The sequence below is a fragment of the Pristis pectinata genome, chromosome 9, assembly GCF_009764475.1.
Source record: "Pristis pectinata isolate sPriPec2 chromosome 9, sPriPec2.1.pri, whole genome shotgun sequence".
Taxonomy (NCBI): Eukaryota; Metazoa; Chordata; class Chondrichthyes; order Rhinopristiformes; family Pristidae; genus Pristis; species Pristis pectinata.
Genome location: NC_067413.1, coordinates 88,159,347 through 88,281,242, shown reverse-complemented (window position 1 = coordinate 88,281,242; position 121,896 = coordinate 88,159,347). Strand labels below are relative to the sequence as shown.

Sequence of the window (121,896 nt, the reverse complement as noted above, 5' to 3'; positions counted from 1 at the left end):
ATGTAGTTTGACTGGCAATATTACCTCTTTAAGAAAGGATTTTTCCCTATAGAATCAAGTAAATGACTCATTGTCAGAGTAAATGTTCCCAGTAGGTTTTCAGAAAATAAACCTTGTAACAAGCTCTGGTTTAGCTTTATCCATATAAACTTTACACCTCTGCATCACAGATGTAAATTCCTCGAGGGAGATAATTGCAATGTAGGAAAGCCAACTGCTACCTTAATCTCAGAATTAAGTGGTTTACAAGGAACAAAGACTTTGTTTTCCCTACTGAATCAGACACAGCGTCCTCAAAGGCAGGTATTGTGATAATTTAGTTCTTTCTCACTGGTTTGAGATCTTTCTTTGATAGAGCCAGAGTAAAAAAATAATTAGGTCTTTGAGAAAGGCACACTAGTCATATGAGCAATCTGTTTTAAACAAAGTTCACTTAAAATCCAAGATTGAAAAAGCAGAAATGCCAGAATGTGACAATTAACAATTCACAGTCTGATGAAGTAACTGTTGAATGAATATGTTCAGTAAATACAAATACTACTACACCAATTACAGCAGGTGGCAGATGGAAGGAAAATGGAGACATTTCTGGGAATCATCAGTATCACATGCAAATATTAAAAAAGCTGAACTACACCTGCCTGGCAGTAATGCTTCAGCAGTGAGAGTGTTCTGTCCTGCCTCTGGACAGCAGAAATATCAAATACAGGGTTGAAACTATGAATCAGTCCCAAAAAGCTGGACTTTATCCTGTCCTGAGACTTTCAACCCACTAAACAAGAACATTAAGATTGCAGGGTAGACAATGTCTCCGGAGAAATATAGCTGAAATATAAAGCAGGAAACATGAAAGGTCATCAAGCTGAAATGTTAACTGTTTCTCTCTTTCCACTGATGCTACTAAGCGAATCTCCAGAATTTTCTGTTTTTACTTCATATTTCCAGGATTCTTAACTTCTGTAGAGAAACACTGCACGGTAGTGTAGCGGTTAGCGCGACGCTATTACAGCGCCAGCAATCGGGGTTCAATTCCCGTTGCTGTAAGGAGTTTGTATGTTCTCCCGTGTCTGCGTGCGTTTCCTCCGGGTGCTCCGGTTTCCTCCCACATTCCAAAGACATACGGGTAGGTTAATTTGGGTTTAAAATGGGCGGCGCGGACTCGTTGGGCCAGAAGGGCCTGTTACCACGTTGTAAACAAAAGTTAACTATTTATCATTGGATGGTGTTTTACAATTTACCACCAGGTGGCACACCAGTTGTTAATTCTATTTTCCTCCCGCCACCACAGTACCTGAACATTAACCTTTACAAGTTTTCGCCTAGCAAAAGCAACAAATGATTCTGCCTTTATATAATAAAAAAAATGCAGAGATGAGTGTAGGGATGAATACATAAGCAGTTGCAGAAATGTTGGGGTGAATGGAAGACCAAGGATTTTGAAAACAGAATTGGCAGACCTGTGGAGGTGAGATTGAGAGGGTGAAGGGAGTGTGGTTAGAGAATGATAGAGGAGTGAGTGGAGGTAGCTACATTAGTGACTGGGATATCAGGAGTAAGAAGGCCACATGGAACAGCATGATCAAGGGAGTGGCCTTCAATGTGTTGAGGAGTACAAAGGGAGGGATAACAATAACTGAGATTTCTGAGTACAATGAATTGAGATAGAGGATGAAACCACATAGGAAGATAAATCACAGAATGGAGGCATAGGGAGGAAAGAGTGAAAGATATCTCAATGAACATACCATTATGATGACTTAGGTGGGCGGTAGAGAGTGAAGGTTTTCATGAGAAGCAAGAAGGGATGAGCAAGATGAACATATCAACAGAGAAATCATGGAGGAGAAAGGGAACAGACTAATAAGTAATTTAGTGATAAGCTCCACAGATGCTGGAAATCTGAAATAAAAGCAGAAAATACAGTTCGGGAGAGAAAGACAGAATTCCAGGTCTCAGATCCTTCATCAGAACAAGCTTATGGGAAGAGCCTTGTTAAGTGAATACAAGATTTTGGAGGACACATGAATTAGCAGAAGTAGAGCATCTGACCCCTCATGCTTGTGCCACCATTTAACAAGATTATTGGTGATCACTTCCCTGCAACAATCCCATATCCTTCGATTCCTTTAATTTTGATCTGTCTTGAATATGCTCAGCAACTGAGCTTCCACAGCCTACTTTATTACAGAATTATAAAGATTCACTGCTCTCTGGATAAAGAGTGGAACCAAGACATGGATGTGATTTTGACACAAAGAAAACAAGCTGATGTCACCAACAAAACAAAATTTGGTATGTCACTAAAGACTCTTACAAATTTCTACAGATGTACAGTGGAGAGCATTCTGACCAGTTGCATCACAGCCTAGTATGTAGGTTCCAATGTACAGGATCCAAAGAGGCTGCAGAGGGTTGTAGACTCAGCCAGCTCCATCATGGGCACAACCCTCCCCACAATCAAGGACATCTTCAAGAGGTGGTGCCCCAAGGCGGCAGCATCCATCGTTAAAGAGCCTCACCACCCGGGACACGCTCTCTCTTCATGTTACTACCACCGGGGAGGAGGTACAGGAGGCCAAAGACCCATGCTCAACGTTTCAGGTACAGCTTCTTTCCCTCCACCATCAGATTTCTGAACGGTCCATGAACGTTACCTCATTATTTCTCTTTTGTACTATTTATTTTTGTAACTTATTGTAATTTTTATGCCTTTATGTCTTGCACTGTACTGCTGCCGCAAAACAAACTTCACGACATACAAGTCAGTGATAATAAACCGGATTCTGAATTTAAATAGAAATCAACCTAGATTAGTTGGTCACATCTCTGGAGTAATGTGGATGGGTGTTACCAAGAAACTTACTAACACGTCCCATGTTTCCTGGCAAAGCCTGTTTCACTGCACTTCCTTTGCCCTCCCCCATGATCATCCTTTAAATTTACCTCCAAGAAATGTCATGACTGCTTCTTTACTTTATTCCCCTCCCAAATGAATTTGCAACTTTTCCCTAAATGACAGGTGAGATAGAGGAAGGGTTTGATAGGAAAGTACAAGGATAGTAGTGTTTCATATGTCCCACCCTTCCCTCCCCACCCACCATTATAACCCTTGATTTTTTCAACACCCCTCCTCACAACCCCAGTTGAGGTACAACACACACAAAATGCTGGAGGAACTCAGCGGGTCCAGATTTCTAGCATCTACAGTCTCTAGTGTGTCCCAGTTGAGGTACATAGTTTACTGCACTCTTGGATATAATGGCTTTCTTGATTGCATCACATCACTCCATCCTTCACTTCCCTCCTCCCAGATTCCACCTTAGTCCAATTATTCCCCGACCTCCCCTAAATTCCTGTTCAACTTGCAAACTGGAGTTGGTCTCAACTTCCCAAGTGTAACATAAGTTCTACCATAAACTGTATAGAATTTGCACAGAAGGCTGAAATATTGACCAGCTCAGATGAGAGCAACAAATGTACTATTGTGGCTTTGAAATATTGTAAATTCTTCTATCACTAAACAAGATTCATTGGATTCAAATTATACTCATTTCTATGTAAACTTGCAATTCATCAGGGTAGCCTACTGGATACATAAACACCAAAAGCTCGGGCTGATGTGGTTAAATCATTTTAGTCTTAGATTCAAATCCAGCTCAAAACGGGGTATTAAAAAGACAAATTTAAATTAATTGTTTAAAATGCGACCGTCCGTAAATGACTCAAACACTGCACCTGGTCTAACTAAATCAAATCCTGTTTAGAACATCTCAATGACATTGGAAGTTGTTTACACCAATTCTATTTGGTTCCACACTATAGAGGTGGATGAAATGATATATTTAAAAAAAACTTTGCACTAGCTTAGACATCCAAATCAGTGATGCATAAAATTTGTGCTGCTGTAATTGATGCTCTTTCAATCTTTTTAACCAAATATGCTTATAAACTGAAACTTTTGTATTTTTATTGAGAGCATTAGGCAGCATTATATTTAGTTGCTTCTGTATAAATGTATTTAATAAATAAATATCCGTGGTGCTTAACCAGAGACATACATTCTGGCAGCATGGTGTTTCCACCCAGTTTATGGAGAGCTAGATGCGATGCCTCACTTCCAGTGTTAATTACCAAGGTGAAAGATATATCATTTATCCCAGGGCCACATTGGGAAATATCCTAACCATGTTACATTCTGGTCAGGATGCTGGGAGCTACAGCACCTGAAACCCAACTTGTGGAATATGAAAAAAATAGAAACTGTTTTATTCAGCCCTTCATCGCCCCTCAAATGCTTAGCAAACATCACACTGCAGTTGGTCAGTTAGTGTTGCACCCAGTTTGCATAGTAATATCTGAACATACAGCAAAATACTGAATGGCAATGAATCTGCTTTTGGAATTTTCTGTTCCGAGTAGAATCATGGGACCTCAGCATACACCAGAACAATATAGAACAGATTCAGAGGCCTTCGATGTAACACTTCCTTTGAAAAATACCACCTTTAATAATGTTTCACCTATTACACCTCAGCATTACATTTAAGTTTCTGCTTAAACCAGGTATTATGACCCTAAAACAGTATTAGAGAGGAGCATGAACATCAACATCATCCTTAAGTTTTGCCTCCTTATCTACTGTCTGATCAATCACCAAGCTCTCTCTCTCATGTAGGCCAATTTTCTATTCTGCTACAGTTCTTTTTACATCCCCTCCACTAGTGACAACACTAGCTGGCTGGGACAAAATTCCAAAGATACCAACCACTTTCTGTTATCTTATCCAAATGGCCACATTCCATGTAACAGCCTAGACAGTGAAGGCTGGCATGACATTCATCACGGCTGGGCCAGTATTCGTTTTATCGGATACCCAAAAAATTGTATTTTCTAGCAAGGTGAACTGCATTGTTATTAAGAACAGGCACGTGGCTGCATGTCCTCTGTCGTCATGAGATGAACGGGATGGCCGGGGGGGGGGGGGGTCGCAGGTAGATACGAAGCCAAAATGATGTGTACCTGTTGTAACCATATCATCTAAATGGCCAATTCAAGCCAATCCAAGGACTAGATCAGGGCCTGCAGTCTTCTCCATGAATAAGCTGCACATTATCAGTCCTCTGAATGAGCTATTATAGAAGTTGCATATCTTGCTTTTTGCAAAAAAAAGTTTATTCTATGAATGAACTGGTGTTCAAAACCATGTTGGTTTTTCATTTGGTCAGTGTTGATGAGCTATTACAATTATCAAATTCTCATCACGCTAATCTTACTCATTATCAAATATCTAAAAATTCAGCTTATATTTACAATTATATAGTGGTTTACAAGGGCATAATTATCCAGTGCTATCATTCAGTGCAATAAATAGCACCAAACCTTATGCATGGTGTGCAAATGTAAAAGGTTCCACCTAATATGCAGGTGAAAATCATAATTTAAATAATAATTGTTGAAAAACAATTTAGATCTAACCAACTGTTATAATAAAGTTGTCTTTTGGACTATAAGGTTTGAAGCTTAAGACACATTCTTCAGTGTAGGTTTTCGTTTTCACTGTTGCCTTTTACTGGTATGACTAAGTTAAATTCTGTTCTTTGTCCTTCAGTAAAAATGTTGGATTATAAGGTCGTCTTCGTCTTGGTCGCTGGCAAGGTGTGCTCTCTTCTTTTATATAACCTGAAAAGTAAAACATGGCGTCGGCAGTTAAGATGGGCATGACTGAGAACATGAGACAACTGATATTTTTAGACTGCTATTTCCTTAAAATACCAGTAGGTGCCATGATGTTAGTTCTATGATAAAGGAAAGCAGAATTTGTAATAGAAGGCAAAACAGAAATGTACTTATGCAAATTGAATGGGTTTCACCATAACTATTAAGTGCTTTAAGACTGGTCTTTAAATCTCTTACAACAATAATAATTGGTTCTTCCCCACTTATAACTCACCTCAGAATTTTAATTACTCTTCATGAAATAACAATAATGGGTTTATTAAAACTCAAGTTCATGGGTTGCCTCATGTGTGTTCTGGTGTTGGTGTAGCCCCATTTCCAATTAACATCTAAACATGTTGAGTATGAAAGCTGGATGAAAACCGGAAGGCTTACAGAAATAGTGAGAAAAGTATATTCTTTGCAGTTTTGCACTCTACAATAATCAGTAAGCTGTTATTGCTGATTGCTAGCAAGGAGTAGGGTATGCTCTTCTCTCATGTAACCAAATAAAAACAGAAGATGGCAGAAGCACTCAGCAGATCAGACAGCATCTGTGGAGAAACAGTCAATGCTTCATCAAGTCAACAGCGAGAAAACAAGTTGTTTTCAGTTACAAAGAGAAGAAAGGGTGGAAAGAAGAGGGAATGTATGTGATAGGGTATAAACCAAAGATGTCTATGAGACTATTGCTCTCCCTAATCCTCCCAACTTTTGCAACTCAAAACACTTGTTTTCTCACTTTTCCAGTTCTGATGAAAAGCCATTGACCTAGAAGACTGACCATTTTTTCCTCTCTCCATAGATGCTGCCCGACCTGATGAGTGCTTTAGGTGTTTTCTATTTATGTTTCAGGTTTTCAACAAATAGTTTTTTTAAACTCTAATAACTGCTTCTGATTGTCGATGACTGGAAGCAACCAAAAAGCTCTCAATTGGCAAGACTTTAACCTGATTTCTAATAGCAAAATACTTGTCCTCCTTCTCTATGTATCTTCATATAATGTTGGGCTTTTGGTATAATTTTGGCATTCAAGATAATCCAGACATCAAATGTTCAAGCTGCAAGACAACATTCTTTTCCAACAGTTATGACTTCAATCCTTGAGTTAGTTTCACATGGAGATGCTCAAACTGAACTTGGGGCTGCAGATGTCTTCAAAAATCCAATCTGTTGATTAATTCAGCTATGGATATGAATAAACATTTGAACTTAAACTCAGTGCATGAGGTAAAAAAATTAGTGAAGCTTTTACTCCTGCTTAAAGAGAACTGTGGAACAGACGTATCAAGAAGTTAAACTGATTAACAATTAAAATGTTTAGCTGTCAGGATGGATAATGGAACCTATCAGGACACTTAAAGACCTTGATGATTAAGTATTCTAAAAATCATCATTTCAAAACTGTTATAGAGGAAAGAGCTAGAGGTAGAGAAAAACTTGTATAAAATTAGCATATGGAATGGTTTACAAAATGTATTAACAAGCAAAGACAATTACTGTATATCCTTTAAATGTCAGGCTTGGCTCATTCACTGGGACTTTTGCCTTAGAATCAGAAAGATGTGCCTTCAAATCCTGCAGACAAAATTTAGACTAACACAACCATTGTTGAAGGCACCATCTTTAAACTGGGACTGAGTTTGCTCGCTCAGGAGGCCATGAAGATCACAACACTATTTTAAAGGACAAGGGACTTACCCCTAGTGACCCAGTTATCCATTGATCAAGGTTACTAGAAACAGATCATCCGGTCAGTATTATATTACTGTTTGCAGGAGTTTCCTGTGCATAATTTGGCTGCTATGATTCTTTCAACAATGTCTGAAAAGTGCTCACAGGTATTGAATAGTGCTATGTAAACGCAAATGTTCCTTTCTACAGGAAGTGTAAGCACATGAAATGGGCGAAGATTCAGTGCTGAACAGAGAGTAGGTAAGTGAAGAGAAGACTGTTTCAGCAAGAAGCTGGCAGATATTATGGACTGAATAGCTTCCTATACTCTCCCCTTCATGTTTTTATATTGAATTGATATTCTACTGGATACAAGATTTCCTAATCTATGATCCATTCACAGATTATGCTATTGTAAAGCCTCCACATGAACTGGAGCAAACATGACTTTTGCAATATATTTACTCAGGCTAATAGCAGAGATGTTTTGTTGATTTCACAATGCAATTTAGCCTTGTGTACTAACACTAGAAAAGTGATCACATTACACTTTCCCCTTTCAGTGGGTTGTTCTGGATGACAGAACATTAATTCTGAAAGTTCTCTTTCCTATGCCCTGTTCTTCTCATAGCCCTTCTGTAGTTTGCCCCTCCACTTCACAGCTCTCTCTTTTAAATAGCCTAATTTGAGTGGCAAACTAACTCCTAGCCTCCGATGAAATTAACAGCCTAACTTACAGTTGTCCTTAGTAAGTTCAAATGAAGAGCTGTTGAGCAATGAAAGTGATTGATCATTGCAACATGAAACTCTTGTGACCTGGGAATTCAGGCCTGGTTGTACCTGCCAGTCTCCCAATGCTGTGAAACTAACTTCTTGTAACCCAAGTTTTCCCAACTGCATTGTTTTCAATATATGTTATATCAAGGTCTGAAGTTCTAAAACATGGCAAAGCCAAAACTCAAAATCATTTGTTGACTTTAAGGAGTCATTTACCATCCTAAAAGCAAATTGGGTAATACCAAATCTAATCATGAAAAAAAGCCATTGAAACCTGAAGCAAGTCTGTACTTTCTCACCTCTGTCAATACAGGTCTGGGTGGAAGGAAACCCCACCTCCCAGAAGTTCTCTGGTGTGTTTGGAGGTATGTATCGGAATCGATGCCTGGAGCAATTTGCCAACATTTTCAGTCTCTCTTCTTCTGGAAGATCTGCATAATACTGAAATAAACGATAATAAATTAGAATACATTTCAATTTGCTACCCGCACCCCAAACAGCAAATTCATTCTACGTCACCTTTCTATGACATTTTTCTCCAAGTTCCTGAGCTATCTGCTAATGGAAATAGTACCTGTTCATTCACTCTGTCTTAACACTTGATTCCAAACACCATTACATCACCTAAGAAAAATCCCTGTTTCTCCAGTCTACCCATGTAACTGAAATTCTTCTTACCAGGCACGATTCTATTAAATCTTTCTTACAGCCTCTCTAGTGAATTTACATCCCTCCTACAATCCAGTGACCAGAATTAGTTGCAAAAGCTCTAGTTACAGCAGAACCAATGTTTCATAGAACTCCAAAATAATCTCCCTGCTTTTGTAACCTTTGCTTCTTTTGACCTTAATTGTTAATCTTAAATCAAATCATATGGCTCAACCAAAAAGTGGGAAGTCAGAAATTTATGGAGACATAACATGATGGCATCTATGAAGGATCACAATTCAGGTACAAAATCTTCATCAGTACTCAAAAAGTTGCAGGATGCTTCCAACATTTTGTTTTTTTTTAAATTTCAGATCTCCAGTTTTTCCTTTTTCCATACAGCATGCTCTGTTCCAAATTCCATTGTCAACTGTCTGAATCCAAACCAAACTATTTGCAACTTTGGTGAAACATTTGAGCCTGTGTTGAGCTTCATATCACATATTTATGTCATCACTGTGATCATCTATTTCAACTTCCATATCAATATCTAACTCCACTCTCATCTCAGCCAAGCTGTCACTGAAACACTATTCTTTTTAAGAGATCTGAAGATTCCCAAATGATCTTTAAATGAACGCTCTACATTAGATGCTCCCATTTCAGAGGAAGAAATAAAGAAAGTAATATTTTCAATGAATTCAGGTAAAGCACCCGGCCTTGACGGATATACAGCTGAATTTTTTAAATCCTTTTCTGATATTCTTGTTCCCTGGTTAGCCAAAATTTTTTAAAGATGCCCTATCAGTGGGTAAACTACCACAATCTTTCTATGAAGCAACTATTGCTTTAATTCTTAAAAAGGATAAAGATCCCACTGATTGTGCACCTTATAGACCTATTTCTTTATTAAATGTAGATTCCAAAATATTTTCCAAAATATTGGCCTTTAGATTGGAAAAGGTTCTTCTACAAATTATCTCTGAAGACCAGACAGGATTTATTCAGAATCGTTATCTACATTTTAACATTAGGAGATTAATGAATATTATATATACCCCTTCATCCTAAATTCCAGAATGTGTTGTTTCACTAGATGCTGAAAAGGCATTTGACAGAGTCGAATGGGAATATCTATTCAGTACACATCAAAAATTCAATTTTAGTCCTAAATTTATATCTGTAGCGACTCACCGTCCGAGCAAGCGAACCGGCTCGGCGGTCAGGTCGCGCGTCGTTGAAGCGGCGAGGCCCAAGATGGCAGTGGGCCTTCGTCTTCCCCGAGCGACAGGGAGAACCTGCGCGTGGGAAAGGTTTGATGACGTGGCGTATACATCATTGCCGTTTTGAGTGGGCGGGAACAGGCTCTCTTAAAAGGCCCGCGCAAGGCGGGAAAATAAACCAGTTCTGTTCTGAAACTCTACGACTAGTGTCTTGTGTTCATTCCACGGTAGCAACTGCTACATTGGTGACCCCGACAGTCCAAACGGATTCTGGACCTGCACAATGGACGACAACGCAGCAGCCAACGCAGTGGCACTCAAGCTGCCCACCTTTTGGACGCTTCATCCCAGCGTCTGGTTTCACCAGGCCGAAGCACAATTCCACCTTCGGCGGATCACTTCCGACTCCACAAAGTACTACCATGTGGTCAGCTCTCTGGACCAGGAGACAGCCGCCCAGGTTAGTGACTTCATCCAGTCTCCTCCGGAGGGGGATAAGTACCCAGCTTTCAAAGACCTTCTGATTCGGACATTCGGCCTCTCCCGTTGTGAGCGCGCCACCCGCCTGCTTCATCTCAATGGCCTGGGGGACAGATCCCCATCTGCCCTAATGAATGAGATGCTGGCATTGGCTGAGGGACACAAGTCCTGCCTAACGTTCGAACAGGCCTTCCTCGAACAACTACCCGATGACATTCACCCGCTGTTGGCCGACGCTGATTTCAGCAACCCGCGTGAGGTGGCTGCCCGGGCAGACATCCTGTGGAAGGCCAAATGTGAGCGCGGTTCATCCGTCGGCCAAATCGCCAGGCCGCGAGCCCAACGCCCACCTAAACCAGGCCCAGCAACCGGGTGACCACACCCCAGAAACACAGATGACAACAATGGCAACCAACTGTGTTTCTACCATCAGAGGTGGGGCGTGGAGGCCCATCGATGCCGCCCACTCTGCAAGTCAGGGAAACGCCAGCGGCAGCCGCCGCTAATAGCTACGGTGGCTGGCCACCAACAAAGCCTCCTATTTGTTCGGGACAAGCAGTCCGGGCGGCGTTTCCTCATCGATACTGGAGCAGAGGTCAGTATTTTGCCCCCGACTGGCCGTGACACTCGTAACAGGCAACAAGGTCCGGTACTCAATGCCGCAAACGGCACAACGATACGGACTTTCGGTACCCGTACACTTCAGTTACAATTCGGCGGCAGCCGTTTCACCTGGACCTTCACTCTTGCCACCGTCGCCCGACCACTCCTAGGAGCCGATATCCTTCGGGCCCACAACCTGTTAGTCGACCTGCGGGGGAAACAGCTAGTCCACTCCAGAACCCTCCAGACCTACCCCCTGGGAGAAACCAGCCTACCAGCCCCGTGCTTGGACTCCATTTTCCTGTCCGGCAATGAGTTCACCAAGCTCCTAGCCGAATTCCCATCAGTTTTGGCACCTCAGTTTACGAATTCTATGCCCAAGCACAGGGTGCAACACCACATCATTACCACAGGGCCACCACTTCATGCCCGAGCACGACGACTACCTCCAGACAAGCTCCGCCTGGCAAAGGAAGAGTTCCGTCGCATGGAGGAGCTGGGGATTGTTCGCAGGTCAGACAGCCCCTGGGCCTCCCCCCTGCACATCGTCCCCAAAGCCACTGGCGGGTGGAGGCCCTGCGGCGACTATCGCAGGCTGAATGACGCCACCACCCCAGACCGCTACCCCATCCCTCACATCCAAGACTTCGCAGCCAACCTACATGGGGCCCACATCTTCTCCAAGGTGGACCTCGTTCGGGGATACCACCAAATCCCGGTCCACCCAGATGACGTCCCCAAAACTGCAATTATCACCCCATTCGGCCTCTTCGAGTTCCTTCGAATGCCGTTCGGCCTTAAGAACGCCGCACAGACGTTCCAGCGGCAGATGGACATGGTAGGCTGAGACCTGGACTTCCTGTTCATTTACTTAGATGACATACTAATCGCCAGCCGTGACCACCAAGAACACCTTTCCCACCTCCGCCAACTGTATTCCCGTCTCCGTGATTTCGGCCTCACGATCAATCCAGCCAAGTGCCAATTCGGGCTTAACTCTATCGATTTCCTTGGCCACAGAATCACCAGCAACGGAGCAACACCCCTACCTGCCAAGGTGGACGCTATCCACCATTTTGCCCGCCCCAACACGGTCAAAGGCCTACAGGAATTCCTGGGGATGGTCAATTTTTACCATTGGTTCATCCCTGCAGCAGCCCGTATCCTGCGCCCTTTGTTCTCACTGATGGCTGGTAAAGGCAAGGACATCACCTGGAACGACAAGGTTGCGGCTGCCTTTGTTAAGGCCAAGGACGCCCTGGCGAACGCCACGATGCTTGTACACCCTAGGACAGACGTCCCAACCGCCCTCACGATGGACGCATCCAACACTGCAGTTGGTGGGGTACTGGAACAACTACTTGAAGGCAGTTGGCAACCCTTGGCATTTTTCAGCAGGCACCTTAGACCACCTGAACTGAAATACAGTGCTTTGGATCGGGAACTTCTAGCGCTGTACCTGGCGGTCCAGTATTTCCAGTACTTTTTGGAAGGCAGGCCTTTCACCGCTTTCACTGACCATAAGTCTTTGTCCTTCACCTTCTCCAAAGCCTCTGATCCCTGGTCAGCTCGTCAGCAGAGACATTTGTCCTACATTTCCAAATTCACAACGGATGTCCAACATGTCTCCGGGAAGGACAATGTCGTTGCTGACGCACTTTCCAGACCAACCATCCACAGCCTATCCCTGGGTATCGACTACAAGGCCCTGGCTGACGCACAGCAAGCCGACGACGAACTGCCCAGCTACAAAACCGCAATCTCGGGCCTGCAGCGCCAAGATTTCTTAGTTGGTCCTGGTCAGCAGACCCTCCTTTGCGACATCGCAACAGGTCAACCCCACCCTATAGTTCCTGCAGCCTGGCAGAAACACGTTTTCAATTCGATACATGGGTTGGCGCACCCGTCCATCAGATCAACTGTCCAGCTAATCGCCAGCAAGTTCATCTGGCATGGCCTGCGCAAACAGGTCAGGGAGTGGGCCAGGACTTGTCAGCACTGCCAGACATTGAAAATCCAACGACACACCAAGGTCCCGCCACAGCAGTTCGAGCCTACCCACAGAAGGTTCGACCACATCCACGTCGACCTCGTAGGCCTCTGCCGGTTTCAAGAGGGGCCCGGTACCTGCTTACCATCGTAGACCAGTTCACGAGGTGGCCAGAGGCAACCCCTCTATCTGACATCACGACTGATTCCTGTGCCCGGGCGCTGCTTACAACTTGGACCTCACGTTTTGGTGTTCCAGCTCATATCACTTCAGACAGAGGCACACAATTTACCTCCAGCCTCTGGTCTGCATTAGCGAACATGCTGGGGACGCAGCTGCACACCACCACGGCCTACCACCCTCAATCAAACGGGTTAGTGGAACATTTCCACCGTCATCTGAAATCAGCCCTGATGGCCCACCTGCAGGGTCCTAACTGGGTCAACGAACTGCCTTGGGTCCTGCTCGGCATACGCACTGCCCCCAAAGAAGACCTCCACGCTTCGTCAGCTGAAGTCGTGTACGGAGCGCCCCTGGTCGTCCCAGGGGATTTCATACCCTCCCTTCGGGACCAAGGGGAACAACCCACGGCAGTCCTGCAAAGACTGCGCGAGAGGCTCGGCAACTTGGCCCCGATTCCCACTTTGCGGCACGGTCAAGCCCCATCCTGTAGGCCCAAAGAACTATGAGACTGTAGGTTTGTTTTCGTTCGCAGAGGCACACCTCGGGCACCATTGCAACGACCATATGAGGGGCCATTCCGAGTCATCAGGAATAATGGGTCCACCTTTATTTTGGACACTGGGGGCAAGGAGCAGGTCTTCACGACGGACCACCTCAAACCGGCCCATTTAGATCTACAACAACCAGTCGAGGTTCCAGCGCCGCGACGCAGAGGCCGACCTCCTAAGCAGTGGCTAACACAGCCCACGGACCTTGGGGACCGTATCGCCGGTTCTGGGGGGGGGGGGGCGGAGGGGTGGAGTGGTTGTGTAGCAACTCACTGTCCGAGCAAGCAAACGGGCTCGCCGGTCGGGTCGCACGTCGTTGAAGCAGCGAGGCCCAAGATGGCGGTGGGCCTTCGTCTTCCCCGAGCGACAGGAAGAACCCGTGTGCGGGAAAGGTTTCATGACGTGGCGTATATGTCATTGCCGTTTTGACTGGGCGGGAACAGGCTCCCTTAAAAGGCCCGCACAAGGAGGGAAAATAAACCAGTTCTGTTCTGAAACTCTACGACTAGTGTCTTGTGTTCATTCCGCGGTAGCAACCGCTACATATCTGCGATTAAAATGATTTATTATGCACCTATGGCTTCAATACTTACTAATAATCAAAGATCTCCTTTGTTTAGGTTTTTTCGAGGTACTAGACAAGGCTGCCCATTAAGCCCTTTATTATTTGATATTGCTTTAGAACCTTTGGCTATTGCACTTCGGGATTCTTCAAACATATGTGGTATTACTCGTGGACAGAAGCTTCATAAGATATCTCTTTACACAGATGACCTGATACTTTATATTTCTAATCCAGAGGAATCTATCCCCGCAGTACTATCACTATTAGATCAGTTTAGTGTTTTTTCTGGCTATAGATTAAATTTTAATAAGAGTGAACTTTTTCCATTAAATATGCAAATCCCAATTTATAGCCAATTACCTTTTAGATTGGTAACTGACTATTTCATGTATTTAGGTGTTAAAATTACTAAGAGACATAAGGACTTAATTAAAGCTAATCTACTGCCTTTAATTGACCATGTTAAACAATTATTTACTAAATGGTCCCCACTGTCTCTATCATTGGTAGGCCGAATTAATGAGGTTAAGACGAATATTTTACCAAAATTTTTATATTTATTTCAAGCGATTCCAACTTTTGTTCCGAAATCTTTTTTTGACACTATTGATTCTAAAAGTCTTTCATATATTTGGCAGAATAAAAACCCTAGGCTAAGTAAGAAATATTTACAAAAACTAAAGAAGGATGGTAATATGGCCTTGCCTAAATTTGGATTATATTATTGGGCAATCAATATCAAATATTTAATCTTTTGGATACAAGATTCAGAAGTAATTCAACGCCCCAATGGGTACACCTTGAGTCCCAATCAGTACTTGAATTTCATTAGTTTCTATTTTAGGAGCTCCACTCCCTTTTGCACATACCAAATTAAGTAAACATATGATTAACCCAATTGTTAAACATACAATATGAATATGGTTTCAATTTCGTAAATTTTTTGGATTGAATAAATTTAATCTATCAAATCCCATTCAATCTAATTTTTTCTTCAATCCATCCAGAGTTGACGCAGCTTTTTCCATATGGAAAAGGGAGGGAATAGTATGTTTTCGTGATTTATTCATTGATAACTGTTTTTCATCTTTTGAACAATCGTCTAACAAATACAATTTGCCTAGATCACACTTTTTTCGATATTTGCAAATTAGAAATTTTTTAAAAGCTACTTTACCCTCTTTTCCCACACCTTACAAAACTGAAATTACGGAAAAAATTTTTGGTTTTAATCCTTGTCAGAAGGACTTTATAGTAATAATTTATGATTTACTTATGAAAATTCGTTCAGAACCACTGAACAAAATTAAGAATGAATGGGAAAGTGAACTCCAGACATCTTTACCTACAGAGACTTGGAAGAAAATTCTTCATTTAGTTAATACATCTTCAATGTGTGCCAGACACTCTTTGATACAGTTTAAGGTAGTTCACAGGACCCGTATGTCAAAAGATAAGCTAGCTCGTTTTTATCAACATATAAATCCTATATGTGACAGATGTAAATCGAATGTGGCTTCTTTGACACATATGTTTTGGTCCTGTCCTCTTTTGGAAAAATATTGGAAAGATATTTTTAACATTATTTCAAATGTATTGAAGATTGATTTACAACCTCATCCTATCACTGCAATTTTTGGTTTACCAAGGATAGAATCTGGCCATCTATCTGCCTCCGCTAACCGTATGATTGCCTTTGTTACATTAATGGCCAAATGATCCATTTTGCTTAAATGGAAGGATCCAATACCCCCTACTACTTTTCAATGGTTCTCTCAAACTATATCACGTTTAAACTTGGAAAAAATTAGAGTGGTGCTGTTGATCCTTCGCTTAAATTTGAGGAAGTTTGGAGTCCATTTATTCAATATTTTCACATGATATAGATCCCCTTATGATAACCTTTCAATTTAGAGGAACAGAGTTGACGACATAATATTGCTCTGTTTCTATTGAGAAATTTTAGTCCAGTTTTTTTTGTTTTTTTTTCTTTAGCTTAGCTTGGTTTGATATATTGTTTATAATTTTTCTTATTGTTTTGGGGATTTTTTTTCCTTTCTTTTATATTTTATAATATATCTTTTTCTTCTATATTATATTCATTCACTAACAGATCGTTGGATCTACAGTTTTTTTTATACTTTATTGTTCTTTATGATTATCCATGTCATGATTGTTCTCCTGATCTCTTTGTATTACATGTATAAACACTGATATATTAATCTGTATTAATTTGAAAACTAATAAAAAGATTGCAAAAGAAAGAAACACTATTCTATGCCTTTGTTATTTCTGGACTGGGTTGTTCCCACAAACTCCTGGCCAGCCTCCCTCATTTTTTTCCTGTAAATTGAGATTAGCAAAAGGCCCTATGCCCTTAATCTAACTCCTGTTCAACTGTCACCCAGTGCTTATTGACCTACACTGGCTCCTGCTTAAACAAATGCTCAACATTAAAGTTCTCATTCACCTCCCCCTCCCCCACTCAAAAGAAATCTCTCCATGGTCTCATCCCTCTAGCTCTCTCATTTCTTCTAGATCCACAACTGTCTGAGATATCTGCACATCTCTAATTCTAGTCTTTTCATTGATCTTGTATAATCACTGCACAGTTGGTACCTGTACCTTCAACTGCTAAAACCCAAAGCTCTGGAATGTCTTCCCAGAAGCTGTATTATCCATCCTTCATAAAATTTCTTTGGGCTAATAATTATAAGGCTTGGTATCAATTTTTATTGACAATGTACTCATGGACATTTCACTCTGTTAAAGGCACATTACAATGCAAGCTGTTAGTGGTTAATTATTAGGACCATACTGCTCATTTCTGGTTTGCAATATGATTTTGTCACTGGAATTTTCATATTTATTGTATCAGTAATAGAAAAATGTAGAAGAGATTCAACTAATGAATTTTAAGATCTCTTGGCTTTTTGCAGGAGAACAATTTCTTTATAGGAAGTAAGTTAAAAGGTAGAAGTAATGGAAGTTAAAAAAGACAGGACTGGATGTCTGATCACATGCTAGAACAGTACTCACTTCTTCACATTCCTTGCACGTGTGCCCATGCAACTTTCTTCTTTCTTCCTTGTTACGAACCACCTCAATGTGAGGAAAGTTTAAAACTGTATTTTTCCTACAAACCAAATGGTACATTTACCAAATTAGATTCACTATTAAGTATGCTTGTGTTCTTGCAAATATATAATATTGGTAATGTAACATGGCTTTAAGGATTACGTACAGTTCAGTGATAGTGTCATAGACCAAGACTTTTGAAAATTAAATCGGCTGATTTCATAAACTGAAATCTCAGACACAGGACTATAATTTGAAGAAGATTTAAAAACTGTCTGGGTGTGTACTTTTGCAGTGCCTCCAATAATAAGTTTGATGCTAATGAAAACTTAGGCCCTGCATGCTGACAGGTCATGAAATTTACCTTTTGTTTTTGAAAAGTAATGCTAAGTAACTCTAACAGCACAGTGGAGGTGGTGCTGACACCAAGTATCAATGTAAAATTGACAGAACAATTGGCTGTGAGCATCCAAATAGCAGTTACATGATCTCCTTCTCAGCAGTGCATATTAAATATATAAAAACTTGGTTATTTGCAAACTGTGCATTATGTGAATGAATTACAATGCAAAATTAACTGTTTAAGTCACATTACCTTTGTCCAGAGTTTAAATAAGGCTGCACAAAAGATTCATTTTTACTTTCTCTGGTTCTTCTTGAAAAACTAAAAACACAAATAATCACATCTTAAATACAATCCCATTTCCAGTGACATTAACACAAACTGATTGAGGAAATTTTATAAATTGAGGACACAGTTTTTTGCCAGAATGATGTTCCGTTCCACAGCTGCTGGAAGCCTTACTTTATCCATATCACCATTCTTTATTTATGAGCTGGGACAATGAGCGGTGGATGCCCAGCTATCCATGGAGCATGTGTTTATTTTCCAACAGATCTCCCTGGATTGCAATGAACAGGAGAAAATTCTGGCTAATTTACCTCTTTCTAGTTCAGGAAGTCAATTCTAAACACCACTTCTCAAGCCAAGAATTAGACAAATATTTGTAATAAAAATTGCCACTTCCCGGTCAGTATGGTTTAATGCTCTAATGCAAGCTGTACAAACATTTACTAAATCACCATAACAAAACATTTCATTTTCAATTAAGATTACCATCATCATGTTCTTTCTGGGGACTTTTTTCTTGGGGATATGATTCATATTCACCATACGCAGTACGGTCAAACATTTCGGAGAGGCTGTCGTTCAAGGTGTGTCTTCCTGCTTAAACCAAAAAGAAAGTGAGCAATAAAAACTCTCAAGTGATGTAGAGACGAAGTTACTGGTATATTACCTATTCAAAAAAGCATTATTTTAAATAATGCAGTAACACTGTTCAGTCAATCTGCACTCCACCACGACCACCAAGTCAGTGGGAAAGAGGACAGGCTCACAAAGCAGCCACAGGCAACCGACTCTTGCACTAGCTTAGTAACAAAGTTGTATAAAACCAGAAAAGACCATTTTCATCCATCCAGACAGTGCAAAAATCATGGACTGCCTTCCTAACTCTCTATAATCCTTTAAAAAAGTCAGTCTGTATGAAAGAAATTCATCAGCTTGAATGTATTATACATCCTGTTTGTATTTTAACCTTCAATAGGTTTTATACTGTTTTTGCATCTAGTTACATTTTAACTATGCAGTAATTTTTTTTTCCATTGCTTCCTTATTCTTCAGCTTGTATTAAGATTGATGGCCTGGGATCCACTTTATTTGTTCCTTTCAAGACCTTAAGTAATTTCAAGGTAATTCAAAATTGCCTTTTTACCAACACCACAAAAATAAAACACTTCTTGTCGTTATATTTTTTCTGCCCAGTAGGTTACCTGTCTTCTCCTATACCCACTCCATAATCCAGATAAGGTCGAGATAAGGTACTCTCTTCTCTCCCTCTTCCATCAGGTAGAAGATACAGGAGCCTGAGGGCATTTACCACCAGACTTAAGGACAGCTTCTACCCCACAGTGATAAGACTATTGAACAGTTCCCTTATACAATGAGATGGACTATGACCTATGACCTCACAATCTACCTTGTTGTGACCTTGCTGTGACACTTTACTCTGTATTGTTATTGTTTTTTTTACCTGCACTCTGTACTAATTTAAGGTAACTGCATTGTGTAATGAATTGACCTGTAAGATCGGTTTATAAGACAAGTTTTTCCACTGTACCTCGGTACAAGTGACAATAATAAACCAATACCAACTGGATGAAATGAAAATTGGAGTAACCACTCTTCGTTACATTCTGTGACTTGAGCTAAATTCCATGACCTATTTAGTGAAGATCTTGTTTGCCTTTTTCAGAGGAGCACCTTATGACAACTGTTTTAAATATTTTCCTCCTATGTGCTATTTCTTGCAGTATTCCAATCTACTTTGCACTCCATTCTCAGCCTTCTCCACTTTGACTCCGAATTTCTTTATATTAAACAAAATACCTCACATTTTGGTCCAATTTCCAAAGTGGCACTGAAATCTCAACAACACTCCATCAGTTTTCTACAATGTATAATTCTTCCCATATTTTGTACAATTGCCAAACTTTTGATGTTTGCTGTTCCCTTTTCTGCAAATGATTAACAATCACGGAAACGATAGTAGCCAAGTACTTACACCTACAGGATCCAGTTAGCCACCACTGCTCCGTTGACAATTATTCTTTGTATCCAAATTTATCTAGCTAGTTACAAAAAATTGCTTCAGAGTTAAACAGCAATCCCCAAGCCCTGCAAGTTTATTTGATCATAGATCTTACTTCAGTGCACATGGTGGGCAAATAGGTAATATTTCCTGAATTATATTGAGAGAAAGTGCACCTTCACTCAAGAGGTTAAAGGAAACTGTGCTCCAGCTTTCCAAAAACAGCTGTTGAGACAAGTTCAATTGCACATTTCAGAAATGAAAACCAATAGGATATAGGGATTACAGCACCAAACTTGGGAAAAATCATAATAAAGCATCTAGTTTGAGATGAATGGAAGAACAGTCTGAGGGGGCAAATGGATTTTTTTTTAAACTTATGTTCTTATTTTTGTATTGACACAAATCCAAATCTCTCTCCATCCATGTAAGAGTAGCCATATAACTATTCTGTCAATATTTTAGCCTGCTTTGCTGTAGCTTGCCCCTGTTGTTAAGAATTATTACCCAATAGCATAGTATAATTGCCACAAAGCTTCTGGTGCACCCAGCAACTACTTGTTGAGGATAATAGTTTTCTTTACTGTTGCAATTTCCTCATACATCTTATTATGCCTCCTCAACAGAAAATAACTTGATATCTAATCATGTTGTACATTGATTGAAAGACATTTGTAAAGACAAATGTATTTCAGATATTTGAAAGTGAAATGGGAATTTTGTATTTCTAATTTTATATTAATCTTAGTACATATTATCTCCTAAAGTTAGCCTGGAATGGATCACAAATTAACATAATAATTCATTACCCTTCTTAATTACTTACCAAGAGTAGACAGATCTGTTCTTGGTTTTTTTGCTTTCAATAACATGCTTTCACTCACAAATGTGCAATCCATATCTGGTGTATCTGTCCCCAGTTGTCTGATGGGCTGTTAGAATAATTAACATTCAGTCAATTCCTTCCATGATTATAATTGAAGAAATTCAATACAAATAAATAACTGAAAAAATGCTGCCACTGTTTCCTACTTGTATAAGTCAAGCAAAGCCAGTTTTTATACTCCCTTTGCTAACTTTCTGATCACTACAAGCAGTACAGACCAGTTTTAATCACATTGCTGTTTTCTGGAAAACAAATTGTTCTCATGGATGAAAATCTCATTTGGACAAGTTCCACCCAGATCAATATGTTACCTCCTACTGCATGAGCTTTCATTTTCTGCATTAATTTTTGATGTGGCACTGAACAAATGCTTCTGTAATCTAAGCAGAGCATATCCACCAGCTCCACTCTCATGCCAAGAAGCTATAAGGATCCCCGTTGGGCAAATGCAGAGGCTCCTGCACTCCTGCCCACTGAGACCCCTTACTTACCTCACTTTGCACTCCTCCCAACCACACCCATTGAGAAGGCTGTGTACTCAGCAGAGACACACTTATCTGGGTGATGGTCGGAGGCAGATGATTACCCATGCCTTCTGTTATTCAAGTAATCAAAAATAAGCAGTAGGAAAAACTACCAAATGCTCCTCCACCTGGGAAAGCAAACAAAAGTAATTGAAGTGGAAAATAGGTTAGAAGATTCTGGGAGAGAACAAGGCTGTGGGATTACTCCAATAAAGAGCTAGCCATCTCTTTCCATGTGGTAAAATTCTAAGGTTACTTCCTCATTCTTATTTTGAAGCATTCTAAGGTTACTTCCTCATTCTTATTTGAAGCAAAAATAATAATTAATTTAAAACGATAGCTTACCTTCGAGTCCAGTTCTAAAGTGCCCATCTTACAATCAGAGAGGTCTGCTTCCGGATCTATGCTCCACTGAATGTTCTCAGATTTTCTCCCTGAAAATTATCAACGAGCACTTAATTTCAGCCACCTACTAAGCATACCTAATACATGTGAGAATAAGATGGCAGATCACTTGATGTTGTAGCAAACACAAGGGATAGAACTGAGGGTAAGTTGGAGAATACATTGCCTTGGTAGAGATGGGGTTGGGCATAAAAAAATGTACTTTCACGTTGCAGCAAGTGCAGTAAAAGGGGAAAAAAGTGGGAGGAGCAGGGACAACATTAAAGAGACAGGAAAAAGCAAAAGTAGGAGAAAGGAAGAAAGAGGCAGGAGAGAAAGATTGAAAGAGGGAAAGACTGAAAGCGAATGGACCAGGAGAAGAAATAGGAAAGCAATTGCTAACATGTCTCCCTATTAAATGCATCATAAGCATGCTTGTGGTAAGACTGATATCAGTGGAAGCCTCTAATGTCTGGTACCAAAGTGGATTTTCACAAATAATGCCACATTAAGAGAAAAAGAGAGAGCAACTTTTGCCAAAAGTTGGTAAAAACTTTCAAAGAAACATACAAAAAGAAATTGGGATATTTAAATACAGTGATAAGGGAAAGCTGTCTATTTGGTGCAAAAAGCTGCCCATGCTAGAAATCCGAAACAAAACCAACTGTGGAGAGAGAAGCAGACAACATTTCAGGCCAATAACCCTTCACCTGGTCATTGACCTGAAACACCGAGTCAGTTGATACTGCCAGTTGATACTCCATTGATACTGCCTGACCTGCTGGGTGTTTTTGGCATTTTTTCTAATGTTTAGTGCCTGTTTATATGTGCACCCTGGGTGGGGGAGCTCAACATTCATTCTGGTAGCACAACTGTATGCATAGTGAAATAAGTAGCCTCCGCTAGATGGTAAGTTAGAGAAACCCCTACTTGACCTCATCCTACCAATGCAGATGCTCCTATCCATCATTGCATTGATAGGAATAACTATGGAACAATCCTTGCTGAATCAAAGTCCCACCTTCACACTGAGGACACCCTCTGTCATATTGTGCAGCACTATCATGCTACTACATTGGTTAAGCTCAGATTAGATCAGGCAGCTCAAAACTGGGCATTCATGAGGTGCTGTGTATCAGTAGCAGGGACACACTCTACCACAATTTGTATCACCATGGCCCAGTATATCACTCACTGAAATTACAATCAAGCCTGGGGGTCAACCCTAATTCAATGTGGAATATAGGAAAGTGCACAGAGGTAGCAAAAAATAAGGTCCCTACTTGGCAAAGCTGCAATTCAGGACTATTTGCATGCTACAAAGCATACATTAAACAGAACTGAGTGACCCAACAACCAGTGGGCCAGATCAAAACTCTGCAGTCCTACCACATGTAGTTGTGATTGGCGATGGGACAATTAAACAAGCAATACATAAATTCCAGAGGCAATGCAAGAGTGACTACCCTTGGCATCAATGCCAGCATTTGACCAACTGTGCCATTAGTCCAATGGTCAGAGTCATATCTCGCACAAAGGAAGATGGCTACGGTTGTTGGAGGCCAATCATCCCAGCCCCAGGACACGTCTGCAAGAATTCTTCAGAATTATGTCCTTGACTCAACTAACCTTAGACACATCATCAATGATTTTCCTTCCATCATAAGGGCAGAAATGGGGAAGTTTTTTTTGCTGATTGTGCAATGTTCAATTCCATTCAGAGCTCCTCAGAAAATGAGGCAGGCAAGGTTGCACAAAGCAAGACTTTGATGACATTCAGGCACGAGCAGCTGTGACATGAAGTATTCATACCAAAAAAGTACCAGGTAATTCCATTTTTGTTTTAAACAAGAGAGTGTCTAACTGCCCACCCTCGACATTTAGTGGCTTTACTACTGCCCTTCACCCATTGTAATAATTATGGGATCACCAGAGAATCAAATGGACCTCAATTTTCACATAAATACTCCAGCAAGTAGTGCAGGTCAGAGGCTGGGTATCTGGCAACTAGTGTCTCACCTCCTGACACCCCAAAGTTTTCAATTATCTACAAGGCACATGTCAAGAGCAGAATGGAATAATCTCCACTTGCATGGTTAAGTGCATCTCCATCAAAGAAACACAAGAAACTCAACACCATTTGGTGCAAATCAGCCTGCTTGATTGATACTTCAGCCAACACCCGAAACAGTCATTTCCTCCTCCAATGGTGCGCTGTTTTTACAGTGTGCACACCATCTACAAAACACACTGCAGTCACTCACGTGCACTACACCAACACCACCTCCGAAATAAGCAATTCTACTAAGGTCGTCAAGGGCAGCAGGCATGCGTTGCTTGTCCTGACTTGAAAATGCATTGCTGCTCCTTCATTGTCACTGGGTCTAAATTCTCGGAAAACTCCCTACCTTACTGCATTGTGGGAGTTCCTTCATCAAAAGGACTGTAATGGTTTAAAACAAAAAAACAAGCTGTTGGAGGAACTCTACAGGTCAGGCAGCATCTGTGGAGGGAAAGGGACAGTCAGTGTTTCGGGTCAGGACTGTTGCAGGGTCTCAACCTGAAACGTCGACCACCCCTTTGCCTCCACAAATGCTGCCTGACCCCAAGTTCCTCCAGCGGTTTGCTTTTAGGTACAGATTCCAGCATCTGCAGTCTCTTGCATCTCCACTGTAATGGTTTAATACCACTTTCTCAAAAGTAATTAGTAAATACTGCCGTCTGCGAAGCCCACATCACAAGAAATGAAAAAATTAGAAAACACAGTTGTCATTCCAACCTATGAGTAGCAGTGTTTCTTCCTATAAATAATAATGTACATTTATACAGTACATAGTAAAGCATCCTAAATTCTACACTAAATTGACTCTGGATAATATAGAGGTGGTCTCCCTTCTAATTGCACATATTTACAGCACAACTGTGCCCTAAATTCTGTTTGTGCATCTCTCACTCTATCATTACTTACAATTAAGGAAACAGGCCTGGTTTAGTGAGAGTGCAGATGACGAAGCTAGGATCTACAGCATATCTACTGTCTATAAAACAGCTCACAGCTTCTTTTATACCACCTTCTACACCTACCACCTCCATTACCACAAAATGGATAAAAGCAGCAGGGACAGATGAAGATCACAAAGGTCCCCTTCAAGCTCCACATCATCCTGACCTGAAAATATATTATTTGGTCGAAGTTGTAAAACTCAGAGTGGAAGCCACTTTGCTACAGGACTCCAAGTAGCTCGAGAATGTGGCGAACCACTATTTTCTGATATTCAGTGACGGCCTTCCTTACAGATGCCCACAACCCATGTTTAAGGAAAAAACCTCTCATTCCTTTCTCTTTCATGTACTTAAGTAGTTTCTCCTTAAGTATAACTAAGCTATCCACTTCAACCAGCAACATTACAAATGTTCTAATTTACTCCTCTATAAAGTCAAGAGTACTTACTCATGCACGTACACAGCTGGTATGAAATCCAGTAGATCTCAATATTTTAAAGCAGAGAGAAATCACATTACAGGAATTCGGCTTCCGGTTCAATTACATGAATGCTACTGACCAAAAGGAAAATTAACCTACCATTTTTGTCATCGTTTATACACATTGTAACAGTTGCACAGGGATTTGGTTGAAGCACCGAGGTAGACTCCTTGGATGCAGGTTTTGAATTTTTCCTTTTTGGAATTTTGACTTCAAAATCCTGAGAATACGGAATTGTTTTAATAAAGTAAATAAGAGAATGCAAATATTTAAAAACATATAGAAATCAATTCATTGCATGATACAATAGTATTATAACCAAATAGTAACAGAACTGAAGTGCCTGTTCCTGTACTGTACTCTTCTATGTTCTATATTTAACCAGAAATGAAAGTGTCTTCAGCCTACTATATGTAAAAAAAACAATGCTGGAAACATTCAACAGGTCAGGCAGCACCTGTGGACAGAGAAACAGGTTACATGCTTCCTGCACTGTTACAATGGGGTCCAAATCAAGCATGAGGAACAACACTTCATCTTCTGTCTGGGCACGCTGCAGCCATCCAGACCCGATAATCAAATTTGCAGAACACAAGAAAATCGGAGCAGAAGTAGGCCACTTGGTCCCTCCAGCCTATCCATATTCATGGATAATCTACCCCAAACATTGACTCTTCTTTTGTGCCAGTTCTGCAAGGCTCTCAATTCCCCCACCTTTCAAAAATTTATTTACCGCCATTTTAAACACTTCTTATGATCTAGACTCAGTAAACATCTAGGGTATAGAATTCCAGAGATTCACTACTTTCTGCAAGAAGAAATTTCTATGCACATTGGCTTTAAATAACTGGGTCTTTATCCTGTAACTAAAGCCCCTTATTCACACTCCCCCACTAGTGAAAATATCTTAACATCTACCCTATTGTGCCCCCTTATGATCTTACATTTTTCAATAAGATCACCCCTCTCCTTTTGAACCCTAAAGAACACAGACCCAACCCATTTAGCTTTTCTTAATAGGAATTAGCCTGTTAAATCTCATTTGGCTGCCTCCATGCTACCATATCCTTTCCTAGGTACAGGGAGGTACAGAGAAGTGTGTACAATGATTCTGGCATGCTCTCACCAATGTGCTGTGCAACAAAACTCCCCTTTCTAAACTCCAGCCCCTTTCCAATATAGGCCCAGATGCCATTTGCCTGCTAACTTTTATTGAAATTTTTTGACCTTTTTTCTCTTCCTTTCCCAATTCTGACAAAGGGTCTTTGACATTGAACATTAACTCTGTTTCTCTTTCCATAGATGCCACCTGAACCTGCTGAGTGTTTCCAGCATTTTCTGCTTTTACTTCAGATTTCTAGCACGTATTTTTTTTATTTTCATTTCAGATTTAAATAACTGACAGAATGAGTTTGGGCAGGTTTACAATTTGGACTGATGGCACAAAACTGCTCCTGCAAAACACTGTTTCCTGTCCAGAATCAATCTCCCCAGCTACAACCTCAGACAAGACCAAAGGTACAAAATTTTAATATGCTGTTAGATTCCAAGATCAAACAGTAACCAGAACTCCATGACCAGGCCCACCCCTTAAACAACCAATATTCAAGCAGTCTTCATTAACCACTGACATTTTTGGACCATATGCTACTACATTAATCATTCCCCACTCTTGCCAAAACCCCAACCCATGTTCTTATCATGCTAGAACTGGCTTTCAATTACTTCCTTGCCTTGGTAACGGACAGTAAACTATAACAGTGTAGCATCTGTACTTCTACTAACACAGTCCTTATGGATATGACTAGACCCACCCCCACTTCAGTCCCTCAAATTCCTGTAGTCATTCCCACCCCTTTTAATCCCCAACTGTTATTGATTTCCATGTATGTTCTGCATTCCTCTGCCACTGACTTGCTTTTCTTGCTCCCCAGTACTTATGTTTCATCTTTAGTGCCACCTCCTCTTGCAATTGTCTTTGTACCTCCATCCTTACCTTCAAAGAATTCCAAAATCCTCTTTCCACCCATGGGTGCTGGCACCACCTCTCACGAGCACCTCCACTTGAGTCTGAAACCTACAATTTCAAGCCCCCTCTTTAAACTGAAATACATATGCTATCTGGCACTGAAGTACCCACCCTGATTTAGGATGAGATGTTAAAGAGGGGCACTCCCTGCCTTCTCAGTTGAATATAAAAGATTCCATGATACTAATGGGATTTGCCTGGAACCCTGCCCAAACCAACTTCTGCATTCCCTTCCTTGCAATAACATTTACACTTCAAATGCACTCCACTGCCTGCGAGTTATACTGGTGTCGTGCAAGGTTGTTTCGTGCTCACCAATACTTACTGTCATCCTCTATCACGCCAAGGTTTGTGATATTGTGCGCAAGCTACACAAAAGGTGTTTTATGGCTTTAGGAAGTATGGCCTCTGATTTACATGATTTGGGAAAATATTCCAGCTGGGAAAAAATATGTTCACTTATTACCTATGAAAATTTACTAGACCTTGTTACAATTTCCAAAATATTCTTGATAGTAATCTAATAGCAATCCCTCCAAACAAGAGGGTTGTTTCCCTTTTCCACATTCACATGTTTCTTGTCTCAAAGACAAAATCCATCTGTTCTATAAATCATTTCTGCTTCATTAACCCTTGCCCTATGTTGGGAATGTAACCAGCAGGTTTTGAATCCTGTCAAAAGGCAACAGAGCACACTGTGCCAACTTTCATTATGATCCTGCTATGCACAAAATAGGTTCAATGTACCAGAAGTGTGCTGAACTAGATAAGGAAGCAGTGCAAACAGATCTCAGTCCACCAGGCCACCTTCCTATTCTGCTGTAGGCACAGTGTGGTGGTAGTTAGAGAGGTCTATGACCATGCTCACAGCTACCACACTACAGTGCTTCTGGCTGCACCCAGTGAAAGGAAGAGCTTGCTTCTGGCTTTGTTCTCGCTGACTCCCAGAGCCGCACTGGAGAATAGCCATGCAGACCCCTATGATTTTGCGATATCACAACATGTGGATAAACCATAAGTAGGTGCAATGGAAGACAAGGCAAGAGGACAGACTCTGACCCTACTTCAACTCCAATGTGTGCCTCCAGCTACATTGCAAAATGTTCTTCATTCAGTGTTGAGGTATCCCATTGTTGTGATTAGAGCTTTTTAAAGCAAATCATTACTAGTTTTGTACTAAATTTTGCAGACACTCTACTGCCTCACTGAAGCTCACCAGGCAAACCTTCAGCAATACTGTGAATATTATAACCGGCACATGGGAGTATTCTAAAGAGCAACGAAAGTTTTGTTATTATTACATTATTGACATTATTGTTTGTCTATGAGTCAAAAACACAATGACACTGGAGGAACTCAGCAGGCCAGGCAGCATCCATGGAGAAAAGCAGGCGGTCAATGTTTCAGGTCAGGACCCTTCTTCAGGACTGAAGATAGGAAAAGGGGAAGCCCAATATATAGGAGGGAAAAGTGGAGCAGTGATGGGTGGACAAAAGAGGGGAGGCAGTGTGGGCACAAGGTGGTGATAGGTAGATGCACGTAAAAGATAGTGATAGGCAGGTGCGGGGGTTAGGGTTTTTCTCCACTCCTTTCAAATGTGTTTTCCTGGAGCTTCCACACTTCTATATGGGATGGGGAAAGAGTGAAATAGAACTGGGGTATCCTTACTGCCACTATCCAGCACCAACTTGGCACAGGTATCCCTGACCTAATTTGTTTTCCCATGCAAGATCACCAGTTCCATGTCTCCCTGCATCTAGAGCCCAAGAGAATCAAGGAACAAGTCCTGCATCCATATTGACTTTTACTCCCAATATGCTGCACAGGTTGGGATCTTTAACATACAAGGCGTCCATTTATAACAGTGGGATAGAAGCTGTCCTTGAGCCTGGTGGTGTACGTTTTCCAGTGTTTGTATCTTTTGCCCGATTGAAGGGGGGGGAAGAAGAGAGAATGTCCAGGGTGGGAGGGGTTTTTGATTATGCTGGCTGCTTTTCTGAGACAGCGAGAGGTATCGACAGAGTCCATGAAAGGGAGGCTGGTTTTTTGTGATGGTCTGAACCATGTCCACAACTCTCTGCAATTTCTTTCAGTCTTTGTAAATTGCAGAGAGTTGTGGACACAGCTTAATCCATCACGAAAACCAGCCTCCCCCACATGGACTCTGTCTACACTTCTTGCTGCCTCGGAAGAGCAGCCAGGATAATCATAGACTCCCCCACCCTGGACATTCTCTCTTCTCCCCCATTCCAACAGGCAGAAGATACAAAAGCTTGAAAACATGCACTACCAGCTGCAGGACAGCTTCTATCCCGTTGTTATAAGACTCATAAATAGACGTCTTAAAAAGATGAACTCTTGACCTCACAATCTACCTCATCGTGGCCCTTCTACCTTATCGTCTACCTGCACTGCACTTTCTCTGTAACTGTAACACTATATTCTGCATTCTGTTTTTGCTTTTTTCTTGTACTACCTCAATATACTTATGTTTTGAAATGATCTGTATGGATGGCATACAAAACTAAGTTTTTCACTGTATCTCAGCACAAGACAATAATAAACTAATTCCAATTGATTACTATGCTCTCTTTGGCAAAGTAGGCTCAAGGATGAATAATTTACTAAATGTGTAATGTCAATGCATTAACTGTCACACAATTTTCATATTAATCCATTATTCTGCATTGCAGAGGCACAACAGATGCCCAGAGTGAAGGTTAAATAAATTACCTAAAACTCCATACATTAAACATACCTTCAAGTCACTAAAGCCTTGTTCATTCTGAGCAAAGTTACCAGGTTCTTGATTATCAGATGAATCCCTATCCCCTCCATTTTTCACAATCTTCTCTTTAATATCTTGAAATTTTTCAGAATGTGATCCCTCAAAGGTTTCTTGTAGGTAAGCACCACCTTGAGAATCCTTGGTTAATCCATTGCAGGCTCTTCTGAAATTGATAGTCTTTAAACTTGATTTTAGGGATTCTGGCAGAGAAACTTTTATTGATTTATTACCCACTGCATCTTTCCCATAACTTCTATCTTCCAATCGGCCACTAGAAACATGATCAGATAAGTCCAAAGGCTTGTCAAGATTATCGTCCAGAGAAACACCTTTCTCTAATGTTGATGGAAGATTTTCTTTATTAAATGAAGGTTTTTCACAATCAGTGGCAGAATCATTCCCATCTTCCATTTTTTTCCTTTTTGCCACTCGGTTGGATGGGGGTAGGTAGGCAGCATCAGTCTTAGTTTCAATGTGTTTTTTTGCCATTTTTGGTCCTCCCAGTTTGGATTGCTCAAAGAATTGATTCACCTTTGCCTAGGTATCAAAGAGGAAAATAAGACCTATCTTTAGACTTTGTACATAAGCAGGTTGAAGCAATTCTGACTTGTGAATGAAAATTTTTTGATTAAGTAATCTACTTACTTCAAAATCAGAGGAACCTTTGGCAGAAACTCCAAATACAGGAGAAGGAACCCAGCTTTGAGTTTTTTCATCTGCTTCAGATGCACAAGAATCTCTACAAGAAAATTTAAGTTATTTCTCAGCAGGAAATTCAACATTAAAAACAGCCTCAACATTTGAAGGCCATTAGATTTCAGTTTTATGTAACTATGTTGATGGAGCAACATAACACCTGCCACATGTATACCTGTAAGTATATTTTGGAAAAACATCTGATTCTCAGTTTCTAATCAACATTCCCCAATCAGTTTGTTGTTAATGCACTGAGAGGCTCTTGCCACCAGTCAGTGATATAGAGTTCAGGTCTCCCAAACCAGTCACTATTATTAATTTCTTCTGTTCCCTTAACCATTTTAACTTCATAATTTTGTGATCTTACACAAAAATGTTAAAATATTGTAACAATTTTTCTTCTTACCTCCTGCCAATCTGGAGGTTGTACCTGCAGGACCAAGCCTTCTATTTATCGGCTACTTTTCACCTCTCTTCTCTCCCCACCCCCCACCCCGTCAAGCCTTAGTTCACAAAAAAAATACACTTCATTTGCTCCTAGCAACTTCAGACCCTGTGCAAAAATTAACTTCTCCAAACTCACTCCTTTAAAAACTCAAGGTTATGCCAGCCACGAGGTTTGCTGACTCAAATCTTGCTAAAATTTACATTTGCTGTACTTTCAGTTCCCATTACAAAAACTGATGGGAAAAGTCCTTTTCTCCTCTTGCCTAGAACTAAAGCAAGCTCAAAAGCTAAATGTCACTAAAAAAAATTCTTTCTTCTGCTGCTGAATGGTATAACTCAGGCACAGCTCCCCATGATCCTGTGGCAAGATCTGGCCTCGCTCATTCGCATTGACCGCTGTTCCTGTAGCACTGCTTACTGTGTTTGGACCATCAAAAATCAATAAAAATCCTCCTTTCTATCTGGAACACATTTGTTTCTTCTTGCCACCACCTCTTTCTCATTCTAGCTTTACCTCCAAGCCAGAACATCTGCAGCACAAATGTACTTTTGTGCTTCTGCACCCGTTTACTATATTACTGGTATCCCTCTGTGCTTGCCATTGTGTTATGTTCACTTACTCCATTAATTCTGGTGCCCACTTAATTTGGTTCACTGGTCCCCGTTTTTACATTAATTCACTGACAGTAAATCATTGTTATATAGATTTATTGATATACTGATATGCCCACCATTCTGATAATGATACATAAATTTTTTTTTTCAAGTGATCCAATGGCATGTGACCCTATATTAATTTACTGGTTTATTAAATTTACATACATCTGTAACAGCATGGTGTTGCTATTGCCTGCTATTCTATTCAACTACTGACTCTTTAGGTCTGCACAATTGCATTATTATTATTACTATTATTATGATTAAGTGCCTGCTTAATTACTTTAACAATCAACAATAGCCATTTGCTGTGAGCAAGTTGTCATGCAGAGATAAGTTTTTTTTAGTGTGATTGGATAGTGTACCATTCAGCAAAACAAAGAGCACTTTGCTTTAAGTTTTGAAGATTAAACGTTAACAGAATTAATTGCATGTTACAGTGGCAGTCCCTGCTCTCCACTGTTTAAGGCACTGCACCATCATATTGTTAGGAACATCAAAGCAACATATTCAAAATTGTCCAGAGCTTAGACAAAGAATACAATGCATTGGTAAAAATGCAACATTGTAAAAATACATGTTTCTACTTACTGAAAGCTTATGACTATTAGCATGAATCCCTTTTTGTAATGTAAAATTGCACAAATTGAAGTACTATTTGAAATACCCAAGCTCAAAACTTAGAGGAGTATTCTGATTTGAAATCAGAATAAAGGCACTTTTTATTTGTTCTGCAACACAAACTCTTGCTATGCTCTAGTTGGTTACATGACTCAAACATTCAGGATGATGTTCCAAAATTGAGAATACTGTTGAAATGCCTTCAACCTAAAACATCAACATCATGGTTTCTCTGACTACAGATGCTGCCTGACCTGCTGAGTATTTTCAGCATTCTAAAATTGTATTGGATTTGGAGGATACAATCTTCTGCAATTTATATAACATTTTAGAGCTTTACCACTCAGAATTCTCAGAAAAATAACACTCCAAGTTAAAATTAACATGTAACATACCCAGAGCCACTGTCATTTAAATGTTCTGAATTTGCCTGGTTCGCATCCTTTTTCAGTGGATTGTCTGTGGTCTTGGGAAGATCCCTATATGAATTCAGAAGACTTTGCGAGTCCTTTAGCAGAGAACAAAGAGGGTTATTTCAAAAAGGGTAAAATAAATATTTTCTTAAGATAACATTTTCAAGCAACTGAAAAAAACTCACAGGTCCTTGCTTGATTTTACATTGGCACAACATAAATCTAACCAACCTCAAACCCTAGTTTAAATAAGATAGATAATTCAAAGGTAGTGAAATATTTTTAAATTTCCACAGACCATGGGCAATCAACACTTGGATTTTCTGAATAGTACTGGACTATTCTCCATAGTAGTGGTTCGAGGATGAGTTGCTTCCATTCCGGTTTTGTCTTATGGATTCTGAGATGATTGATAAGGCAAATATGGGAACTGCAGATTGTTTCATAGATGGGGCAGGAGGTGCCTAACATGTAGGTGGGCAACTTGCATTTTTTTTGAAAGCCAATGACACCTTGTGTTTTATGCCATTTTGTTTTGAGAAATGAAGGTTAATTCACAATAACTAATTTCATTTAAACCAGTCCTGGCTTTAACATATTTGATAAAACAGTAAATCCAATGTTTTTAGTACTTACAGATTCCTCCTTAATTCCAAGGCCTAATGTTTCTGCTACAACAGCAGCCAGATTAATGCTATTCTTTTCTGTGGGTGATCGTTCTTTTGGTTGTTGTGTGGCTGGAAGTTGAAAAGGAAAATAAGTGAGGCATATGATAAAGCAAAAGCAAAATATTGCAGATGCTGAAAATAAAAACAGAAAGTGTTGCTAATATTGAGCAGGTCAGGTATCTGTGAAGAGAGGAACAGTTAAGGTTTCACATCGATGACCTGTGAAACTTAAGAGAAAAGTCATCGAAATACAATAAAGCAGCTGGACGCTTCTAAAATGGATAGGTGATTACTGGAACATTCTCCCTATAGCATCTGTATTTATTTCCTGAAGCAGAACCTAGGTCAAGTCCCATTTCCTTGCCTCTTTCCAATACCCCATTTCTAATTTTTTTTTGAAGTGTTTATTTACTTTTGTTTTGATACACAAGGACTCTGAACATAGAACAGCACAGTACAGTACGGGCCCTTTGGCCCACCATGTTGTGCCAACCTATATAAACCTACTCCACAATCAATCTAACCCTTCCCTCCTACACAGCCCATAACCCTTCATTTTTCTTACATCCATGTCTCTATCTAAGAGTCTCTTAAATTCCCCCATTGTATCAGCCTTTCCCACCACCCCCGGCAGTGCATTCCAGGCATCCACTACCCTCTGTGTAAATCTTACCTCTGACATCTCCCCTAAACTTTCTTCTACTCACCTTAAATGGATGTCCTTTTATTGGCCATTGCTGCCCTGGGAAAAAGGTGCTGGCTGTATCAATGCCTCTCATAATCTTATACATATCTATCAAGTCACCTCTCATTCTCCTACACTCCAAAGAGAAAAGCCCTAGCTCACTCAACCTTTCCTCATAAGACATGTTCTCTAATCCAGGCAGCATCCTGGTAAATCTCCTCTGCACCCTCTCTAATGCTTCCACATCCTTCCAATAATGAGGTGACTAGAACTGAACACAATACTCCAAGTGTGGTCTAACCAGAGCTTTATAGAGCTGCAACATTACCTCGCAGCTCTTGAACTCAATCCCCCAACTAAAGAAGGCCAGCACACCATATGCCTTCTTAACCACCCTTTGAATTTGCACAGAAACTTCAGGGGATCTATAGACTTGGACCCCAAGATCCCCCTGTTCCTCCACACTGCTAAGAATCCTGCCATTAACCTCGTACTCTGCCTTCAAGTTCATTCTTCCAAAGTGCATCACTTCACACTTCTCTGGATTGAACTTCATCTGCCACTTCTCCGCTCAACTCTGCATTCTGTCTACATCCTGTTGTAACCTACGTCAACCGTCTACAGTACCCACAGCACCACCAACCTCCGTGTCATCTGCAAACTTATTAACCCACCCTTCCACTTTCTCATCCAAGTCATTTTTAAAAATCACGAAGAGCAGGGATCCCAGACCAGATCCCTGCGGAACACCACTAGTCACCAACCTCCAGGCAGAATATGCTCCATCTACTACCCCCCACTGCCTTCTGCAAGCAAGCCAGTTCCGAATCCACGCAGCCAAGTTTCCATGGATCCCATGTCTCATGACTTTCTAGATGAGCCTACTATGGGGAACCTTGTCAAATGCCTTGCTAAAATTCACATGCACCACATCCACCACTCTAAATTTATCAATTTGTTTTGTCACCTCCTCAAAAACCTCAATTAGGCTTGTGAGGCACAACCTGCCCCCCACAAAGCCATGCTGACTATCCCTAATAAGACTATGCTTCTCCAAATGCTCGTAAATCCTGTCCCTAAGAATCCTCTCCAATAGTTTGCCCACCATTGACGCAAGACTCACTGGTCCATAATTCCCAGGATTATCACTATTACCTTTCTTGAACAAGGGAACAACATTTGCCATCCTCAAAACCTCTGGTACCACTCCTGTGGCCAGAGAGGATGCAAAGATCATCGTCAATGCCGCGGTAATCTCTTCCTTTACTTCCCATAGTAACCTGGGGTCTATCCTGTCTGGCCTCGAGGACTTATCTATCCTAATGTTTTTCAGAAGCTCCACCACTACCTCTTTCTTAACCTCAACATGCTCCAGAATATTAGACTGTTCTATGCTGACCTCACATTTGTCTAAGTCACACTCCCTGGAGAACACTGAAGTATTCATTAAGGCCTCCCCAACTGCTTCCAGACACATTTCCCCTTTATCCCTGAGTGGTCCTACCCTCACCCTAGTCATTCTCCTGTTCTTCACATACGTGTAGAATGCCTTGGGGTTTTCCTTAATCCTACTTGCCAAAGCCTTCGCATGTCCCCTTCTAGCTCGCCTAAGTCCCTTCTTAAGCTCCTTCCTGACTACCTTATAACTCTCAAGAGCCCTGTCTGATTTTTGCTTCCTAAACCTTAAGTATGCTTCCTTCTTCCTCTTGACTAAGTGTTCCATCTGTCTTGTCAACCATGGTTCCTTTACCCTACCATAATTTCCCTGTCTCATTGGGACAAACCTATCCAGAACCCCATGCAAGTGGCCCCTAAACAACCCCCACATTTCTGCTGTGTTTCCCTGAGAACATCTCTTCCCAATTTATGCTCCCAAGTTCCTGCTAATACCGTTGTAATTAGTCCTCCCCAACTAAATACCTTCCCATATCGTCTACTTCTATCCTTGTCCATGGTTATGCTAAAGGTCAGGAAGTTGTGGTCACCATCTCCGAAATGCTTGCCCACCGAGAGGTCTGTCACCTGACCAGGTTCATTGCCTAGTACTAGATCCAGTATGGCCTCTCCTCTAGTCGGCCTATCCACATACTGTGTCAGGAATCCTTCTTGGACACACCCAACAAATTCTGCCCCATCCAAACCTTTTGCACTAAGGAGATGCCAATCAATATTAGGGAAGTTGAAGTCACCCATGACAACAACCCTGTTATTTTTTCACCTTTCCAACATCTGCCTACTTATCTGCTTCTCAGTGCCCAGGTTGTTATTGGGGGGCCTTTAGGATACTCCCAGTTGAGTGATTGCTCCCTTCCTGTTTCTGACTTCCACCCACTCTGACTCAGTAGATGATCCCTCCACAACGTCCTCCCTTTCTGCAGCTGTGATACTATCCCTGATTAGCAATGCTGCTCTCCCCTTTTTTTTTACCTCCCTCCCCATCCCTTTTGAAACATCTAAACCCCAGAACATCAAGCAGCTGATCTTGCCCTTCCGACAGCCAAGTCTCTGTAATGGTCACAACCGTAATTCCATGTACTGATCCATGCTCTACGTTCATCACACTTATTCTTAATAATTCTTGCATTAAACACACTTCAACCATCCAACTGACTGCATTTATGCCCTATCCACTGCCTAACCTTCCTCACAGTCTCCCTGCACATTGTATCTACCTTTACACCAACTGTTCCACCACCTGACCTAACATTCTGGTTTCCATAACTCTGCCAATCTAGTTTCAACCCTCTCCAACAGCTCTAGCAAACCTGACCACAAGGACATTGGTCCCTTTTGAATTCAGGTGTAACCCACCCCTTTTGTACAGGTCATACCTTCCCCAGAAGGGATCCCAATGATCCACAAATCTGAAACCCTGCCCCCTGCACCAATTCTTCAGCCATGCATTCGTCTGCCATTATCGTCCTATTCTTATCCTCACTGGTGCGTGGCACAGGCAGCAATCCAGAGACCCTTGAGGTCCTGCTTTTTAGCTTCCTTCCTATATTCACTCTTCAGGACCTCATCCCTTATCATAGCTATGTTATCAGCACCAATGTGCACCACGACTTCTGGCTGCTCACCCTCCCTCTTAAGAATGCTGTGCACTTGATCCGAGACGTCTCTGATCCTGGCACCAGGGAGGCAACATACCCTCTGGGGGTTTCATTCTCGTCCACAGAACCTCGTGTCTGTTCCCCTAACCAATGAATCCTCTATCACTCTCCTCTTCTCCCCACTTCCCTTCTGAACCACAGAGCCAGACTCAATGCCAGAGACCTGCTTCCACCATTTCTGACAAACCAATCTTTACCTCATCAATTCCATGCATAGAATAAAACCTATTTTCACTTCCTATTCCTTTGGTGGCAGTGATATTAAATTTATGTTCTCAGTTACCAACCAGGAGGTCTGCAATCATACAAACAAACTTGTGCAATGGACTATCAATTGGTTACACAAGAAAAATCAAAGGATTGCCAAGTACAGAAGTCCATTAATGCAAAGGTTCATTTTACAGTGCACAAAATAAAATAGCAGGGAAACTTATTTAGAATTGAATGAATATTTCTTTGGTTAAATTAGTGGAAGCCACTTTGAAAGCGAGGATAATGCAACCCATGCATAGGTCAGTTGGGACAAGAGGTTGAGAGCAAACATATGCTTGAACCACCTCTCACATTATACATTTTAGGAACAGGCATGGTGACATGGAAATTCAGTGAATATGATCTATTTCCATTACAGCAAGGCTTTGACACCATGTCATAGAAATAATTTGTCACAAGGAATGAGACTATTGAATAGGAGGCAAATCTCGGTGATGAACTTGCAATTAGCTAAATAAGAAAAATCAAAGCATGAACAAGTACAAAAGTGTACCATGGCAAGGGGGTCACTTGAATGTACAATAGGGAACCATGCTGGAGTATCTGCTGCTTACAGCTGATTTGAATCTGGGGACAAAAACAAAGCTAAGTCCGGGGAAGGAACCAGAGGGGTAGAGCTTCTAAGAAAAGGGAAGAAGCAAGACAAATGCAAAAGGCCTTTACTGGTGGAATGATGAGCAGCAAACACCAAGACCGACTGGTTCTCGGCTACAAAACTTAGCATCTGTTCACCTAAATCCATATTGTAACACGAGGCAGCACTGAAGAACATTAACTGACCTTGGGTTTTATAGGCAGAGGGATAGGAAACAAATCACATCTTGTGATGTTGAGCCTCTGCCGTGCATTAGTACAAAACACATGGAATACAGCATAAATTTCTGTACCAGAAGTACAATATATTGTCTGTCCAAACTTGAAATTATGTTATTTCTTCAGCCATTTATACAAGGCAACTTTCAATCCATTAGTCTGGGCTGTATTTGAGCCAGGGCCAGGATTTCAAAAAGAAAGGGCGGAATTAAGTCCAGCAGCAGTTCAGTACAGCAAAGGACGGTAAATGGACACATGCATTACAATGCAATTATTTCTCAAAGTTTGGAAAGGGGAGGAGGCATGAATTGTGGAAAATTACCCCACAGTTTTCACATATATGATGTTGAATTTGTCAAATACTTTTAGTACAATTACAATACAAAATACCAAATTATGTTTTGATAGGGAATCCATTTATTTAGCCGAACTGGGTTACCAGAGGTACCAAAGTAATTTACATTTCATTTATCACTCATCACATCTATCAAATTCAGTTTATTGTGTAGATAATGTTTGGAACTTACGTTCTATTGACAATGTTCCAAGATCACAGGTATCTGCAGCTAGAACTTCTTCATCCTGCTTGCAGTGGGTCATGCCAGGGACGGATGCGAACAGCATTTTACATTTCCCTGCGTATGAACAAAATGCCAGTTAAAACAATTTAATGTTATCAAACTAAGTATACAGTATAAGTTATTGGAGAATAAAGTAGGATTATGACTGTAGCAAATATTTATTTGAATATACTTAAGATACCTTTTCGATGAAGTGAAAATGAATGAAATTTTAATCAGAGGATTGAGGCTCTGATTAAAATAATGATCTAATTGTTTTAGTTATGGCACTCAATGAATTTATTTCTGCCAATGTACTTTATCTGTCTTAAAGAATGTTCACATGAATAAGATCTTGCGCACAATTATCAGAAGTCAATTAGGAAAAAAGTACCTAACCTCTGGACAAATCATCAGCACAATTTAAAAAATTTGATGAATAATTACTTTGCTTTGTAAAATTCAATGTACCTCAAATGACACTCATACCATTAGCCTGCGGCCGTGAAGGGTCTATACTTGCATGCTCAGCATAGCGAATATGGCCCTTCTCCTTTCTCCTTCGCATTCTGCTGAGCACGGAGGTGGAAAGGGACAAATTCGGAGAACCTGGAATTATTCCATCATCATGATCTGCTGCTTCTACCACTTCATGCAGCTGCTCTCTGACATAGAAATGAAAGTTAGACAGGTTGCAAATACAAATATAAATAGAAGGTTACAAAAGCAAGTGACACACGAGACTTACTTCATCTGACGTTCAAGTGATTCAAGCTGATCACTGAGTTTTTTGTTTTCTTCCTGAAGATTGCTCTTTTGATTCACTGTTGATTAAGATAATGGAGATAGGTAGAAAGTTAAGAAAAAGTTCCTCAAACAAAAAAGTTCCCCCGAGATAAATCCTAAGAACTACTCACTAAGTTCTGTAATAAGTTTTAGATTCTGTTGTCGAATATTCTCAAATTCCAGCTGTTTCTTCTTCATATGTTCTTCAGTAACTGCACACCTGTCACACAAACCTGCCCGCAACCTGCAATAGAGATTGATCTTAAGTATCAGAAATTTTTACTCAAGATTGCAGCATACCTAAGTTAAATAAGTTATTCATTTCTTCAGTCATTTAAGAGTGTTTTCACAAATGTCATTGAAAGTTGTAAACAGATAAAATATTAAAGTTATACTCTATTCTAAGTAATCTTCCATGTAAACTGTTTGTTGAGAGTGAAGTTTCATAAAGAACTTATTGCCAATGTCAAGTGTTATGAAAGAGCTGCATTGCAGAATTAAGGGACCAACCTGAGGAATGGCCCTCATGGACCATCCACATACATTTGAGAGAGCCATTTCCAATATCAAACTGGAGCAATTTTTGAGGCATCAAAAGATATTTCAAGAAATATGATGAAAATTTGAAGAAACTTCTACCCGTGGAAGAATGGTTCAATTATTCCTAATCTTTGAAATCAAGGACAATGCAGACATTGAAAAGAATAGCAAGGAAGCTTAGAGAGTGTAGACTGATGCACACTTGCAACAGCTATCTTGCAGATATTTGCATTAGAGACAAAAAGCTCATCTCAAAATCAGAGGGTCTCTAGTGCAAACTTCAGCAGTTGAGGCTTCAGCACACAAATCCAGGCTCACACTTCAGTTTAGGTATAGAGGGAGGATAAGAGTCAGAGTTAAATAGCACCGAAACAGGCCCTTCGTCCCACTCGTCCATGCCGACCAAGGTGTCTTCCTGAGTTGGTGCCATTTGCCTGCATTTGGCCCATATCCCTCTAAACCTTTCCAATCCATGTACCTGTCCAAATGTCTTTTAAACATTGTAATTGTACCCACCTCTACCACTTCTTTTGGCAGCTTGTTCTATATACCCACCTCCCTGTGGAAAAACTCGCCTCTTAGGTCCCTTTTAAATCTTCCCAATCTCACTTTAAAACCTATGCCTTCTCATTTTGGACTCCCCATCCTGCAAAAACGACTGTGACAACCCATCTCATCTATACCTCTCATGATTTTATAAACCTCTACAAGGTCACTCTTAAGTCTCCTTTGCTCCAGGGAAAACAGTTGCAGCCTATACAGTTCTCCTTATAACTCAAGCTCTTCAGTCCCTGCAACATCCTTGTGAATCTTTTCTGCACCTTCTAACTTAATCACATCCTTCCTTTAGTATGGCAATTAGAACTTCACACAGTACTCCGAGGGTGGTTTCACCAACATCTTGTACAGCTGTAACATGGTGTCCCAACTTTTGTACTCAATACCACATCTGATGAAGGCAATATCCCTCTACACCATCTTGTCTACCCATGTCACCAGTTTCAGGGAACTAGGTACTTGTACCCCTGGGTCTCTCTGTTCTACACTTCCCAGGGCCCTGTCAATCACAGTGTACGTCCTGCCTGGTTTAACTTCACAAAATGCATCACTTCACCCTTGTCTGAGTTAAATTTCATTTGCCATTCTTTGGCCAACTTTCCCAAGTTGATCTAGATCCTTAAGTGTACACCTACACCTTTTATTCTTCTCAAGGGATTCACCTGATCCCACCTGCCTATACCTGATATACTTCTCCTTTTTCGTGATCAGAGACTCAATATCCTTAGTCAGCCAGGGTTCCCCGATCCTGCCAGCGCTGCCCTTCACTATAACAGAAACATGTTGGCCCTGAACTCTCTCAATTTCACTTCTAAAAGTCTCCTACTTTATCTGCTAACTGCTTCTCCCAATCAATCTTTGCAAGTTCCTGTCTATTGCTATAAAAATTAGCCTTGCCGCGATTTAGGACTTTAACTGATGTCCCATCTCTTTCAATAATTATTTTAAAATCAACAGAATTATGATGACTGTCTCAAGTGCTCCCCCACTGACACTTCAGTCACTTGCCCTGCCTCATTTCCCAAGAGGAGTCATAGAGTCATACAGCATGGAAACAGGTCCTTCAGCCCAACTTGTCCATGCTGACTGTGTTGCCCAGCGAGCTAGTCCCATATGCCTGTGTTAGGCCCATAGCCCTCTAAACCTCTCCTATCCATCTACTTATCCACATGGTTTTTAAATGTTGCTACTGTGCCCACCTCAATTACTATTTCTGGCAGTTCATTCCAAATATGCACCACCCTTTGCATGAAGAAGCTGCCCCTGATGTCACTTTTAAATCTCTCGCCTTCTGATCTTAAACCTATGCCCTCTTGCTTTTGCAGTCCCTCCCTGGGAAAGACTGTGCATTCACCCTGTCTATGCCCCTCATGATCTTATATACCTCCATCAGGTCTCTCCTCAATCTCTTGCCTTCCAGGGAATAAAGTCCTAGTCTACGCAACCTCTCCTTGTAACTCAGGCCCCCAAGTCCAGGCAACGTCCTGGTAAATCTTGTCTGCACTCCTTCTAGTTTAATAACATCTTTCCTATAATAGAGTGAGCAAAACTGTACACAATACTCCAAGTGCAGCCTTACCAACATCTTATATAACTGCATCACAACTTCCCAACTCCTATACTCAATGCCCTGATTGAAGGCGAGCTTGCCAAATGCTGCCTTCACCACCTTATCTACCTGTGATGCCACTTTCAGCGAACTATGCACTTGCACTCCTAGGTTCCTCTGTTCCATAACACTCCCCAGGGCTCTACTACTCACTCTATAAGTCCTACCCTGGTTTGATCTCCCAAAATTCAATACCTCACATTTATCTGGATTGAAAGCCATTTGCTAATCCTCAATCCACATACCTAGCTGATCAAGATCCCCCTGTAATTCTTCATAACCTTCTACACCATCTACTGGAGATCCAGTGTTGCCCCCTCTCTAGTTGGGCCATCTGCATTTTGCTTGAGAACACTTTCCTGAACATACATAACAAATTTGCCCGATTCAATACCTTAGATCTATGAAAGTCCCAGTCAATATCAGGGAAATTAAAATCATCTACTGTTGCAGCCCTATTACTCCTACAGCTATCTGTGATCTCCCTACATACTTGCTCCATCAGAACACTAAACTAAGGCTCCTTAGTGTTTCATTGATCCTAAAAGATTCCAATGCACTATCTGCACATTAGAGAGGTTTTTCCACTGTCTTGTCAAATTATTCACCTCTCAAACAGCACCTCTTCAACTCATTGTTGCCCATTGAACCTTCCTATGTGCAAACATGCTGCCCTCTTCACCAGCATCAGGAAGGTGACCATTACTCAAATCTATTTAATTGGTTACAAAGCATATGAAGACAGGAAAGACACTATGTTAATGCAATATTCTATAATGTGATTTCTTTTCCTACACTAACTGCGTCACCAAAATAAACCTAATTTGCAATTTTATTTTTCCTCTCCAAGGGCAGTGGATTACCTGTGGCTATGAAGGAAACAAACATACTCCCTACTTGTTCTTTGCTGCAGCCATCAACCCCTTTGCTTCTCAGGAGGCGGAAGTAAATAACTCCATTAACAAAAGCGGCAACAGTCCATGTTATTTTTTTTAAACCTCCTGCCTGCAATATCCATTCTAAGTCCCTGCCTTCCTTCTCAGCAACCACAAATGAAAGACACAGTATCCACAACAAGCAATAACATGTTGACTGTTTCAATGAGTACCTTGTGCCACAAGTGACTCTGGTATTCTACTATTAGTTTGTACATTATGGATATTTCCAAAATTTTAAAACTTATAAAGCACAGGAATAGTTCTCCCCCTGCTGATTTTATTTGAACATTCAGGGATGTACAGTCTGTGGCATCAATAAAGTTCACAGCTTTTTACTGCAGACTACATCCCCAAGGAAAAGTGGTAGGAGCTTTAGGTCTCAAATTTTAACTGAAGGTAATCATTATACAGGTCTGGTAGAAGCTTCCCCTCGCACCCCGCCCCATGAGTATCCTTGTACAGGGGCTAGTCTTTTATAACTCCTGAGTCTCATTTAAATGATCCGGGATAGTGTCTCTCTAAAGGCTAGGAGGAATGATGCCAGAATTGGTAGGTAAACAAATGGGTTAGGAGCCTTAGCAGAGAACATTCCGATTTGTCCTCATCAGTAAGGATCTCAGAGAAATGCAATTTTTCAACCTAGCCTGGTTTCCCCTGGCCAGCGTCAGATTTCTCAAGGGTTTGATTCCAGGTAAGCATCCAGGACAATGGAAAAAAAGGCAACTGCAGCATTAATTACATCATTGAGCGGTTATGTTTAAATTTAGCCCTCACTGGTCTTCAGTGGTGGCCTTAGCGAACTTCAATGCTGTTGAAGATGTCATGTGAACAATGCAGCTTCAGACTAGAATGCAGATCTGGCCTAATCTTAATACATCCTAGCAACACCTTAGCACTGGGGATTGATTAAAATTAAAGCTCAAGGACAATCAAAATTGACCTCCAGTGAAACTGTTTCTTTTTGCCCCTCTTCCAAACTGATTTTATTTGAAAATCAATCACATATCTTACCTGTCTTCCAAAACTTTAATGTTGTCATGTAATGCTTTCTGGTGCTCTCTTAACTGCTGGTTTTTATTATAGTACTCTTCAAGTCTTTGAGCATCTCTGGAAAAAGATTAAATATCACGCACACAAAATATTACATTTTAAACATTTTCTGAATCAGTCTTGTGACAGTTTCCTGAATAGATGACAAATGATTATGTCAATTTGGCACCAAGTTCCTACTGGTTTACAAGTGGTAGGGTAGCACAGAAAATATTTGTCTATCTAGCTGTTTGGCATGTCATGACAAATGTAAACGTGAGGAATTTACTTGCTGAAACCAAAGTGAAGGTTCAAGAATGCACATTATAAAGTAAAGGAAACAGGCAGCAATTCTTCAAAGCTATGCAAGACTTCTGTTTTTTTTAAATGAAGAACTGGGATTAAATAATTCACTGCACGATTTACCCTTCATCACCTTTTCCTGTAGGACTTTGCTGGGCAGCTTCTCAGATATTTCTCAGCCACACTTAGTAAAATAAGATCATTTATCTGTTCAATTATGAAATAAATTTTATTCCAAGAGCAACTGTTCAACAAAAAATAAACTATTCCATCAGCAGTATTTTCTGATTCCATTTCAACTTGCCCTTTAGATTGAAATAATCAAGAGCTATGATGCACAGAACTCTGCAGATGGATTAAGGCAGTATGCATTCACATTTTAAAATTAACTGATTAAATTTTCAGTATTAGTTGAACACCAGGTGTTTAGAAAAATTCAGTTATTAATTTGTGAATAGTTCAGAGCTGCATTTGATACTTTAGAATGTCTTCAGGCTACAACAAGTTCAATCTCTGCAGCCAGTAAAATTTGGGCAGGTTTAAACGGATTCCTTCATTGTTTATCAGTTCCATTCATCTGCTCAAATTATACTGATAACGTTCTCAAAAATTCCAAAACTGATTTTAAAAAAAGAGGGAAGAATCACAAGTAAATTAATAATAAAACAACAGGAGCAGAGAGAGGTTAGGTCCATTTAACAGACGTGACTGACAGGTTAACGATGAAGTCCAGACTTGGTAATGGCCTTTGCCCCAGAGTCTATAGAATTGTTAGCTGCAATGTTCTGCAAAGTTTTACATAAGAGCTCCATTGTTGTGGTTATCTGTACTGAAATATTAAACTTTAGGAATTTGGGGGAGTCAGTAACTGACTCTTGTGAAGGACCATTGTGACCACAACGAGATATTTGTATAAAGACCAGCCATGTTGCAAGATATGCAATGAATCACCACAGACTATTTACTCATCTGTTAGATACCTACATTTGTGAACCATAACGAAAATCTTAAATTCACTTCTACTTAAAACAAAAATTTGTATGGTTCTTTGAATTCTGACATAGAAATAGATTCTTTCCAATATTCCTCAGAAATATTACATCAGTATCCTTATCAAACAATAAGTTCTGTAAGCTTCGTTGATCCACAGAAATTCCCCAAATTATTATTTTTTGCCTCATCATGCCAGACTGTTACACACGGCTTCCTACTCACATTCTGCAGGAAATGTGAAATTGGCCTAAACCAAGTTCACATGAAAATTCCTTATGAACCAAAAAGCAGAATTAAATAAGGTCTGAAAAAAAGTTTTAAAGATATGATGATCTATATTTGAAAGGCTTGCCTATCATTCAAAGAATAAAAACAAACTGCAAGGTGAGTAAAGTTTTTTTTCACTTCTTTAGTTATTCTTTACACACCAAAGGCAGACCACCATAGCAGTGTAAAAATCTAAAAGATCCCATTTGCACAGCTCCAACCCTGCTACTAAATAATTTGTTACAGGTCTGCATAATGTTTCCAAACTTGAGAGTTTAGCAAACATAAGAATTAAGAACCACCACAATGAGAGCATGCAGATTACGAAATCTATAGGCCACTTCTGATCGTTGAACAGCAAATGAAATGAGTGATCACTAATTTTCTGAAGCTGGCAAACAATTTTAAAAACAGGCCTGAGGAGCTCCTAAAAGCCAGAGCGAGTTGCATTTCACTGCTTATGACTGTGCTGAGCTTTGGCAAGATGAATCCTAATACAGTAATAAATAAACTTTATACCAAAACAGAAAAATCAACAGAAGATTATACTTTGCCGATCAGAATTTTAAATCTCAAACTTTGAATAGTGTTGTTTCCAGTTTTAAAACCAAGGCACCAATAGATTTATACAAAGTATTGCCTTCTGAATGGCGACATGTTTACAGTAAGAAACAGGAAATTGGAGATGGGCACTAGTTTGCAAGGACACAATGATCCTCTTTTTTTTAAAAAGTAGAATGATGATGCCGATTGCTGTTCTGAAAGAGGCAAAAGAAAAATTAACACTGTGCTTTCTCCACAGATACTGCCTGATCTTCAGAGTATTTCCAGCATTTTCCATTTGGGATAGTTAACACGCCAGTTAAGTACAGATAACACATGATCAGAAGAGATACTCTTATTTTGGTTGGATTCTGTATAATCCCTATTAGACATGATGGTGGAAGGCAGGGTGTTTTTATTGGTAAGTACCTTGACATTATTTTTTAAAATATAACCAGTCTAGTTTTCTAGGCAAACATAGTAGCCAGGTTGCATATTGCAAAACCCAGAAACAGTAACTTTTTTTGGAGGTAGCAATTAAAAGATCAACACTGGCAGAAGAAATTCATTGCTTCTCTTGGAAAGAGCAGGTATACTGTTGTATAAAATTTCTGCTTCACACAGTTTCATTCCACACTGAAAGATGGCATCTTGGGCAATAGAATGTGAACCCAGATTAACAGTCAAATCAATGGAATTAATTCCTTGCCAACAGCATCCTCTGCCTGCAGTGAAGGAAAAAGTCATAGCAGCTAAATTGGTTAAAGACATGCTGACAAGTACAATAGTACCGAACCACTGGAATCAAAGGGAGCAATATATTTTGTGTGTGCTGATGCCTTGGAGGCTGTCTAATGATCAAACTGATCATTTGAACTTCTGCTTCACACACCCTGCACCTTTCGGACAGCTGTGCAGGTGTTTGGGTCCGGGGTTGGTTGGTAAAGAAATATTCTACTGATTCCCTTGTTTAAGGTGTAGATTGGGGAGGGGCTGGGTATTTTATGTGCTGAAAAGCTAAAGGAGTCTAATTTGTCTGTAACAACCCCATGACACCATTTGCCACTCTGCTTTGACCTGTGGCTTACTAATTACTGACCCTAGAGTGTGTGGTAAAATTAGAGCCCTCCAGAGAATGACATGACTTCTTGAGAGTGTCTTTTGAAGGTTTTACATCACGATATTGTTAATTATGGCTTAGAACCATGCAGATGGATTCTATATTGAAAAAATGCATTTTAAATGGTTTTTATATTGACCTGTCCCTTAATAACATTGGTAACAGAGTGTAATTTTCTACTCTGATTTCAACTTCCTGTAAGTAAAAGTATGTACTTGATAAGCAATCTGTGGGAGATCAATCAGCATCTCACAATTATGGTTTACTTGATCGTTTTGCTGTCTTAAGCCTACAGATCAGTTTGTGGGTTTAAACACAGACCCATATTCAGATGGGACTATTGAATTCTTACACAATTTTTTTTGTAAGATGCAGGTTTTTTTGAGGAAAGGGCAGGGCCAGAATATGCCAACAGTAGAAGCAATCTTTGTTTCTGAGAGAAGCTTTCCCCTTCACACTCTCCTCCATTCCCCACCTTCACCTCCACACACACAGATTCTGCAGTTGTATTTCAGATATTTATGCATCTCTAAAAGGTTTTGTTCAGTTAATGCCTGATAGCACAGTCACTCCCTGTTACACTTTGCACAAATATGATGTCACCACCAGACATTTTCCCCTCCACCCCTCTTCACCATCCACACACATCCATCTCAAGCATTCCAAAGGAACTGTTCGTCTGCAACTCCCTGGTTCACTCTTCCTCCTCTATGAATATTCAGATCCCTTCTCATTTAACTTCAGGAGATGCAACACTTTCCCTTTTACTCATCCCTTTTCACCATCTAAGAATCCAAACAGGTGAAGAAATTCACCTGGAGGCACAAAACACTAGATGTTGGAATCTGGAGCAAAAAATAAACTGCTAGAAGAAATCAATGGGTCGAGCTGCATCAGATGAAGCCTGGTGGGGAAACGTGTTGAGACAGAGGCTGGTAGGTGGAAACAGATAAGGGTGGCATGATGGGCAGATGGTACCGGGTGGGGGACGGGAAGGGGATAGGAGAGGTGAACCAAGTGAGAAGAAACTCATGTGGATAGGTATGTGCTTTATTTTTTGAAGCAATTCACTTGCATTTTTTCCAGTTCAACCTTCTGCATTCCGTGCTCAGGATGTGCTGTCCTTGTCTTTGGAGAAATCAAACTGTGACAGTTTTGCAAAACGTCTCCAGAGTGTCACTCTGAAATTCCAGTCGCCTGTCCCTTCAATTCCCCATCCCACTCTGACCTCAATTTTTGGTCTTTTGCACAGTCCCAACAATGCCCAACTTAAGCTCCAGGAACAGTACTTCATCTTCTTATGAGGAATGTTACAGCCCTCAGATCTGAACATTGAATTCAACAATTTCAGATAACCAGTCTTTGTATCTGAATTGGACAGTTCTGAAGAAAGATCAAAAAACCTGTAACATTAATAAATGCTGCCCGATGTGCTGGATATTTACAACATTCTTTTACTTCAGATGCTGTATTCTGTTTCTCATAGTTCCAGCATTATTTCCCCTCTCCTCTGTTATTCTCCTCCTACTTACAGCTCCTGCAGACAGTTCAGCTGCAATCTAACAACCCTGCACCACCCTCTCTCAGCCGGCACTAACACCACTTGTGTCATTCAGCGTCCCTCTGACTCCATCTTATCACAGACACCCCCTTTGTTCTCTCCACCCCTGCCCCTTCTCTGCAACTTAAACATGCTCATTTTCTAACATTTCCTAGTTCTGATGAAAGGTCTATGTCCTGAAATATTAACCATATTTTTCTCTCTCAAGTGACGCTGCCTGACCTGATGAGTACTTCCAGAATTTTTGGTTTCCATTGAACAAAACCGAGCTATTCCCTGCAACAGGAAGAAAAATGTCAATGGGGATGTTCAAGTCTTCTCCAGCATCTTGTTTATTCAAATAGTTCCTGTTAAGTATCTGCATGGGCAGCTCAGAAAATAAATACGTCAGATACAAAATACTAGCAGCAGAAGCTAAAAATAAACCACACTCAACAAAGCTGGAAATCAATGACTTTTGTCCCAGTTAGCAGCAAATGAAAGGGCTTTATCCATTGGCCTGAATTGTGCTGACTTGTAACTAGCAAGGTAGCTGCTAGCTATCAGCTGTTCACACCTCTCTTTGTCAGAGTTCTGTGCCTGTGCAGTGAAAGACAGAGATCCATGGCAAGTTGGAGATCTGATGCCGACTGATATGTCTGCATACCCACTGTACCGCTGAGTCCAGCAGAAGTGTGACTCATTGAAGAGAGTCCAGAAAGAGCAGGTAATATGATCTACAACCTCATCCATCTGAATGGGGTCCTGAATGTTGTGAAAATGCTAAGTGCATGTAGGTGCTTTCCTTATTTTACTTGAACATTTTTAATAGATTGTTAGTGTTACAATGTGATTTTCTAAAATATTTAAACTGCATACATTTAACCTATTTAATCTATTTTAATAGTTTTCTTTTAAGTGTGGCTAAATTTCTAATGTGGAAGGAAGACATGCCAAATGAAGAGGAATGCTGTAAACAAATCTACAATTTAATGTTGTCTATTACTGCAGTAATTACAAGAGGCATCAACACCACACAAGAACTTCGGACATCTGACATCCATAAACACATTTGGGAGTTTCCATACCAGAATTTGTAAAGAAACTATCATTTTCCCAGATTGACTTTCACTCTTCCCATCCCTCCAACAGCTCTTTTCATGACAATCAGCCCCAACTCCTCTGGCTCAGCCTTTATGCAGCACAGATGGAGAGACAATAGTCAATAGTTCTCTTATTCTCATATGAAATAAGCCATGAAGAAATTGGACAGAAATATGAAATTTCAATCTGATAAATTTACTCATTTAGAAAATGGCTGCATTCAAGAAAGGAGTAGTAACTTGATGTTTATTTGTTTAGCAAGAAAAGGTTTCACTCTAGCAAACTCCAATACCCAAAACACTTTTTCTTGCCAAATGCAACTAGCAATGCATATTTGATGTTTATGTTAACTACTGAGACAGCTACTAGACATCACATTCCCATTCAGTTAACAGATAGAGGAATCTGGAGCTAAAAAACCTGTGGCAGTTCAAACTTGGGCAAAAAAAAAACAACTTGCGGATAATGCAGGAAAACAAGATTACATTCCACCAGATGAAGAATAAAGTTTGTTCAAACTTAACCTATATACAGGGAGAACCTCAAAGTTCTGTTCTAGATACCTTCTAACTCCAAGTCAAAGACTATTTCTTTTGTCTTGATAAAAGACCCGGAAACTAACTTGGCAGCTTCGAAGCTTCACACACCTGTTTACTCATTGAAGAGATGTATTAATTCTGCTGCTATTGTACAGTAAAATTTTAGAAGCAACAGAGAAAGCAGATGCTACCATGGCAATATTGAATGGGAGAGTGGACTCCAGAGTCTAATCTTCGACCTCTTAATTAAAGCATAAATAGTTGCAAACTGAAAAGAATCACTAGCAGAGTTTGGCTCAACAGGTTTCAGAAGCGGACAGAAATTCAAACTTTTCCTCTGCGTAAAAGCATCTTATCTTCTGGGCACCAAAGGTGAATTCTGCCCGAAGAACTAACTCAAACATGCAGCAACTAGATTAAGACATCTGTCTACAAACACTACATACGGGTTCCTTCTGTTGCCAACAGCTTCCAACGATCAACAGAGGTACTTTGAAATGATGCCATTTTCTCGGTTAACAGATTATACAGAAACTCTGACTAAATAATTGATACTGGGCAAACTAATTGGGCTAAAGGCTGGCCTAGATGGGTATGTATCCTTGAAGCCTAAAGAAATGGCTACAAAAGTAGTGGATGCATTAGTTACATTCTTCCAAAAATTCTTAGATTCCAGAGAAGTGCCAGAGGACTGGAAACTGCTAGTGTGATGCCCCTGTTCAAAAAAAAGGGAGGCAAACTACAACTATAGGCCTAACACACACTGTTGGAAAAATGTTAGAAGCAATTACTAAGGAAGTCTTAGCAACACCTTTGAAAAATCATAGTCAAGTCCAGCAGAGTCAGTACAGCATCAAGAGGAAATAATGTCGTCTCATTATAGTAAGGATGTAGAAGCTTTATAGAGGGTTCAGAGGAGATTTACTAGGATGCTGCCTGGATTAGAGAACAAGTTTTATGAGGAAAGGTTGAGTGACCTAGGGCCCATACTGTGCTGTATTGTTCTATGTAATGTCTGATAAATTTATTAGAATATTTTGAGGACGTCTCCACCAGTGGATAGAGAGAAACAAATAGAGAAATCTTATTTGGATTTCTAGAAGGCATTCAACAAGATGCCCCACAATAACAGCCCATTGCTGGAGATAAAATATTGGCAAGGATAGATATTGGGTAGGGAATTTTATTTACTTTGCGAGACCTTATCTCCCTTCCTGCCTATATTGTTGGGACCAACAACTTCAGGCTGCTCACCCTCCCCTTTCAGAATGTCCTGTGCCTGCTGAGAGACTTCCTTGACCATGGCACCAGGAAGGCAACACACCATCCTGGAGTCTCACTCGCAGCCACAGAAATGCCTGTCTGTGCTCTTGACTATAGAGTTTGCTATCACTACCACTTACCTAGACTTTGACCTATCCTGCTGAATAACAGAGCCAGCCATGGTGCTATTAATCTGGTTGCTGCTGTTGCTCCCCACCCCCCCCCCCCCCCCGAGAGGCCATCCCGCCAACAGTATCCAAAACGGTACACTTGTTAGAGAGGGGAACAGCCATAGGGAACTTCTGCAATACCTGCCTGCCCCTCCTGGCAGTTACCCAACTATCTAACTGAACTTGCAGTGTGACCACCTCCCTGACACTCCTATCGATCACACTTCTGCCTCTTTAGAATTGACTGAAGTGTCTGTGGAGGAACCCTTTGGGAACATTTCAGAGTCAGCGTACCCCATAAGGGCAAAAAGGCAAAGATGGTAAGTTTAGGGAACCTTGGTTAATAAAGAATATTAAAGGTTTGATCAGGGAAAAGAAAGCACATTCAGGTAAAGGAAATTGGTAAACTAATGAGTCACTTGAAGTTTGTAGGGGATATAGGAGAGAAAAAAAGTAGAAGGGCAAAAAGGGGCTTTGGCAGGTGGGATTAAGGAGAGCCCCAAAACCTTTTAAGTATATTAGAAACAAGAAGGTAATCAAGGAAGGAAATGGTTCCAAGGGACCTATTCCTTCCTTAGCTACCCTCTTGCTTCTAATATATGTGGAACCAGAAGATATGAGCAAAGTCTTAAATGAATACTTCTCTATGGTATTTACCACAGAGAAGAACATGGAGGCTGGAGAGTTCAGGGAGGGGTATCTGTTATTCAAGATCATGTCTGTATCATGAAGATGGAAGTGTCAGAAATATTGGTGCACATTAGAGTGGCTAAATCCCCAGGGCCTGATGAGATCAATACCAGGATGGTAAGGAAAGCAAGGAGGAAATTGCTGGGGCTTGGACAGAGATTTCTGCATCTTCGTTAGCCATAGGCAAGGTACCAGAGGACTGGAGAACAGCTAATGTTGTCCCCTTGTTCAAAAAGGCCAGTAGGGATAAGCCTGGAAACTATAAGCCAGTGAGCCTTATAGCAGTGGTAGGGAAGTTTTGGAGAAGGTTCTAAAGGACAGGATTTATGTTCACTTGGAAAGACAGGAACTGATCAGGAACAGTCAGCATGGTTTTGTGCAGGGGAGCTCATGTCTCACGAATATGATTGAGTTTTTTTTTGAGGGGAGAGCTATGAAAATTAATGAAGGAAGTAGACACCATTTATAATGGAACCTAGTAAGGTTTTTGTCAAGGTCCCACATGGTAGGCTGGCCCAGAAGATTAAGGCACAAGAGATTTTCGGTGTGTTGGCAAACTAGATCCAAAATTAGCTCAGTGATACGAGGCAGAGGGCAGAGGTGGATGGGTGTTTTTCATGACTGGAAGTCATGTACCATAGGGATTGGTGCTGGGACCTCTGTTGTTTGGAATATGTATAAATTACTTGGATGAGAATGCAGGTGGTATGATTACTTAGTTTGCAGACAACACAAAAATTGGTGGAGTCATAGATAGTGAAGGAGTTTGTCTAAAATTGTCTAAGGATGCGGCAGGACATAGATCAGCTGGAAAGTTCAGTGAAGGAGTGGCAGATGGAATTTAATCCAGACAAGTGTGAGGTAATGCACTTTGGGAAGTCAAATTCTGATAGGACATACAGAGTAAATGGCAGGGACCTTGGGATTGTTGATGTAAGAAGAGACCTTGAGGTGCAAGTCCATAACTCCCTGGAAGCAGCGACACAGGTGGACAGGGTAGTGCAAAAGGCATTAGGTATGCTCGCTTTCGTAGGCCGAGGCATTCAGTATAAGAGTTGGGATGTCATGTTGCTGCTGTACAAAACATTGGTTAGACCACTGCAGTATTGCGTACAGTCCTGGTCTCTACACTACAGGATGTGGTAGCCACAGAGTGCAAAAGAGATACACCTGGATGTTGCCTGGAATGGAGGGCTGTAGTTATAAGGAGAGATTGGATAGGATAGGATTATTTGCATAAGAACATAGGAGGCTGAGGGGTGACCTTATAGAGGTTTATATAATGATAAGGGGCAGGGGAGTCTAGAATTAGAGGGCAAAGCTTTTGAGGTGAGGGGGTAAATTTAAGGGAGATCTGAGGGGTAAGTTTTTCCCCCCCAGAGGGTGGTGAATATTTGGAAAGAGCTGCTAGAGGAAGTGGTGGAGGCACAATGTTTAAAAGGCATTTGGACATTTACTTCGATAGGAAAGGTGTAGAAGGATATGGGCCTAATGTGGGCACATGGGATAGGCATAGGTAGGTATGGCATGTAGCGTAACATCATTACAGTGCCAGCGATCGGGGTTCAATTCCCGCCGCTGTCTGTAAGGAGTTTGTATGTTCTCCCTGTGACTGCGTGGGTTTCCTCCGGGTGCTCCAATTTCCTCCCACATTCCAAAGACGTACGGGTTAGTAGGTTAACATGGGTGTAATTGGACGGCGTGGGCTCGTTGGGGCGGAAGGGCCTGTTACCGTGCTGTATAAATAAAGTCTTTTTCTATAAAGTTTTTTTTTATTATAGTCAGCATGGACAATGTGGGCTGAAAGGGCTCATTTCTGTGTTGTACAATTTTATGAGTATTGGCTAGTGGGCAGTAAGCAGGGGAATGGGGATCACTTTCAGGTCAGCAACTTGCAGCCACTGGGGTACCACAGGAAGACAACTATTTACAATATACAATAATGACTTGGAAAAGGAATTATATAGTCGGCAAATTCGCAGATGACATAAAAATAGTTGTGGGTTGAAGTTGAATTGCAAGGAGCTAAACAAACAGTTGAAGCAAATATGCTGTTAGGTTAGATAGGTCAAGTGTTAGGATGAAAGAGCAGGAAAGTGGACTTAGGGAATGTTGGATCAGCCATGATCCTCAAGGGGTTGAATGGTCCTAACCTGTTCCCATATTTTCAGTCTTTCATTACCACCATTGAATGCTTTCAGTTGGTAGACTGTGACCACATGGATAATTAACATATCATTAACAAACCAATGTCAAAATGATAATGAACCAAGTATCTCGAGTAAGCATATGCATGTTGAATGATATGATTAAGTAACTGAAAGAACTCATGACGGACAGTAAAACTGAAACACTAACAAATTCCTGAATGTTCAGCTCCTATAATGCTACCTTAGCACTCAGATATGAATTGACAAAAAGGTAGAGACATTTTTATTCTTCTGAAGATACACATTTTAACATTAACATTACTATTGTTAATTGCTTCAATTGTTATGTTAATGATAACTTTACAAAACACTGGTTTGGCCATAACAGAAGTAACCAAACAGTTCTGGTCACCACACTTTGAGATGTTAAGGTTGCAGAGATACTGTATAAGTAGATGTACCAGAATGATTCAGGGATGAGAGATTTCAGCTTTAAGGTTAGGCTGAAGAAACCTGGAGTTATTGTCCTTGGAGCAAATAAGATTGGGATGAGATTTAATGGAGATGCACAAAGTCATGACTGGTTTAGATAGGTAAAACAAGGAGATTTTTTTTAACCGGGGGACACCAATGCGAAATGAAGGGGCAAAGTACAACTGCATTTCTCCATTTGTGGCCTAACCAGTGTTTTATAGAGTTAATATAAAAGCCAAATCACACAATCAAATGTCAGAGACAATTAACAATAGTAATATCAATGTTAAAATTTGTATTGTCAGAAGAAATTGCCTGTAATATTATCTCCATATTTGCACATCAGTGTAGAGTTACAGATGTTTCAGCATTTGTCTGTATTTCAGATCGAGGGAATCAAACTACAGTTTTCTTTATAAAACAGTAGTCATGATCTGGAATTCACTGCCTGCAGGATGGTGGAAACAGAACCTATCAAATAAGCTCGTGATGGAAAATAATTTATCGGGCTATGGGAAAAGAGCCAGGAAACAGGACTGAAGAAGCCAGTATGAACTATCAGCTAAATAGACTTCTATGCTGCATTGATTTTATGATTACCTTTTGAAATGAAATGAAGTATAACAACAGAAAATTCAAAAAAATACATTGGCTGCTTCGCATAGCCAGTCTGCATTTAGTGGCGATAAACATTAAATTTTCCTGGCCTGTGTTTTGAACCACTCTAAAGACAGCTTTAACTATATTCAGTACATTATTAAACAATGTTTCAGAGTTAAATTAAGATACTTACAAGCATCTCTCCTTCTTTAGTTTGGTTACTTTTACTTGCAGCACTGTGATTAAAAATAAAATTACATTTCAGAAGACACAGGCAATAACAAGGATTATTAAACATTGCAATTAAATCAGACAGATAGGATGCAGAAATCCATTCTAGCCAATTAACTAAAATTATATCCCTCTCCTTCAGTAGGTTAGAGGCGGAGGAGGAAGAATTCATTGTGTGAAATACTACAGATGCTGGAAGTCTGGAACAAAATCAGAAAGCGTTGGTGGAACAAAGCAGGTCAGTCAGCGTTCATGGCAAGAACAAACTAGTTAATGCTTTGGCTCTTCGAAGAGCAGTTCTGACAAGTAGAGTCCCAAAGCAGTGTTTTTGTCTGTTGTCTCCAGTAAGACTGACTGACCTGTTTATTTCTCTAAGGGGTGATTAACATTATTGTTTAATTAACCATTAAAAGTGTGTAATTTCAAAGCTATAATACTTTAATACTTTATTCTCTGATCATTACTTTTTAGATCAATGCTTTTTAGAATGATATAAACCTAGACTGAAGCAGGATAATAAATTTTATAGACTAATGCAAATAACCTGAAAATCTAGTTACAGAAATAGATGATCCGCACTAAGAAGAACTTTCATTGGTATGATCCTTTTTTGAAATGGGTCTGCTCTTGACAAATAACGACCAGTCAAATCATGTTAAATTATGCATCCAGTTCTCCATAGGAACAAAGTATTTCTTTTTACAAGAAAGAAATTCAAATATTGGTTGCATGTCAAGAGTAACCTAGTCAGGTGATCATGTACTAAAGATCCTGAGGATCCATGTAATCAGATCTCTCTGCTCTCCCTATTCAGGATGATCAGCAATATTTATGGTAAGAACTCAAGTTACTGATTAGTCTTAATAAAGATATCCATGTAATGACAAAGATAAAATAAGACAGCCCACCTAACTTCGAATTAGGTAGTTAACAGCCTCACCCAGCCCAGTCAATGCTATAATCAATCCTGAACATCTACAGACATGTCTAAATTGAGAAACCAGGTACACAGACTAAAGTAGCAGAAGGCTGATAGAATCATACTGTGTAGCCAACATCCCTAATTACATCATCCCTGGATACCTGCTATCCCAAAAGTAGGACAAACCCACCAGTGGTTTACAATCAAGAGGGAGTGACCCTGGGAGTCCTCAAAAACAGATCATGAAACTTCAAGACAAGAGTATCAGGTCAAACACAGATGAAGAAACCTGCTGATTACCTCCTACCATCTTCCTTCTGCTGATAAATCAGCCTGCTTAATGTTGAGCAACACTTACAAAAAAACACCAAGGAAAGCAGGGGCACAGGAAGTACACTGGCTGGGCACTTTATTGTCCATTATGAACAGCTTGGTAGTATCATCACTGACCGAAGGATACAGCTCTCAAACAGGATCTGCGGCATGGTAGAAGTACAAAAAAAAAGTGGAAAAGACTACTTGAGTTAATTTTCATTCATTTTCATTCACATATGTCACACAGACAGATCACCCACTATAGGAGAGGCCAATACACATCACTCATGGACATCATCTCACAGGGACATCATCCCACTTTTATGTGGCACCACTGTGCTAAAATGAGATAGATTCAGCAAAGTCCACCAGTTCAAACCAAGAATCCAAAAGGCTCCATTACACATCAGTTCCTTAAACACAAGACTACCACCTCCTTTGCAATAGGGAACCAATCCTGTCTCACACCATGTTAAGAAACATAACAGAAATGGCACCAGGGAAGGTGCCAAACTGGAGAACCTATAACATACAATGGCATGCATAATCAACACCAAAATCAGCTAACTGGTCCTGCCATTAACAGATCAGATCAAAACTCTTCAAAGCTGCTGTGCCCTCTTGTGAAAAAATGGTAGACAATCAAAATGCCAACATGAGGCTTCAAGAATATTCCTATTATCATCATCAATGGTAGCAAAGCAAGCAGTAAAAGTCAAGACTGAATCCTGCAACCATCTTTAGCCAGAAGTGGATGGTCTATCTCAGCTTCTTCCTACGTTCCCACTATTATAAAACCAGTTTTCAGACAATTCAATTCACTTCACATTATCAAGCAGCAACAGGCATACAGGATACAAGGGCTCTAGAACCTGACAATATCTTCATTACAACACTCAAGACTTCTGCTCCAGAACTAGACAATTCTCTAGCCAAGCTGTCCTATGCAGCAACAAAACTCACATCCAACTAAACCAGCGTGGAAAACTTGTACTCAAATGTCCTGACTAACAAAACCAGGACAAATACAATCTGGCCAATTACCATCTATTTTTAGTATACAGCTAGAAGGCAACGTTAATAGTGCAATCAAGCAGCACTTTCTAATGACCTGCTCACCAATGCTCTGTTTAGATTCCAACAGGACCACAAATGTTCCACCCTCTGTTTCCAGCCTGGTTTCAAACACAAGCAAAAGAACCTAATTCCAGAAGAGGTGAATGAGACCATTCTTGACACCAAGACAAAACTTGACCTAGTCTGACCACAGGAAGCCCTGGCAAATTGAATTCAAGGGGAATCAAGGAAAAAATGCTCCACTGGTTGAAGCCAGGCCTAACAAAAGAGAAAATAGTTGTGGTTATTAGAGATAACTCATCTAAACCCCAGCATAACTCAACAGGAATTTCTCAGCGGCAGCAGTACCAATCTCCTACAGATGTTTCATGATGCAGGCAAAAAATTGGAGACATTTGCTGGTGGCTGTAGTGACTGTACATTCACAACTCCTCAGATAATGAAGCAGCCAATGGCTCTGTGCAACAAGACTTAAATAACCTTGTCACTTTATGTAAGCCTTGCCAGTGACATCCACATCTCAAGAATGAGTAAAAGAAACAATGCACTTTAACATTTGCACAAGTGGGTGGTTTGTTTACATCATTAGTGCTTGGATTTATTTTTAAAATATAATGTCAAGTGAGTGGTTTATATCAGTGGGTCCTGCCCACACTCTCAAATGAATACCTCCTCTGCAGCATCTCTCTGCACAAGTGCAAACCCAGATCTTTCTTGGCAGCAAGAGTGTCTTTTGTAGCCTCTGGCAAGACCTAGTTGTCAGTTCAAAGATCCTGGAAAATATTAAAACTTCAGGCACATGATCTTCAATATAATTTACAGTGGTAAAGTTAGTCTATTGATGTTTACTCTGGTGCATTTATTCTGCTTCAGTGCAATTATAAATAACAGAAAATATTTATAAACTGTGATGATGTTCTTTTCTATGAAAAGCAGCACACATAACTGAAGATATTAATTAACACAGTGAAAGAATAATAGTTAATTCTGGGGTACCCTACTCTTCTGCACAACTTGCTTAATGCTACAAGTTTCAAATCAAAACAGATGTGCTTCTGCTAGTTAAAAATGCATCTTGTTGTTAATAAAGCTGGGAAACCTGAATTGGAATATGTGCCTTTGATACATCCCTGTGACAGGCACAATATTAAGTCTTTACTGCTGTACATCTCTCTCAAAGCAAAACCTAGACTTGAATCAAGTATTGTATAGTGTGAAAAAACTCTTACAATATCAAAGATTAGTTGTTCAATCTAAAAACAGGCAAATTTTATAAAGTAATCACAAGTTTATTCTACGTTTGAAAAATGGATAAAAACATGCTTGAAGCTTTTTAAAACAGGGCTTTCCATTTATAAGCATTCAGCACTTGTAGGGGTGTGTGTGTGTGTGTGTGTGTGTGTGTGTGTGTGTGTGTGTGTGTGTGTGTGTGTGTGTGTGTGTGTGTGTGTGTGTGTGTGTGTGTGTGTGTGTGTGTGTTCCATCTTGTGGATCAATAATTAAATAGAAGGGAAAGAAAGCCTTTCTATTGCTCTGTCAAATAGGTAACTGCAATTAAAAACATTTGATATGAACTTTAATCCTGATCCACACCCAACTAAAGGTATGAGACTGCCCAACAATACAGCTCCTGTATGAACAGGCATTCAGTTTAACAAAACATTCCAAATTGAAACAAGCGCAACCTGAGCCTCCAACAAGAGGAATAACTGCACTACATGTAATTCAAACCCAAAATCCAAACAAGTTAAATAACCTAATAAAGGCCTTTCCCCCAACATAAAATATGGACAATTCTAAATATTGTTTATAAAGCTTGGTAAGTATCAAAGTCCAAGCAATTTCAGGGGGGAAAAAAATCATTCTCACAGAGCCTTTAATTCAAAGTTAAGGAAACAAATTTTCTAGCCCAAAAAATTGCAACATTTGCTTCTCATTAGATGCTGCCAGGGAGCTAATGTTTCTCATCCAGCACAGTGTAAGTGATTAGCATAGAGTATACTAGAATGGTACTCTATAACCAAAAGCTGAGTGTCCAAACTCCTCGAACAGAGGGGCTCACCAGTAGCTTCATCCATGAATAAATAACGTAGTCTCTCTCTTAAGCAGCCACCTTAGCAATTTTCAGGGAGACTGCCTAGCTCCTTTCTGGCTTGATGGGAGCTTGTTGCAAGAGCAGCAATGTAGTAGAACTATTAGTATTCATAGTGGTGTTAGTAAAAGAAAAAAAAAATTCATTATAAGATCAATGATAAAACAATAGGAGTATGTTGGGTCAAGGAGAGGAGTAATTCTCATACTGTAGCAGGAAAAAAGGTTACATGGATCTAGAAAAGACAGAAGTCAGCAAACTCAGGAAGACTCTTCTGACATATTTATACACAAGTTACACCAGTATTACATGACAATAAGACAAAGACAATGATTGGCAATAAAACTAAGAGGATTAGTGACCTTTATATTTCATCAAATTTTCAGGTGCTATTTGGAGCACATACTGTATTACATAAAACTGTCCGTCTGTTCTGAAATTAGTTGGGACAGTTATACAAAAAAACATGTTAAAGGAGTAATCTCCCACCCCCCCCCCCCCCCACCACACACACTTGCATTGCATGTTTGGCATTGCCATGGCTCAATCTTGAATTGCAGCAGCAGGTTTAACAAGAACAAGGTCACCTCGAAAAAGGTAATTTATGCGACACTCCTTCCTTATCTGCAAATTTTATCAGAAGCCTGCAGAGCCATACAACGTACTTATGTGTGAAAGTACAAGACACTACCTTCTTTAATTTATAAGAGCTGTGTTGGAGAATAAAAGTTGCACAATCTCAGTAACCTAGAAGTGATTAGATCCATTAGCAAAATATTTCAATCCTCAACATACTTTTATTTTAAAAACACAAAGAAAAAAATTAAATGAAGTTTTTTTTTAAAAACATAGCACTGTTAATACAAAATACACCTAAAGACCTACCACAATTGGTGACCACATCTTGATTACATCAGCATTTGGAATTAGTTCATGGAAAGCAAGTTTTAAAATGATGTTGGAGAGCATTTAAACTAATTGGGCAGGGAAGGGGTACCAGATAATAACAGAAAAAGAGCTGCAATGGCATTAGAGAAGTGGAAGATAAATAAAAGCTGTAAATTGCATTACGTTAATAGCAACCTAACAATTAACAAGGTTTATGAATTAAGGCACTAGCTGCCACATTGTGACATACATGTAACCAACACATACTGCTCAAATAGGGACAGGAATATATTGTTAATATCCCAGATTATCAATGTCTCAGCTTTGAAAGAGATGGAGAAAGAAGAGTGTTATCAAGGATGGTGTTTTAACTCCAAATACGAAACGATGTTACAGTTCATCCTTGCACTGAATATATATGACTTGGAACAGAGGGTGAATGTTACTTAGCTGGGAATTTCTTTATAGAACTCCATGTAAAACAGAAGAAATGAGCACATTTGTGGGTGAATTTGAAGGTGTAAAACAGAGCAGTGAAACTAGGAGATTCTAATTTGCTTTAATAGATGTACTGGGGAAAAACAGTACACAGTGAAGGAAAGGATCATGAACGGGAGAATTCAGGAATGAGTAGGGACTGAAGGGTTTCCACTAATGCAAGGGGAGAGGGATACACTCAGAAACCGCAGGCCAGTCAATCCAATAAGTAAACGCAGAGTTATCAGAGGTTAAATAACTAATTTGGAAAGGCATGAGTTATAGTATAACAGCAAGCATTGAGCAGAAGATTGCCTCTGATCAACTTCACAAGGAAATGTGAATTCCTCTGCTAGTGTATCAAGCAGCAGAGATAAGATTCAAAATAATCACAAAATATTGTGAAAGGGATGGGATTTTTTCCCCCTCCACAGAGTTAATTAAATATGGAACTGTGGTTGGTGGTTTCTATTCATGGACAGGGAATTGATAAGGGATTTACAGGATTTCCAACAAAATACAAGGTTGTGACTTCAAACATGATTGATCTTTCAAGCAGCCTGCACAGACACGAGTTGTCATATGACCTCCACCTGCGCTGTAAGCTTTTACGCTTTATGAAATTTCTTGTCCAAAAAAGTGATTTTTCTTTTGAAGAAAATATTAAAACAAATAAGTTCCAACAAGTTTACTAGGAATTTCTGATATACAATGGCTGAAGTATCTAAAAACGTTTGCAGACACATTTTAAACAGCAGAGAGCAAGATCCCAAATTACTAGAGTTATCACATTATATGGATACTAGAGCTAATGTCAACATGACCTAACTTTCTTCAAAAGTTGCAATAAATCTCTAAAGTGAAAAGTGAGAGACTAGTTGTAACAGAGGCATTATAACTAGACCATAGAAAGGGAAATTTCAAGTTCTTAAATGGGAAATTATGCAACTTCATTACAATTTTCATATTTTCAGCATTAGAGAAAACTGTCCCTTCAGCCTCCATCTAGCATTAAAAATATCTGCTATTCAGACTGTAGTCAGTATTAATCTAAGCAGGTTTATCTGATGCAAACATTACATAAATAGGAGATTACATCATCTTAGCCAGCTCTCAAAAGAAATGTGGTTAGTCATAATTTCACAACAGACTACATTGAATGAAGGGTAGATCATTGTTAGTACAGCCAAATGGCTTGTGGCACATTTAAACAAGCCATTATTTTATACCTAACACCTGCACAAGTACAGAAGACTTCAAATATCAGAGATATTAACATGGATAAAACAAACAAAAAAATGCTGCAAGTACTCAGAAAGAAACAGTTAACCTCTGACCTGCTAGGTGTTCCAACATTTTATATGTTTATTTCAAATTTCCACCATCTGCAGCTTTTTGGCTTTAAATACACTAATTAATTTTGTTTTCGTTGTTTGGCTGCACCTGAATTTGATATTAGCAATGGGAAAATTCTAAGCTTTGGCACAGAATTTAAGCACAGTTTAAGATTTTAAAAATGCCTGCCCGACGGCTGAAAATGCATCTGCCCTGACACCACACCCTTAAAATATATACTTGATGAATGAGAAAGGATTTTAACAAATGCCTGAACATTTAAATGTTTCACTCCACCTCATTTAAGAAATGCACCAGATGGCAAACTGTTTTTCACCTTCTTAAGTAACACTAAGAAACACTGAATTCAGCCATTTCGTGTTGTGTTCTATCACTAGATAGTGAAAAGGTTAAATATTTCATGCAATTATATCCCCCTATAAAGCATCCAGCATCTTTTTATTGAATCACCTAACCCAACTACATTGAAGGACTGGGAAATGAGTAAGAAACAAAGTACAAAAGAAAGAGGGGAAAAAAAAGAGAAAGCACATATTTTCTTTTAAAGTTTATAAATTAAATGTATTGATTGTAGAAGTGGAGTTTCACAGTTTATATTGCTCCTGCTCCTGATTGGCATTGTAGGAACATGAATTGCCTTGCCTTAAAAAAAATACCTGCACAATTAAATGGTAATGCTAATTTTCTACATGATGTTTAATTAAAAATTAATATGCAGATGTAGCAACTTCATGAAACATACAGGTAGATTGAAAGTGATCTGCACAAAATGTTGTGACGGTTTAAAGAAATATGTTATAGGATGAAATTGTTGTGAAGCATCTTAAAAGGACTTCAACCTGAGGGGAAAAGTTCTGGGGCTGTGACATTCAAATTCTAAACTACCCTACGGAATAATTAATGAAAGGCTTTTATCCCCTCTAAGCAGATCACATTTCTGTTTCAGGAGACTCCTCCATTTCATTGTAATACACAGATCAATTTTGTAAAGACTCCATGATGACACAGCCAGGCAAGATACGGACTCTGTCCTATTGGTGGTAATAAAGCACCAACAAAAAACTTCTTTAAGGATCAAATCCCTTAAGTCTATTACTGCACAGATGCAGCTGCAAAAATGGACTTGAACTTTCTTCTAATATTACCAGTCTAGGGATTCAAACCACTTTGAATGGTAGCATTAGACAGATCCAGTTGATGATTTTTTCCCTTAAGTTCCTAACTAGAGAAATTTCAAGAAATGTAGCGGTTAGCATAACGCTTTACAGCACCAGCGACCCGGGTTCAAATCCAACCACTGTCTGTAAGGAGTTTGTACGCTCTCCCCGTGTCTGCATGGGTTTGCTCCGGGTGCTCCGGTTTCCTCCCACATTCCAAAGACGTACAGGTTAGGAAGTTGTGGGCATGCTACGTTGGCGCCAGAAGCATGGCGACACTTGCAGGCTGCCCCCAGAACACTACGCAAAAGATGCATTTCACTGTGTTTCCACGTACATGTGACTAATAAAGATATCTTATCTCTTAAAATCAGCAGTAAATTCTAGGCTCAACACCGGGCTGAGAGTCATACTTAAATAACAGAAGCCAAGAATGTGTTAAAGACACAGTGAATGCTCACTGTATCCCACACATCCAGCCTTATTGCTGGCTTAAGGGTACTCTACAGAGCTATCAGCTTAATTGGGTTTAGACCAAATCAGTGAAATTCAGAAAGGTACACCAGTAATTGGTATAAATTGTTAAATGTAATAGCTGTGGGAAAGCACGAAGTTCCATATCGTATCACAATGATACATAGTTTCACCAAAATTGTGTCATTTGACCTAACCAACCGTGTATGAAGCACGCTGAGGTAAGAATGTAGCTTGCTCACGCTAAAATGGCAAGCAAATCAGCTCTGAGCTTTTGGAAACTCCTTCACAGAAGACCTTCTTATTTATTTTGTGGGACTGTTTGAAGTGAATGAATACCATAGATAAAGTACGTGTTGCAAATATTTGTGTGTTCTCCAACTCATTTGAGGAATTGCAATGGAAGACATGCAGGAACACTGGAAAATGACATTACACTATTTTTACAACATTTCCACAGTTGGTTATAGTATATGATTATGGCAATACAAAGAGTAAAATTCTCAGGAAATTCATCCAGATATCAACTCCATCCCTATTCTTCCTCAAAATATAAATAGTGATTAATCTGTGAAACACATGACCGACATAATATTGGTTAGTACTCTAAAAATTATACCAAACAGCTAGCTCTGTTCTTGTGACATTTGTGTAAAAAAAAATCCCCTTCTGCAGACTAAGCCACAGCAAGAATAATGATGCATACTAATTTCATGATTCCTTGGCAGAGGGGGAGGGAGGGGGGGGAGGGAGAGAGGGGGGGAGGGGGAGAGAGAGAGAGAGACAGAGAGAGAGAGAGAGAGAGAGACAGACACAGAGAGAGAAACCGAGTTTCTCCTGCTATTTTCTTATCTTCTAATGAATTAAATATAGGGACCAAAACCCTCACAAAAACAATCTTATGCATGGAATTTTAAAGTAAACATGATGCTAATCGAGCTGAAGTAGTCACCTTGCACTTCGTTGTCATGGCACTCTTTCAGTTTGGTCCAAATATCCTTAAATAAATCTGCAGTAGCTTCAGCTATGCTCCCGGTGCTTGGACTCCCACAACTCACGCTGGAGCTGCTCATGGTACAGCTTGTGTGTAGATTTTCAAAGCTACATACTGCAATTAAAATAAAATCCACCTCAATCAATCTTCACCTGCAAAACAGATTAGGTAAAAAAAATTTTTTTAGATTAAAAGAAAATGTTTTCCCACTGCCCACCCCTAATGTCCTCCCTACCAGAAGCTAAATAGATGGATCCAAATAAAGAAACAACCTGCAATCTCAAACATTCCAAGTAAATCCCACACAAGCTTTTTTTATTTTTGTTAAATGCCCAAGCTGCAAACACTCTCCAAAACTACCCAGTCAAATTGTTCATCGCCATCTTTGTGAACAGATAGTACTGGGGCAATTCCTGGATAGAGAAAGTAAGTGAGAGAAGACTTTGGAAAGGCTACGGAAAGGCTTTGAGAACAACACTTGAGTACAGGGGCCAAGGACTGAAAAGCTCTACCATCAGGATGCACTGTAGTCTAAAGTCAAAAGATGACTACTGTGCAAAGCAGTAAAAAAGTGAGTAGGAATTAGAGCCTGACCAGATACCAGAAGAATTTTAGGTGAACTGGAGTTTGATATCCCAGAAAGGAGAATCTTGGAGGTGACAAAGTCCTGGGGATTTTGCCAGTAATATGCAAGAAGCAATGGAAAAAAATGTTGCAAAAGCAGCAACAGTCAGTCTTGGAGATCAACTCATGTTATCTTTGATCTGAGTCCATCTTGAGTCAGTCCGATGACCGAGTATCATGTTATGGCCTGATAATGTACCCAGAAGGAGAGAAATGTTATGGTGAACCCATTTGCCAATCACATGCCATCAATATTAAATAAGTACAGAGGCCTAAAGACCCACAGTCAACGTTTCAGGAACATTTCACCTCTGCCACCAGATTACTGAATGGTCCATGAACACTACCTCGTTATTCCTCTTTTGCACTATTTGTTTATTTTTGTAACTTATAATAATTTTTATGTTTTTATGTCTTGCACTGTACTGCTGCTGCAAAATAACAAATTTCACGACATATGTCAGTGATAATAAACCTGATTCTGCCTTTGCATGAGACCACAAACCAGCCATTGTATACAAATCAGATCAATCTCTTTCAAGATAAAATTTTATAATATAACTGGAGAGACGACATTTGTAGATGCAGTGTGTTGGATCGACTAGGTAGCCTGGCATCTAGAGCTCCCAGAACTTTCCATTATTAGTTTCCTCAATGTGTTCTTCTGCTGGACATGAATTGATAGCTATTTAATGTTATGGTTGGGTCAACAAACTCATTATTGCTGAATCATGCAACTTAGTAAAAACGAATAAGTTGGACCTGAAGACTTTTCTCCAGCAATTCTCGTGCTCAATTATAATGAATTAACCAAAATTCCTGGAGACTTGGTCTAATGAATATAGTCTTTGCCATCTCCACATCAATATGGATTGCAATGTTGTTTTAAAACCCAAGAGACTAAAGCTATTGAATAAAACAGAATTGAAGCTCAGTGACAGTATAAAAGACATAATTTGCTTAAAATCCTGAGATTTCCAGTATTGTTAGACATGACAAAACATGCCCCCATTCCTTTCTGTTCTGTTTCTCACATGCTATTGGACGGCTGGTTAATCAATTACCAAATAAAAGCCAGAAGTACTCTTGTTTTCTGAGTTTTAGAAATTTGTCATATGTACACACTTTCAACAAAACAATTTACAGTAAATTTAACAAATTAAATATCTTAAAAGAAGAAAGTAGAAAAGATGACCTTTTCTTTACTAAACTAAAATCTTCACAGAATTAGGCAGCAAGTCCTTTTGAAGACTTGCACAAGAAATCTTTACTTCTACTTCATAAAAAATATTTAACTATCAGACTACAAACAAATACATTTAAAATTCAAACTGAAGTGAAAAGACATCAAACATTATATGTTACATACCTTTAAATGTAAATTCTGAGATAACCATTTACTCATGAATATTTTGTCTTGGGTAAGATCGTAACTTCAGAGAATAACGTGAATTGCAGGAGGCAACACACATGGACCACACTTGGTCACTTTGAAAGCTGCTTCTCAGCTCTGCCTGTCTGATTCTGCAAACGTATATGTGCAAATGCAATGGATAACCTAATATGCTTTTCACAACTGGTTGAGCAGGTCTGAACATTCTCTTAGACTGGGAATCATACCAGAATTTGTTGGCACAACAGGCCAGTCAAACTGGTTTTACAGTCAACTGGAAACTGGTTCAACCAGTCTCCATCAAAGGAGAGTTCAACCTAAAGAGGTGATTGAGGAATAAACCCAATCTGCAAAAACAGGCCAGACTACTGTCACCCAGCACAGGTTTCATATGGTTATGGTTCCCTGTTTTCAAGTTAAATGCACAAACACAATTCTTGTACAATAAGACAGTGTGCAACTTTAAACACAATGTTGCACTGAATTTGGAAGAGCCAGAGACATAGTGTACAAAGACCCACAGAATAAAAAGTAAAAGGTTGTTAACTCAAAGGTAGGATTCAAAATCTCATCACCAACTTGATGGCTGTTCTTTTTGTGGTGCTTACACTCCAGAACTACAGAATTAAGTGATCTTGCATTCTTAGCCAGTTATTTTGAAGAAATGGATGACATTAACCACCAAATTCAATGGAAATGATAGCACAAAAAGGGAACAAAAAACAAACACACCTCCAATGGATTGAAAAAAAAGCTGAAAAAGAACATTTAGATATATAACTGGGTAGAGAAGAGCAGAAAGCAACTTTGGAACATGCTGAGTTGTGACCCCACTGTTTTCTTAAAGCCTGCTGACAGTTGATAGATCTGCATCTACCCATAAAAGAGGCAGGCATGCACAGCAACAAACTAAAGAAACAGCTGATATAATTTCAGCCATTCAGCTGCAGTATTTGTTCGAGGCTGTGCATTGGGACCCAGCATTCAGCAAGCTGCCCAGGGAGCATTTTGCAAATAGCAGCCATGCAAAATGCAACAATGCAGCCCTGCATCAAACCAAGCATGTAAAAGACCTACTCTCCTCAATTTAAAAAAAAGTTGTCCAATAGAATATCAATATTTATTCCCTCCCTACATAAATCTTTAAGTCTTTATTTTCATTAGTGATTGTGGCAGCTTGCTGTACATAAACAGACTGTCAGAATACATTAATGTGTTGCAAGTAGCTCAAAACCCTGTTTCTTATCCTCAGACCCACTCCAGCTCTGGCTGGCTTATTGCCCCAGCTAAAGGGCTTGCCTACCTTTCTCAGCATTCCCCAGGACAGCCCAAGTCCTTAAAAGAAGTGGCCCATACTGAGCAGGAGTGCTGCGGCTGCAGATCCAAGGTAGGATCTCTGGTCCGTCACTGCCCACCAGTCCACCCAATGTAAGGACTGGTCCCCCAGGGCCACCTGATGCCAGGCTGAGGAGCCACTCAGTGGCAGACATGGGATCAGGGAGCAGGGACCAAACTGGGCTCTGAATCAGGAATGCAGGGATCAGATCTGCTCTGGGTCCCAGATTTTCAGTTCTAAACTGCACTCTGCAGCATAGGTGGGCAACTATCTGCCATAACAAATGGCATGTATAGCAGTAAGTGGGCACAGCTCTGTCACACAACAGGTACATTAGTAGTGGGCACAGATCTGTCACAGTATAACAGTGGGCTACTCCACATTGTTCCAAGAACTGTGTGAGAACAGCTAGCTTTGGGGAGAAAATAAAACCATTTAGCTAGTGTATTTTTCTGAAATTCAGGCAAAACCTTTTCAAGGAGGAAATAGCTGCATACTTGAAATTAAAAAACTTTGAAGGTCACCACGAAAGAGCAGGAGAAGGAACTGGATAGGTCTTTCCAAAAGCCAGTACAGACACAAAGGTCTGATGAGGTCATCAATTTAAAACATTAACCCTGTTTCACTCTCCCCCATTGCTGCCTGATGTGCTGAGTACTTCCAGCGTTTGTTTTCAGTTCTGTGGTACCCAACTTCTGATATATAATGATGGTTTAATGGTCATTGCAAAAAAATTTACAAGTTTCAAACAAGAATTTTCAGTGTCAGTAATTGTTATTTGCTTCAACAAGCCTTTTTTTTTTACAGCTTCAATTTTAAAATATGCAAGCACTTTTTGAAAATTTAAGACATAGTTTTTCTCTTTTGAAAAATAAACTTCAACTGACAACTATATTCAACAGAAGAGCCTGTTGAATGTCAAGTTTTTCAAAATGTCATTTTAACAATGTGCTTGTTAAAAAAATGCAATCTTCATAAGATGCAAGTACACACTTGTTTCTGCAGCTGTTACATACAAGTCTAAATATTTTCGAACAGGAATCCATAACAGAAATTTGCAACATAACCCACTCCTCACAGGTATCATGCAAAAATGTTAATGGAGCATGGGGTTTGTTTAAACATGCCCATTAGTTACTTGTTGTCATTGGATAGCACTTTCAGAAAACTATTACAAAATGTGTCAGTTTGGTGAAGCTCATTCCTGTATGTAGTACACCAGCAACTTATTTGAATATCATTCATTTCAAAACATGGTAGTGATAATACATATTTAAGTTCCTTGACTTCTTGATGAACCCTACAATTTGAAAACTATTTAAACTATTGCTTTTGTAGGAACATTCACATTCAGAATACTTATTTTCAAAACCACAATCAAATGGCCCAAAAGGAACTCAACTCAAAATCCAAAGGCACCAGGCTTCAATCCCAAGTTTCACCTTCCTCAGCTTATTCTTGCTCAGGTCACTTAATCAAGTTCCAGGTAGAAGTATGTCCTTTTTAAACCAAAAAAAGCTCAATATCTTTACAGAAGTCATAATTCCCAATATGCTAAACCTAATTTGTTATAGCCAATATTACTGGTAGTCATCTTGTCTAAATTGATTTCCAAAATCAAAACTGAAATATGTGCAATTTATAACATATGTATCACTTGCATTTCTACTGCTGGCTTATTTTAAATTCCCACCTCCTCCTAGTGCCCTCCCCAGACTCCATACAGGACTGAATATTAATTTAAATGAAGCTGATTTGGGGAGGGTGGGGTGAGTTCGGCTGGCCAGAAAAAAACTATGGAAAAATGGCAAAGACTGGTTCATCAGATCATATCTTCCTGTGTCTTTTAAGAATAAAATAAGGAAAATATTTGCCTTGGGACAGGGGTTCTGAGTGGACACAGCACAAAATATACCCTTATATTACAATAGCAATCTACTTAATGCACAGAATAGTGGCACGTTATCAACTGGAAAAGTGAAGCTTCCCTGAGCAGCACCTCTGGTAACAGAAGTCACACACTGAAGGGGAAAAGTACTTTCATACACAGTGAATCTGAAATACAGGAAGTTAGTAACACTGTTTTCACCAAAGACATCTTTACACTTACAAGACACACCATTGTAAGGTTATAGGACAAATAGGGATTAGGATTAGTCATGGAATGTTTTTGAAATGGGGAAACTTGTTAACTGTACTCTTCACAGGAAATTAAATCTTTATAAATACAGAGTAGTGATAAGAAAAAACTGAATATATAGGGACTGAACAAATTATATTATTCAAATAACTGTCTGACTGAAGCCAAACAAGTGTTAAACAATACATGCTGTAAGCAAGGGTATATAACAAAGGTTGTAAAGGAGATTGCTGCAGATGTCCTTGGTGTTTGACAAATAGTCTCCAGTTAAAGTCTCAAACCATACCATAAAACAGATGCTCGCAATGTTCAACTAAAAGTCGCAAAACTACCAGGACATTAGCCCAAACCAGGAGACACAAAAGTAACAAGCTTTCTTTATTACTTAATTATTTCAAGCCAAGCCTATCCCTTAAAAAAGATTTTAAAAAAGACAGGGACTGGGCCTGGTGAAACGTTCTACAGCAGTATCACATTTCCCAATTCCACGGATCTCTTGTGGCCAATAGAGAGCCCATTGAAACTGCCTAAACTCATTTTCTTCCACAAGCTGAATTCGAATGTTGAATGCAACAATACAAGTGAAAGAAAATTGTTGTCCATCTTGAAAAAAAAGATTCATATGACATTTTCACCTGCTATTTTAAACACATTAGGTAAGATATAACAAAAAAAAACTTATAATGGTATCAGAACTGAAAAGTTTAACTATCAAGATTGACTGAACACACTGGAACACTTTTCTTTAGAGAGGAGAATGCTAAGAGAGACTGGCAAAGTTCATTAAAATTCTGAAGTTCCGTCACATAGATGTAGACACGCCCAGAAATTATCCATTGGTAGCGGAGAATTACAGAAGCAGAAATACTGTGTAGCAAGCTTAGCACAGCGAACTGGAGATTAAATTTCAGGCAAAGATGTTTCCACGTATTTGAAAAGGTAAAGGAGGCCAGAAATAGAAGATATAAATATAAGCAATTCAGAAGTAATGTCTTTACTCAGCAGTCAGAATGTGGAACATGCTACCAAATGTAGTAGCTAAAATGTACAACTTAATGCATTTAAGAGGAAAAAGGAAAGAGAATAAGAAATAGCATGATATATTGACAGGGTGGGCTGCCTTATGAGGAAAGGTTGGACAGGCTAGACTTGGGTCTACTGGAGTTCAGAAGAGTGAGGGTGAATTGACTGAAGCAAAAGAAATCAAGGAGTCTTGACAGGGTGGGAGAATCCAGAAATTGTGCTTATTATTTAAAAATAAAGCTTCACTCATTTAATGTACAGATGAGGCAACATTTTTGTCTTGGAGGATCATGAGTCTTTGGAACCCTCTTCCTCAAAAGGCAGTGGAGCAGTCTTTCGATATTTTTAAGGGAGAGTTCGATTGGTACTTGACATACAAGGGGGTGTAAAGTAGCTGCGGGTAGGACACTAATGCACAGTCAAGGTTATAGTCAGATTAGCCATGACCTCATCAAATGGTGGACTACTACTTCTTCGGATTCATATATGCCCACGTTCTAAGAGAGCATAGCAGGCCGAAGAACTTTTTTTTGCTTGGGTGATCTATAACCAGAGCAGAGGCAGAGTCTCGGGATTTGCACCAATAAGCAGATACATCTTCTGCTGATGGACTGTAAACCTTTGGAATTCTATATCCTAGAGGGAAGCATATGCTCAATTGATGAGTATATCCAAGCCAATATTCAGCCATGATCTTATTAAATGTCAGAGCAGACTCACCATACTGCCTGACCAGCTCCCTATTCTTACATGCTTATAAAGAATACACTTGTAGATCATTTTAAAGGTCTATAATTCAGATATGCAATGTTGCTTACCAGTACAATTGTATTAGAATCTTTTCTTCCCACTAAAACATTTTTACTTCTATAAAATTTTAACAAGCAAAACATATTAACCATTTATGGACACCATAGGTGCTTTTGCTTCCAAATTTCCTCCAATTCATTGCCACAAATATTTTTTTCCCCAGCAAAATAGAATTGCTGCCTTGAAAGTCTAATACACACTGAAGAGTACAGTGGATTGATGAAGCAGTGCATTTGGAACCGCCAATTTGCTCACTGGCCCTCTGCTGAAAAATTCCCAGGGTTTGGAAGTCACCTGAACATTTGAGTCTGACTAAGAAAGATACAGATAGATGAGAACAGCCCTGTATGGCTTCTAAAACAGGGACCCAGTCATTTGGCACAAAGTCACAGCTTTGGCAGGAAGTATATTATGTTGTTGGTGTAGCCTGTGGTAGAATGGTGAAGTTGTATGTCCAATGGCATATGTATGAAAATTGCTTAATAAAAAAAGCAATGCTAATTTTACCAATTCTGTGTTTGTGTTGTTGGAATTTTCTTCATATATAATTACCTGGATGATAAAATACATGTCAAAAGAGAAAAATCACAAAAATACCTTTGGCAAAGAAACTGGATACTTTTAGGAACTGAATTATTTACCATTTTCTGCATTTTTATTCCATTCTGAAGAAAGGAAATTGATGATTTGTGTCAATCACCTGCCAAAGGCATCTATAATCAAGGTAAGTGATTATCCAAGGGCATTTTATCTGAATGATCAATAATTCTCAAAGAAATATAATTAACAGTTTATAAAATGTCCACAGGTTAAGTAATACAGCATTCATTACATCATAGTACCTCCATAAAGGATGCTCTTTAAGTTCACAATTACTTCAAGTAAAAAAAATATAAATTCTCAGTCAAAAGAATTTTTCTATCAAGTCATTATTGGAAACGTTACTTGCTTAAAGGTGAGAAGGAAAGAAATGATTTGTACCTTTGATTTCTAAAATTGTAGTTACTGGTAAGTACAATATAAATGGCAACATAAGATATTATTGCATTCATATCCCTTTCAAGGCATCCGTTAAAAAGACCACAAAGTGGAGTCTATATTGCCATGAAAGAAAACTCAAACATATGCTTTTTGACAAGATTTTTATTCTAAAAAAAACTACAGCAGCATTGGAATTTTTTTAAAAAATGCAGCAAGTTCCAGCACTGTTTTACAGGATGGTGCCTAGATTTCAATAAATCAAACCTGCCCACCAAAGCTACTGTAGCTGTCACTAATTAGAAAATGGAAAGGATTATGTTACTCTGTTCTATTCAATCTACTGCAGCTGTTCAACTCATTGCACTGGGAGGAAATCCAATCGCAAGGGATGTACACCTTTTGTGGTCCGAAGTCTGTTACACAATGAGAATGACATCAGTGACCATTTCATGGAAAAAAGGCTTTAAAAATTATTGCATTAGTCTATAGCTGATGCTGTCTACATGGTAGGTAATTTAGAAGAAGAGAATGGATAATCTGTATTTTGATAATATAATCCTCTTTCCTATTGGACAAATGAATCCATATAGAGCTGGATGCCAAATGAGTATACACTTACAGGATGATACAAACAGAAAACTAACAGGATAATTATCACAATGTGTCCCACAGGGACATAAACTTAGCTCTCTCAATAGTGTGGGGTTGAAATACTACACCACATACAAGACAAGGTTATGCTTGCAATTCCCAAGCTGCTGAGTTAACTGATCATAGGCAAGGCATCAGTTGGGTCACAAAAACAAACCTCAACAGCCTTGAGGCAAGGAGGTACAGAGAACCCAACGAAATGAACCAAAGTTCCCACTTCTCATTGCTATTTAGCAAGCTCAGTTTAAGTGAAGATACCAGGAAACATGGATAGGAGCAGGATACACACTGAAACAAAATGGTCTCCAAGGCTGGGTCACACTAAGCTTGCCTTGGTTGGTTAGTTCCCGCTTGTTCATTCAGTTTTCCATGCTACTTTACACATACCCAGCTTGCATCTTCCACCCATCTTACAGCAGCCAACATAACCTCTCTCTTGAATTCTGTATGTCATTAGTAATCTCTGATCATTCACTACAATTCATAAACAAACAATTCTGGCCATTCACTCTCATCATATTCTGTGCCACTGGCCTATACCATCTCATCCTCATTTCATACTCAGAAAAAAGACAGTTCATTCCCTGCCAGTGCTTCAAGACTTTAAATACATCTGATGAATACCAGCAGGTTAGTGCTTCAAACAACTAAAATCAAATTTCTACATTATCCCTCCCAGGAGTTCATTGCATGCTCACTAGCACTTTGATTTCTCAACATTAATCTCTTATCCCAGAGAGGCCCTGTCCTAACCCAACAACCACGTATCTAATTTTCAGAGTTCCAAATGCCCATTTTGCTAGTCAAAACCTGCCAAACCTGCTATACCCTTCCCAATAACTCCAGACTGAGACCAGTACTACCAGATCCTCACCTCCTCCACCCACCCACTACTGGCACAAACTGGGACCATTAATTCCAGCCTTCCTGGAAATCTTCCTACAATTGAAAGCATCACTCCACTGCTTCCATCCCTATCTTCCAAAGCTCCCAAAAACATGTACTCCCAAGCCCATCTCCTTGGCATCCGATGCTCCGATCCCCATTCTAATACTTACTCACCCAGAGACCACCAACTTCCTTGTTATCCCTGAATCCTCCTCTTCACTATTCCAAGGATATGCAGCAATGTTTTTCAGATCTCAATGCTGTACCTGAACTTAATTATTTTCCTTCTGGTAAACCAGGACATCAGCCCCACATACAGAGAGTCACATTCTAAAAGTACTTAGTAATTCCAGACATATGGTACCAAAAGCCTATCATTATTCCCATATTCCACCTCCAAGCTATGCATATGGTGGGATGAACACCAGTGCTCCTACATTCAGCAATATCCCTTACCACTGCATCAAACAGACTTCCTTAGCATACCCAGATATCAGGAATCTACCAGATGTAGCAACATCAATCTAGTACCACCATTAGCACCTACCCCAAATATAAACAGGCTACATTCAAAACCCCTACAGTGCTCTTCCTTGACCAGGGGCATCCCTGCTACATAGTTTACTGTCTGGCATGCTAAAGCAGCATTGTGTCTAGCACTAGCTCCAGATCAGATCAATTTCAAGAATAATTACAAAATTGATCAAAATGTGTATATATCAAAACACAACCTATGCAGCTCCTGACAAGAACAGGCTAAAAGCAGCACAGCAATCAGAAGCGAGACAGCCTTTAAAAGGCAACCAAACAGCAGCAAAGCATGCTGTGGTTGCCATGGTGGCAAGGGGGGATTTAGGGGAGAGGGTGAGAGTTCCATGATTCATGAGAGAGACAGAGATGTGTTCATTGGTTAGATACACATCAGGAGGGAATTTGACAGTGTTGCCCTCTGTCAAATGCCATACAGCACCAGTCTCATCGGCACAAGCAGGATAGCACATGACCATCCCTCAAGCTGATGATTCAATGTGAAAGAAACATTACCCTCCACCCAAAAAAATTCAACATCTGACACTTGAAACAAGACAGTTTTTTCTTCATCCACTTGGGAAAAGAATTAAGTATCTTGGATGAGGCATAATAGGATACTTGTGGAAAATTAGTTCAGTGTAAATCGTCAACTTTTGAAAGATTCTGTTAAGAACTATGATTTATATGATGAACTGCAATTTAAACTCCGAGGCATTAACATATCGGATGGCATGTCCTAGGCCCAGCACATAGATGCAATCACAAGGAAGGTGCACCAGCGCCTTTACTTTCTTAGGTTAAGGAGGTTCGGCATGTCACCAGACACTCTAACAAATTTCTACAGACGTACTGTTGAAAGTATCCTGACTGGTTGCATCATAGTCTGGTATGGCAATTCGAACACACAGGAGTTTAAGAAGCTTCAGAGAGTAGTAGACTCAGCCCAATACATCACTGGCACATCCCTCACAAACATCAGTAGTACTACAGGAGCTGCTGCCTCAAGGCGGCAACATCTATCATCAAAGATCCCCACCATCCGGGCCATGCCATCTTCTCACAGCTACCGTCGGGCAGGAAGTACAGAAGCCTGAAGTCCCACATCACCAGGTTCAAGATTCTTTCTTGTATAGTTAATGTCTTTTTGTGAATGTTGTGTATCTGTTGCTGTGTGCCCGTGATGCTGCTGCAAGTAAGTTTCTCATTGCACCTCTGCATACATGTACTTGTGCATGTGACAATAAACTCGACTTCAACTGGGATGCATTTATGACAAGGCTGTTACAAATGCACAATAGGATACTTGTTGCCTTGTCAGACCTGCTGTTCAAATGCAGAGAATGAAAAGCACATGTGGAGAGCTCTCTCCACATCCTAACAAGAGTTGTGTGAAGGCAGCAGACCATGACCTGTTCTCTGGAGGTAATGTGTACCACTTTACAAGGGCCAAGGTGAGGGACAACCGAGGCGTCTCACAGCGGCACACAATGCCTTATTGCTTCTGTGCAGTTTCACCACGATCCTGATAGAAGTTTGAACTCTACCACATGCCCTCATTGAGCAGAGATGCCACTCTTAATCAGTTCACTGTACTCCAGAAGCGAGATGCCATTCATGAGCTAACTGCATCTCTCAATGGACCAAGGTGCCACAAGTAAACAGTTTGTTGTCTCCCCACGTCCACCTCCCCCTACCCCCGCAACAAGGGATTTCATATCTAAGCTGCTGGCTGCTCTTCACAAAGGTTGCACAGGTGCATATTACTCTCCTTCATGAACAGATATGGTACAGGTGAACTCATATTTTCCACAGGACAGAGATGTTCACCCTTCCATTCACACACCCCTTTATTGTGAACAAAGTCTCACTTAGAGAGCATTGTACAGAAAACTGAGGTGCAAGACTAGGTACCCTTCATTCACAGACTGTCAGCTAGATGTGTTCCATATCTGCAGGCAGGCAGACATAGTGACAGTGAAGTCTGAGTGCTGGCAGATCATTACACCATTGTCAACCCAGTTCTGAGAGGTCTCCTGGTGTGTAGGTTCAGCACACTGATGTTTCCCTCAAGAGGTCGTCAAGAACCTTCCAGACAACATGCTCACCCGTGGCCCAAAGATACATCCCAAACTGTTCCATAAATTGGCAGGGAGCAACAGTTTGGGCAAAAGCCTCACTTTAGTCATCAAGGACATCTTTGCAGATTCAACAAATAAGGAAACACCTTTCCATCAACCACACAAGGGACACAGCAATGCAGTGCTAGGATATAGATGCAGCAAGACAAAACACCTCCTTTACATTGCCTGTTCTCTAAAAGACCAATTTTATGAAGGGATAACATGAATAAGGGACACTGACAGCTAGTGCAGGAAATGCAAGACACAGAGACATCCAATTGTTATGAACAGAGCGAAATGTGGTACTTCTGTTGTTGTTCTTCCCATTGTGTACCTTTAAATGTTTGGTAAGCAGTAAAAATTGGTACAATGGCTAAAAAATGAACTTAACTCCAAGTTTCACCAGAGTCTTTTAACTCCTGAGCAGGTGTACACTTCGCTGCTTTCAGACATTAGCCTCTCAATGCATTTTCCAACTCACTATACCTAATACACTCCAATCTGATTGAAAAACTGATGTGCATTGTTCTCAACAGGACAGTACTCAGTGTAGAGATCCTTCAAGTGATCTCCCACTCATCAGGAAATAAAGAAGTTGCAACAAGCCATTTAAGTAAATGGATCAGCCATTCAATCATTGACATGTTATAATCAGTGCAGGTGGACCTGCAAAGCAGGATCTAGTGAACTGTTAAGCATTACCTTGGCTCTCCCAGCTGATTATTGGTCTATCAGTTTGATGTTTAGATTGGAGTGTGGATGGACTCACTTGGTTTGCACTGGGGTTTACAGAGAGATGCAGCATAGGCCCTTCAGCCCTGCAAGTCCAAGCCAGCAATCAACCACCCACTTACACTAATCCTACGTTCTGTCAAATCCCCCCACATTACCTACACACTAGGACAATTTGCAGTGGCCCATTAACCTACCGACCTGCATGTCTTTGGCGCTTGGGAGGAAACCAGAGTACCTGGAGGTAACCTACTCTGTCAGGGGGAGAACATGCAAACTCCATGTTAGGAGGTCATAGGTAACATACAGCACCTGAGATCAGGATTGAACCAGAGTCTCTGGCATTGTGAGGCAGCAGCCCTATTAGCTGTGCCACCGTGCCGCCCTGATTTATCAGGTTCCCTAAAAATAAGAGCTCTTTTTGCCCTGTCTTGGACAAATTTTATTCATTTGTTTTTGTTGGCAAGGTCAGCATATTTCCCATCTCTAATGGTCATTGAGAAAGTGGTGGTGACCCACCTTCTTGAACTGCTGCAGTTTTTCTGATGAAAGTACTTCCATAATGCTGCTGGATAGAGGATTCCAGGATTTAGATCCTGCTAAGATGAAGGAACAGCAATATATTCCTCAGTCAGGATGGTGTGCAGCTGGGAGAAAAACATGCAGGTTGGGGAGTTCCGACACATTTGCTGCCCTAATCAGTCTTGCTGCTGTAGGCTTGGGAAGTTCTGTCAGAATATACTAAGTAACTGCAAGGAATTTTGGGGTACAGCACCTCATATTCTGCTTTAGCAGTCTCCAACCTGACGGCATGAACATCGATTTCTCTAACTTCCGGTAACCACTTTCATCTGTCCCTTCCCTTTCTTTCCCCTTATCCCACTGGCCTTCATCACCCTCTCTCTTTCCTCTCCCCCATCCTCTCCATCTGCCTATCACCTACACATTCCTCCCACCAGTTCCCCTCCCCACCTCCTTCCCTTTATTCCATGGTCCACTGTCTTCTCCTATCAGATTCTATCTTCTTCAGCCCTTTGTCACTTCCACCTATCACCTCCCACATCATTCCCACTCTCTCCCCTCCCTCACCTGCCTGTCATCCCCTCTTGCCTGGATCCACATGACCCGCCAGCTCTTGCTCCACCCCTTCCCCCCACCTCTTTATACTGGATATCTCCCCACTTTCTTTCCAGTCCAGATGAAGGGTCTCGACCTGAAATGTCAACTGTCAATTTTCCTCCACAGATGCTGGCTGACCTGCTGAGTTCCTCCAGCTTTTTGTGTGTTGCTCCAGATTTCCAGCATCTGCAGTCTCTTGTGTCTCCTGATTCAGAAAATTAACTGATCTTTCACCTCATGATTTTAATCATTGGAGTCATCTTATTGATCAGGATAGCCTTAGGATTTATTGGCACATATGCTGTTAACGTACAGACATGCACAATATCCTTCATGGTTATGAATACTGTCTGGATTCACTGTTTCCACATAGACTGGTTTATCACTCAAATACATTTCATGAAAGCTGTTGAGATTGAACTATCACTCATATTGAATATGAACATAGTTATTCAGTTATTCTCATCCCTTACCTGAGAAACATGCTAAGTGAAATAGTACATAATAACTAAATTAAAAGTTATTTTTCTTTGTAAGCCTTTAAAATCCACATTTCCTCAAAAAAATGGCTTTTAAAGCAAGAGTATCAGGGAGGAGATATACACTATTAGTCGCTTGGCTCATAGATTTAATTGCCAAATATTCCCTTTAATACTGACTGCATGATTCTGTGTCACAAACAGCTTTTATGTTTACTGCTTATTTTCCCAAATATTGCCCTAGGATATAGAAACTATCCACGTAAAGCTATTTTTTTTTAAACAACACGAGTTACATTGTTCCATTGTCATAGTTCATTTTCTGCACTTGAGTTCACTTCAAAGGGAAATCTTATCAACATGAATCAAACTTCAACTTTTGCCTTGGGTCTTTAGGTTTGTTTTACAGTGGTTAAGCACCTTTATTCAATTGTGGCTCGAAGTATTATAGGCATATAGGCTCAGCTCTAGCCTTTTCACTTTATTGTGTTCTTGGCAAGTTTTTCTTCATGCATTTTCTCCAAAACAAAAAATTGCTGGGTTATTCTTGATGTTCCAAACCTACCTGTAGCTCATGACTCTCACCTGTTCAACTGATTTTGACAAGGATAAAACATACAAATTTATTTTCTGTAGTCTCTCTGCAATAATTAAGTTTCAGTACAATGTAATACGTGTGGTAAGATGCACTTTGGTTTCAGCCATATGTCAGCCGTTGGCACTCTTGGTCAACTAAGAAAGTTGTAGGTGCAAGTTCCATTTAAGATTGAAGCACAAAATTTAAGGGTTTTCCCTGGTGCTCTGGTTCAACACTAGGGAATGTTGCATCAGAGGTGGCACCGTTTGTTAAACTGATGTCCCATGATCTCCTTTAATGCCAGGTAAAAATCACATGGCAGATTTTCAAGAAGAGTAAAGTAATTATTCAGTATCCTTGCAAATGTTTATCTCCCACAGAAACAGATTATCTGATCATTCTCACATTGCTATATCTGGGAGCTAGCTGAGTGCAAATTGGCAGCTACATTTCCTACCTTACAACAGTGACTACAATTCAAAGCCATGAATGAGAAGCACTTAATGATGTCCTGAGGTAATGAAAGCAAATCACATGAATGCAAATCTATCTTTCACATTTGGTGTGGCTCTACTCTGTAGAGTCTAGTGTTAATAAAGTAATAAGTATTTTCCAAACTCAGCCGATAACTCTCCAATATTAACTTGAACATATTAGCACACTTCAAGCTAGACAAAGTGGTCCATTTACTATTATATTGTATTTTAAAGTTGAGGTAAACACTTTTTGTGAGAATGAACAGCATGGTGAGAGTGAGAAGGCAGGTAGTGGGCAAGGACTCTTGAGCCTGAGCCCTCGTCTGTGAGACAGCAAACAAATGCAGGTGCTGTGGCACCTACACTTGTGCCCCACTTACACAAGCATTATTACCCATGCAGCAGAGTCCAGATTCCAGTTATCTTGGTTTGCCCTTGCACTGGATTGAGATCAAGAGTTTGCTCTAGCAAGTCAGTAAGATAGTGCATGTGCAACAATTACCCTGTTTTAAAAGAAACACAGATATTTTCCACTTCACAATATGAAGTTCAGGACCTGACATGTCATGGTGCTATGGACTGCCTAGAAAATCTCATTGCTGCTCTGAGTGAGGCACAGTGACAGAGACAAGTATGGGTAGGCTTTTTTTTTTGGAGGGACGCACTGGAAGAGAAATGTCATCTTCACAGCGTGAGCTTTGCCATCGAGAATGAGCTCACATCTCTCAGTGACTCCCCCACAGAACTAGTGAATGCCTTATGAACCTTTGGCTCACTTGAACACCTCCACAGAACTAGTGAATGCCTTATGAACCTTTGGCTCACTTGAACACAGAACCAAAATGCATCAATCACTGGTGCAATTGCCCCAATCCTGGAAGCTTCCAATGAGGCCGAAGGCTTCTACTCTGATCTTGAGAAAATCTTAATCCACATCCCAGGAGGAGATAAACTAATCCTCTTCAACAACTTCAGCAACAGAGTGGGGGAAAACCTCTGGCAAGGCCTGATTGGCAAAGGTCAACACCAGTGAGATCCTTCTCCCGACAAAATGCCAGTCTTATCATAACCAAATAACTGTTTCATCAAAAACACAAGGACAAGACATTAACTTAGCTAACTTATTACAACACAGGAAGCCATTAGAAGTCACAGATTGTCCACAATGTATGGGCTATCCTGAAGATCAGCATGTTTGAAATTTATACAAGCTGGACTCATTTGAGGCTAAAGAGCTAGTAACCAGAAAGACAAGACATCCCAGGAGACAGAAGAGACTGCCGATGGTGGAATCTGGAGCAACAAGCAATCTGCTGGAAGAACTCAGCAGATCAAACAAGATCTGTCGGGGTGGGGGGGGTGCGGGGCAGAAAGAACTGTCGACTTTTTGGGTCAAAATTCTGCATGAGGACCGAGTGTAGAGAGGGAAGATAGCCAGTATAAAGAAGAGGGGGATGGTGAGACCAGGGCCATGTGATTGGTGGACTGAGGATAGGCGAAATATGACAGGCAGATGGAGCCAGGTAGGGAAAGGGGAAGGGGGGAGCTGGGAGACAGTGGCAGGCGTATGATAGATGGAGGCAGGCAAAAAAAAAGTCAATGGAACTAGGTTGGGGGGGGAAGAGGGGTGAAGATGGAGACAGCTAGGAGGGTAATAAGCAGGGACACAAAGGCTACCAGTGCTGGAACCTGATAATTAAGGAAGGTGATAATGGGAACCACTAGGGGAGAAGTAGGCAGATGGCATGAGATTGGCGTGGGGGGGGGGGGAGGGGTATGCGGGAGAGGTGGAAATCCAGTGGGCAAAATGTATGGTTTGTAAGTGAATGTAACCAGGATGGGGAGGGGGATGAAAATGGATGATGGGGGATTGGGGCTAGAGGTGGGGTATGGGAAAGCAGACAAAAATGGGAAGTAGAGGATCAGAAGTTGGGAGGGGTGCGGGGGTAGGGCTGAAAAACATAGGAGGAAAAGGTTACCCAAATTTGGAAAATTCAATGTTCATATCATTAGGTTCTAGACTACTCGGGTGGAATACAAGGTGTTGTTCCTCTAATTTGTACTGGACCTCACCCTGGCAGTGGCGAACACAGGACCCTGTGGGAATGGGGAGGGGAGTTGAAATGGCATGCAACTGAGAGCTGAAATGGCATTGCGGACAGAACAAGGGTGCTCTGCAAATTAGTCACCTAGTCTACGCCTGGTCTCACCGATGTAGCGGAGGCCACACTGGAAGCACCAAATATAGTAGACATGGTTGGAGGAGGTGCATGTTAATCATTGCCTCACCCGAAAGGGCCATTGAGGTCCCCGGATGGTGGTGAGGGAGGTGTATAAGCAAGTGTTGCACCTCCTGCTATTGTAGAGGAAAGTGCCAGGGGTCAGGAAGGGGTTCAACTTACACATGGTGCACTCCAGAACCAAGGTCACCCCAACCTCAATAGTTGAGCTGTAGTATGAGACAATGCTTGATTTTGTAAGTGCTCAGTGGCCAAGATCCATACCATTGTTGATTTGTTCATTGAAGCACGTGAGAGGATGGCCCCTACACCTACCACCCACAAGACAAAGGTCCACTACCAACCTGCCCCATTGAACAACAGAGCCCTCGGACAAGGTGAGACACTGGAGAACATGACCACTTCTCACATTTTGGAAGCCACATCTCAGCAAAGGAACACATAGATGATGAAATTCTTCACCACCTTCAATGCACCAGCACAGCCTTGGTCGAATGAGGAAAACAGTATTTGAAAATCAAGACCTCAGACCTGGTACAAACTCATGTAACAGGCAGCAGTCAATACTTCTAAGACCTGAACTATCTAAGCAGGTCCTGGAAAGATACAACCAACACTTTCTCTACAAGGTCCTTAAGATACACTGGAAGGGTAAGAGAATCAATGTGAGTGTCCTCTCAGGCCACCGTCCCCAATATTGAGGCTCTTGTTGCCTCAGTCAGTTTCATAAGGCAAGCTCTGCCATTCATAAGCCCAACACCAGATTCTTGAAAAGGATACTTTATTACTAGTTGTCATGGAAAGAGATTAGCAGATGGACAAAAGAAAAGATTCAAGGGTATACTCAAAGCCTCCTTGAAAAACATGCTTTACCCACACCGACTCCTGGGAACCTATGGTCCTGGCCTATTACTGCTCAAAGTGAAGGAGGAACACTTGGGATGGTGTTTAGAAATAAGTCTATGTTTAGAGAGCACATTGAAGCCCTGTGTAAACGGTGGAAGAGCACAAACTACCAACCAGCCCACCTTATCAGGCACGCTCCAGCCCATCCAGAGGCATGTCTGAGGTTCCCTCACTGGTCGCAGTCCCATCTGAACCCACAAAACCAGAGTGGAAGTAACTCATCCTCAATCTCAAAAGACTGCCTGAAAAGAATTCAACTACATTCATTAATTTCAAAAATCATGGTTTGTTCCTGGTTTTGCCTTGCAGCCTGCTCCAACTACCAACTTCCAGCTGTCAAAAGAAATGTAATTATAACAATCATATATCACAATATTAGGCCTGCAGGCATTTGGTGTTCTGCTCTATTTCCGCATCTGATTCAAATCCAGTCTTGCCATTTTCCACACTTTTACTAATCATGAAGAACATTGAATCTGTCAGAGTCAAGGTGTACAATGCACATTGAAAGTTAAAGCAGCCAAATCCCTTGACCCACCATTAAATCTGAGGCTCTGGACAATTTGCATTCCCAAACTCTTCATACAAAGAACATCAGCTTGCTCTATGCTCTGACTGGTCAAGACAACCAACTCAACATCATTAGCTGAACTGTTTTGCTTAGAGTAGCCTAGTGATTTCAACATTCTTTGCCCATGCCTGGCCTCTGCTCTCCTTCACAAAATTGATTTAGACCCTTGTTTCTGATCTTGAGAACACTCTTTAAATAAATATTTCACTGAAGTCTAAAAGAAAAAAAACATTTTTTTCCTGTGATCGTTTAGGCTACTGCTAGGCTTAATAGAGCAGGTAGGGATGAATCGTGCACAAACTTACTTCTGGATTTGGTGGTATGAAATTTGTACAACTACACAAACCGAGTTATCAAAGTCAGCCTGTGAATATGCTAAATATTCATAAGGAGGCACAGTCAATTAAAAATAAAATTTTGGGATAATAGTTCTTTTGGAGTACTCTCTCAATAAGTAGTCCAAAGCAATTAGGACAGGACCACAAAAGAGACTTGCTGGAATTTCATCACAACAATTAAACAGACTCATTCACTTAGCTAAGTGGTTAAATGCTGATTATTTAGAAAGGAAGTTATAAACAGATTAATAACAGTCTCTTGATATTAATAACAGTCTATGTTATTAATATCAAGAGGCTGCCTTTAGTATTACACTTTCCATGGTCCAGGTTTATGTGCTGCAGATATATTGAATGCTCCCGAGGAGGAGGAAGAGAAAATTGAACCCTTGTGCAGCCTCTGCAAAGGTTCAATGGGAGAGAGGCCAAAGTTCATTGCACACTTAGGGGCAGTAACCAACGTAAAACCCATCACACTGTTCCTACCAAAGAATGTCAAATATCATGTTAATATAAATGCAAATACAATTTGAAATTTAAGTGGAATTCCACAAATTGTATGTAAATAATTAAAAAGTAAAGATTTTAGGAACTGTCACATAATTGTCATGTATTTTATATATGTTATGAATAAATTATTTAATCTTTATGTTGACGGGTATCAGTAAGGACACTGCAATCCCCAGCATGATTATCATTGCTGTGAACCTCTGAACAGTTCAAAGCACTGTTGCCAAATATTCACTTAGTTCAACACTGTCCCATACTTTGTCCATATGTAAAACTAAAGGTATGACGATCAGCACACCAAGCAAGATATCTAATTTAAATGATTATACAAGCATCTAGTTTTGATACACAACTGCAAACAATTACAAGCTCCCTTCCTATTTTTCCCCAATCTTCATTTGTTTAAAAACTGCCACAGGTTAGTGACAACAGCAGTAATAGCTTGCACATTAGCTATCATCCACAACATGTCTAGACCAGTAGAGTGCATACTTCAACATGTAAAGCAAATTCTCTCGATGCATCTTTACTAGTTTGCTGTTTAAAAACTTTGGAAGTGTAAAGTATACCCCAATCTTATTAGTCAAATTCTAAAACAATGTTTTACATTAAACCTCTAAAAAGACTTCATATATTAGTTAAAGGCACTTGTGTCAGAAAGGTAGGAGTAAAAGCCAAAGCTGGGAGTATTTGCAGATCTTGCCAGCCCATCATAGAAACCACGAAAATTGTGAAATTTTTGTAACCTCACCTCGAGGGCAATGAAGGGACATGGGCACAAAAAACACATGGATACAATAATAAAACTCTCCCACTTCATTCAGAAATGCACTTTTCTTCCCCCTAAAACAGTAAAAGGGCAGTCAACCAAAATAAAAACCCAAAATAGAAGAAATGCATATTAATTCAGACGGCATGTGTATAGGAAGAAATGTATTGCTATGTCAGGAAGTAGACATGTTCTACAGAGCTGTAGGAGAGGATGGGCTACATTTGAGGATGCAGTCATTTGGCAAAACAGAAACAAGGTACAGTACTATAATTTAAACTAGAATGCAAATAAAATAAACAAAATGGGCAAGTATAAACAAATTGGGCAGAAACTTAAAGTAGCAAACAAGATAGAAGCCAGAAGAGAAAATTCAAACGTAGCAGGTAGAGGTCCGAAGTTCTCAGGTAAAAACAGGCAGTGGCTGCATAGACGAGCATTGTTAAATTTTATATGGCGAGTCATATCCAGTCTAGTGTCTGTCACTTTCAGCTGAAGTTTTCCTCGACAAGCTGGTCCAGAATTTACCAGAATAGAGCATGAAGCAGGATGCCTTGCAAGTTAAGCTTCCCTCCCTCCCCCCCCCCCCCCCACCCCCCAACATTCAGACCAAAATAATTATTACAAATTGCCAAAAGTACAAGCTGACTTTGCTGTGCTACAATCAAAGCAATTAGGGCCTTGATGGTTGACCCTCTTCCCTTAATCTATAAGCATAGGGGAAAAACAACAAAAAGAAGTTCTTTAGATTCAAATTTGGAGAAATAAACATTAAAAAAAGGAGAGACAGAAGGAAATGTCTAAGAACTATGAGAACACTAGTCCTATTTATTAAATGCAAATTTAATTCCGTTTAAATATAGCAGTTTTAGATTTTGTTTTCATTATAGTAATCAGTAGTTGAGAGAGTTTGATTAATTTCCCTGTTTATAAATACTTGCACTGAAGCCTACAACAAAAGCTGTCAAAGTCACAAAGTTGAAAGACTTGTTCAAGAGAGTAGAAAATAAGTGTCATTAACTCACAGGTTTGTTTCTGGCACTTCTATTTAGTTGTGGCTCAATAGGCAGCATGCTTACCCTTGCTCAGATTATGAAGATTCATGGCCCATTTCAGAAACTGGAGCACAAAACTTAGACCAACACTTCAGTACAGTGGCACACTCCTGTGTTGAGAGTGTCATTTTTCAGAAAAGAGTTAAATTGATGCTCCTTTTGCTTTCCAGGTAGAGTTCTGTGAAACTATTTGAAGGCGAGTCTTCACCTTCCTCAACGTCAAGTTCCGTAATTCCCAACATAAGCCTCTCTTTCTCCCTTTCACCAATAAACAATAACCTTAAGACCCACTTCTGCAAGGAAGCTTTTGACTCTTCTTGTGTAATCCAGTGATAAAATTTGTTGGCTGTTACTCCCATGAAGCACCCTAGAGTTCTAGCAAATATTTATCCTTTAATCAATGTTACAAAAAAATCTTGTGCACAAACCAACAGGTGTTGTTGTTCTACATCAACTGCTAAACTTGTATTAATGAAATGCATTTTGGGATGGCCTGATGCAGTGAAAGAAGCTGCATAAAATGAAAGAAAAAAAATATAGTGTACAACAATAGATTGAACCGAATCCTAATATGCACAGAACTACGGATGATATTAAATAACACAAGAGGTTATAAATAAGATGTAGTGATAAAAATAGCATTAGATGCATTTAAACACTGGTTAAGTGTGCAGCAGTACATTCATTAAAAGTTCTAATTATTCTTAGAAATCGGAAAATGAACTTCAGTAAGGCAATTAATAAGGTTCCACACGGTAGGCTGCTATGCAAAGTTAGATTGCATGGAACCCAGGGAGAGCTAGCAAACTGGACGGAAGCAGAGGGTGATGATGCAAGGCTGTTTTTTGGACTGGAGGTCCGTGACTAGTGGTGTTCCCCAGGGCTTGGTGCTAGGCCCATTGCCGTTCCTCATCTATGTCAATGATCTGGATGAGAATGCGCAAGGCATGGTTAGTAAGTTTGCAGATGACAATAAAACAGGTAGTGCCGTTGACAGCAAAGATAGTTATCAGTATTTACAGAGGGATCTTGATCAGCTGGGTAAGTGGGCTGAGGAATGGCAAATGAAGTTTAATTCTGATAAATGAGAGGTGTTGCATTTTGCGAAGACAAATCAGAGTAAGATATTTACAGTCAACAGTAGGGGGCTGTGGGGAGTGTTGCAGAGGGACCTAGGAGTACAAGTACATGGTTCCCTGAATGTGGTGTTGTAGGCTTTTGGCACACTAGCCACCATCAGTCAAGGCATTCAGTATAACAATTAGGATGTTATGTTGCAGTTGTACAAGATGTTGGTGAGGCTGCATTTGGAATATAGTGTTCAATTTTGGTCACCTTGCTATAGGAAAGACGTCATTAAGCTGGAAAGAGTGCAGAGGGGATTTACAAGGATGGTGCCGGGACTCAAGGGTCTAAGTTATGGAGATTGGTTAAGCAGCTTGCAACTTTTTCATTGCAGTGTAGACGAATGAGGGGTGATCTTATAGAAGTGTATAAAATCATGAGGTGCATAGATAAGGTCAATGTGTAGTCTTTTTCCCAGGGTTGGGGAATCAAGAACTAGAGGGGATAGGTTTAAAGTGAGGGGGGAGAGGAACCTGAGGGGCAACTTTTTCATCCAGAAGGTGGTCAGTACATGGAATGAGCTACCACATGTAGTAGTTCAGGCAGGTACTTTAATATTTAAAAGGTATTTGGACAGATACATGGATAGGAAAGGTTTGGAGGGAAATGGGACAAATGTGGGCAAATGGGACTAGAGGGGAATCTCAGTCGGCATGGACCATTTGGGCTGAAGAGCCTGTTTCTGTGCTGTATGACTCTTTGAAATATATTAGAAGAAAGTCTTGAAAATTGGGATTGGTGTCACATAGAGAAATGTAAGAGATTTTTAAAATCATGAAGTGGAAGAGGATAGATATAGACCATTTCCAGTGACTGACAGTTCCAGCACAGGAAACATTAACATTTGACATTTATGTCACAATAGAGATTATACATAAATACAGAACTGAGGCTGTGGAGTTCTGGAAGTCACTATCAGATTGAGGGTAGATAGCTGGCTAAAAGAAAGGGACAAAAAGAATATGTAAACAAAGTGGGCATGAATTCAGGACCGTTGTTCATGTGCATCAAGACCAAGACAATATGCATCCGCACTGCAATTTATATTTTATCATTAAATAAATATTTTAATAGGAGCAGAACATCCAAAGATACATCACAATGGTGTTAAAATAAGTATTGACACATTTACAAAAAGAGATGCATGTCAAAACTTGGTCACAGAAGTGGGTTCCATGGACTAACTTAATGGAGAAAAAGACAGGGGAAGATAGGAATTACAGAGTTTAGGGCGAAGGTACAAGCACTCATGGTGGAATGATTAAAACCATGGAATTTTCAAGTGTTATAGGGCTGAAGGAAATTACATTAATATGGGGCAGTGAGACCATGGAAGGATATGAAAACAAGAAGGAGATTCTTTTTTTAAAAAAGTGATACTTAACCAGGTACAGTATACACTACGGTCAACATGACATGATGCTAATAGGTGAAAATCAAAAAAACCTGCAGATGCTCAAAATTCAAAATAAAAACAGAAAATGATGAAACTACTCAGCAGGTCAGGCTGCACCTGTGGGAAGAGAAACAAGAGTTAATGTTTCGGGTCAAAGACCTGTTCTGACAAGGGGTATCTCTTCCCACAGATGTGGCCTGACTGGCTGAATATGTTGTGTTTTGATTTTGGTGCCAGTAAGGTCACAGGTAACAGAATTTCTGATCACTTTAAGCTTATGACAAGTAGAACAAGAGATTGGACAGGACTGTGTTGGGTTGTCAACTTTAGGAAGTAATAAATGTGAGAGGTTTTCCCAACAGCAAAAGAGCTGAGGTAGTGATGGATTCAAATGTTACAGTAAGGTGGAAATAGGCTGTCTTGTTAACAGTACAGACCTGCAGTTCAAATTCCACCTCCAGATCTAGTACAGCTCCATGAAGAGTCAGATTGTCCTGGACAATTACCAGGGAGAACACAGGATTCAGTGGCTTGGGTTTGGTTTTTTTTGAAGTGAGGGGTGTTGGGGAAGGAGCAGGAAACTCAAAACAATAGCTTCAGCCTTCCTGATATTTAGTTGGAGGAAACTTCCATTTATCTATTACTGGACATCAGCCAGAGCGACAAATCAAAGGACACAATGAGGAAGAGCTGGTGCTATCACCGTGCTTGCGAAAATTTAAACTGAGTTTTTGGATGGTGATGACAAAGGGCAGAATGGGAATAAGAAATGTGTTGGGGGTGAGCGTAAGAGGATGATGGTTGTTAATGGGTAGAGTCTAAGGATGGAGTCTTTATGAATTACTTTCCTGAAAGGGTGACAATGGTAGATCTGAAAGAGATGGATTGTACCCAGGGAGAGGAAACACTTAGCAATATCAATTAATATGGATGACGGGGAGGGAAGGCATTCATTCAGTGGGAACAATGTTGGGGCAACAGGAGATGGACTTCATGGAAAAGTAGAGATTGGAGATAGCAATGGGAAAGACAAGAGGAAATCTAGATAAATATGCTGACTCAGGACCAAGATGAGAGAGAAACCTTCTGAGTTTAGTATGATGGGCAGAGAGCAGGGAGAGAGGTGGCAGAGACAGCTGAAAAGATGTTCTTAATATTCATGACAAAGTGCCCAAAACTGAACACGAGTACCAAGCTAGGACTGTGTGCAACTTGTAGGTAGCAGTCATAGATTTGTAAGATACTGACGGAGAAGCCTAGGCAACTAACTGGTGTGTTTTGTGCATGGCAAATAGAATGAATGTTAAGAGCTGGATAGAATGCCAATCAAGCTGCTTCTTTGTCCTTAACGCTGCCATGCTTGGGTGTTGTTGGAACCACAATTATCTAACCAAGTGGAGAGTATTCCATCACACACTGCAACATCTTGTAGATGCTGGAAAGGGTGTATGGTCAGGGCTGAAGCATTCACCAGAGAATACCCAGACACTGATTTACTCATGTAGCCACCACATCTATTACTATGCCACACTGTGACATCTATTTATACATATCACAGGGGGCAGGTAATTCTATTTACTGCATACAATTTATATAGGTTAATGTTTTTTCTTGTGACTATACTTATTAATCTAGCTTTATAGTATAGACCTAATTTGTAAAGTGTTTTTGCTTGTTCATTCTGTTGAGTAGCCTCAACCCATTGCTCCGGAAATTGCTGACCTGTTCCCAAAGGTTCAACCATAAATTAGATTTAAAGAATTTCAAATGCAGTGGTGTCTCTGTACAATCAAAGTAAAATGGGAGGAGGAGTCAAATTACAGCTATTGCTTAATTCTTCCTCAAATGGGTGCACCTGCAATTTCACTGGGACTTACTCTGAATTGATAAAAGAATCATACCATTTGTTTTCCTCTACTTTAACCTACGGATGTTGAAACTAATTGGACTGCTCTTGCGGCTGCATAAATTTTTAACAAAATCTTGACCTACTTATATTAGTGCCAATCCTAAATATAATGGATTCAGATATACATTCACAGGTCACTCTGCAGTATGAATAACCAAAAACTACTTCCTCATTGCTGACCTACACAAGTCACTTTGCACATTTATAATGTTACTTAGAAGTGCATGTTTAATATGAATCAATCTCAAGCTCATTCCTGAAACACATTGATGCACAGAAGCCCCACAGAGAAAAAGTGCATTGTAATTGGGATACAAATCAGATAGCATGAATAGTCTTATTCAGTATTTACAAATCACTAGCTTCTTTTGCAAAAAAAGACAGGCACTGCTTTGTTCTCAAGAAGTTTACCTACATTTCCAAAGGCATTTATTTTCAACCAGGGATAAGAATCATTGTAAATATTTTTAGGGATCTACTTCATAAAAGAGTAACTTGAAGATTTTGCTTATTTCAGCTAAAATACATTTCACTCATTGGTATATTACTCAGACAAATACCATCATCTCACTAAACCCACTTCCAAGCTGTGCTAAGAATTAAGACATGTAGGACTAGCACAAACACAAAAGTGTCAGCATGCATTGATAAGCAAGTGGGACTTTGTTTTAACTAATGGACCCTGGGCTCACTTGGTTGTATTCTCCATTCTATCCTAAGACATTAGAGATGATTCTCAGGTTATTTCCCCCTGATTCTGCACACAAGAATTTATCCTTGCTTTCCTCCCACTTCTCATCTACATTTGGTTCCCCAGCAACATCATGCAAATCACATTAATTTCCCTGTTTGCTGACACCATGCAGCTCCATTAAGTATCTAATTTGTCACCATTTGTTTGTCAATAACCAGAAATGTCCTGCAATTAAATACTTGAGAAGACAAAAAGGTACTGACTTTAGTTCTCACCGTTGACCATTTCATGACCACCATTTTTCTGCCTGACAAATGTTCAAGGTAGAATCGGATATTTTTGAACATTAGTGTTACTTTTGACCCTAAGTGATTCCAATTACATATGCTCATCAACACCTACATCATCAATTTCTACCCCTATGATGTTAAATATCTACATGCCATCTCAGCTCAGCTGCTGAAAACCCCACATTTGTTACCTTCCAGCTTGAAAATTCTAGGATCCTCTTGTTTGACTTCCCATTTTTCAACACCTTTCAACTTGAACTCATTCAAAGCTCTGCAAACCACATGGAGAAAGTTCGGTTCATTCACCTCTCGGTGCCTACTAACCAACTAACATTGGCTCCCAAGCTGAAATTCGGCAGTTTTAGAAAAGTTGCCTCTCTGTAAAGCATTTGAGGGTTAGCCATATTCCATCCTGGAGCCCTCAAAGATTATTTTCCTCAGATCATTATTAAATTTCCTTTTGAAATCATTGATTCTCTCCACTTCCACCACCCACATAGGCAGAAGTTCCAAGTCATTATCACTCCCTCACATCCCCCCCCAAAACTCTTGCTCAAAATCTTAACCATGTCATCTAGACCCTCTACTATCAGCTAATAACAGCAACTTTTTTTATCCAAATCCCTCAATCTTTCACATTGCTATCAAAACTCCCTTCAACTTTCTTTGCTCCAAGGAGAAGCAGCCCACTTTCTCCGCTCCAAGGAGAAGCAGCCCACTTTCTCCAACCTGACCTTGTGGTACAAGTCCCTCACCTCTGGGACTTTTCAAGAACTTCACATCCATGGTATAAGAGTTGTGGTGAGAACAGCATGCAGCACTCCAGTTCTTACTTTTATAATTCACGCTGCCCTGTACTTACGTGTACAATAAGGCAACAGTGGCATCCATGTAACACAGAAAAGACATTTGTATTTTGAACAATCCTTCAATTTCCCTAGTGGGAGCTCAAATTAACACTATTCATAGGAATGGCTTGGTATGAATAAGTCAATTTCACAGTATGATATGCAGCAGCTGTGAACATACTCATTCATGTCAATTGGCACAATTTTCCTTAGATGGGTTATCTGATGTTCCCTAACTATAAGGTATTTTAATTATCTTGTCACATTTATGACTGCTTCACTTCAGTGAACATTATCACAGCTTTCCTTTTAACAAACCTGGCAACCACCACATGGATCTTCGTGGACCTCCTGCCCCGACAAGAAATTGGGTTTTAGTTCCCAACTATTTTCTACCCAACAGTTTCCACATACATTTTTCAAAAATTCTCATTCTGGTTTTTAAGACTCATCCCTCTTCAGCCTCACCACTCCCAAATCTGTAAATTCCTCAAGTCCTACCATCCTCCTGCATTGCCAATCCTCCAATTCTCACTTCCTGAAGAGCCCATTGGCAACTGTGCCTCCAGATGCCCATATTCAAAACTGTGGAATTTCCTCCCATTTTTCCTCCTTTAAAACATTCAAACCCTACCTCTGACCCAGCTTCCAGCCACCCGTCACAATCCCTCATGTTGCTCTGTCAAATTTTGATCACTCTTAGAGTCATGCAGCAGGGAAACAGGCCCCTCGGCCCAACTCGTCCATGCTGAATGTGTTGCCCAGTGAGCTAGTCCCATCTGCCTGCGTTTTGGCCCATAGCCATCCTGTGAAACCTGTTGGAATAATATCTACTGGGGGGAAAAAACTACATTCAAATGAAACAAGAGTGTCATTGTGTTAGTAGAGAGTCAGTTTCCAATTGAATTTTAGAAGGCAGATTTGCTTTAATATTTACTAAAACACTTAAATAAAATCTGTTCCTGGTTCATGTACTGAAATACCAAAAGCGCTGGTTTAAACTGGCTTCACATTTCCCAAAACATGGAATCAGAGTCATACACACAGAAACAGGCTCTTCACCCTGTCATGTCCATATCAACGAATTGTACCTATCTATACCAGCCCCATTTGGTGTGTAGCCTACTACATCCCAACAGCTGCAACTCAATGTAAAAGGATCAGAATATGCACAACCCATGACAGCACAACTTCCCTAACACAAGAGCACTACCCTTTACCTCAGCTAGAAATTGCAAGATATGGAGAAGAAGGGACATAACCTAGACTGCTCCTTTCTGGTAAGGAACTCACTTGACACACAACTTTAGTACCCTATTCAGCAATAGTCCACCTTACTATCATTATGGTGACATCGCCATATTTTTAGCTACAACACCAAAATAAAAGACGCCACAAAATTTAAAAATATATTTATAAAACGAATCATGAGACATTGCATACAAACATCAATCAGCTTGATAGATTGTCTCTGTACCTCTATGCCTGTCCTAATACATATACACAATCCTGCCACCAGTGGCTGTGGCTTGGCTGGTAAAAACCTGCTCATTTCAGTGTAGGAGGCAGAAGATAGCTGTACAGGATGACCTGAAGTAGCTCTGGGCCTGAGTGTACTTTTGACTGCACTATTTGGCATGGCTGGCAACAATCTGGGCGGGTTGGCTGCCAGGTCACAGCAACAACAGAGCTGGCATGTTTTTAGTGGGAGTACAAATCCAGACACACAGGGAGAGGGGAGCAAAATTGCGCTCCATTTCTACTCCCACACAGCATGGGTTTCACCTTTCATGCTATTGGCTACTATCAGACATCACCTCAAGAGGACCTGGTTGAGCAGCCTGTCACCACAAAGAATTTTCATGAACAGCAAACCAGGAGGTAAATGGCAGAATTTTTAAACTAATTTTACACATACAATATGGAATTGGACACTTAGAACACAGGAATAGGATTAAAGCAGAAGTTAATATGTCATTAAATAATGTTCAAAAAATTTAAGGAAATGGCTGTCATTTTTTTTAAAGATTCAAAGTGTTAAGCAGCAATCATCCTTGGAATACTAGTTAAAAACTCACTTACACCCCATAATAAAACATGACATCTTTAGTGTTTTTTTCCTGAAGAAAAAAAGTGACAATAGTTTATTGGGTACTTTAGCACTGAAATGGATAATCTCAAAATGAATGCAGGGTTCATGATATGCAATTAATCCCCAACTATTCCATCCTATCCAGGCAAAACACCGAATTTATGATGCCTGTACTAACGACACAGGTTCAGGTATCAAAGTATTGATCCTAGATTGGAAACGCAGTCTCTGCCCATTAGCAACAAAGAAAACATTTCATTACCCATCAGAAGGAAAACTTTCTGCTCCTTGATTAAGGTCCAACCCCCACCAGGCAGATGCAAAAATGCTATAATTTCACTAAGAAGGAACAGTTGTAGACAGCCGACATTAGACTCAGGGGATGGACAAGGCTCATGTGAAAGAAACACACGCAAAACAGTGAGGTAATAAGATTTGGATATTACACCACCACATCGATGGGGGCGGGGCAGTCACACCCGAGTCCCTCCATTGCCACACCCTCTCCAGTCCAAGGACATACGAACAGACATCTCATAGTGCAGCGCTGCCACACTCTTCATCTGTGGGGCATTTCCTCTGATAAGCAAAGCTTGCAGATTAGGAAAGGGTTTAGGAAGTGGGGATATCAGGGAAAGGGATGGGATTTGAGGATTGGGTTCATGGTAGAAAGGTGGTGTAGAGAAAGTTCGGGGGGGGTGGGGCTATTGGGTTAAAGCACGGCGACAGTGGAGGTGGAGTAAAGGCCGAGCAATTACTTTAAGGAGCTGGCCATGGCTACTGTGGCTCCCCACAATGCAGCGTGTCATAGATGAAGAGCACAGCAGTCTGAGATGTCTGTTTACATATGTCTTTGGACTGTGGAGGGTATGACAAAGGAAGGACTCGACTGTGACTGCCAACCCAATCAATGGGTTGACGTCACATCCGAATCTTATTGCCCCACAATATTGAGTGAAAATAAAAATTGACAAAATTTGTTGTTTCTTTCGCATTTTGTACTTATTTTTTCCCACACAAGTTCTGTAAGAGTAAATTTTATTCTGTATCTTAAATTTTTGAGTAGTGGTTTGTGAATTCCGTAAGGGTGAATATCCTTAATCCAAGCAGCAGTAATGCGGGGTTTGCCTGTATTCTACATTAATATTGCTTAGCCTTAAAATATAGAATTGTCATGTAAATCATTGTTATTTAAAAGCTTAGGGGATGACATAGTTGGGCAATTTATTTAAAGATTTGCGCCTAGTAATTTAAAGATTTATGCATAGTAATGCAAGGTGATGTACAGTAATTTTTTGAGCAATTCTCATGCAGCATTCATGCAACTGGCACTCTCCATTCCCCACGGATACTGGATGGCTGAAAGTATGCTATATTATGAATTACTTTTTTTCTCCTGATAGACACTGAGGAAGATTTGAATAATGATCCACCTCCAAACAAAGATCCCCAAAATTAACTGATTACTTAACTGAATGGACTTATATTCTCAGGAATAGAGAGTATTCAACCCCAGTAATGGCAGAAACTAGGAAGGTGATTTATGAAGCACTGACAACTATTGAGCCATTACCATGCAGTAGGAATGTATAATTAGGTTGAAAATGGAAAATATAGTTTCCAAAATTAAAAGTTGAAGGATAAAATGGACCAATACAAAACTGATGACCTGAAACATTGTTTTCTCTCCAAACATGCTGCCTCACATAGCAAGTACCTCCAGCATTTATGTTACAAAATTATTACTCTTACTTCCCTTCTACCTACAATAAAATCCAATTAAATATCTGGATCAGCTGGACAATCTTTTCAACAGCATACATGTACTCATTCAGAAGATGATTCAAAAACTGAATACAATGTAATCAAATTTGATGTTCCCCCAAATTAGTAAAGGTAATGAATTTAGAAGTAGCTTAGAAAATAAAGATTTGCACAAACTTTCCAAGGGGCAGAAGAAATGTATTTAATACAATGCAGGTTAATGGTAAAGAACCAAAGCATAAATCTGAATCAGTCAGGGATGAAGCTGAAAGGTATTCTCAAAACTAAACATGTCCAATCATTGCAAAGCAATCAAAGACCAAATTGAAGAACAGCCCAAAATGTAGAATACAAATCGAAGATGGTAACATCCAACTAGACCTAGTGCTCTGTTTGGATAACATCTCGAATACTCCACCCAGTTCCAGTTGCTAAGAAACAAAAATATATATACTTCAACGCTGGAGGAAAAGGAGAGCACAACCATGAGACTAATTCAAAGAACCAAGTTGGATTGAAAGGTCAAATAGAGTTTGACTTTCAAATTGGAAATCGAGTTGCTGATTGGCAACCTTAAAGAGGTACAAAATTTAGTTTAATGGTCTGAAGGTAAAACAGGAAATTCAGAATATTACTAACCTAAATAGTGCAGGGAATATTGTTAAGGTATTTTTAGTGTTGATATCATGAAACACTCCTGCATGGGCGGTTGACAATGTGAAAACATTTCTAAATATACTGAATTTTCATACACCACTGTTAGCCATCTAATCTCAATATTTAGTTTGCTTCCATACATTTATTGGTAAAATAATGAAAAAAAAATCAGTATATGCAAATGTATTCTGATAACAATATGCTTTATCTTCATGCTCATCTGTTAAAATACTTTGTAAAACTGGCAAAAACACCAGACATTAAAACTGTGAACAGTAGCAACTGAACCAAATAGAATAATTGCTTCAGGTCTGAAGAAAGCAACCATTGTATTAAAACAAAAATGGGCCTTGATATCTTTAAGTTTCATCATTTCATCAATTGCACCAACCTTTACATTTTTTGGTGCATCGCTTTGTTGATAAGGTGCTCCTACTCTAACTGTCCAAGTGGTTCTCCATACATCTTGGGCCTGCCAGCATCACGAGAGAGAGAGATCTGATAGCTGTACATTGTCCAAAATGCATCAGAGGTTAACTAACACCCAAGACAGACAATTTATTCTGATATCTAGCTGTATGAAAGCTTTGGAGAATTGTAAGTACAACATGCAAATGCAGTCAAAAATAATATGCCTAACCTCAAATACATATATTACAAAACATTCACTGCAAACAGAAACCAAAATGAACGTAGATGGGAGAAGGGGAGTGATAGAATGTAAAATAAAAATGTCACTAATTCACTGCAAACATACCCACATCCTGTTTAATAGAGGCTAGGCCGTGGTTACAATATCTAAATGATGCTCTATTCCTCAGATTCTGGCAGTCACTTGTATTTAACATCTGGCACATGGGTTCACCAGGACTTGGGAAATCCAGCAATAATGGGAATGATCTGCATTCCCATCTCCTTACATATTGCTTATGGACTAGGAATGAGTGGTTCTTCACAGGCCTTCCAGCAAACCCCCCCTGCGAACCAAAACTCATCCTGTAATGTCCTGATCCCAGGTGAAAATCTTTTGCTGTATGGTTTCCTATAAACTCAATGTTATGATCTACTTCCATTTGCTTCCTCTTCATTGCAGCAATCCAGCAGAAACCAGCCTGTCACCTTTCCCCCTTATCAGGCTCCACTCCAAAGTTGCAACCTCTGCCTCCTTGGGGCTGTGCTCAAAGCCTTCCTTCATGACCAAAATTCCTGTGTAGAACTAAAACCACCCATCCACTTAAAACTTACATAACTTCCCTTAACCAAACACAGCAACCACCACCACCACACTGCCATCCCAAACTCACAACTGGATTCTAAAAGGAGTACAACAGAGAGATCTGGGTTTATACATGTATAATTCATTGAAAGTGGCAAGGTGACTTGAGAATGTGGTTTAAAAATAGTACAAGATCTTGCATTTCACAAAGAGGCATAGAATAAGAGCAAGAAAGTCATGACGAGCCTTTATAAAACACTAGTTCAGCCACAACTGAAATGCTGTTCCTACTTCTCTATGTCACACTTTAGGAAAGATGCAAAAAGACCAGGGAGCTTGCAGAAGATATCTACCAAAATGATTCCAGGTATGAGAGACCATCATTATGGGCAAAGGCTGAAGCTGGGACTGTTCTTGAAACAAAAGAGTTGCAAGGAGATCTATTAAAGGTATGCAAAACTATGAAGGGCAGAGAGAGAAACTGTTCCCATTGGTGGAGGGGTCAAGAAATGGAACACAGAATGAAAACAGTTGACAAACGAACCAAAAAAAGATCAAAATGAAAACTACTTGCAGGGTGAAGAATATTAAGGTACATAGTACACTCCCCAGGTAGCTGTGCAGACAGTCAACAAGAAGTGGATAAAAATCCAAAAGGAAAGAATTTGTGTGGGGGAGTGGACCTGGCTGGAGTGCTCATACATTGACTCCATATTAGCTCTATGAGCACACTGGCTTCCTTCCTCACTTACAGCCAGTGTGATCACTGGCTCCCAGTCTTTATGACAAAAGGAAGCCATATTGGCCCAGAGTCTATGCCAGCTCACAAGCAATCCCATTCTCCCACTAATTTTCCCTATAAACTCTTCTCCCCACATGCCCATCAACTCTGTCCAGATTCTGCTATTCAACAACATTTAGAGTCACTAATTAAGCTACCAACCTGCACATCTTTGTGTTGTGGGAGGAAACTGGAGCACCCGGAGGAAAACCCATGCCATCACAGGAAGAATGTGCAAACTACACCTAGACAGCAGAAGAGGTCAGGATTGAACCCGGGTCACTGCACCCAAAAGGTAGCAGCTCTACTAGCTCTGCCACTGTGCTGCCTCTACCCCCAAACCCACCATCTGTCTGTCCCTCCCTAGTTACTTCCAGCCTCTGGCTTTCACATCTTGCAGATGAGAAAGCAACTGCCCAGGCAGATAAAGACAAAGGCAATGCAAGAACTCAGAAAGATCTCAAGAAGAGATCAAAAATAGATTCCAGAGGCAGATTGCTACAAAGCTGTGGCACATACAATAATTTATCAATTTTCTGTGATACTGGCTTGCAGCAAAATTTTGTTTTGAGCATTGTTTGTTACCCAAAAAATTACATTGTGTTTGGACGTAATGGGGGGAATTATCATGCACACCAAATTGAAAATAAAGACTTTGGAAATATCCAGTTCAGAGAGTTAAAATTATCTCACATTAAATAATTTCAGTATGAAAGATTCACGAAAACATTAGCAAAGTCATCAGCTTTCAAGTTTGCAGCAAAGTCTCACCTCTTCTGCAGAAAACTGGTCTGCATCCACATTGGATCAAGACAACAGACTAAATAAATTTTGCCCCATTTAAAATAAAAACCACCTTTGGTATACATGCCAATCTCTATAAAGGAACAATTTAAAAATAAACATTAGCATTATGGAAGGAAACAAAACAATGTTGAATGGCAGGTTTAAAACTGGCCAGAAACCATGCAAATTAAACAGGGCAGGACTAAATACATTTCAGTGTGGCACACCTAAAATAAGGGCAATGCAGACCATGACAAGAAGTTAATTGTATATCTTCACATGCACCATTCAGAATTCCCACATACACACGGGCAGAAGTCAGGAATTTGCCCTTACATTAGATTCCTTGTGCAACCAGTTCCCAGCTATCCACCCCTCAAACCCATGCCAAGTAAGAGGGCATGGCTAAGCTGCCAGAGTTCTGTTCTGTGCACAGGACTTGCACTGGCTGAGAAAAATGGCACTTATGCATACAATACCCTGCAATTCTTTTGAGGATTGAAAGGGGTCAAGGCAGTAGAATAATGTTTAAAGTTCATACTTACCACATCGTCAACTCAGAAGGCAATGAGTTCTGGGCTTTTAAGTTAGATGGGAAAAGAGCAAAGCAGCAGATACATTGAATGAGCAACACACACAAAATGCTGGAGGAACTCAGCAGGTCAGGCAGCATCTATGGAGGGAAATAAACAGTTGACATTTCTGGTCGAGACCATTGCTCCAGATTCCAGCATCTGCAAAATCCCTTGTGTCTACATTGAATGAGCAGACAACACTATATCAAAGGGAGATCAGTCTGGGGAATTGTATATCCCAAGCAAATCACACTGCTTTTAAAAAATGGTAAAAAAACAAATGGGTTGCAGAGAAGCACATCCAATTTCACAATCATGAAAAGCCTATGGACTAATATAAAAAGAAATCAAAAAGGGAAGTGAAATATTTGTCCACTGGTTTTTTAACAATTTGTGAAGTTGAACTCCCAGATCTGTGCTTCTGTGGGCAGACCCTCTAAACCAAGCTGCCCAAGGCCTACTCTCTCAAAGTGACACCTTACTGGTTGCTTTCAAAATCTAGAGGCCCAATGAGATTCCACCTCTACATCTGTACAAAGTCAGCCTGGGAACATCAAGGATACAGGTGGATATTCCAGGCACCAGGCCGTATCTAGCAAGAGGAGGTTCCCTATGATAGTATCACATCAGTAATTACAAGTGGTTCTATTTAGTTTTCAAACTATAGAGCAGTCTGATATTTCATACGAAATTACTCTGGAAAAGCCAAGTACAACAAAAACACAAATTCAGGATAAAGATTCATCTAAAGTTAAATACAGAACATTCTATGAGGAAAAAAGGTTTGTTTCAAAAATGATTTTTCTTATTTAATTATATTTTGGGCGTGGATATCTCTGGCAAGACCAGCATTCATTGTTCATCCCACTGGCTTTTGAGAAGGTGGTTATGAGCCACCTCCTTGCAGTGTTGCAGTCCTTCTGGTGGTAGGAAATTTCAGACTTAGATACAGCAATGAAGAAGGAATTTGGTCACATTTCTAAGTCAGGATGGTGTGGAGCTTGAAGACGAAGCCAAAGGCAGTGGTGCTCCCATGTGTTATTTGCCCTTGCCTTTGGTAGGGATCATATGTTTGGGAGGTACTATCTTAGTAGCCCTGATGAATAACTCCAATGCATTTTATACATGGTTCACACCACAACTCTGGTGTACCAGTGGTGGAGGAAGTGAATGCTAAGGCTGATGGATGGTGTGCCAATCAGCAAAGCTACTCTATCCTGGATAATGTTGAGCTTCTTCAGCATTGTTGGACCTACAATGCAGCCTATTCCATCACATTTGTACCTTGTGGACCCACAGGATGTTGATGATGGGAGCCTTGGTGAGTTAATGCCATAGAATGTCGAGTGCAAGTAGTTAGACTCTCTTGTTGCAAGTGGTCAATGCCAGGCACTTAAGTGACATACATGCTACTTGTCACATATCAGATCTATGCCTAAATGTTGTCCAGGTCTTGTTCATGTCTGCATGCAGCACCTTCATTTGCTCTGGAGTTGCGAATGGAATTGAACATTGTGTAATTATTAATGAACATCTCCACTCCTAACCTTATAATGGAAGAAACATTATTAACAAAGCAGCTGAAAATAGTGGAGTCCTAGGGAATTCCTGCAGTGATGTCCTGAGGCTGGCAAGATTGACCATCAACCACAACCACCTTCCTCTGTGCAAGAGATGATTCTGGTTGATGGAGTGTTTTCCCCATGAAGCCCATTCACTTCACAAACCAAGTGGTACCATGATGTTGCGAGCAGTCTCTCTCAGCTCCCCTCTTGAATTTAGTCCTTCGGTCCATGTTTGGATCAAGAAGTGATGAGGTCTGGAGCCAAATGGTCTCAGACCTTATTGGCATTCAATGAGCAGGTTATTAAGATTTGCCACATGACAGCATGATGCCTTCCATCACTTTACTGAAGATTGAAAGTAGAATGATGGGTGGAAATAAGTCAGAATTGACTGGTATTGCATTTTGTACCTATGCAATTTTCATTAAGAGATACAGCAAGTAAAAAGGCCCTTCAGCCCACCAAGTCTGTGCCAACCATCACACATTGACACTAATCCAACATTAACCTTTTATTTAAAAAAGAAATTCTAGCTGCATTCTCATCAACTCCCCCAGATTCCACTATTCATCTATACACCAGGGGCAAAGTGACCAATTAACCTACCAATCCTCACGTCTTTGGTATATGGGATGAAACTGGAGCATCCGGAGGAAACTCACACAGTCATAGGAAGAACGTGCAAACACCACACAGACAGCACCCACGGTCAGGACTGAACCTGGGTCACTGGCACTGTGAGATAATGGCTCTACTAGCTGCAGCACATTGCCCCCACATTGTCAAGTAGATTCCGTGTTTTAACTGCATGACAACAGCCTGGCCATTGACATGGCTAGCTCTGAAGCATAGATCTTCAGCATTATAGCTAGGCCTTTGTCTATCCCGGTCATTGCTGTATCCTCCACCTGTTAAATGGAAAAGGTGCTGGGCATTTAAACATCTATATATAGTAGTACCAAAAAGCTTTAATTTGGTCTGATGATTGTGGGATCACTTACAGTGATCAGTGTTTTATTGTTCAGTATGCACATGGTTCTGTGTTGCAACTTTTCCAGCTTGGCATCTCACTTTTAGGATGATACTTCTGCATTACTCACTGAACCAGGATTAAATTCTCTGGCTTAATCTCCCAGTTATTGCTGCTACATCATTACGGTCAAGATGGAACTGTGAAACATTCACTACCTGATCACCGGAAATGCAAGGATCACTCCTGCAGACATTTTTAACCTCTCCTTACTTCAATCTGAGGTTCCTACCTGCTTTGAGAAGACCACCATCATCCCAGTACGTAAGAAAAATAAGGTGACATGCCTTAATGACTGCCACCCAGTGGCTCTGACATCCATCATCATGAAGTGCTTTGAGAGGTTGGTCATGGCACACATCAATTCCAGCCTCCCAGACAACCTCAACCCACTGCAATTCACCTACCGCCGAAAGAGATCCACAGCAGACACCATCTCCCTGGTCCTACACTCATCTCTGGAGCATCTGTACAGTAAAGGCACCTATGTTAGACTATTGTTTATTGACTACAGCTCTGCCTTCAATATTATACTTCCAAGCAAACTCATCTCCAAACTCCTAGACATAGGACTCAACATCTCCCTCTGCAACTGGATCCTTGACTTCCTGACCAACAGACTGCAATCAATAAGGATAGGCAGCAACACCTCCTCCATGATTATTCTCAACACTGGTGCCCCACAGTGCTGTGTCCTCAGCCCCCTACTCTATCACGACTGTGTGGCCAGATTCTGCTCTAACTCCATCTACAAGTTTGCAGGTGACAACACCGTAGTGGACCGAATCTCAAATAACGATGAGTACAGGAAGGAGATAGAGTCGTGGTGTCATGACAACAACCTTTCCCTCAATGTCAGCAAAACAAAGAGCTGGTCATTGACTTCAGGAAGGGGGAGGGGGGCAGTGCACACACCCCCGTTTACATCAATGATGCTGAGGTCGAGAGGGTTGAAAGCTTCAAGTTCCTAGGAGCGAACATCGCCAATAGCCTGTCCTGGTCCAACCACGTAGATGCAATAGCCAAAAAAGCTCACCAGCGCCTCTACTTCCTCAGGAGGCTAAAGAAATTTGGCATGTCCCCTTTGACCCTCACCAATTTTCACTGATGCACCATAGAAAGCATCCTATCTGGATGCATCACAGTTTGGTATGGTAACTGCTCTGCCCGACTGCATGAAACTGCAAGTTGTGAACACAGCTCAGCACATCACAGAAACCAGCCGCCACCCCCACCTCCCCCACCCCCCCCCCCAATGGATTCTGTCTACACTTCTTGCTGCCTCAGTAAAGTAGCCAACATAATCGAAGACACCAGCCACCCCATATATTTTCTCTTCTCCCCCCTCCCATCAGGCAGAAGATACAAAAGCCTGAAAGCACATACTACCAGGCTCAAGGACAGCTTCTATCCCACTATAAGACTACTGAATGGTCCCCTAGTACGATAAGATGGATTCTTGACCTCACAATCTACCCCGTTATGACCTTGCTCCTTATTGTCTGCCTGCACTGCACTTCCTCTGTAACTGTGACACTTTATTCTGCATTCTGTTATTATTTTCCCTTTCTACTACCTCAATGCACCGTTGTAATGAAATGATCTGTATGGATGGCATGCAGAACAAAGTTTTTCCACTGTACCTCGGTACATGTGACAATTATAGACCAATTTTACCAACTTTTTATTTTACCAAGTAAGCTGAAAAGAGATTCTAAAAGGCAATAAATACTGTCAGACCCCTTTAAGGTTGAATGACCTATTTCTGTACTATATGTTCAATTGAATGATTTACAAAAAACATTTTATGTGCAAGGCTATTAAGATTTTGCACAAAAGGCAAACCATAAATTATTTTTAATCCCTTGAACATGTTATTTCACATTTTTTTTTAAAAGTGAAGTTGCCTGACACATTTAGATACAAGCTATGATCCACTAAGATAAGAGTTTCCAAATCATAAATACACAACTGTAATGCTTCATGTGTCAATAAAACGTATGCATATTCAAATAAGTTATTATGGTGTTCCTTTATAAAATATTCAGTAGGACAGGACAGCAATACATTCTTTACTTCCTAAAACAAAATATACTTTTTCTACTTATTACGCGTCAGTTGTGGCTCATAAGGGGATTTAAGTCCCATACAAGAGGGTCAAACAAAAAAAACTGTGCTTAGACTCCAGTGCTATACCAAACAAATGCTACTCTTTCAGAGGTTCTGGCATGTTAGCAGAGACTTTAAACTGAGACCCTGTCTGCTCTCACGTTCCTATGGCACAGTTGATAAGAAGGACAGGGATTTATTCCCAGAGATCTCGCCAATATCTTTCACTGAAACAAATTATCTAGTTAGACCTTACTTGTTAACAAATTGGTTTCACTCTGTTTCTATTCCCTGAATGCTATCTGTCAATAGCTGCACAGCACCCCCTGTTGGCCTTCATAAAGTTTTTATTTTAATTTTAAAAGCAAATATTACAAAAATTTCCCACCAATATATATATAAGCTTTGTGAAGCTTGATATTTCTTGGAAATCCACTTAATTTTCCAGGCTTGCATCAATTTCCACAAGCCTCTAAATAATTGTCAAATTTATGTCATAGAGTCCTTCCATTGAAATAATTCTTCCTTTCAAAATGAAATTCAAATTAGGTGAAGTTTAAGATGCTCTGCAGCAATTTACTATGTACTATTTTCAGTGAAGAATTGATTCCATTGATTGAAGATTTATATATTCTGAAATAAATCGTCAACCATGAGTAGGTTTTAATTAAGACTTTCTGCCACCTATCTTCTTCCCCTGAAGAACATTGACCAGCTTGGTGTTGTAATTAATGTTATTGCTAATGCTTCATTCATGTATGCCGCATTAAAATTATCTACATAAGAATGCTGACTGAACCAGAATACAACCCTATGCCAAAGTTAACAAATGGCTCTCCTTGAGCTTAATGGTCAAATATTACCTTGTATACCAGGAAGAGTACAGCTGATATCAGGGCACCCCCAGAGCCCTCCCTTAAATAACATGACAGATCCCTCTGTTAAAACAACTAAATGTCACACTGACCTCATAAATTTTAGGCAAAAATAAGATGGGGTTTATTGAATTTTTTTTAAATTATGGAATAATACATGTTTTAAGCAGTTTTATGAAATAAGATCAAAATACCAGTTCTTCAGATTAATTTCTTTATTAAAAGCCTGTTTCTTTATTGAGTTCAGCGTCAAAATGGTGTGGCAGTGCATTTGGGACTAGAGTATTAAAGTTCTAGTAAATTTACCTGGCCCTAGCAGCTTTTTACAACACACATCAAAAATAAAACCTTCACAATAAAAACATGTCCAAAATCTTCACAGTAGCCCAATAAGTCACTTGGGTGAATGCTGGATGAAAACAGTTTCTCTCCTACTGCCTCAGGAGTTGATTGTGACTATCAGGATGAAAAGTCAGTTGGAAACATTTTGGCTAACCCAGCTTATTTGCATCTGCAGTCAGTATACACTATCAAATACCTAACACTGAACAACCTCTGTGCTGTTACAATCCAGTATCTTTCAAGAGAATTGAACACTTGTTTTTCCTGCAATTTCTAAAAACAGAAAAAATCTTGTGATCTCTGCTGTGGCAGCAATTGTAATATTTCCGTTGTCCTGCATTAATTAAAATCCTGATGAAAGATACACATCTGGAAACCTGGTAATTATTTTACAATATTACCTGGAATATATTGTACATTACATGGAGCAGCCAGTTTCCCACTATAGGTCTGAAAAGATGCAATGAAACATTAAACAATACATCCATCTTACTACAGAGGTACACACTACAGCCATCCTGTCTCAGTAGTGGAAGGGGAAATATGCAAGCTCCTGACCTTTTTACTCTTGATGCCAAAGACTGATTGCTAATTGGCTCTGTTTCAATTTTCACACAACACGGTGAAAAAATATTTTAGGATAAATTTTATATAAGTATTAATCTAGCTCTAGGCAAGTCAAAGAGTGCAAACTTGTTGAAACTGTCAATTAAAAACATCCCCCCCAAAATGTTGATTCTTCAGTCTTGAATTAATCAGCAAAAACCTTGCAACAAATATTGCAAATTTCTAAAGGATCAATTGAGTTGGTTTATACATTGCTGTTACATTTCTATTATTTTGTTACATTTCAACATGTGTCTTCAGATTTTAGACAGAGTGTTCAGATTTTGATCATCTTGGTTGCAGTCATTTAAACACATGAAACTATGTTTCCTTTTTATATTGCAATATTGTGACTCAAAATTAGTACTCTGAAAAGCAAACTGAATCACTCTTCATTTTAACTGACCTAGTTACAAAACCTTTCACTCAAATCCTCAAATGCTGGCATCTACACAAATATCTAGATCAAGGCCAAAAAATATTCCAGTCTTAGCACGTGTCACAGGTTTAACATGAACTATTAAAAAAACACACATATGAAAACAAAGCATCAAATGTATAGTTTAAAAAGTGATCATTAAATTTCTCCTCCTTGATCCCACTTTTTTTGCTCTGACCATAGACTTGTAGGCTAAGATAGAAGAAATGGTCATCCAAGTATCTTTTAATGCAATGTTTTTACCTCCCCTAGGTAGCAAGTTCCAGGATTCCACTAACACAAGGGATCCAGGATTGCACCAACTGTGTAGTTGTGCAGCAATGGATGAACTACTATTTTACACAGTTCCAGAATGATCAAAGCAGCAGGTCGCTGTGCCATGACCAATTTTTAACAAGGTAATAATGTGGCCTTACAATTGGATTCTATCTGGTACTTCATACCTTTTACAACCACATAGGAAATAGTAACTGTGATGTACTTGTACTTTTGGAAGACTTTTGATAAAGTCCCACACTGGTGGTTGGTCAACAAGGTCAGAACACACTTAATCAGGGGTAATATACTGACATGAAGATAGAACTGGTTATTGAGCAGAAGGGAAAGAGTGGAAGTAAACAAGTTATTCACAGGTTGGCAAACTGTCACTATTAGCCTCCAGCTTTTTACAACCCAAAATAAACAATGGGGTTGAGGGGAGAAAATGTCACATTTCCAAGTTTGCCAAAGAAGCTATAAGGAGGATTTAAGTGGACTCGGACAAACTGACTGATTAGACAAGAACAAGGCAGATAGAACACAATGTGGAAGAATGCAGGTCATCCACTTTGGTGCACTCCAGACGTGCAAAGCATGTGTGAACTGGTGAGTGAATGGGTAGTGATGATGTTCAGAGGGAACTGGGTGTGTCTGTACACAAGTGAACAAAGGCAAAAAGCAGGTGCAGTATGCAATTAGGATGGCAAATGGCAGTTTAGCTTTCATAACAGTTTGATTACAGGAGTAAGTAATTTTTATTGCAAACATATGGGTCCTTGATAAGTTTGCATCTAGAGTACTGGGTCTAGTTTTACTCTCCTTACCCAGGAAAGGATATACACGTCATAAAGGCAGTGCCGAAAATATTCATTAGACTGGTTCCAGGGATGGCAAGAAATTGAGTAGACTGAGACTGTATTCTCTAATGATTGGAAGAATGAGAGAGATCTCAACCAAACATAGATTTTTTTTCCCCAAAAGGGCTTGACAAGCTGGATATAGAGAGGCTGTTTTCCCTGACTAAAGATTCCAGGACCAGGAGACACCATTTGAGAATAACAGGTAAACTGTTTCGAACTGAGATGAGGAAAAAATGTCTTCACTCAGAACATGATGAACATTCAGAATTTTCTACCTCCAGGGATTGTAAGGACTCAGTCATTGAGTTCATTCAAAATAGAAATTGACAGGTTTGCAGATATTGAAGTAATTTAAAGGGATATGGTGATAGTGCTGGAAAACAACACTGATAGAAAATTAATCACGATCTTGATGAATGGCAGACTACGGTTGAAAGACTACATGACCCACTCATGTTGCCATTTCTTACAGTCTCACGTTCAAATCCAATCACCTCACAGACATATCTTTCCAAGGTTTTAAAACACAAATTTCTTTATGCTCATTAGTTATTATAAGGCTATACTCCACAGTGCCTCAAATGCTATAATGCCTCCTTTACATTTCTGAGATCAAAACTTGAGGCAAACTCAAGGAGTGTTCTCGCTGAATATTGTACAGGACCTCCCTAAGTTACGACAGGTTTCCATTCCTGTGAACCATTCATAACCCAAATAGTTTGCAAGTCAGAAATGCAACCGCATAACAAATTCTCACATGGCAACCACCAGTAAATCTATCCTGCCGGTCTCCCAAATGCTCATTCACATGTGCAGGCTGTATACAAGTCAGGCGTTTATAAGCTGGGGAGGACTTGCAGTTTGAGCAGAGCCTCCTTTGATTTGTATTGTGCTTTGGTTATGACAAATAAGATTAAAATTCCATTAGGTTTAATCGAATGCATGGACATCATAAATGGCAGGCTACTTATTTATTACAACGCAGAAAACCATTCACCCATTGGGTGCATGATGGCTCCCAGCAGAGCAATCCGTCAGTCTCATTACCTGTCACCTTACTTCCCTAAATCTTTGCAATTTATTCTCCTTCACATGCCCATCAAGTCCCCTTTGATTATTTTTCCATGTACCTGCACTAGAGGGGTAATTAATTTACCAGCACACCTTTGGGAAAGAGGAGAGAACTGGAGTACCTGGTGGGAACCCATGTGGTTCTAGGCAAAACATACAAAGTCCATTCAGACAGCACCCAAGGTCAGGATCAAACACGGTCAACTTCAGCAAAAACCTGAAAAGCATTATCTATCTAGTTCAGTAGCAAGAGTACAGGATAAACTTAATGAAACTGAATGATCCACTTTGTCCAATTAGCCGTGGAAAAGATATCCAACTTAATCCTATTTTGTAGCTCTTGAACTTTGTGGTTCACAGCTTTCCATATATATGCAAAGTACATTTTTGTTTAAATGATGAGTTTTTGTCTCCAATGTCCCACCCCCAAAACACCGAAATCCCAACCTCCACCACACTCTTGTTTTTCTTAACCTCAACTCATCTGCCCTCTAATCACTCCCCACCAATTACTTTTAAGACATAATTATTTACCTTTCTGCCAAGAAATGGATCTTCCTATCACCTCAACCCAAGCTCCTTACAAACCACACTTAATTCTTCCCTCTTTTCTCAGCTCCAAAGAAAACCCCATTCTATCCAATCTTTCCTCACAGCCAAGATTCAAGATTCCTCAGCCCTGAAAATCTCCTCATAAGTTTTTTTCTGGACTCTATCTAATATAATCGTATCTCACTTGCAGAATCATGATCAGAACTATACACTAGCTGCGGCCTGAATGGCGTTTTATAGAGTTCTAACAAGCCATCATCTTCAACCTTTCATCACTTCCACCTATTACCTCCCAGCTTCTGACATCATAAACACAGATGCAAAAAAATCCATTTAAAATCTACCCCATCTCTTTCGGCTCCATGCATTGGTGACTACGCTGATCTTCAAGAGGACCAATTTTGTCCCTTGCTATCCTTTTGCCCTTAATATAGCTACCCTTTGGATTCTCCATCTCCGTGTCCGCCAAAGCAACCTCATGTCCTCCTTTATCCCTCTTGATTTCTCTCTTAAGTGTTCCCTTGCATTTCTTATACTCCTCAAGCATCTCATTTGATCCTAACTGCCTATACCTGATATGTACCTCCTTTTTCTTTACCAGGGCCTCAATATCCCTTGATCACCAAGGTTCCCTAAACCTGTTAGCCTCGCCTTTTATCCTAACAGGAATATACAGATTCTGTACTTTCAATATTTCACTCTTTTTGTGATTTGCAAATTTAGTCAAAAAGTAAAAGGAAGCATATACAAGGTTTAGGAAGCTGAAACTGGACAGGGCCCTTGAGGAATATCAAAGAAATAGGAAAGAACTTAAACATGGAGTCAGGAGGGCTAAAAGGTGCCATGAAACGTCCTTGGTGTGTAGGATTACGGAGAATCCCAAGACATTTTATACATTAAAAAAAAGAGAGTATTTAGGGAGAAGAAAGGACCACTTAATGACAGAGGAGGGAATTTAAGCCTGGAGCCAGAGGAAGTGGGCAAGGTACTAAATAAGTACTTCATATCAGTGTTCACCAAGGAGGACATGGATAACTTTAAGACCAGGGAGGAGTTTGCTGATATCCTAGGGCATGTTTGATATCAAGGAGGTGGTCTCTAGTATGACATTAAGGTGGATAAATCCCCAGGGCCTGATGGGACCTATCCCAAGTTATTGAGAGAGTCAAGAGAAAAGACTGCTGGGGCCTGGACAAAGATATTTGTATCTACTTTTGCCATAAGCAAGGTGCCAGAGGACTAGCCAATGTTGTTCCTTTAAGGGCAACAGGGACAAACCAGGAAATTATAGGCTAGTGAGCCTTACATCAGTGGTAGAAAAATTATTGGAGAGGATTCTTAGGAATAAAATTTACTCACATTTGGAAAAGCATGGACTTATTAGGAATAGTCAGCATGGCTTTGTGTGGGGGAGGTTAGGTCTTAAAAACTTGATTTTTTTTTGAGGTGGTGATGAAGATGATGATTGATGAATCCAGGGCAGTGAATATTGTATACATGAACTTTAGTAAACCTTTCAACAAGGTCCCTCATACTGATCCAGAAGATTAAGTCACATGGGATTCATGGAGACTTGGTAGATTGGATTGAAAATTGGCTTGGCCATAGAAGGGAGGGTCGTGGTGGAGGGGTTTTATTCTGACTGGAGGTCTGCGACCTGTGGTGTCCCACAAGGATCAGTGCTGGGACCTCTGTTATTTATGTATAATGATTTGGATGAAAATGCAGGTGGGCTGATTAGTAAGTTTGCAGGTGGCACAAAAATTGGCTGTTTTGTGGATAGTGAAAAAGCTTGTCAAAGAATTCAGCAGACGAGATCAGATGGAAATAAGGGCAGAGAAATAACAGATGGAGTTTCATCCTGACAAGTGTGAGATTGTGCATCCTAAGAGGTCAGATACATGAGGAAATTATACAGTAAATGGCAGGACCCTTGGAGAATCACGAGTCAGAATCAGGTTTATCATCACTGACATGTGTCATGAAATTTGTTGTTTTGCCATGCCAGTACAGTACAAGACATAAAAACTATTATAAATTACAAAATAAGTAAATATTGCAAAAACAAGGAAAAATGAAGTAGTGTTCATGGATTGTTCAGAAATCTGATGGCAGAGGGGAAGTAGCTGTTCCTAAATCATTGAGTGTGGGTTTTCAGGTTCCTGTACCTCCTCCCCAATGGTAGTAACATGAAGAGGGCATGTCCTGGATAGTGGGGTTCCTTAATGATAGATGCTGCTTTCTTGAGGCATCACCTCTTGAAGATGTCCTCGATGGCAGGGAGGGTTGTGCCAGAGATGGAGCTGGCTAAGTCTACAACCCTCTGCAGCCTCGTTCAATCCTGCACATTGGAGCCTCCATACCAGGCAGTGACGCAACCAGTCAGAATACTCTCAACTGTACATCTGTAGAAATTTGCAAGTCTTTGGTAACACACCAAATCTCCCCAAACTCCTAATGAAGTACAGCCACTGGCATGACTTCTTCATGATTGCATCAATGTGTTGGGCCCAAGATAGATCCTCTGAGATGCTGATGCCCAGGAACTTGAAGCTGCTCACCCTTTCCACGTTGACCCCTCAATGAGAACTGGTGTGTGTTCTCGCGATTTCCCTTTCCTGAAGTCCACAATCAATTCCTTGGTCTTGCTGACATTGAGTGTGAGGTTGTTGTTGTGACACCACTCAACCAACTGATCTATCTCACTCCTGTACACCTCCTCATCACCATCTGAGATTCTGCCAACAACAGCGGTGTCATCAGCGAATTTACAGATGGAGTTTAAGCTGTGCCTAGCCACACAGTCATGAGTGTAGAGAGAGTAAACCAGTGGGCTAAGCACGCATCCTTGAGGTATGCCTATGTTGATTGTCAGCGAGGAGGCGATGTTATTACTGACCCACACCGACTGTGGTCTCCCAATAAGGAAGTCAAGGATCCAGATGCAGAGGGAGGTACAGAGGCCCAGGCTTTGAAGCTTGTTGAGGGGATGATGGTGTTGAGTGCCGAGCTGTAATCGATAAACAGCAACCTGATGTATGTTTTGCTGTTGTCTAGGTGCCCCAAAGCCAAGTGAAGAGCCTGTGAGATTGCATCCACCTGTTGTGGCAGTAGGCAAACTGCAGTGGGTCCAAGTCCTTGCTCAGGCAGGAGTTAATTCTAGCCATGACCAACCTCTTAAAGCACTTCATCACTAGAAGTGAATGCTACAGGGTGATACTCGTTGAGGCAGCTCACCCTGCTGTTCTTGGGCACCAGTATGATTGATGCCCTTTTGAAGCAGGTGGGAACCTCTGACTGCAGCAGGGAGAGGTTGAAGATGTACTTGAACACGCCAGCCAGTTGGTCGGCACAGATTTTCAGTACCCTGCCAGGTAGACCATTGGGGCCTGACCCCTTATGAGGCTTCACCCTTTTGAAGGATGTTCTGATGTCGGCCTCCAAGACAGAGATCACAGGGTTGTCAGATGCTGTGGGGATTCCCATAGGTGTAGTGTTATTCTCCCTTTCAAAGCGTGCATAAAAGGCATTGAGCTCATCAGGAAGTGAAGCATCCCTGCCATTTATGCTGTTAGGTTTCACCTTATAGGAAGTAATGGCATGCAAACCCTGCCACAGCTGTCATGCATCCAATTGTCTCTCTAGCTTCACATGGAATTGCCTTTTCACTCTCACAATGGCCTACTGTAGATCGTACCTGGACTTCTTATAGCATTCTGGATCACCAGTCTTAAACGCCACAGATCTCACCCTCAGCAGACTGTGAATCTCCTGGTTCATCCAGGGCTTCTGGTTTAGGAAAATTCGGTATGTTCTTGTATGAGCATTGATGTACAGAAGGATCAGGGTGCAAGTTTGTAGTTCCCTGAAAGTGGCAACACAAGTGGATAGGGTAGTAAAGAAGGCATACAGCATACTTGCCTTCATCAATCAGGGCATTGGGAAGTCACATTACAGCTGTATAAAACTTTGGTTAGGCACATTTGGAGTATTGTACACTGTTCTGGTTGCCACATTACCCCAAGGATGTGGAGGCTTTGGTGAGGGTGCAGAAGAAGTTTGTGAGGATGTTGTCTGGATTGGAGAGTATGAGCAAAAAGGAGAGGTTGGACAAACTTGGATTGTTTTCTCTGGAGCAGAGGCTAAGAGGTCACCTGATAGAAGTATCAGCTGTTTCCAGGTTATGAATGCCCAACTTATGGACACCCGTACATAGGAACGAGCTCCCATAACATTATTAAATTCAAAGTCCAAACTACTTACATACGTTTGTTCCTATGAACAGCAAAACTAGTTTCCTTTCTCTCTCCACTTTTAGTTATTATTCTTTCTTATCAGTATTGTGTTTTTACAGCATTCATTACAACACTATGGAGGTTTGATCACCATATTGAGTGTTTTTTTTGTATTTTCCAACTTATGGGTAAAGTTGACTTAAGGACATCTGTAAAAACAGATCCCATTCATTACCTGGGGATGGCCTGCAAAATGAAGAGAGGCATAATGTAGATAGTCACAGACTTTTCCTCAGGGTGGAAATGTCAAATACTAGGGGGCACAGCTTTAAGATGAGAGGAGGGAAAGTTTAAAGGAGATTTGCAATGCAGTTTTTTTTCCCTATACAGAGTGGTAAGTGCCTGCAACACACTGACACAGGAAGTGGTGGAAGCTGATGCGATAACAACATTTAAGAGGCATTTAGACAGGCACACAACAGGATGGGGATAGAAGGATATAGATGGGATCAGTTTACATTGGCATTGTGGTCAGTACAGACATCGGATTGGCACAGGCACTGTGGACCGAAGGGCCTGTTTCTGTGCTATACTGCTCTATATTCTAAGTACACAAACACACAGGCAGCTAAGCCCCTAATTCTGTAAGCACCTTTGCTCCATGATTTCTGAACTCCCATAACATTGTTAAATTCAAAAGTCCAACACTGCCCCCGTGACCCTTCTTATCCTGGTTACCCTCTCGTCTCCTGTTCTGCCCCATTCCCTCCCTTTAGAGATAGTCCGCCCACCCATCTCAGAAACAAAACAAACTGCTGGAGGAACTTGGTGGGGGGTGGGGGTCGGTCAGCATCTGTGGAGGGAGCGGGATGGTAGTTCTGAGGCAGGATCTCGATCCGAAACGTCTCCCATCCCTCTCCCTCCACAGGCCCTGCCTCGAGACGTCTCCCATCCCTCTCCCACCACAGGCCCTGCCTCGGGACGTCTCCCATCCCTCTCCCTCCACAGGCCTTGCCTCGGGACCTCTCCCATCCCTCTCCCTCCACAGGCCCTGCCTCGGGACGTCTCCCATCCCTCTCCCTCCACAGGCCCTGCCTCGGGACGTCTCCCATCCCTCTCCCTCCACAGGCCCTGCCTCGGGACCTCTCCCATCCCTCTCCCTCCACAGGCCCTGCCTCGGGACCTCTCCCATCCCTCTCCCTCCACAGGCCCTGCCTCGGGACCTCTCCCATCCCTCTCCCTCCACAGGCCCTGCCTCGGGACCTCTCCCATCCCTCTCCCTCCACAGGCCCTGCCTCGGGACCTCTCCCATCCCTCTCCCTCCACAGGCCCTGCCTCGGGACCTCTCCCATCCCTCTCCCTCCACAGGCCCTGCCTCGGGACCTCTCCCATCCCTCTCCCTCCACAGGCCCTGCCTCGGGACCTCTCCCATCCCTCTCCCTCCACAGGCCCTGCCTCGGGACCTCTCCCATCCCTCTCCCTCCACAGGCCCTGCCTCGGGACCTCTCCCATCCCTCTCCCTCCACAGGCCCTGCCTCGGGACCTCTCCCATCCCTCTCCCTCCACAGGCCCTGCCTCGGGACCTCTCCCATCCCTCTCCCTCCACAGGCCCTGCCTCGGGACCTCTCCCATCCCTCTCCCTCCACAGGCCCTGCCTCGGGACCTCTACCATCCCTCTCCCTCCACAGGCCCTGCCTCGGGACCTCTCCCATCCCTCTCCCTCCACAGGCCCTGCCTCGGGACCTCTCCCATCCCTCTCCCTCCACAGGCCCTGCCTCGGGACCTCTCCCATCCCTCTCCCTCCACAGGCCCTGCCTCGGGACCTCTCCCATCCCTCTCCCTCTACAGACGCTGCCTCAAGACGATGACCATCCCTCTCCCTCCGGACGATGACCATCCTTCTCCCTCCAGACGATGACCATCCCTCTCCCGCCGGACGATGACCATCCCTCTCCCTCCACAGACACTGCCTCAGGACGATGACCATCCCCCTCCCTCCACAGACGCTGCCTCAGGACGATGACTGTCCCTCTCCCTCCACAGATGCTGCCTCAGGACGATGACCGTCCCTCTCCCTCCGGATGATGACCATCCCTCTCCCTCCACAGATGCTGCCTCAGGACGATGACCATCCCTCTCCCTCTGGACGATGACCATCCCCCTCCCTCCACAGACGCTGCCTCGGGACGATGACCATCCCCCTCCCTCCACAGACGCTGCCTCGGGACGATGACCATCCCCCTCCCTCCACAGACGCTGCCTCGGGACGATGACCATCCCTCTCCCTCCACAGACGCTCCCTCGGGACGATGACCATCCCGCTCCCTCGGGACGATGACCATCCCGCTCCCTCGGGACGATGACCATCCCTCTCCCTCGGGACGATGACCATCCCTCTCCCTCGGGACGATGACCATCCCTCTCCCTCGGGACGATGACCATCCCTCTCCCTCCACAGACGCTGCCTCAGGACGATGACCATCCCTCTCCCTCTGGACGATGACCATCCCTCTCCCTCTGGACGATGACCATCCCTCTCCCTCTGGACGATGACCATCCCTCTCCCTCCACAGATGCTGCCTCAGGACGATGACCATCCCTCTCCCTCTGGACGATGACCATCCCCCTCCCTCCACAGACGCTGCCTCGGGACGATGACCATCCCCCTCCCTCCACAGACGCTGCCTCGGGACGATGACCATCCCCCTCCCTCCACAGACGCTGCCTCGGGACGATGACCATCCCCCTCCCTCCACAGACGCTGCCTCGGGACGATGACCATCCCCCTCCCTCGGGACGATGACCATCCCTCTCCCTCGGGACGATGACCATCCCTCTCCCTCGGGACGATGACCATCCCTCTCCCTCGGGACGATGACCATCCCTCTCCCTCGGGACGATGACCATCCCTCTCCCTCGGGACGATGACCATCCCTCTCCCTCCACAGACGCTGCCTCAGGACGATGACCATCCCTCTCCCTCTGGACGATGACCATCCCTCTCCCTCTGGACGATGACCATCCCTCTCCCTCCACAGATGCTGCCTCAGGACGATGACCATCCCTCTCCCTCCGGACGATGACCATCCCTCTCCCTCCACAGACGCTGCCTCAGGACGATGACCATCCCTCTCCCTCCGGACGATGACCATCCCTCTCCCTCCACAGACGCCGCCCGACCGCCGAGCCCCTCCGCACTGATCCACTTGCTCTCTCTCCCCCACTCCTCCCTCCTATTTTCACACTGCCCGTCTTCTGGTGTACCTTGGCCCTCTCTCAGCGCCTCCGCCCCCGGTTTCTTACCTCAGCCAGGGGAGGGCCCAGCCGCCATCAGCTGAATCCCCGGTCGGGGACAAAGTTCGAACCGAGGCGGCAAGCCAGGCAGCCGGAAGCTGCGTCGTGAAGAGGGAGAGGGCGCGGTCCAATGATTGACGCGAGCCTCGACCAATAGGAAATGAGTGGTGGATCCGACGTCCTCTCTCCCAGCGGCAAGGCTTGGGGGCTGGTGCAGAGAGAGAGATTGGCAGCTCAGAGCTCAGCTCTTCCCAATTGGACCCTACTGCTGAAATTCCTCCAAAGTAAACCAAGCAGAAGGGTCCCTTTTGTAGATAGGCACAAACACAAAAGGACAAGACAATAATACATTGTGGATACACAAGAAGTTCTGCAGATGCTGGAATCTGGAGCAATGTACACAAAATGCTGGAGGAACTCAGCAGGTCAGGCAGCATCCATGGAGGGAAATAAACAGTGGATGTTTCGGGCCAAGACCCTTCATCAGGACTGGAAAGGAAGAGGGCAGAAGCCAGAATAACAGAAAACACTGGAAGTATGCTGTAAACTCAGGAAATCAGGCAGCATCTGCAGTCACAGTAGAAAAGTTAACGTTACAGACCTTACATCAAAAAGAAAGCTAATCAGAATATTATTTTCCACATTGACCAAGGATTGTGGTGTGCCACCTCTAGTGCACCAGACGGAGCTTGGGACTTCCGCTGAAAATTAAATGTCCGGATTTGTTCAGTTGGCCACACAGCCCGCGCTCACTGCTCGGAAATCTGGTTGTCACACACACAGCTTAGGTATATTTAGAAAGAAGATGGAGGAAAGCCTCCTGCGGCTCATTCAGGTCTGGTGTGGGGACAGAGCTTTGCATAATGGGTGAGGTGGACAGGCCGCAGTAAGCCTCGATTAAGAAATCTTTGACAGGTAACAAAACCACAACATCAGCTTTGCCATCAATCAAAGCTGTTGCTTGTTCAATAGCCCTGACATTCAGCACCACTCAAAAAATGTTTGGAGTTAATAATGCGATAGTTAGTCCAGCTGCCTCATAGCTCGAGGGACTAAGGTTGACTCCTGACCTTTGGTGCTGTTTATGCAGATTTTGCACATTTTCTCTGTATCATGGAGTCATCGAATTATACAGCACCGAAGCAGGTCCTTTGACCCACCATCCATGCCAACTATCAAGCACCCATTTCCTTTAATCCTATAATAGTCCCATTTTATTCTCTCCACATTCCCATCAACTTCCCCAGATTATGCCTCCCTCCTACACACAAGGGGCAAATTTAAAGTGGCCAATTAACCTACCAAACCACAGTTTCTTGAGATGTAGGGGTAAATTGAAGCACCTAGAGGAAACCCTGGAGCACCTCAAGGAACCATGCAGTTGCAGAGAGAACAGGCAAACTCTGCACAGACAGCATCAGTGTCACTGAAACTATGAGATAGCAGCTCTACTAGCTGCACTACTGTATCCTTCAAGTGCCAAATCTCAATCTCAAAGATGTCCCAGTCTTCCATATCTCAAAGATGTCCAGGTAGGTTAATTGGCTACTGAAAGACCCCTTAGTGTCACTTAATACCAAAAAGAACAACAGGAAGGTTGATGGCATGTGTAAGAGAGAATAAGTTGCAGGAATGTAGGGAAATAGAGAGAGGGGGAATGGAACTAATGGGATTGCTCTCCTGGGAGCTGATATGGACATAATGGGCCAAAAGGCCTCTTTCTGTGTCATTTTAAGTATAGATAAAAAAATAAAAATTCTAAAATTTTGAAATCATCTAAAATGCTTAAAATGCATTCAAATAATTGAAACATTGCAGCAAATGCAAATAATTAAGAAAATGAAGCCTACCTTCATTCTTTCTTTTTTTCAGTATCAGAATCA

The 121,896-nt window shown here is 40.9% G+C and overlaps 1 protein-coding gene across 1 annotated transcript; it reads right to left on the bottom strand.

Moving 5' to 3' along the window:
- Positions 1 to 4,223: 4,223 nt before the first annotated feature.
- rbbp8 (retinoblastoma binding protein 8) lies at positions 4,224 to 68,520 on the bottom strand. Its single transcript, XM_052022620.1, has 20 exons — positions 68,369 to 68,520; positions 66,334 to 66,527; positions 56,586 to 56,628; positions 44,619 to 44,714; positions 40,094 to 40,206; positions 39,925 to 40,000; positions 39,666 to 39,841; positions 39,144 to 39,251; positions 33,701 to 33,801; positions 33,047 to 33,159; positions 30,876 to 30,969; positions 30,201 to 30,767; positions 25,513 to 25,633; positions 21,891 to 21,979; positions 20,962 to 21,067; positions 18,602 to 18,712; positions 18,109 to 18,148; positions 17,446 to 17,542; positions 8,466 to 8,607; positions 4,224 to 5,679 (listed from the first exon to the last, which is right to left on the bottom strand). The coding sequence occupies exons 2-20, from the start codon at positions 66,452 to 66,454 to the stop codon at positions 5,579 to 5,581; spliced, it is 2,415 nt and encodes an 804-aa protein (XP_051878580.1). The 5' UTR covers positions 66,455 to 66,527; positions 68,369 to 68,520; the 3' UTR covers positions 4,224 to 5,578.
- Positions 68,521 to 121,896: the final 53,376 nt, after the last annotated feature.

Bases quoted from the DNA above. Each gene is read 5' to 3' on its own strand.
- rbbp8 (XM_052022620.1), bottom strand. From the start codon at position 66,454: ATGAGCAGCTCCAGCGTGAGTTGTGGGAGTCCAAGCACCGGGAGCATA. The intron at 39,842-39,924 runs GTAAGTCTCGTG...TTTCTATGTCAG, and splicing joins TCACTTGAACGTCAGATGAA to AGAGCAGCTGCATGAAGTGG. The intron at 5,680-8,465 runs GTGAGAAAGTAC...TTTACTTTTCAG, and splicing joins CCAGACCTGTATTGACAGAG to GTTATATAAAAGAAGAGAGC.